We start from the raw sequence: 144,179 nt of genomic DNA on the forward strand, positions 1-144,179 counted from the left end.
ACAATACAGCAAAGATAAATTACAATTATATATTATTTATTCCAAAACAGAAGAGAGGAATATGAATGTACTTGCTTTGAATGCACAAGATACCTCCTTTCAAGTGACTGATCAAGGTATCCCAAGTGAAATATTCAGAGAGATACATTTAGTAAATATGCCAAGTTACTCATTAGTTCACATGAAACAAAATCATATCAGACTTTTAAGTATGCATAAATATTATAAGATAATAAAAATTTAAAAATAAACTCAAAAATTTGAAGAATAATTATCTTTCCCAACAGACCTCACGCATTAAAAACTTCCTTAATGTAAAGAATCATATTGGAATACAGTTGTCTGAGTTCACATCTGGTATCTGGTCTCAGAATTTATTGTTCCTGAGTCAATCTTTCTATATTTCAAAATGCCAGTTGAATTAATTCAACATTTTTTGCAGGTATGAAGTATCATGGACACAGCATACTCACACAAGCTGGAACTTCTTTATATTTACAGGTCCCTAATATGAAAAGCTACTTAAACACTCTTGTCTTTATCATTGTTATTTCCATATGTATTTCAGGTTGTCTTTCTTTTGCTGTGATAAACTCTGAACAAAAGCAAGTTGGAGTGAGAAGAATTTGTTTGGCAAACCAAGGCAGAAGTCTGGAGGAAGTCTGAAGCAGCAGCCAAGGAGGAATCCTGCTTACTTTCTTATTCCAGGTGACTTTCGTAGTTTGCTTTCTTGTACTTCCCAGGGCCATCTACCCAGGAATGGCACTAAACCTCGTGGTTTGGGTCTTTCCACATCAACTGTCAATCACGATTTGTCACTCTAATGTGGGTATTTTCTCAGTTGAGATTCACTCTTCTAGGTGACTTGAGCTCATATCAAATTGACCAAAAAAAAAGCAATATAATATATTTTACTTTCACTTATGAAATTTTAATATATAATATACTGGGGAGGTGAGGGAAGTCAATACAGAAGGAGGAAGGGGAGACAAATGACACTGATATTTTTGATGAAACCTCAAAAAATCAAATGGTTTTCTATTTACCTAAAATATGTCCAACACACACACACACACACACACACACACACACACACACACACACACACACACACACACACCACCTCTTAAAGAGAATTCAGCTACTTGGCCTAATAATTCTTCCTGGAAGATTTGTAGATGAACCAGATTTGAGGAAGGGCCCTTATTGATGAAGAAACCACACACCTACAGCAGAAGTCTCCTATAATTTGAGATGGATCTAACTTGAAAGTCTCTTTCCAACAATCTAAATTCTATTGCTTCAGAAAATATTATGCATTCTGCCAATGGACAGAAGGAATTAAATAATATTGTCCACCTACAACTCCTCTGAACCACAACAATTACCAGCATGTAAACTGTAAATTTCTTAAAATAGCATTCTCTGACTATATGTACTCAAGGAACATTAAGTAAAACAATGTAAGTAAATTAAAAAGAGAAGTTATATAATATATCACAGTCAAATATGTAACTTAATAAAATACAACACAAATCTTTTAAGGCAGAAATAAAGTTCTGAGAACTAACTGACAAGTAAGGGCAGTTTTTATTATTTTCACTTTTAATCTTATTTGCTAAGTCTCTGGTCAAGTAGCATGTAATTAATTTTCAAATTATTGGAGATAAAGTACAGCATTCATAGTAGTAACACTTTTTAAATTATCTTTCTGTAAGATTCTATGTCACTAAGATAATAAATAATAATTTCAGTGATGGAGAGTCAAAATGAAGGGAAAATGACAAAATCCTTAGAAATTTTATGTATTCTGAGAAATCATGTTCTTTTAATATGAGAAAAGGACAGACATTTTTCAGAAATAAAAATATAAATATTTATAAAAGAAAAACATGTGAATTTACAAACATTTACTTTAAAGTGTTAAATTTTTATTTATCCCAAATTTAGTGCCAGTTAAAAATACAGCAGTGATCTAGTTTCTCAGGCAAGAACAGCATCTGCTTATTAAAAATAAATTCTGGCCCAAGCCCAGACCACAGAACAGTAGTCCTTCAGTAGAGGAGTTGAAATAAGCACTTCAGACAAATGTCCCACCCTATTCCTATGGATAATAGGGCTTGCAATCCCTAAGGAGTTTGCATTGGGGGTTTGTTTAAATAACTGGTAGTTAGTGTCTACAACATGCACTGTTTAGGAGACACTGTGTGCACAAAAAGAAAATAATAATAGTAAAACAGAAAACATCTATGACCTCCTGAAATATACATTCTAGAAAAATAATTCTATAGAAAAGGGAAGAGGTGAAACCATAGTGTATGTGAAATTCTCAGGATGTAGTCAAATGACTGTTTCTGAAAGATTGAAAGAAGTCGTAACCAAAGAACTAAAGACACTTACTGCAAAATTAGTTGTAATCAAGTTCTTGAGCAAAAAGTGAGTATGAGAGAAAGGCCAAAACAAAGACAATAACATAACAGTCAAAGTAGAGGTAGGTATAGGGAGGAACAAAGCAAGCTTTGCTGATTTTTCAAAAAGCTGTTGTAGTGTATGTGATTCAAATTGGGAAAAGTCTTTAGTTAGAGCAGTATGGGGTAGATATGGGATGGGGCACCTCCACAAAGAAAAATCATAAAATAAGTACATTTGATAATAGGATTCTGCCTACTCCCAAACTGAGCAGATAATAATTGCCCATTGATAATGTATAAAGGGATGCCATAAGAATTAGAGTGCTTGACTGTGGATCTTTGCATCTGCTTCCATCAGTTACTGGATGAAGTAACTGATATTATATATTATTATAATAATATAATGTATTATTATATAATCTGATTATCCTTTGCTTTACATTTAGTATCCACTTATGAGTGATACATACCATATTTATCTTTCCGATTCTGGGTTGCCTCACTCAGGATATTTTCCAGGAGTCCAGTTGAAGAGAGGGAAGAGGAATTAAATGAGCAATGGTGGGGTGGGTGGTGGTCAAGATCATGATGGGAAATCTACAGAGACAACTGAACCAAGCTCATGGGAACTGATGAGCATTAGACCAACAGCTGTGGAACTTGCTTGGGACCAGACTAGGCCTTCTGCATATGGGACAGTTGTGTAGCTGGGTCTGTTTGAGGGGCCCCTGGCAGTGAGATCAGGAGATTTATCCCTGGTGCATGAACTGGCTTTCTGGAGCCCATTACTTATGATTGGACACCTTGTTTACCTTGATGTAGGGTGGAGAGGCTTGGTCCTGCCTCAACTAAATGTACCAGGCTTTGTTGACCCTCCACAGGAGCCCCTACCACTTTGGAGGAGAGAATGGGGGGGTCATGGGGAAAGGCTAAAGGGGAGAAGGAAGAGGGATGAGAAAGGGATCTGTTCTTGGTATGTAAAATGAATAAAGAACTTTCTTAAAAATGGCAATGTGGTGTTGTGAAAAGGATAACAGTGCATGTATGATGCTCAAACAAATAACTTCTAATTATTTGGTTTGTAAATCTATTAAGGAAGTTTTACCTAACAAAAACAAAAATATCACATAAAATTACCTATTTTTCAGGATCTGGAAACTAAAATCTATATTTTCTTATAATTGCCAATGTAAAGGTTCTAAGAAAAGTATATTATGAATTAATGCCACCTGTTAATAATGGAGAATAAAAAATAACTGCTGCAGGATGGTAAAATATGAAATAGGAATTCAGCTGACTATGATAAAGTTATTCCTGGAAGAAGCCAAGGGCATTTCCAGAGGACTCAAGGAAGACTTGGCATTACTCGCTTTTGAATATTAGCTATCTCCTGCAATGAATTTCTTGCATGCTGTCATAGCTCTTCCATTCAATTTTTTTCCCCTAAGAACAGTGTGTTTGATCATTCATTGGGCACAATTTCCCCATTACTATTGAAATATTTGACCACGTTCTCCCAACTGTGCTAACAGCATTACACAGCCAGACCCCTAATTTCAGACCTTTCTGTAATTATCTTCATTAGCAACATCGGGCCAGGACCTTCTCTAGACTAAGTATCTTATCTGAGATACTTTCCAGACTTTCTAAGAATAGACTGAAGTTTAGAAAATCATCCACTAAGACTACTGCCCAGACCTGGTGGCTGTGCTAATTAAGTTTAACTTTCTTCCAAATGCTATCTCTACTCTAGATCAATTAACTCAGATCTAAAGGGTTTTTACTTACCTGGTATGTCAAGCTGTGACTTAGTTTGCCTAGCTACCGAGTGTACTACCCCGCCATACCAGAAAATGGTGGCAGCTGAGATAGCTGGGACACATAAGTGGCCAAAGGAAAATAAGGCAGTTTTATTTTTACTTGCCACTGATAGACTCCTAACACTTTACCTAACCACTTCTAAGAATATAGTTTGAGCACATAATTTCCCTTCTAACCAATTAGGATTTAGTTGATTTCTTTCCCCATTAGTCACTGCCCATGTGGGTTGCTTTGATAGCTGACAATTACTGCACTTTGTGTGGATCTTATTGCCCCTCCTTTTGACCCTAAGGGAATTCAAGCCTGGTAACCTTGCCTTAGCCAGAGCATTGCTATTGCATGGGTATATAACTGTAAACCTCAGAGACTTGAGCAGGATGGACTAGAAGAGAAGACTAGAGGTTTGAAATTGTACTACTAAATCCATCTTTTCTCTTCCATGCTGGGCTGTGATGGAAGCTTAGTGGTAGATTGATTTGCATTTTCGTGGTCATGGTTAATCTTCAGCCCTGGAAAACAAGCAAGCAAACAAACAAATAAAAACCAAATAAACAAAAAGTTCCATGCAAATAACTGCTTTCTTCACATATTATATCTTAATTTTAATGTTAATGGGAAAGAGTTCATTAAGTTTGATATAATAAAATAGGTATTTCAAGTTGTTATTCTATTTTTTTTATTAAGAAGAGCTGTCTTTAAGAAAACTAAGGTCATTATATCTTTTAGAAGCAATTTTCTCAATAATCTTAATATGATAGTGTCTCTTATTGCTTATTTTGACAAGAAGTTACTTAACTGTTCTTAAAACTAGTTTCTCTGAAGTTAATGAGCCTACACTAGATATATTTTTGTTAGAGTTAATGTGAAGTATCTTTTTTGACAGTTCATTTTTGAGCCCTAAGTATTTTCACTCAATGTAATTTTCTGTGTTTGTTTGCTTGTTTGTGCACAGCATGTCATTGATCAAGAGTTCTCTTTTATTTGGTATATTTTCACCATTGGCATATAAGAGATTACAAAGCTCTGTGTACTTATAATCTTTGTATTTGTAATCATTTTTAATTAACTCTACTTATTAGTTTCTATTTTATTCCCAGATTTTTTATCTACTTTTTCTGAATTTAATGGGATACTTTACGGCTTCATTTCGTCTATTAACAAATAAGTTAGAGTTCTTCTAGTAGTCACCTTAGAGTTTGAAACATATAATTTTAGCTAATTTATGTCTTCCTGCAAACAGACTTAGGATAAATATCTTCCAGGCAACCTTTTCACAGAATCACTGTCATTTGCTCACATAGCTTAAAATCTGCCCTATCTTATATTGAAATGTTGTCAATGAAGTAAACAGTGTTTCGACTTAATTAATAGGTAAAGTAAATATTGTCTTATCTTAATGTACAGTTTTATAGCTCTCTTTGTCAATCTCTCTCCCTCTGTTCCTACCTCCTTCCTCTTCTCCCTGCCTCTCTTTTCTATCACTGATTCCCTCTCCCTCTATTTCCTTCAGAGATGTAAATCTCTAAAATGCATACTTTCTTTTCCCTGAAGAAAATAATTAAAATTTTCCAATAGGGCATGGTGCTGGTTTGACTTTAACAATTTGTTACAAACCGGAGTCACCTGGGGGGGGGGGGGCGGGGAACTCATTCAGAGAATTGCCTCCATTGGCTTGGCCATCAGGCAAGTGGGTGGAGCATTTTCTTGATTCCGTGAAGGGAACAATCTATTGTAGTTGGTACCATCTCTAGACAGATGATCCTGATTTGTATAGCAAAGTAGACTTGAACGAGCATTGGCAAGCAAGCCTATAAGCGGCATTCATCTATTGTTTCTGGTGCTGCTCCTACTGCCCTAACTTCTCTCTATGATTACTGTGACAAGGTCCCATGAACCAAATACATCCTTTTGTCCCTGAGTTGTTTCTTGATATGGTCTTATGACAGCATTAGAGGTTCAGCTAGGACAGGCATATTTGCAAAAGATGAATTGTAGCTGGAGAGCTTCTCTCCAGGTCCCACCAAGCCCCGCAGTCCCACACCCACGTATAAAATAATCACTCAGATGTTTATATTACTTATAAACTGTATGGCCATGGCAAGGCTGTCCGCTCTCCCCATACTTATTCAATATAGTACTTGAAGTTCTAGCCAGAGCAATAAGACAACATAAGGAGATTAAGGGAATACAAATTGGAAATGAAACAAGGATACAACAAAGAAAGAGAACTACAGACCGATCTCTCTCATGAACATTGATGCAAAAATACTCAATAAAATACTGGCAAACAGACTCCAAGAACACATCAAAACAATTATCCACCCTGATCAAGTACGTTTCATCCCAGGGATGCAAGGGTGGTTCAACATATGAAACTCCATCAATGTAATACACCATAAAAACAAACTGAAAGAAAAAAAAACACATGATCATCTCACTAGATGCAGAAAAGGCATTTGACAAAATCCAACACCCCTTCATGATAAAGGTCTTGGAGCAATCAGGAATACAGGGAACATACCTAAGCATAATAAAGGCAATTCACAGCAAGCCAACAGCCAGCATCAAAATAAATGGAGAGAAACTCAAAGCAATTCCACTAAAATCAGGAACGAGGCAAGGCTGTCCACTCTCCCCATACTTATTCAATATAGTACTTGTAGTTCTAGCTAGAGCAATAAGACAACATAAGAAGATTAAGGGCATAAAAATTGGAAAGGAAGAAGTCAGCTTTCCCTATTTGCAGATGACATGATAGTATACTTGAGTGACCCCAAAGATTCCACCAAGGAACTGATACAGCTTATAAACACCTTCAGCAACTTAGCAGGATACAAGATGAACTCAAAAAAATCAGTAGCCCTCCTATATACAATAGACAAAGAAGCTGAGAAGGAAATCAGAGATACATCACCCTTTACAATAGCCACAAATGACATAAAATACCTTGGGGTAACACTAACCAAGCAAGTGAAGGACCTATATGACAAGAACTTTAAGTCCCTGAAAAAAGAAATTGAAGAAGATGTCAAAAAATGGAAAGATCTCCCATGCTCATGGATAGGCAGGACTAACATAGTAAAAATGGGAATCTTACCAAAAGCAATCTACAGATTCAATGCAATCCCCATCAAAATACCAACACAATTCTTCACAGACCTGTAAAGAGTAATACTCAACTTCATATGGAAAAACAAAAAACCCAGGATAGCCAAAAGAATCCTGTACAATAACACAACCTCTGGAGGCATCACGATCCCTGACTTCAAGCTCTACTATAGAGCTACAGTAATAAAAACAGCTTGGTACTGGCACAAAAACCGACATGTGGACCAATTGTTTTTAAATAGTACTCATATTCTAAATCTCATTCTACAAAATCATATAGCTTACGTGGAATTTTATGTCAAATTCTATTCTTACTTAGATGATATTACTTACCCATGGCTTCTATAAAAGCCTTTTTTAAAACTGTGTTTGAATGACTGACATTTAAAACTAATGCCGGGCGGTGGTGGCGCACGCCTTTAATCCCAGCACTTGGGAGGCAGAGCCAGGCGGATCTCTGTGAGTTCGAGGCCAGCCTGGGCTACCAAGTGAGTCCCAGGAAAGGCGCAAAGCTGCACAGAGAAACCCTGTCTCGAAAAACCAAAAAAAAAAAAAAAATAAATAAAACTAAGAAGCATGGTGCTGATTTTCTTACACTTCTTGTAGTTAATTGAATTTCGTGAATATACATTTCAGCTTTCATTGATTTTCAGAAACATTCAGACATTGTTGCTAGATGTCTTCTTCCTTTACCTTAACATTTGTTTTCTTTCCTGTGTCCCTATTACGTTCATGTCATTCCTTTGCAACTGTGCTATATTTCTTACTATTAGGGCAATCTATTAAATTTTTCCCCTGTATTCTCATTGAAATAGTTTGAGAAGCCTTCAATAGCACTAATTTGTGGGATTTTGTTCTTGTTTTTTTTTTTTTTAATAGTCAAGTGATACAAATTTAATAAAATGACTGTGTTGTCCTGCCTGGCCTGGAACTAATGAGTCCAGCCTGACCTTGAACTCACAGAGATCCACCTGCCTCTGCCTCCCTTGTTTTGGGATTAGAGGTGTGTGCCACTATGCTTGGCTCTTTTCTAGGTTCTTAAGGTGTAAACTTGGTGTGGTGGTATGAATGAAAATGGCCCCCCCATAAGTTCGTATGTGTGAATGCTTGGTCCCCTGTTAGTAGAACTGTTTGTCTAGGATTGGGAGGTGTGGCTTTTTTGGAGGATGTGTGTCATTAGGGGTGAGCTGTGAGGTTTCAAAAGCCCATACCAGGCCCAGTCTTCTCTCTTGACCTACAATTTGTGGATCAGATATGAGGTCTCAGTTACTGGTCCAGCACCACACCAGCCTGCATGCCACCACCCTCCCCACCATGATTATAATGGACCAACCCTCTGTAAGCAAGCCCTCAGTTAAATGCTTTCATTTATAAGTTGCCTTGGTCATGGTGTCTCACAGGAATAAAACAGTAACTAAGACACTTGGCTTCCATTTTACTAGCTAATCTTTACTCTAAAATGCAGTCTCCCTTGGGGTGAACTGTAGTTAAAATCTTGGCACAGTTATTTCAGCCTTACGAAGTCCCTTGGGTGATGTCCTATGTACACAAGGTTTAAGGCTCCATCAGAGACCAGGACATGTGACACCATGTGTGGCTAGTAAACTGAAAGAATTATGCTTTCCTGAACATCCGCACACTGGTGTTCAGACACACTGCCGTTTGCCATTCACTGTGTGCAGAACGTGTGTGTTCACTTTGTCCAGCCACTTATCCCTTTCTCATACAAACCTAACAGAACCTATAGTTTAAATAAAGAAATTCAGCGCTGGGCCATGGTGGAACACACCTTTGATCCCAGCACTCGGTGGGCAGAGGCAGGTGGATCTCTGAGTTCAGGACAGCCAGGGTTACACAGAAACCTTGTTTCTCTTGCAAGTTGTCCCCCTGTCACCCTCCCCCCATACAGTCATGCTAAAAAATTCTCTCTCTCTCTCTCTCTCTCTCTTTCTCTCTCTCTTTCTCTCTCTCTCTCCTTCTAGGTTTTTTTTTTTTGTCTGAGAAAGTTTCTCTGCGTAGTTTTGGTGCCTGTCCTGGATCTCGCTCAGTAGACCAGGCTGGCCTTGAACTCACAGAGGCTCTGCCTACCAAGTGCTGGGATTAATGGGGTGCTCCACCACTGCCCGGCTCTAATTTGTGTTTTTACAGTCCATTGATGAGTTCATCAAAGGAATTTCTCATATATAGTATATATACATATATATATATATATATATATAATTAAAAAAATTTTATTTCCTTTTACGTACCAACCTAATCCTCCTCCCTACTCTTCTCCCACTGCCCCACCTATCCCCATCCCACCTCCATCCACTCCTCATAGAGGGTAAGGCCTCCCTTGGGTGGTCAATACAGGCTGTTATACCATGTTGGGGCTAGACCTAGCCCCTCCCTCCTGCATCAAGACTGAGTAAGGCACTGTGCCATAGAGAATGGAGTCTAAAAAGCCAGTTTGTGGACCAAGGGCAAGTCCTGGTCCCATTGTCAGGGGACCCACAAGTACATCAATCCACGCAACTTTCACCCACGCTCAGAGGGCCTAGTTCGGTTGAACTTCTCATTCTTATTTTCCTTCTGGCATTCATTTTTTCATATTTTCTATTTTCCCTTTACTGTTTTATAGTACCCATTTTCTCACATATTGTCTATTTTATTCCATTAAAGTCAATAAGATATTTGCCATCATTGTTTAACTTCCCTGTCTGATTCAAAAGTCAAATTATTTTATGGTATATGATATGACTGTAGTTAAAAGATAACACAGATTGTATAAAAAAAAAACTCTCAGATCTGATGGATACTATCCAGTAAAGTTAGATAACAGAACAAAAAGGAAAATCAACATAAAAAAGTTGCTTTTCTATAAACCAAAACAATCTTGAGATATAAATTATTTTTTTAAATATTTTTCAGAGTACAATTAAAAAATAAAGTGCATAGAGATACACCTAACCAATGTAGTAAAAGATAATTACAATGAGAAGTTCAAAAGACTAAAGAAAGAAATTGACAAATATATGAAAAATGGAAATAATATTCATGTTACTGGTTGGGAGTAATCAGTATTGTGACATGGAAATAGTAGCAAAACTAATCTTTAGATTCAACACAAACCCCATCAAAACTGATATATTATTCTCCATATACCTAAACTAAGAGATACTAAAATTCACTTGTAACTAGAAAAGACCACAGATCCCAAAAGTATTCTAAATAGAAAGAATGATGCTGGAAATATCACAATAACTGACATCAAATTATACTTCAGAAGTATAGAGATAGCGATAGCATTGGCCTGTCAGAAAATATCAGAGATGTAGACCAATGAAACAAAACAGGATTCAGAAGGAAACTAATCAAGTTATGCCCACCAGATTTGTCACAAGGATATTAAATATATAAACTGAGTAAAACACAGCCTAGTCAGCCAAAGATACTGTAATGAATGTAGAAGAATGAAAATATATTTTTCTTCTAAATCCACAATTGACTTAATAAGGGCCAAGGACCCTAATATAAATCCTGAGATATTGAACCTATAATAGTTAAAATTAAATAAATAAATAACTATATATACCAAAGTGCAGGCATAAGCAATGTTTTTTTTAATTTATTCAGGATTCAATTCACATAGAAGAAATAATCTCTTAAAGTGACAAATGCGATTACATATAATTAAGAAGCAAAATATGTTACAGTGTACTGAATTAAAAAATAGTATCTGGGTGTACAGTACGATATGGGTTAATATGTGGAACTTATAAACAACTACAAAAATTAAATATTAGCAAAAACACAAAACTACCTGTCAATAAGAGGGCTAATAAACTGAACAACTGGGTCACACATGAAGAAAGGCAAGTAGCTAATAGGTACTGTTTTTAAAAAATATATTCAACCTCCTTCGTAGTTAGAGAAATTATAATTAAAAATATTTTGAGAATCTACCTTACCCCATTCAATATAGTTGTCATTAAGGAAATAATGACAACAAATGCTAAAAAGTATGTTGGGAAAAGAGAAACGTACATACTGCTGTTACACTGTAAACTAGTATACTGTAAAGTTTCTCTCTCTCTCTCTCTCTCTCTCTCTCTCTATCTATCTATCTATCTATCTATCTATCTATCTATCTATATATATATATATATATAAATGGAGATGGTTAATATCTTGTGATCTGTATCTGTAGGACCAGGCCTACCAAGCTCCCACAAGTGGGAACAGAGGTGGCTAATAGTCTAGATGACCTTTTCATGATCCATATGGCCAGGGGCTCCCCCAAGTATACACAACTAGGACTCAAGATGGATAATAACCCAGATGATCTGTACATGATCTATATGACCATGACTGAGACTGCACCAGATCCTAGCCTAGGCACTTAAGATAATATATATAGCCTATCACTAGAACCCATCTTTATGGAAGAAATACCATGCACTTTGAGATGCGTTTCTATGCAATTATGCCTTCTTGTGCACAGAGGATTATATTACATAGGGGTAATTTTTTCCCCAAATTGTAATGTCTTAAATATTTCTCAAATAAATTGCCCAGGTGAAACTCTAAAAGTTTGAACCAACAGTGGTTAAGTCGTGTTGAACCAGATTTCTTTCTTGCCGCATCTGGATCATTATTCTGCTGACTATGGCATTTGCATGGTCCCACATAATCCATTTTTACCTCTCTCTGCTTTGTTTACAATAGCAAGAAAATTCAATCCCTTTTATTGTCCATTAATGAATGAATAGTGAAATATGGTATATATAGACATGTTACTTTATTCAGATCTAACCTATAATGAAATTATGTGTTTTTTTTTTTTTTTTTGATTGGTGGATATGGAAGTTACTGTGTTAATTGAGTTAACCATGATTCAGAAAAACAAATACACATTCCCTTGTGGTGATATTTTATTTGTATACGCCAATATAGTTTATCTGTCGATCAGAGGAAATAGCCATCCACTATAGTAAACAGAAATCAGGCAATGGTAGCACACACCTTTAATCCTATCACTCAGGAGGCAGGGATCTGTCTGGATCTCAGTGAGTTCAAGGCCATGCTGGGAACAGAACCAGGCGTGGTGGCACATGCCTTAAATTCCAACAGTAGTTAACCACAAAGATCTGGAAGTATGTACAGACAGAAAGGATGTGACAGAGCTGGGCAGGAAGACGAAGTGATGTAGCTTGATGGAGAGAGAAAATGAGGTAGTAAAACAGAAAGGCGTATAGGCGTGGGTATACAGGAAGTAGCTCTTTTGGCAGAGGATCTCCAAGTGGTAAGAACATGGATGGCTTCTTTCTGTTTTTCTGATCTCTCAGCTTTTGACCTCAATATCTGGCTTTGGATTTTTTATTAATAAGACCGTTTAGCAATTCGTCCTACATTCTCTCTCATATGTGAATGCTAAATTTTAATTTTCATAATATGTGTATCTATGTGAGTATGAATACAGATAATCATCTGAAATCAAAAATGAGATCAGAAGAGGACAAAAACTTTGGAGAAAATGGGAATAGTACACTACATACGACATGCAAGCTGAACATGTCATACATGGGAGTGGGGAAGGGTAGGAGACCGAGAAGAGTGAGAGAAGAAATATGAAATGCCAAAATGAAACATTTGTTAATATAATAATTAAAAAATAAGCACCAAATACTATAACAACCTTAAATAAGCCATAGATAATTTGTTATATAAACAGTAAAAAGAAAATTCAAAATTAGGAAAAAAATCTGCCTATTAATTACAAATTTTCTTTGTGCTTAGGGCTAGTTTGTTCTGGTTTTTGTTTTCATTTATTTGTTGTTATTTTTGTCTTTTTTTTAACATCAGAATTCAAGCTTTTGTCTTTTTTCTACTTTTTTTTAATTTTAACTGTCCAGATAGGGTATATTAATGGTAAATAAAACCTATGAGCCTTTAGTTAATATTTGGGGTTCTCTATAATGTTTTCTCTGATTATAATATACTGCAGCCATAGCAGTCAGAGGTATCTAAATTCACTCATCTAGTTGTTTTTTTCCCTACTTTTGTGTTTGGGTTTTGTACTGGTGAAATATTATGATAAAGATTTCTCTCACATTCTTAGAGACTCAATTTTTTCTGGACATTACTGTTAAAGTTCATAATACTCACTGAGGTCACTTAAAACTTCTATCCTATTCTGTGCCAACCTTTTTGTTTAATATGCCTTTAAGAGCACCATGTGACAATGAACCTTACTTGCCCTGGATTTCCCATAATCAACTTTTACAAATTAAGTTAACGCTTAAGTGTAATCTCAAATTATATACCCTCCCATACCCCTTATCGATGAGTAATGTAGGTCTGTATGTGTGTTATGATTATCAGTTGTTGTGAACAACACATAGAAGTTGAAAGAAATATTAAAATGATTATCCACCTTATATGTTGAGTGCAATATGCCAATATTGTTTCCTAAATGATGGTGTTTATAGTACTGTATGTTGTCTAGGCCAGCTGTGGTACAGTTGGAACTAGTGATTGAAACCCAAGTAAAACTATTTTAAAGATGTCTGTAAACTTGACCTCATTTCTTTCCCATGTGGTATTTTCTGTTGTGTTCGAAAGATGAGAGATCAAAGCTGTTTGCTGGCGACATATGCACAAAGACGCAGACACAGATAACGTAGGACAATGCTCAGGAATGCATGGATTCAAACTCATAGAACAGGCTGTGATGATGAGAGACAAAGGGAGAGTGAAGCAGAGAGTTCACATCCTGGTTCACTCTTGTCTAAATGACAGCCAGGGGAAGTGTCTTATTAATTTGTTTTCTGTAATGTGACACTGAAACATTATTGGAGTTTATGAGTTTATTATTAATATGTTCAAACACACCAGATTTTATTACATATTATGAGGCATTTATATTGGGTTAAATCTACCCAGAGTTTCTCTAAGAATTCCAACTCAGCTACAGTTTTACTCTCGTAGCTCTTCATCATATACGCAACTGTAATCAAACTGGAGGCTAGCAGGAGCCTAGGAAAGGTATAAACACATTGGGAAGTACAGTTTTATATAATTCTGTTGGTGTTAACCTTTTGTGTATTTGTGCATCTCAGCTATGACCTAAAGAACACATTAATTACCATTTAACCACTCTGGTGATACTGTGAAGTGTGAAGAATCGGAAGTTCAAGACATAACTTTCACTAAGCAGAATAAGGACACAATAAGTTTATCTTTTGGTTTGTTGTGTTTTGGTTTGCTTTTTTCATGGAAAGTATTTCTGACATTTGTAGAAAATTTGAGTATATTTCACTTTAATTACTCCCCCCCATGCAAAAGTGACATGATATTCTTTTTTTTTTAGTTTTCAGTAAATCTAATGAGTTCTTGAAGGTTAACTTCAGGAATGTGAGTGATCGCCAGCCATTTCTCTCCTCTACAATGTTTTATTCGCTGCCAATTTATATTTTGCCTCAAGTAATAAATCAATAGTATTAAGTATCTGGCTGCAACAACAATTCTCTTAAATTGACTGCCTCTCCAGATCTGGGGCCTGGGGATCCTGAACTATCAGGTCTGTGGTGGATCTAAGAGATTTGTAGTTTTACAGGTTACCCATACTTTTCGTATGAAATGTGTGGCATGACTTCCAAAGTTGGAACTGAGGTAGGAAATTATATAAACCTTTTAAATGTGGGATATACATATTATATGCAAGTAATTTTACAAATGATATTGTATTAATTGAGACTGTTGAGCAAACAGAGTTTATTCTGATCATACTCACCCACAATTTCTGCCCTACTTCTTTACAAATGCACCCAGCTATACTCTCCATTTTATGTACTCTTTTCTGTTAATAACTTGGGCAAATTCAGTATCCTGATGATGTCGTACCACTGGAGCAAAGTTAATCTACCAGCATCCATAACAATATTCATGACCATGTAATTCAAGTTCCATCATAGAAGCAAGTAGAATAGTTACATTTTGTTTAATAATTAAATTAAAATTTACTTTGCTGGTTTATATTATAATTATTCAAAATATCTCTATTTGAAAAGTAATGTCCCCAATGTTTTATTTTGTCTAGTACATGATCACACAATGCATCTATCCACTAATGTACAGTCATCAAAAAGAACAAGTGACCCCTAGAACAATTCATCACTTAAGAAAAGCAAATTTCAGGAAAAATAAACAGTCTCAGTCACACAAAACTGCTTCTAGCAAGGATGGCATTTTTTTCTAGTTCAGATATTTTGCAAATAAAATGAACCAGCAGAAGAAACATGTTTGGATAACATCTGCTTTCTTCAGCTTGTATAGATTGAAACAAAGGATGTACTAGAGTATTCCCCATTAATTGTTTCCATTGTGCGTGAATTACCCTGAATATCCAATTCACTTTATTCTACAGCTTCCCATTAAAACCAAAGCTTCTAAAGTTTGTGGGCCATCGTTTTATATGCTACATTTAATATGCAAACTAATTTTGAAAGGAAGCAGCACCTGCAAATTCAATTGAATTTGCATAATAAATATAGGAGAGATTCAAAGCTTGCCTTGTAGAATACAATGATAGAGGTAGAAGCAGCTATGGGTGAGTGGTGTGTGACAAAATTTTCCTCAGAACTGAATTTCAAGGTCAGAGTAGGACAAGTAATCTACTATAAACATTTCATGTAAGTGGATATTTTACATTAGAGCATCCAAGGATTATTCTTCATTCCAACACTGACAGAGGGACCATTTCTTTTGTCAACAAATCTTGAATTATTTACTTGAACAGCTTCCTGGCTCACATGTATTGTCTCTGAATATGGTAGATTGCATCTCTAACGTTCAGACTAAAGAAGCTGAAGCAGGAGAAACACAACAATCTTGAAGCCAGAAGTCTGAAACTTAGTGAGTTTAAGACCAACCTGGGCTGCAGTCTGAGAGCTTGACAAAGATGAAAAAAATAAAATGAGACAACAAAAAGGAGCTCACATTCAAAGGTAAAAATCTGTAAACATTTTTCAACCTCATTTGGCAGAAATTTAAAGTCTTAAATTCTAATATTGTTAATTCTATAATTTATTTTATATGTTGAATTTAAGGTTATTGATACTTCTTCAAATTTGTATAAAATGGGCTCTTGTATATGACAGTCATGCATGTCAATAAGCAGACAGATGAAAATAATATTGAACCCATGAGATGGTGGCACACGCCTTTAATTCCAGCACGTAGGAGGCAGAGGCAGTCGGATCCCTGTGATTTCAAGGCCAATCTGGTCTACAAATTGATTTCCTGGATACTCAGAGCTGTTACATAGAGAAACGCTGTCTAAAAAAGAAAAGAAAAGAATATTTAGGTTTTGTTCAATATTATTGTCTTACTTCATTTTTGGTTGTTCTGATATTTGTTTTGTTTTATTAATGCTTTATGTTTTTAAGAAAGAGAGAACATGCAGATGAGAATGTAGTGATGTGGGGAAGATCTGCGCAGAGGGTGAAGGAGGGCATACTATATTTTGAAAATATATATTAGAAATTTTTATGAAAATGAAAATAAATTTTTCTTTAAAACTCATTTTATGAAATCTAGCTATCTCTTTACTCTTAGATTCAAGGGAATCTCTTAGACATGGTCTCTGTGACAGGAAGGAGAAAAAATATTATCCACAAGCCTCAGTCTCCTACCCCAAACCTTACATTGGTATGCCACTAAGTGTTAATATATGAAATTAATTATAAATTATTATATATTATATGTATATATTTTTATATATTAGGATATTAATGAGGCAGAAAAAACAGTTAACACCTGAAAACATAAGAAAATATAAATGAGTTTAAACTTTGTGAATTTTGTCTTATTTTCCCCCGTGAACATATGTGTGTGTTTGTGTGTGTGTGTGTGTGTGTGTGTGTGTGTGTGTGTGTATGTATGTGTGTGTATAAGGTATATATAGGAATTTACTATGAGTATATAAGTAATAATCATTAATTAATTCCTTTTTACCACTCACCTTGACTTTTTATTTATCTCCTTTATAGAGCAAGCCTCTTTTCCAACAAAATCATATACATCACAAAGCTTTATCATCATAAAAATATCTCTTTATGGATTTATAACACATATGGCTTAAACTTAACTATTCCATGCATACTTGTGTGTGTATAAGACAGAGAGAGAAATAAAATATATTCAATATTGTAGGTGTATATACCTTAGATGTTATACTACTATACATAGATGCTAAGAAAAATGTCATATTTGGCTTTTTTTTTGATTGTTTCTCACTGGGAATCAAGAGATACTCCTTCAAAATGTTAAAGTGACCCCCATATTTCAATTATGCCCTACAACTTCTTGGTAAGCCCATATTCCTGAAGAAAAAAACATACTTGAATTCTAGGGCATGGAAATATGAACTAGCTCTTATTGGAAGATTCTCTATACTGTCTACCTTTCATAATGCTAGAAAATACTATTTATATTAACTGGGGAGAAAGATGGAGATTAATACAGAGACCTATAACTGGTCAAGGTACAGAGAATAGGAGAACATGGTTTTCTCAGCTCTAAATAGAACATTTATTTCACTACCTCTCCCCAAAAAACATTTTGAATCATTTCCAAAGGGAAGTAGAAAATATTATAAGAACCCAACACAGTTGTTATCTGCACTGAAATATTATTTCCTTCACATCATGGGCCAATTGCACACATGAATTCACTGTGGTTATGACAATGTAAGACCTGCAGTAAATAAAACCAGATAAACAAAGAACCGGCATGGGTGGGTGAGAGGCTCATGAAATCCCACAAGTGAAGGCTGCTAAGAAGCTGCTGACAAGTGATGGCTGTTGGTTGGGATAGGGATAGTAAGGCTATTTCAGAGATATGGCCCCTGTGAGTTTACCCATGCTCTAGGGATGATCTCACACCCATGTACCTACAGAAAGCACTAAACAAACTCAGTTAATTTCAGAATATAAGACAGCATATAACATTAGGAGGAAAAATGGTGGGAAAATAGTGAAGGAACTGGAGAGGGTATGTGAAGATGTGATGGTTTGAATAAGCATGTCATCCATAGACTCATATCTGACTACCACGTCTTCAGGTTAGAGAACTGTTTGAGAAGGATCAGGAAGTGTGGTGTTGCTGGAGGGGCTATGTCACTGAAGGCAAGTTTTCAGGCATCCAAAGAATCACAGCAATCCCAGTATTACTCTCTCTGCCTAGTTTCACAGTTGTGGCTCAGGATCTGATCTCTTAGCTACTGCTCCTGGGGATACCTGTCAGTCTGCTGCCATATTCACTGCCATGATGAACATTAACTCTAACTCTCTGAAACTACAGTCCCCAAATGAACTTACTTTTTCCTCTAAATTGTCTTGGTCAAGGTGTCTTATCATGGGAATGCAAAAAGATTTGATAAAAACACATTGTATGTACAATTCTCAATTAAATATATTTGTAAAGTATTAATATTCAAAATTCTTATAGTTACATGAAGAATTTATAAGATAACTTTTATCATGCAGTCACTTTGAATTCACAAATCAACCCTTAATTCATAAGGAATAAACAAAGCAAGATGCAAGAAAAAGATGTTAGTAGTATTTTTAGTCAATATGAAGTTGTAGAAACCAGATTACTTACTTTGCTGAAATCACCAGAATTAGTGGTAAAACAAATAGAACATTGGTTTGTAAGATTCAGGGCCTTGAAATGGGATTAGCCCTTGAGAAATTGGAAAGAGGTTAAAAACTGATCTGCCTAACTACTTAACTTGAAAGAACTCCCAGGCCACATTGCAGAGAGAAATTACAGGTACAGCCCATTATACTCTGAGTTAAGGAGGCAAACTAGAGTCTTGGGAGAGTAAGAGGCCAAAAGTTTTCTGGACTGAGGCACACAAAAGAAAGGCTTGTGAAGAGCAAATCCCTAGAGGTCTACAAGGCCTCTCTGTCAAGAACTCAACTGAATATCAGTGAATGTGAAGAAAACATTGCAAATAAGGAAGGAACACACAGAGCCAAAGATAACAGAGAGACAATACTGTTTGTTTCCTCCAGATTGTAAAATATTATATTCATGACACATGGGAACCCAGAGTCAATAAAATGTTGGCATCAATGGCTTTTTACAGAGCATTGCCTGTATTCAATGTAAGCAAAGAAAACTCTTGGAGCAAAACTGTAAATAAGAACTTACATTAATCACCTCCCACCATCAACCATTCTAGAATATTTAAATGTTTTTTGTTCAATAATAAACTTTATTATAAAATCTCCTAGAAATAAATACAAATATCACATACCAAGTTTAACCAGACTCAAACAATCCATGACTGAATTAGTGCAAAATAAATAAATAGACAGATAGATAGATAGATAGATAAATAAATAAATAAATAAATAAATAAATAAATAAAAGCTCTTAGCTTCATATCTTCCTTGATAACTCATGTTATCTGGGATTGTGTTTGTGGTTATAAGGAGTTATAAACAAGCACAAGGTCAAATTTGTATCCTGGAAAGCAATTACAGTCTTGCAAAATAAAAGGAAAAGAAAACTGATGTCCAACTGACATCAACTAGGAAATAAAAGAGAATCAATATGTGAGATAATTTTGAAACTTCATTGTATGAATAACTGACTATATATGTCTAAAACCTCTTTAAAACACACACACACAAAAAAAACAAATCAAAGAATTAAAGTGACTGAGACGGAAACTACAGCTAAGATCAACTAAGATCAACTAAAGACTAGATAATGGACTAGTTGCAGAGTAACCTGGACAAGTAAATATTAATAAATTAGAAGATATAGCAATAAAAACTTAGATAAAAAGTAAATAGAAAAATAAGTTGAAACAAATCTTAGATGGTACCAGTGACACATGGAAGACTATTAGGAAGTCTAGTACACGTATAGTTAATATTCTGTTAAAAAAAAATACCTGAGAGTGAAATTTCCATTCACTTAGCACTTCTAGATGTAAAGTGTGAATCTATTAGACAACACAGCTGAAGACAACGAGGTAAAGTACAAACCTGCTGCTTCAAACCAGTAACTCCTGGAATTCTGTTAAATAGGATGATAATGATTCACTCATGGGTTCCCAAAGAGTGTCTGACAATCAAAACCTGAAATGTGGGAAAAAATAATAAATTTGCAGCATAATCAAAATCAGCGATGAAAAGAAAATCTAAAATCAATAGTAAATACAAGATAATTGTTTTCTGTTTTCAGAGAAGTATTATGTCATGTTGCTTTAGGACCCTGGGATATCTATTGTCATCCGAACAGTGTCAACAATGGGTTCCATCTTGTGGAGACAGACTTAAATCTGATCAGATATTATTTGGTTACTTCCACTAGCTTTGTGCCACCATTTCCCTAGCATATCTTGCAGACAGTACACCATTGTAGCCATTGTATATAGTCTTGGTATTTATATTTCTCTTTTGGCAGTGTGCAGAGTAGCTTCCTGTAACAAAATTGCTGTAACATAGGGATAGAGACTCCAACAGTTTGACATCTTCATATTCAGTGAGTTGTACAGGCATTGTCTTCAGCAATGGGATCTTACTGTCAGTTTGGGAAGATCAATCTACAGTATTGGCAACAGACTGCGTTGTTTGGGGATTCCAGTGGGGACCATTTTGGTCAACAGCTCAATTAGATATAACCCAGTCCTAGTACTGGCAGCTTAGTTGGACAACAGATGGCCAGATAGGTCTTTGTTTTCCCCATTATTTGGTGATTTCATTTAGATCATCATTATATTATATATTTTCAGAAGTTTCTAATGGACTAGGCTTCCATGCCTCTTCCCAAATGCTCCTTAAGTTTACCTTTGTTCCCTCCCACTAACCCTTCACTCTTTCTTATCCCCCATTTGATCCTTCCATTTCAGACCCCCCCCTTTAATCCATACGTATCTGTTCTATTTTCATTTCCTAATGAGCTCCATCTGTTCCTTCTAGTCACTCTATACCTACCCTCTGCGATTCTATTAACTATAGCTTGTGGTATTGTATTCCCCCAAATATTGTGCATGCTAATAAACTTACCTGGGATCAGAGACAGAGCAGTCACAATATTAAACATAAAGGATAGGCAGTGGTAGCACACGCCGTTAATCCTGTCTTCCTGAGGAACCACTCACTGATTCCCATAATAGTTGTGTGAGTTTGTATTCCCACTGCAATGGATGAGTGGTTTCCTTATTCGATATCCTTGCCAGCATGAGCTAGTTCTTGTTTTGTTGATCTTAGCCATTCTAACAGAAGCAAGATGTTATCTCAAAGTAATTTTGATTTTTGTTTCCCTGATGGCCAAGGTTATTGAACATCCTGGTGTTTCTCAGCCATTTGAATTTCCCCTATTGACAATTCTCTGTCTAGATCTGTACCCCATTTTTCAATTGGGTTATTTATTTTCTTGGAATATAGTGATTTTTAAATTTTTAATATAGTTTGGATATTAGTACTCTATAAGATGTGTATTTGATATTTTGCTATACTCATAGATCAGTGCCTTGTTCAGCAATCATCAGAGAATCTTCCTCCCACAGCAGGTGGATACAAATAGAGAGACCCACAACCAGACATTATATAGAGAGTGAGAGACATTGGAACCCTCAGACCTAAATGGGATGTCTCTACCAAACTGCCCCTCAGTGCTCAGGTAACCCCATAGAAGAAGAGGCAACATGGATGTAAGAGAAAGGGGATGGAAGACACCAAGAAAGCTGGGCCCTCTAAATTAACATGATCAAAGCTCATATGGAATCATGGAGACTGAAGAAGCAGGCACAGGACCTGCAGAGATCAGCATCTTAAAGTTGGGTGGATAAGGAGGATGGAAAGCTCTGAAGGAACTCAGGGGATGGAAAGAATATACTAAAAATATATTTTAAATTTAAACATTGTGTGCTGTGGGATGTTCTGTATGTCAAATGTGTTGCTAATTAGTCAATAAATAAAACACTGATTGGCCATTGACTAGGCAGGAAGTATAGGCGGGACAAGGAAGAGAATAAAGCTGGGAAGGGGAAGGCTGAGTCAGAGAGACACTGCCAGCCGCCACGATGACAAACAGCATGTGAAGATGCCGGTAAGCCACAAGCCACATGGCAAGGTATAGATTAATGGAAATGGTTTAATTTAAGCTGTAAGAACAGTTAGCAAGAAGCCTGCCACGGCCATACAGTTTGTAAGCAATATAAGTCTCTGTGTTTACTTGGTTGGGTCTGAGAGGTTGTGGGACTGGCAGGTAAGAGAGATTTGTCCTGACTGTGGGCCAGGCAGGAAAACTCTAGCTACAAATGGCGTCCAACGTGGTGGCAAGAGTTTCCACCTAAAAACTGAGAAAAAAGATTCTAAAATAGAGCTAAAAACAGTTCCTAATTGTCTCTCTCAAATGAGCAGCAGCTGCCAGTTTGATCTACTGGTAGGTTCCTAGCATGTGCCCTTGACCTGCAGTATGGCGGGAATGAGGCCTCTGCAAGTGGCACATTAAGCTGCATGGTGAATTCAGCCTTCGCTAGTACAAAACAAAAAAAACAGGTTTCTGGGCTACACACTGCTTGGCTAAAAGCATAGACCCCCGATAGCTCCCAGAGCTGGTGGTAAACCACCGCCATGTTGGGAAGCTGAGGTGGGTAGAGCCAGCAGCCACAGCTGCTGCAGTTTAAGGCAATAGATTCACAATAAGACAGATTCAGATGTAATAGTTTACAATGTGTGTAAAAGGTACATAGGCTTGAAAGAGAGAGAAAAAGGAATATATACAGTTATAGAAACAAATACATAGTTTTAAAGAATAAAGTCTTTAAAGAGACAGTAAAATTAATATAAAAAATAAGCCACGTAAAGATGAATATTACACAGAGAATCTGGATTGTGTTGTCTTTGGGATTTTTAACTGCAGAAAAACATTTGATTGTAAAAGCTGTTGAGTTATGCCAAAATGTATATTTTAAAGATACCTTGACTTCAAAATTTGGATATAAGGATATGTTGCTTTGGAAAAGAGTCTCTTTTGTTCCCACAGAAAGCCAGAGGCTATGGATTTGTTCCAGATTAAGATACATCAGGTTTGACCAGCCAAGACCTCCTGAAGGTCTCTGATGACACCATGGCCCAGATGATCCAACATCTAGAATGGTTTCAAGGCAACTGGCTCAGATGATACAGCCTCACGGACTATTCCATAATCCTAAAATTTTCTTTGTATCCCCATAAGATACAGCGCCCCCCTCCAACAGGAAGTAGTAAGAGAAGCTACGCCCAAATTCCCAAATTATATGTAATTTTACTTTGTTAAGGTTAAAACCTTCCCTTTTGAAAAAAAAAGGGGGAAGTGCTGTGGGATGTTCTGTATGGCAAATGTGTTGCTAATTAGTCAATAAATAAAACACTGATTGGCCATTGGCTAGGCAGGAAGTGTAGGCGGGACAAGGAAGAGAATAAAGCTGGGAAGGGGAAGGCTGAGTCAGAGAGACACTGCCAGCCGCCACGATGACAAACAGCATGTGAAGATGCCGGTAAGCCATGAGCCATGTGGCAAGGTATAGATTAATGGAAATGGTTTAATTTAAGCTGTAAGAACAGTTAGCAAGAAGCCTGCCATGGCCATACAGTTTGTAAGCAATATAAGTCTCTGTGTTTACTTGGTTGGGTCTGAGAGGTTGTGGGACTGGCAGGTAAGAGAAATTTGTCCTGACTGTGGGCCAGGCAGGAAAACTCTAGCTACAATTGTGTTAAATAATAAAAAGAAAAATAAGACAAGAAACACAATTGAAAATAATAAAGACACATTGTTCATAGAGGAACAAAGAATAGAGAAAGGGCAACTGGTTGGAAACACTACAAAAAGGACAGTAATTAAAACCATAAAAGAACAATATAAAAACCATAATCTACTCACCTATGCAATCTGAATGACATACAAAACCCATGTTATCCTTAGATGTAGACAAGACTTTTGTCATGTGATCTTTTCCCTCCTATATTATCACATGCTAACTCTTCCAGTGCCCTGCTTTGGTATTCTGTTTATGATTGTGTATTTCAGGGCTTTTCATTTGACACAACTGTTACCTGACATGCTCTTCTCTTGGTTTTTCCCAAATGTGGGATTACTTCATCTTTATGTTAGAGCACAAATGGTGGTTCTGAGAGATCATCCCTGAATTCCCTGCAAAGATTTCCTTTTGGATATGCTCTGTATTCTTACTTCATCTGAATCATTCTTTATAGAGTACCCTACTCCATTGAAGTTTCCTTACTTGACTCTATTTGAATGTTATATTGACTGTCATGGCCAACATTTTAATACAGTTCATTGGAGTGAAAACACCAAAAGCAGGTCTTGAGGTTTTATGTGTCAGAACACCTGAATAAACTGAGTAAGCTGAAAATCTGCAAATAATATTTATATTGCATGTGTAGATCATTAAAATTTTCAGACTATAACATTGCCATACAGTTTTATTAATATATACTTTCACTGTACATATGTATATACATATTCATAATCCATTGTTTTAGTTATTATTGAATACCCTTAAAACCACTGCTCACATAATAAATAAAGTCATGTATTTTTCCATACCATACTTTAATTGTTGTTTTCACAAGCAACAAAATCAAAAATAATAAAATTGATAGAATTGACACTGATTTTACATCTGTATCATGTATTTGAATTCTGAAGGAGAATTTGTAACAAACAATCTGTATGTAATAGTGGAACAAAGTATTTGTCAATATCAGTATGGTCTAATTGGAACCAAATTTAATTAAAGGGATAAGGAAGCAGTTAGTACAATCTTAATGAAATCATGGAGGTCAAATAAAAGGACAGTGCAAAATGACATCAGTTTCTGCTTAAGTAAAAAATTTACAACTGAGATGTGTAAATGAAGTTATATCATAGGATTATATATGACTTAGGAGTCTCTATGAATTGTGTTTCTTCAATTGTTTGTTTTTCTGTAACTCAGGCAGATGTTTTAGGATTCTGACTTAGTATAAACTGAAAATTTAATTAATGCAAGATATTCTAGTAGAGTCATTGAGGCAGGGCTTTTGTTATCTTTTGTGAAAGAGTGAATAATAGAAAAATAACTGAAAAGCTTTTCATCTTGGAGTCAGCTAAATCTGATACATAGCATCATTAGAAATTTAGACGGAACTCTATACCTTCAGTTAGTACTTTTAATACTTCTGGGGAAATTTAACTCATTATGTAGAAAATTTAATAACACAAAAATATTTATCTTGTTTCTCTAAGAAATTTATTTTCAGGGCATGATATTCTGAAAAATATCAGTTGTTCAAATAATCACATATTTTACTTTACAATAGAAGTACAATACTATTGAAATTTAATTTTTAATTTTTTAACTTTTGTGTATGTGTGTTAAATTATATTATATATATGTCCATTTGTTTTTATGTGCACATAATTGCTGGTGCCTATGAAACTGAGAAAATTGTTTCAAATCCTAGGGAGATGGAGTTACAGGTGATTATGAATTTGCCCAAAATTGGTATTGGGAACTAAAATAATTCCTCTGCACAGCCGTATGTGTTTATAATCACTTCAAAATCATGCTAGCCTCTCGCACAAACACAGTTTAAAAAAAGAAAGAATGAATGCTGTACTAGTTAAGAGATAAAATAAAATATCAATCTAAAAAGAAGAAAGAAGTAAATGCTAGAAAAATAAATTATTACTCAGGAGCTAAATAAAAGAATTGATACATAGCATTGTATCATTAATAATGTGATATCAAATTTTCCAGAAATATTGAAAAATAAATCTTGTAGGAACAAATTTTTAATACTATGTAATAATTTGCTTTAACCTTTAAAAAGAACATGAATAAAATATGAGAAGACTGACAAACAATCCTACATAATGAATATTTAGAAAAATAATGAGGACAGTTTCCGTATCATATGCATTTATTAAGCATCTAAAGCAAAGCTATATTGGCATTTTTTATACAACTTATCTGTGGTTGATATATTGTACACCCCAATAAACTTATCTGGGTGTCAGAGAACAGACCAGCCACTATATTAAACACAGGTTTAGGCAGTGGTAGCACATGCATTTAATCCTAGCATTCTGGAGGCAGAGATCCTGTGAGTTCAAAGCCACACTGGAAACAGCCAGGCATGGTGACACAGACCTTTAATACCAGGAAGTGATGGCAGGAAGCAGGAAGCTATATAAGGCATGAGAACCAGGAACTAGAGCCTTTTTAAGCTTTTAGCTTTTAGCAGCAGTTAAGCTGAGATACATTTGGATGAGGATTCAGAGGCTTTCAGTCTGAGGAAACAAGATCAGCTGAGGAATTGGCAAGGTAAGGTTGGATATGGCTTGTTCTGTTTCTCTGATCTTTCAGCATTCACCCAAATACCTGGCTCCAGGTTTGTTTTTATTAATAAGACCTTTAAGATTCATGCTACACTTATCTTTTCAGAAAAAATCACTTTGTTTCAGAAGGAGTAATTGTGTCTCTCTAAAAGTAGGGGTTACCTTATTTTAGGTAAGGACATTGGTTGTTTGTAGGAAGCAAAGTAAGTATTCTTTCACAAATTTTTGAGAATACAAAGGCAACAAGTCAGCTTTCATTTTGAATGACAATTGATGCCTTACAAGTATTTCAAAGTTGAAAATGTCTAAGATACAGTGAGGAGAAACTTTATCAAAACTGTAAAAACTGAACTTTTCTTCACTAGAAAAGCTTGCACATTGAAGCTCCACATAACCAATAGCAAGAGAGAAAAGATCCCTATATTGTGTTTTAAATTGTTACATTTCTAATCTACACATCTTTATACACATGCACATATGCATACACATATACACATACATGCACACATTTGTATCATTTACACTGATAATAACCAACACAGAAAAATTAAAACAAGAAAATAAATAGGAAATATGGTTTGGGAACAAAAATATTAAAGCATAATATGTGAATAATATGTTTAGGAAAATAATTATAATTCAAATGAATATTTATATTATATATAATTATATATATACTATAATACTTATTTACCCCAATGAGGAATTTATGAATTTGAAAATTAAGAAAAATTCATAGGCCGTGTATGTAGTGGGTAGCCATTCCAGCTTTGGTCTGGAAGTTCCAACCCCCACTGAGGCTTCTGTAACTATCATGCCTAAAAGGCGGGGCCAAGGGAGGGCCCTGAAGACCCGAGATCCGGACTGCGCTCTCTTGCTGCTGGGAACCCGGACACTAGAGTTGGACCGACAGAGCTCTCCAGTGTCTTTGCCAGAACCCTCAACCTACCTATCCCTTCATTTGTAAGTTGCGCCATTAAATAAATCTCCTTTTAACTATGTGGAGTGGCCTTAATAATTTCACCAATACATGTATTCATCCTTGAAAGTGTCTATGCATTTACACATAGATTTCCTTTTATGTCAGAGTATTTTAAAGTTTTACTTGTAAAGAGGAAATTATTTCATATTAATTTTATTGAGGTTTGAAATTTTTGATCATACTGAAATCTTCTATAAGTTATAAAAATTATTTGTATGCTCAAATCATAAATAGTAAACTGTATGAAAACAGATGTAGCATATCTTCCCATAGTCAGGAAATATGTCTTCATATATGCAATTACAACTCTCCACATCAACACAAAGTTTTCACTTCATAAAACAAATACAATATTGTTTATTAAATATATAAACTATATTTATATTATTTTGTATGGTCAGTCATGATATACTTTCAAATTATTAGTGATTTTATTAAATGACTCAAAATTTATTGAAATAATTTGTTAAATTTCAATTGTCCTTGTATATAAATTTTAAAATATTTGATTAATGTGCTTTAAATATTAGTAAATTGTATAAAAATGATCAGTCTCATTCTCTCTCTTCCTTTTTCTATCTTACTTATATATTTTGTCTTTCCTCTTAATTGATTTCCTTCAACACTTCCTTGCCCTATCTTTCCCGTATTGTAGTATTGTATCATCTTTCAGGCTAAGGTTTGTAATCTCTTGCCCATTTCAGAAAAGTCAGCTTTTGGATTTTGTGATTACTATTTTCCTATTTTAAATCTCTCTAACTTCATTTTTTCTCATTAATGTTTTCTTCTAACATGATTAGAGTTTAATTTTCATTGTTTTTTACTGTTTCTTAATTTGAAAGCTCTCATAATATGATTTTATCAGATGTACGGATTTAGTGAACCTCCATGAATGGTGATGTGTCAGTATTTTAATCTAAATAAAATGTTTTCCAACCTCCTGCATAATTTCCTAGTTTGGTTGTTTTAGAAACTTTGATTACTTCTTCACTTTGGCAGATTTTCACAGTATATATTTATATTTACTATAATATAATTTCTATTTTACTACTATTTATTTATTGAGACATGTTTATATTACAGCATGTGATATTTTATGTCAACATTTCATATTCACTTATATTATGTCTCTGTATGTACTTGAAAAATATTGAGTTAGTTTAGAATATTAAAAACCAGCTATTTTATGCAGTTTGCTTGATACTCCATCAAATTTGTAGTTAGGTCTATAAAAATAATAAAAAATCTATTTATTTATTAATTTTTATTTAGTTTGTTAATAAGTTTTATACATGCACTTATAAAGAAGAGTAGTCAAGAATGTGAGAGGGAGTTGATTAACATGAGAGGAGTTGAAAAGAGGGAAAGAAATGATGCAAAGAAAATTCTCATACAAGAAATCCTCAAAATAAAATGAAATTAGCCAGAAAGAAGACGTGTTAGACTATTCAATCCAAGTGTTCTCTGCAGATGCCCATATGCTCCACATGGCTGGGTCTGATGCTTCAGTTCCATCACCAAGGTCACAACAATCAAGATTATGTATCTCCTCATTACCAAACTCATTGAAATAGTGCCCAATGAGAAAAATTTATAGAAAATTCAAGATACATTATTCATAATAACCATTACAAATATGTTCAAAGAGCAGTAGGAGAACATGAGTAAACATATTAACAAACTTCAGGTAATAGCAATAAACTCCTACTTAAAGCTCAAGAAAGCAAAGTAAATTCCTGAAAGAAATCATGAGCATAATCCAGGATTCAAAATCTGAATTAAATAAAAATAGCAATACTAAAAAAAGTAAATGAAAAGAAAGCTGGCAATAAAAATTATGTAAATTTAAATAAACAACAGACAGGGGAAAAAAGACAGAATATAATGTCTTAATGATAACGGGACCAAATTATACCATTCAATGAAAGAAATAAATTTCTGAAAATTCTGGAACAAAGTATGCAGAAAGTTCAAGACACATTAGAAATAAAAATGAAGCCGGGCGGTGGTGGCGCATGCCTTTAATCCCAGCATTTGGGAGGCAGAGCCAGGCGGATCTCTGTGAGTTGGAGGCCAGCCTGGACTACCAAGTGAGTTCCAGGAAAGGCGCAAAGCTACACAGAGAAACCCTGTCTCAAAAAACCAAAAAAAAAAAAAAAAAAAAAAAGAAAGAAAAATGAAAATAATCAAACACAAAACAACAATAACAAAAACATATCTATGAATCATGCGCAAAGAAGTACATGACAAAAAACATAAAAAAATTTAATACAATCAAAGAAGCGAAATTTCCAAATACAGGAGAGTAGATGTCCATTCAGGTAAAAGAGCCATATGGAATATCAAAATTCTAGACACTAAAAGTAAAACAGATAACTCAATGTCACATCATAGTAAGATGCTATATACATGGAACAAATAAAGTTTAAAGTCATAGTAGGTGTTTTGGTTTTTGTTTTCCTCAACTTGACATAACCTCGAGTTATATTAGAAGATTGAACCACAGTTCTGAAAATGCCTAAGGTTCAGGCATTTTTCAAGCTTTGGCCTAATCATGTGTTTTTCTATCGATTATCAATTAAATTCAGAGTATCAAGATTATTGTCAGATTGCACAGCTCCAATGTAATGTGTGACTTCATGGGAAGCACAATACAGTAGAAGCTGTTTGGTAGTCATTTACTATAGAAGCCCTTCAAAAATTATATATACTCTTGCTTACTTTGTCTGACATATGAAAAACTAATTTAGTATGTACCTTTTAGGTTGTATTTTTTTTTATTTACAGTTGTCCCTTTTAAGAGATAGATGTTAATATATCAAAATCGAAAGTATTTTTTTTCCATTTAGCATCTACTTTTTGTCTTGTTTTATTTAAAAAAAGTTATTCATTTTACATACCAATCATAGATCCCCCTCTCATTCCTCCCCCTGCTCCCCTCCAGCCTCCCCTACAAGGCCCTCCTCCAAAAGAGAAAAGCCTCCCTCATGGGGAGTCAACAAAGCCGGGTACATTCAGTTGAGGCAGAACCAAGATTCTCCCCCACTGCATCAAGGCTGAGCAACCGGTCCCACCATAGGTAATGGGCTCCAGAAAGCCGGCTCATACACCAGGGTTAGATCCTGTTTCCACTGCCAGGGGCCCCCAAATAGACTAGCTACACAACTGTCTCCCACATACAAAGGGCCCAGTCTGGTTTCATACAAGTTCCACAGCTGTCATTCTAAAGTTCATGAGTTCCTACAAGTTTGGTTGAGTCGTCTCTGTAGATTTCCTCATCATGATCTTGACCCCCACCCATCCCCCCTTGCTCACAAAGTCCCTCTTCCCTCTCTTTAACTGGACTCTCCGGCCTTGGCTGTGATTGGCTGTGGAACTCTTTATCTGCTTCCATCAGTTACTGGATGAAGGCTCTATGATGACAGGGTATTCAACAATCTAATTACTGGGGTATGCCATTTCAGGCACCCTCTCCACTATTGCTAATGGTCTAATCTGGGTTTATCCTTGTGGATTCCTGGGAATGTCCCTAGCACTAGGTTTCTCCCTTACCCCATAATGTCTACCTCTATCAAGATATTTAGGGCTCTGAATTTTAGGTGATAGTTTATTCCTAACATTTAATTAAGCCACAGACAAATTTATGCCATTTCTCTTAGACCTATGCAATATATTGTGGTGATATATTGTGTACCCTAATAAATTTGCCTGGGGATCAGAGGACAGAGCCAGCCACTATATTAGACATAGAGATCAGGCAATGGTGGCACACACCCTTATTACTATCACTGGGAGGGAGAGATCCCTCTAGATCTTTGTGAGTTCAAGGCCACACTGGAAACAGAGCTAGGCAATGGTGGTACACACTGTAGCTGAACTGCTAAGCAGTCTTATTAAATAAAATACCTGGAGCCAGATATTGGAATCAAAACCTGAGAGATCAAAAGAATAGGAAAGCCATAAGCCAACCTCACCTCACAGACACCTCAGCTTTGAAAAAGACTTACTTCTTGTATACCCACACCTATATGCCTTTCTGTTCTATGATCTTATTTGCTCTCCCTGTCCAGCTAGATCACTTCCTCTTCCTGCTCAGCTCTGTCACTTCCTCTCTGTCTGTACAGACCTCCTGACCTTTATGACTAACTATTGTTAGAATGTAAGGTGTGTGCCTCCATGCCTGACTCTGTTTCTAGTGTGGCCTTGAAATCACAGAGATTCAGACAGATCCCTGCCTCACAAATGATAGGGTTAAAGGTTTGTCCTACCATTGTCTGACTTCTATGTTTAATACAATGGCTGGCTTTTTTCTCTGATCCTCACATAAACTTTATTGGGTTGCACAAATAAATATCACCACAACATACCTTTAATCCCAGTCCTCACAAGTACACATGACTTTAATCCCAGGAAGTGATGTCTGGGCAAAGAAAAGTATATAAGATGTGAGAAAGCAGGAGCTCACTCTCTTTAGGCTGAGGATTTCATAGAGGTAAGAGCTAGTAGCTGGTTGTTCTGTTCTGATCTTTCAGGTTTCACCCTGATATCTGTCTCTGGGATTTTTATTATAAGACCATTAGAAATTCAAACATCTGTGGCTCTGTCCTTTGATCTTCAGTAAAGTTTATTAGAGTACACAATATATCACCACAATATATTTAGCATTTATAAAGGCATATCAAACTCGTATATTATAAAATATAATACCTTATTATTCTTTTATTTGTATTTTGCTTTTATTTTTTGGCAGAGTTTCTTCATCCTAGTCTGTCCTAGAAGACATTATGTTACCCAGGAATGCCAGGAACTTTTAATTGTCATGTCTCTGCTTCATGGGAGGTGAAATTATAGGGATATGTCATTAGACCTGGATTTACTGTTTATTTCTATGTATAAATCTTGCTTTCTTTGGTTTTAATATTTTTATTATTTCATTTAATATGTATGGGGTTTGGCTGAATATTTTCTACATACTATATGTGCATAGGGTCCTAGGAGGCCAGAAAAATGTGTTCTTGCACCTGGAACTTGAGTTACAGATGATATTAAGCCACAATGTAGGTGCTGGGAATTGAACCCAAGCAGCTAGTGCTCTTAACCACTGAGCCTTCTCTCCATTCCTTAAATCTTTGCTATATAAAACACAGTTTGAGCCCATGTAGTTCATAAGGTTCATTTTATATAAATCAGTCAGTGGTCTAAACAACAATAATGAATAAATTGAAATACCACATTAATTATATTCAACTTTTGCCTATTAAATAGCTTTCTATTAGGTTTATATCATATTTTCTTTTATCTTTTAAGATTATTATATTTTAACATTTCTTCCAACTCTGTCCTACTTCCAAACCCTTACATATATTCTTGCTTGTTCTCTTTTAAATTTATGGCCTCTTTTTTTCATTAATGAAAAATAATTTTAAATATTTTTTTATAATTATTTTTATTAAATATAATATGCTCTGTCTGAATAATGTTCTTTGTATATTCATTTCCATCACTGACCATTTGGTATTGAATAAGCAATTGGTTTGGTCTTCCTGGGGAAGACTAATTTTCCCACTCTTGCGGCATATCTATGGGTGTTGTCCTTGCTTAATGGTTTGGTATTCATGTGTAGGCAGACATTTCTTTCCGGCCTGCCAGTTCTTAAAGAACTGACTCAGATTAGTTTTCCTTTATCATTTTAATTTCCTTAATAAATCTTGCATACTACACTACATACTGACATATGCTACATAAAAATGTGTAATAAATATTTCATATTATGATAAACAGTAAATAGCACGTATGTTGACTAGTCATTTGTAGCATATGTGAATTTTTGTAACAGACCACTTTCATTTTTATGTAACAGCTTTTTCTCCTTCTTTGAGGGAAGGTTGTAGACAAATTTCTAAATGGTCTTAATAAATAAAAAACATGGAGCCAGGAATTTGGGTTAAAGCCTGAGTGAAAGATCAGAGTAATAGGACAAACCATAAGCTAACCTCACCTCATCAACTCCACAGCTTCTTCCTGTAATTTCACGTTTATATGCCCTTTCTGTTCTCTCATTGGCTCTCTTATCCCAGCTATACCACTTCCTCTTCCTACCCAGCTCTGTCACTTCCTGTCTGTCTGTACAGACCTCCAGACCTCCATGGTTAACTAGTTTTGGAATTACGTCCTATGCCACCACACCTGGCTCTGTTTCTGAACACACAGAGATCCTGCCTGTCAAGTGATAGGATTAAGGGCATGTGCTACCATTGCCGACTTCTTAGTTTGCTTAAAATGGCTTGCTATTTCCTCTGATCTTCAGGCAAGCTTTATTTATTAAAGCATAAATAAAATATCACCACATTTCAGCACAAATAAAATACCACCCCAGAAGGTGAATACTTTACTCCTGTCTGTAGTCCAGGCCGACTAGGAAATTTCCAACTGTTAGGTCTCAGAAACCCTGGACAAATGGCTAACTGATGTGCTTACTAATGTATCAAACCAGCTCAGTACTTGTGGCCCCTCCCAGAACTTCTTATCCAGTCCTCTATCCTAAACCTCTTCTTCCCAGTGGCTGGGCTTATGTTTCCCTTCCCCTAGCCCAATGCCTATATAATCCAACCATTCTGGCTAGGCATGTCCCTTGGCTTTTCAGTCCAGACTATCTCTTGGTCAGCGGCTCCTATAATGTTCTCCGTGCCCCTTTCCTCTCACAGTCCAGTTTAGTCTGCTGGCCAGGTTCAGGCTGAACTTTTCCCTCTGCCTGCTTTATCTGTTCTATCTACAATAAAAAATCTTCTCCATAGCTCAGGGGTAGTCATGTCCTTTTATCATTCACCTTCTGTAGCTGGAGAATTTTTTCTCCAGCTCCCACTGCCAAGTCCTGCCAGTCCTGGAGCCCATTTATAAAATAAACACACAGACTCTTATATTATTTAAACTGTTTGGCCATTAGCTCAGGCCTATCATTGTCTAGCTCTCACTCTTATATTTAGCCCATTTTTATTAATCTTTACTTTGTCACATGGCTCATGGCTTACCGGTACTTTACATCTTCCTTGTCTTGGTGGTGGCTCCAAATTACAAAGTATATTATCTTGATTAAAATAGCCAAAAATTAGCCGGGCGGTGGTGGCGCACACCTTTAACCCCAGCACTCGGGAGGCATAGCCAGGCGGACCTCTGTGAGTTCAAGGCCAGCCTGGGCTACCAAGTGAGTCCCAGGAAAGGCGCAAAGTTACACAGAGAAACCCTGTCTCGAAAAACCAAAAAAAAAAAAAAAAGAAAAAAAAAAGAAAATCTAAAATAGCCAAAAATTAAACTTGTTCATGAAAATCAAACACATGGATTTCTTCAGGCCTCTATGTAATCTTGAAGATGAACCTTTTTGTTTATTCTTTCCTCACCTCAGGAAACTGCACTGCTGACAATCCAATATAGTAGAAAAATAAATGACAATAATGTGGTACCAGTTGTGACACTTGTATAGGTGACTCTGAAATGACTAAGAAGTAAAATGAATACAATTAACAGGGAGAAACTCAAATTATTGGTGAAAAACATAGTATTTTCTCCAAAAAGAAAAATTGACTTCAGATAGTCTTCATATAGGGAGAGTCATGACACACTGGGAGCTCATGCACTGTTTTAGCATTTAACCTTTGAGGGTTAAAATACGGAGAAAAATGGCCCAGAAACTTGAATTTGTTTATCCAATTTTCTTTGCAGAATTTTATTACTAGACTGTGTCATGACCTGACAGTGAATGCTAGTGATAAAACAGAATACATTGAAGACTAAATAACCAGTCCATTATTTTATTAACTGCATCATTAGAAATTTAGCAAACATATGCAATCAGGAAAAAATGTTATAGTCAACTCCAATGCCCCATTTCACAGCTTTAAAAATTATCAAATATTATATACATGTATATTTTTAATTATTCCCATTAATTAATCCTGAAATGCAACACTTGAAGCAATACCTTCATTAGGCATAAGTTACATGAAGAGTATGCCTCAGGATACTCATTGTGAGTGGTCCCATCCCTGAGCTGGTGGTCCAGTGTTGTATTAAAAAGCAGGCTGAAGAAGCCATGAGGAGATATTCAATAAGCAGCACCCCTCCATAGCCACTGCATCAGCTTTTGAGTCTATGTTCCTTCCCTTTTTGAGTTCTTGTCCTGACTTTCTTCAATAGTGTGATGATTTAAATGAAAATGGCCCCCACCAGCTCACAGGGAGAGGCACTATTAGAAGGTGAGCCTTGTTGGAGTGGGAGTGGCTTTGTTGGAGATAGTGTGTCACTGGGGTTGGGGTTTGAGGTTTCAAATGCTCAAGCCAGGCCCAGTGTCACTTTCTCTTCCTGCTGCCTGCCAATAACGAAATAGAACTCTCAGTTACTTCTCCAACACGATGTCTGCTTGTACTTAGCCATGCTTCCCACCATGGTGATAATAATGGACTAAAACTCTGAGCTGTAAACCAGCTCCAATTAACTGTTTTCATTTATAAGAGTTGCTATGGACATGATGGCTCTTCAAAACAATAGAAACCCTAAGATAAAATGTGAACAGTGATGTGGAAGTGTAAGCCAAATAAACTCTGTCCTCCCCAAGGGGCTTTTGCTCATAGTGTTTTATCATAGCAATAGATGAATTGATACCCCAGCTAAGAGAAATTGGTATGAGTGGTGGGTTGTTGCTTTGACAGACTTGACCATGTTGTTTTGGGGAGGATTATGTAAGGATTTTGGAAGTTTAGTCTAGAAAATTCATTTAGTGTTCAAAGCTTAATAAGATATTGTTTGGGAGCTTAGAAGAGAAATAAAGAGCAATGCATAAAGTATAAACTGAGATAATGAAGTTCCAGAGGAAAGTTTGAGAGTCACTTAAAGACTCTAACAAGGCTGATACTATTTTGAGTTGAGAATCAGTGGTTCTGGTTAGCTGGGGTTATAGCAACATCAACTGTAATTAACAAGCAGTGGGTACTACTGAAGTGAAACCTTGGCATTACTGAGGCAATTGATGCTGACCAGTTGGAGCTAAGAAATTACTAGTGATTTCGAGACCAGTATCATTGAGGTGAAGTCTTTTGGGAAGTGTTTCCTCAGAGTCAGAACATAGAAGCTGTGTTCCAGAGGCAGGCAAAGTTGTAGCTTGCATTGGCATCCAAACTTGGAAATGTGTAAGTCATTTGTTTTTGAAGTACTATTGTTTTTGAAGGCATGACGGAGTCCTGAAAAGCAACCGAGGCTTGCTAATGTGAGAGGTCAAGATAAGCCATTGGATAAGGTGCATCCTCATTAGAAATCGAAGCCACAGTATTGGAGGGGCAATGGAGAGGTGTTGAGGCTTGGTCTCACAGAGAGAGCCAGTAGAGGCAACTGGTGAAAGTGCAGCCCAGTTGCAGCAGAGACCTCAGTATTTTGAAAATGCAAGGCCAGAGTAGTGGTATTGGAGGAGTGCGGAAGATTGAGAGTGAATTCCATATATTGGACATTAAGAGATTTACAATTAGAGTTGTTTTGCTTTGGTATAATTGGGATTCTGCTTGGGTACTTCTTTGTTGAACTAAGGAAGAATTAAACTTTTTTTTTAATAGGAGCCCACAGTTGAGAGATTGATATTTCAAGATATTTTAGGTTTTAAAAGAGACTCTATATTTTTAAAGAAATTGAATTTTAAAATGTTTTATTTTAAAAGACTATGGGATGCTTTAAGCTTGTAAAATATTTTATATTATTATATTGATATTAATGTGTAATGTAGGGGATGAACATGAAAGGAATGACTGTAGCATAACAGTCATGTGTTTGTGTATTAAGTTGACAATTGTGCTAGGTAGTTTTATACAAACTTGACACAAATTAAATCATCTAAGAGAAAGCAAAGGCAACTAAGAAAATTCCTCCATAAAATCTGTTTGAAGGCAAGCTTGTAGAGCATTTTCTTAATTAGTGCTTGATGATGGAGATACCAGCCTATTGTGGGTGGTGTGATCTTTGTGCTGATGGTCCTGGATTCTATCTGATAACCAGTTAAGCAAGCCAGGAGGAGCAAGCTAGTAAGCAGTACCCCTCCACAGCCTATGTATCAGCCTCTATATTCAAGATCGTGACCTGTTTGAGTTTCTTTTCTGAATTTATTCCTTGATATGAAAGTGTAAGCCAAATAAATCCTTTCCTTTTCCCAAGTTGCTTTTGGTCATGGTGTTTCGTCACAGCAATTGTAACTAAAACAGGTCCATTGTTTTTGTTTTCATAAATCTTAAATTTTCTGACAAGCTTTTGGTTCAATCAATCTTCCCCAACTCTCCCACATTTTCATATACCAAGAGGTCCATGAAACTTTCACTTTTCCTTCTGAAGGATTCATGATGCAGGCCTCCAGTCACTGGTTCATTATTACATCATCCAAGTGGTCTATCGAGGCAAATAATTTTGAGGCAAATTTTGAGGCCATTTTTCTACTACTAATTGGGAGAGTAATGGTAGCTTTTAGACTAATAGTCCCCCAATCTTCTGCTCTTTGTGGCAGACTAGGTGCCTTTCTAGCTCTAGCAGTTTTCTTGTTCATGATTTTTGATGCCATCCCTAAAAATCCTCTATTTCTCATCACAAACAGCAAAATGACCTTGTAGAATATAGTCAGAGAATGCACAGCAGCTTCTCCATAACTACCTCAGTGGACATGAGCTTCTCTGGAACTACATCAACCATGGCAGCATCAAGAGGTTCCTAAAATTTAGGGCCCTCTTCCAGCTTCTGACTAGGACAGTGATCAATCTTTCCTTTCAGCTCAGCACACTTGCAAGCTATTTGAGTTGAGTGACAGTCCAGTACAGGAACAGGGCCAGCACTGATTTGGTCTCAGTGGTTCAGGGTAATCACCTGAGCAGAGAAGCCAGCTGCTCCCATTGATGGGTCATTTTTGCTGTCAGCAGCAATATTGCCTCAGTGAACATCTTTGACAGACACATTGCTGGCATGGAGAGCCACAATGTTCTCTGGAAGAACTTTACTCATAATATCACAGTACATTTCAGCAGTCTTTATTTCGGTTGTGACATTGACTGGAGCAAAGATAAGTACCATGCCAGGGTTGAGGGTGCCAGTCTTTCTTCAGCCTATAGGGACAGTACTAATATTATCAACTTTTATGGACCTCTTGGAGAGGCGGAGGCAAAGGCCTGCCAATCAACCAAGTTGGAGGCAGAGTGCAGTTCACAGGTTGGAACAGTGTGGTTCCACTAGCACTGACATCTTTATGGGTCACTTTCCATCACTTGAGCATAGGAATTTTAGTACTGGGCTCTACCATTTCAACCAGAAATCAGAACAAATGCTGCTCCACGTTGTACTTAAATCTCAATGGTGATGCTGCATTCCTTCACACTTTCTCAATGACTCTTCTGGTATGGTAGGAGGCCAAGAGTAATGAAACTGACCACATCTTTGTGCCCCAAATTAACAATATCTATTTGAGTATCTTCATTTCCCATTTGACTTTGATTCATCAGTAGTTGCTAAGACACATGTTCTGAGGACAATCCATTGTAGAAAAATTAATGGTCATTTGTTTAAAAATCATCTAATCTATTATCACACTCTATCTCCTTAAAATATCTGTGTATATTGAATACATTGTTTTGCAGGAATATTTCTCATTGGTCATGGAGGGTAATCTTCTAATATGATATTGATTTTGGTAGTATCTTTAGAGCAGTTTCATATTTGTGTTCTTCTTGAAAGTTGATCTTTCTTTCTTTTCTAGTGGTCTATCTTTCCTTCATATAGATTTTTCAAAAACAATTTAAGTGATGCCTACTTCATTACATGTGTTTGGAAATATCTTCACTTCTGTATTATAGAAGAATTTAAATTTTTCAAAAACTATTTTAGTATATTATTCATCTGTCTTGACCTGGAGGAAGGTTTTGACCCTGGTTGTACTCATTTGTGCATTATTGGACCAAAATATTTCTTTTCAATTTATTTTGGTGAGACAATGTATCTAGGATTTTTTCTAGACCTGAAATTATAACATGGCAGCATCTCCTTATTCCAACATCTGCTGAGATCATTTAAACTTATGAGAAGTATGTTACAATCTATCTTATTTCTTATGATTTCAATTTGAGTGTTTACTTTTATTAATTGACCTAGTTAAATGTTTGTTGATGTTATGTTGTAAAACCACAGTCTACGTTTGTCATATTTCTCTCTTATTTCCTGTCTTTTCTTTATGCTTTAATTTTTATTATTTTCTGCTTCTTTTAGGCTGAGTATTTTCTACTATTTATAAACTAAATGGTTATTTCAAATAATTAATTTTGCTTTTTATTTTAATTATAAATATATTCTTTTCTCATACAATATATCCTGACTACAGTTTTCCCTCCCATTACTCCTCCCAGTTTTCCCCCATCTTGTCTGCCCTCTACATCCACTCTCTTTCCACTCTCATTAGAAAATAACAGACTTCTAAGTAATAAGCATTGAACACATCAAAATAAAATGTAGAACAGAAACTGTCTCATTAAGGCTGGACCATGTAACCCAACAAATGCAAAAGGTCCCCAAGAGCAGGCACAAGAATCAGAGACCCCCTCATTCACACATTCAGGAGTCCCATAAAATTATGAAGGTAAAAGCTACAGCATGCAGGCAAAGGACCCAGTGAAGACTCATGTTGGCCCTGTGCTTGCTTCATCAGTATCTGAAAATTCACATGAATCTTGCTCAGTTGATTCATAGGGCCTTGTTTTTCTCATGTCCTCCATCTCCTCTGGTTCCCATACTCCTACTTCCTCTTCTGTGGGGCTCCCTCAACCCTGAGGGGTGAGGATTGAGAGAGACCTCCTGGTTAGTGTGTATTACAAGGGCTCTTCTTTGTCTCTGAATAAAGTGTAACTATGGATCTCTGCATATGTTCCCATCTAATACAGTAGGTAGCCTCTCTGATGATGCCTCAATAAGGCACTGATCTATAAGTACAGCAGAATATCATTAGAAATCATATTATTGATACAGTTTTTGACCAGTAGTTTTGGTTTTACACTAGGTCTCTAGGCTATCTAGTCTCTGGTTTTTGGTCACCCAAGCAGCATTTTGCATGGCCTCTGTCTTCTGAGTGGGCCTCAAGTCAAATAAGACGTTGGTTGGCTAGCCCTACAAGTTCTGTGCTACCGTTGCCCCAGCATAATTTTGGCAGGATAGATTGTGTTTCAAAATTTTTCTGCCTGGATTGGTGTTTATGTTTCTCTTTCATTAGCCTGCAAAGTACCTTCCTCTACCAAAGACATTGTAATATATGGTAAAGTCTCCATGTAGGCACCAGATCTACTCCTCCATCTTCAACAAACCACGTGGATGTTGTCCTAAGCAATGAGGCTCTGTTGTCAATTTGTAGAGGCCAACCTATTGTCTTAACAACAGCCTTGGTTGTTTGGAGATTCCCATAGGACCACCTTGGCCAAAAACTCAAATGAATGCAACCCTGTCCAGCCATTGAATCCTTACCTGACTACAAGAGACGGTCAGTTGAGAATAAGTCCCCCCGCTATTAAGAGAACTCATTAGGACTGTTTTCATATATTTTAGGGAGTTTCTCTGCACTAGGTTTTTATACCACCACTAAAATGCCCCTCAATTTCAGCTGTTTCTCCCAACATTCCCTTCCTCAACACTATCTCCCTTCCCTCTCCCTACCTGATCCTCCCATTCCCAAACCCAACTCCAGTCCACCCATAATTACTGTTCTATTTCCCCCTCCCAGGGAGATTCATGTGTCCACCTCTGTTTTTTCCTCCATACCTAACCACTCTGGGGCTAGGCATTGGAGGTTAGTTACCATTTATTTAATCGCTAATATCCACATAAAAGTTTATGGATATTATATTTATCTTTCTTGGTCTGTGTTACATCACTCAGCGTGATTTTTATCTTGTTCTATCCATTAGCCTGCAAATTTCATGATAAAATTTTTTAAGAGATGAGTAATACTCTATTGTATAAATTTACTTCATTTTTCTTTAACAATTCTTCAGTTGAGGGACATTTGGAATGTTTCCAGTTTCTGACTATTTTGAACAGAACAACAATGAACATGGTTGAGCATGTATCATTTTGGTAGGATGAAATATCCTTTGAGTATATGCCCAATCTTGGCATAGCTAGACCTTGAGCTAGATCAACTCACTTTTGAGGAATTGCCTTATTGATTCCCATAGTGGCTGTATAAGTTTGTACTTCCACAAGCAATGGATGAGTGTTTCCCTTGTTCCACATTCTCATTGACATGAGCTGTCTCTTGTGTTACTAATCTTAGCCATTCTCACAGAGATAAGATGGAATCTCAAAGTAGTTTTGATTTGCATTTTCCTGATGGGTAAGAATATTGAAAATTTCTTTAAGTGTTTTTCAGCCATTTGAGTTTCCTCCATTTAGAATTGTCTGTTTAGATCCATACCCCATTTTTTAAAATTGGATTATTTGGCCCTTTTAATATCTAGGTTTTTGAGTTCTTTATATATTTTGGATATTAGTCCTCTAACAGATGTGAAGTTGGTAAAAATCTTTTCCCATTCTGTAGGCAGCAGCTTTGTTTGATTGGCATTGCCTTTTGCTTTATAGAAGCTTTTAAGTTTCATGAGGCCCCATTTATTAATTATTGATCCTAATCACTGTGCTTTCAATGAGTGCTCTCTTCAGTATGTTGTCTCCTGTACCAATGAGTTCAAAGTCATTCACCACTTTCTTTTCTATCAGGTTCAGTGTCTGTGTTTTTATGGTCAGGTCTTTGATCCATTTCGGCTTGAGTTCTGTTAAGGGTGATAAGTATTTGTATATTTGCATTCATCTACATACATTCATGCAGTGTGACCAGCACCATTTGTTGAAGATGATTTTTTTTTTACAGTGTGTCCTGCCCCCTTGTTTTAATCTCCTGTGGATCCCACAGATCTTCTCCTTCTAATCTCCATCCTCCTATTCATTGCTCTGTCCCATTCCAGGCCACTTCACATTCCCTCCGATAACTAACCCAAGAATCGCTCTTGCCAGGGCAACAAGTAGGCTAAAAGTGAATCCATACCTCTACTCCTGCTCCTCCAGATCCAATCCCCCGTCTCATCCCTAGCCTGTAGCATTAAACCTGCTATTGTCTCCTTTTCCTCTCTGACCTCATCTCCAATGGATCCCAAGATCTTCTCCCCCACTTTTCTTTTCCCGAATTCATCCCATTGTCCCATTGTCCCATTGTCCAACAGGATCAGGCATTCACTGGGAATGCACAGGTAAAGGATAACACACAGCAGGCCAGGAAAACACATAAGCCAACGGAAGACCATCACCATTCTCTCCTCTCCTCCCAATCTCATCCTCCAGTCTCATGCCTAGTTCTGCAATAAAAGATTAGCTACAGCCTTTGTTACTTTTGTGCCCACATCTCAAGTGGATCCCAGACACCATCTGCTCCTTACCCTCCTCCATCACCCATCACTTTAGCTCAGCCCCCAACTCCAGCAGGCACCCTCTGATAACCCAGAAACCACACCTGCCAGGAAACAAGCTAGGTTCCCTGCAGATTTTCTCTTCTCACTCTTTCCCCCCAGATCCAGTCCCCCAATTTCATCTTAAGCTCAGAAGCCTGAAAATTTTATTTCTTAGTGTAGGCATTTATTATTATGAACTTTGACTTTAGTTTGTCCACTTGGCACTCTTTAATTTTTATTGTGAGTTATTTATACAGTTGGTCACAAGTTTTGTGATTTTATTATATTAAAATATTGTCTCACCAATGTAACCCAAGATGGCCTCAAATTCTCTAGGCCTAGATAGTGTTGTGATTACAGGTGTGCACCAGCCAACCTAGTAATAGGCCCCAACATACATTTTACAAATATTTTTATTAATTAATTAAGATATATACAATATGTTTTGATCATACTCACACTCAAATGAGATCGTTTATGAAAACAACAAATGTCTTTTTTGATACCATTGATTTATGTGTTCATTCCACTGAAATAACAACAAATATTTTCATTTTCTTTGGAAGTGTTTAAACTGCTTTAAAGAATATCTTGTGTTTTTGGAGAAAAAAAAAAAAAAAAAAACACCTTTTCCTCCATAAGAGCATCTTTGAATCTCAGGACCATGTAATTCAGGGCACATCAGTGGATGTTTGGAGCTTCTACCAGGTGGATTGACCAGCAAACCTGTGAGTTTTAGAGCAGCCAGATTGCATTTCCCCACCACAGTAATATTTGTGTCCTTGGTATTTAAGCTATAGGGTGCCTTATTCTGTTCTTCCTTTATAGAGCTAGAGGAATGGATGAGTTATGTCTCAGAAAATCCCTCTCATGTCATGGTGCCAAGCTCTACTAGTCAAAGGTTATCTTAATGCAAATAAAATGCTTTCTATACTTTTGATGTGGTCAGACAATCGTGGTGCTCCAATGGATTGATACAACTTTCTAATGGCTCTTCCAGAGAATTCCTTTCATACTGGGTGGTTGCCAAATCATCATCACTTCATTGAGAGGAAAAAGGCTGAGAAATTCATGTGTGGCATCTCATCTCATTGAGGACAGTTATTAAATCAGAGAACTGCAATTAAGTGCCGTAACCACAAATGTGTAAGTCATAATATCAACCAATCATCTCTTTATGAGACAAAGCAGTACTGGGAGCCCCATGCCAGATTAAATTTCTAGTTATTTTGGTACACTGTACTATCAGCTAGTTTGCTGGGTTTAAAAAATAATTAGTCTTTTACCTATGAAAGTCATTTCTTGCAGCAGTAGCAACTAAAAAAATTCCTCCCTATACCTACAGTAGTAAATTTTATATAGTTTGCTAGCATATCGAAACACCTCAACAACATAAAATTGTTTATTAAGTCTGTCAAGTATAAACTTTTGCTCATTAGTTGAGTAAACTATAGGTCTGAAAACTTGGGATATTTACTTTAAAGGAAGGCTTTTCCTCCTCTGCTCTCAATTCTAAGAAATGCTGCCAGCCTTTCAGAGAGCTCTTAGCAGCAGTGCATCAGGGACACTCTGCCTAGAAAGCTTCATGTCATTGGAGGCATAACTCTTAATTACAAAAAATCATCATGGAGTTAAAAACCTACAGGGAAATTAAAGCACTTGCAGCCAAAGCCCCTGATAAGGAGATCTACTTTACACAAATTAAATTGACTTATGTTACCCAAACAGGCCCAGTGATTTGGAAAGTCTGTCTCTTTTTTTCATTACCGACTAGTTGTAACTACCTAGTTCATTACCTCAAAAAATATAGACATGCTCAAATTGGAAAAAAAAAGACTTACTGATTTAGAGGTGAAAAGTAATGGAGGATCGACCTACTTAAATGAGACTGTGAATCTTTTGAAGGAAGAAATCCTTATATGCACAATTCCTCTAGATGCAATTTTTTAAAGTTTTCATTATCTAGTATCCTGTACTTTGAAATATTCAGAAATTCTAAAGTTTCCATTTAGTAGCAAAAGAGTGCTCCAAAAGTTTTTTTTGTATAAAATGATAAAAAATTATGTATATTCATTTATAGACACATAGTTTATCTACAAGTTTAATTATTTGGCCATGAATGAAATTTCTGATTAATGAATCATACCAAAAGTGATATGTAAATCTAAGAAGCAGTTTCTTATTTTATATAGGTGCTTATATGCACATATTATATTTATATGTGACAACATGGATGTATTAGGTCATACAGACATTAAATCCCATGTGGCATATGATTGAGGAATAGGAAGACTGTGAGATTTGGTCATGAAAGTCTACCAAGAGAGCAGCATGACCTAAACAATTTTTACAATGTGTTTACAGAAAAAGAACTATGTTTGTACAGAGCCACATGGAATTTACAGCCAAGTCATTTACACGTTGTTTTAGGCAAAAAAAGGAGATGCTCGGACAGGACAGTTGTATACACAATGAAAAGCTCAGGGGCTGATAGGCAAAGGTAATCATGACATTGAAATATAGAGCTGAAAGGAAAGGGCACACCATAGGAAACTTAAGGGTCAAGCCTTGGATAGCTTCATGTAGTACTCTGTATAGAGTGGCACCGCCAAGAACTTATATAAATTGAAGTTGGGGCTGAAACTAAGCTACAAAGAAAGTGTTCATGAATGAGGAGCAGATTGGTGGATAGGAATAATGTTGTGTGAAAAGGTGATATTGGAATGGAGACAAATAGCCTGAAATAATTTTTCATCATTCACTTGATGTGCTAATAAGCCTTGAGCACTAGGACAGATAACCTCACTTATGAAAGATTTACAGCATGCCCTTCACAGCAACACAATCAGCAGTGTCTTAACTCTCTACAAGTACTTCTGCTGTTTCTTTCTTTTTTCTCTCTGTTTTTTTTCTTATGTTTGCCAGTGAGACTTCAGGGTGGAAATGTTTTCTTAATAATTGAAATATCACACACACACACACACACACACACACACACACACACACACACACACACTCACACGCACACACAGTGAGCAACATTGAATCTATGAAAAAGTCAAGAGGAGCAAAGATGTTGAATTCATTAAAAATAGACGCATATTAAAATTTTAACTTTAAGAAATGATAAATTCTCAAGCTTCTTATAGACAGCATTTGAAACTTAAATATTTACTGGTTTGTTGGAGATTTCTCAAAAAAATTTAAGCACTACACTTCTTCAACTTAATACATCACCTTTCAGTCATATATTTATACCTAGTGAAAATAATGTGTCTCTACACATAATACTATAGCATACTATTCATCTTCCACTGGGAAATATGGGTAAAAATAGAACCAGACAGTTTCTAAGATTTCATTTAGCTATGCATGCACTTACAAATTCTAAGAGATGGTAATAAGGTCTAATTTCATTTTGTATAAGAACATGAAAAGGCCAGACATAGATATTTCTGCAATTAAAAGATGAATCTTTGTCCAGCCTGCTCTCTGAATTACCTCACTTTACTTTCTGCTTTTGAAATTATAAGCAACCATTTCCATTTCCCTCACAGAATTTCACCTCCCTGAAAGGCAAGAGATATGATCATTATATCCATCAATAGCCATTTTAGCATTATGTATCCTAAAGAAGCTCATATAGTATAATGGTACCTACTTCCTTTCTTGTGAATTCCAGGTGACTTGAAACAAGATTCATAAATATTGAATGGCAAATATCCATTAAGATATGTAGTGCATTCTTCCTTTCTCTGAAAGTGTCAAGCTGAGCAATCATAATTCTCCCTCTTCTAGCAAACTTCCCATACTATATATTACATAGCTCTATAGCTATTTCTTATCTCAAGTGTCTTATTGATTTCATTTGCATTGAAAATAATATGTACCCAAAACTTAATTACAAAATATAGAATATAATATTTATTATTTTATTATAACCACTTATTTCATATCTAATATTATATTTCACTCACCTCTAATATAAAAAGCTCATATGTTATCCTTGGCACATATGTAATCTCTGACATCTGGAGGATCAAGCCTCAGCTAGGTTCCACTGAGAAGGCAAGTATCACATTTGTCTGATTAAATGATTGGGTGAGAAATTCAGACTAAAAGTCCATCTTCTATCTTCCTGTCTAATGTAAAGAATAGGATAAGAAGTGTGTCCTTATTTCTTCCAACACAGTTCGTGTGGTTGGAATTCAAATGGTGTGCAAGGAAAGTGTACTAAACCATTAAGCTAAAATTGAGAAGGAATAGGTGACAGGAAGAAATTTATTTGAGAAGCAAAGGAGCAAGACTAAACATGTACCGCAAGTCAGTAAAAGAGAGACTCACTAGTTTCTATTTAAGAAGTGCAAGGAAAGATAAGGAAAAAGATTACAACAACAGGTTAGATTTATTCATATGCAGTATTTGGACATATATGTTTTATATAATCTGAAATAAATATTGACATGCCTCATTCAATTTTGATCCAGTTCCTCATGATTCTATCATTTCTTAAATTCTTTCAAATTTACCAAAACTCTTTAACGGTTGTTTCTTTAAATATATTTTCTCAGTTAAAACCAATTTATTTATTTTTTAAATCATGTGATATTTGAATAGGATATATTTATCTATATTTTCTTCCATATCTTTTTTACATAAAGTTTTCTTATATCTCTTCTAGAAGAGATATCTCTTCTGCATTTCCTAAGGTTTAGATAATTTTGTTTTGTCAAAAAATAGAATGCATTAGTTTGGAATTTGTAGAAATGCACATCTCTAATTGTTCGTCTGTGTGTCTTGGGAGTAAACTACAGAGAGCAAAACTGTAAAGTCATATCAGTGTTTTATTCAAATGATGTTTTATAAACAAATTAAATCTTAGGTAAATAATATATTTTCATGATTAAATAAATGCAAAATAATAATAGCTGACATAAGATTAATGGGGATTGATATTTACAAAATGAAAAAGGTAGCAGCTATTTTAATATAATTCTGATGACAGAAACATACTTTTGTTAGCTGGAAAAGCAATTGGCCAGCTTTACAGTTGTTGCAAAGAAAGCATTACTGAGTCATCAAGGCTACATGGTGCACCATACAAACTCCTGCTAGATGCCACTAACAACATAGAAATGTATGACCTAGGCTTCACTTTGACACTGACAGCCCTAGGGATACAAATTAAAGATTCACTGCAGGCAACAGATGAATTAAGACTTTTCATAAATATGGACTCTCAGACATGAGTATTTTTGAAATATTTGGAGTTCTGTAATGCAATTGAATTTTCCAATGACCTTTCATGGACCTCTGGCATTTACAAATCACATCATTCTATAAAATAGTTACTTCACTTCTCTACCAATTAGTCAATACAAAACCATGGATTAAATAATGAGGGGAGACAGCAGAGTTCACCTCACTGTTTTAGAATTAGGAGATTTGTACAAGTGGAAAGGGACTGACAGGGTTAGCATGTTACTACCACACTCTGGCATTTTCTTGTGGACATGACTACCCAGAGGCTAGGGTTATTGCAAGGTCAAACTTTTCTCTTTCTGTTTTCCATCCTTGAACCCTTTCTATTCTAAATCATTTAAGTCCAACTGTCAGACTGTGGTGAGTATTATAGTAAAAGACTAGGAAGGAAAGTATGTAGACACACATACAAACACAATAAATAAATGTAAAAAAGTAGAACTCAAGTGTATTTATAAAACAATAAACATTGTAGAATATGTTTATTATAATTTGTCTCTCAATTCATTTATTACTGTCCCATATGGTATACAACTACCGCCAGATAGTGACATTCTTAATACCATATTATAAAATTTCTTATTTTACACAGAAAATTATTTATCATATGAATTCCTAATTTAAACTTGAAGATTAAATTTAACCGTACAAACAACAGCCAACAGGTAGCCACATGTGTACAATTACTTATAATTAAATGAAATAAAATTAACAAATTAACCAGGCAGTGGTGGTGCATGCCTTTAATCCCAGCACTTGGGAGACAGAGGCAGGTGAATCTCTGTGAGTCTGAGGCCAGCCTGGGCTACAGAGTGAGTTCCAGGACAGGGACCAAAGCTATACAGAGAAACCCTGTCTTAAAAGAGCCAAAAAAAATAGCAATTTAAAGACTACTTTATAGGTCAGTATAGATATAGCATATTCTAGTTTCTAAACATCCTTCTGGATAAGAGTAATCTAAAAGCCACCCACAAGAAAGAAAATAACAGATACTGATTTTAACTGTGAGGAAATAATGGAGGGCAATGTAATCAAGAAGGGGATTGCAAACATACAGACCTCAACAACACAAACTGCACAGGCAGAAAGGTGGGCCCAAGATCTGGTACATGTATGTAATGAAGTATTAATTAGCTGTTAAAAAAATGGCATCATGAAATTTGCAGGCAAATGGATGAAGTAGAAAAACAAAAGTCATCTTGAAAGAAGTAACCCAGACCCAGAAAGACAAACATAGTATGTACTCAATTATAAGTGGATATTAGCTATTAAGTAAATCATAATCATGCTATAATCCATAGACTCAGGAAAACTAAGTAATAAGAAGGGCTCTAAGGGGGATGCATGGATCTCCTTGAGAAGGGGAAATAGAATAGATTTTGCAGGTTGACTGTGGGCAGGTGGGAATATGGACAGGAGGGATCAGGTGAGGGAGGAAGAATGGAGAGAGAGAAAGAGAGAGAGAGAGAGAGAGAGAGAGAGAGAGAGAGAGAGAGAGAGAGAGAGAGAGAGAGAGAGAGAAAGGAGAGAGATGACTGGACTTAGAATGCATTTTAAGGTGGGAGGGTGATGTGGAAATCTAGAGCAGTAGAAACTCCCAGGATTCTATGGTGAGCCTAATGAGAACTCTTAGTAATGGAGGTAAAAAAGCATGAATTACCATCCTTTGTAACCAGGCAAGTTTTCCAGTGGTAGGACTGGGACACCAACCCAGTAACAAAACCTTTGACCTAAAATCTGTCCTGCCTGCAAGATAGGCTAGAGAAACAGTGGCACAGAATTTGTGGGAGTAGTCAAATAATGTTTGATTTTATCTAGGGCCCACTCCATGAGGTAGAACTCACAACAGAAACTGTTTGGTTAACGAAGAACCAGACATTAGAAAACCCAGAGCCCAAAGGTAAAACCAAAAACTACTGGCTTAAAAGGAGTATCAATAAAATAACCCTTAATGATATTTGCTATGCTCATAGATCAGTGACTTATCTAGTCATCATCTGAAATCTTCCTCTAGCAGGATTTAGGAACAGATGCAGAGACCTACAACCAAACATTACACACAGAGAGAGTCTAAATGAGATGTCGTCATCAACCCCCCACCCCCAAAGCTCAGGAAAACTTGCAAAAGTACAGGTAGAAAAGGTGTAATACCCAGAGAGAAGGGGGGACACCAGGAGAATAAGGCACTCTGAATCAACTAAGCAAGATGCTTATGAGCTCACAAACACTGATCAACAAACACAAGCCTTACATAGGTCTACACAGGTCCTCCTGTGTACATAGCATAGCTTTTATCTTAGCATTTTTAGGGGACTCCCCAGTGTGAGTACTATTGTGTCTCTGATTCTTGTGCTTGCTCTTAGAACACTTTTCCTTTCATTGGTTTGCCTTGTCGAACCTTGATATGATGGTTTTTCCTTTATCTTATTATATTTTATTATGTCAGGTTTGGTTGTTACCTCTTAGAAGCCTGTTGTTTTCTAATGAGAGACAGAAAGGGAGTGGATGTGGAGTGGAAAGAGTTGAGGAGGAACTGGGAGGTTTAGAGGGAGAGGAAAGTGTAATCAGGATATGATGTATGAGAAAAGAATCCCCTTCAATAAAATGAAAAAAAAAAGAATTAACTAAATTCTAATTGATAAGTAAAAATAGTAAATAGTATATATTTATATCATATAACCATGTATGTTTACTTATTTATAAATTATGAATTGGTTTTATCAGGTTATTTAAATTGTCGCTGTTAGTATACATTTAAACAAAGTCAAGTAGTATTGCTAAAAGTCCTTAGTATGAATATGTTTACCATTTGGTGTTTATCTAATGTTCTTCTAATTCATATTTCAGCTTCTGGTGAAATCTATAAAAAATAATTCTAAGCCTACAAGATGGTTCAGGTGTAAAGCACTTACCTCACAAACTTAAGGAGTTGAGTTTCAATCCCAGAACTCTCATGAGTCTTGTAGCTTCCTTTAACTGTTATACCTTTATGGAGAGATGAAAGAGGGAGAATCAGAGAGGTCAAGAAGCTGGCTAGTTAGGCCCAGTGTCAACACAGTGGCAAAGAGAGAGAGAGCCTATATCAAACAAGATAGAAGGCAAAGACATACACCTGCAGCTGTCCTGACACACACAGGCACACACACACACACACACACACACACACACACACACACACACACACTCAGACACACATCCAGAGACACAAACATACAGACATACACATACAGACACACAGAGACACAGACACACATACACATACAAAAAAACATAAACACAGACAGACAGACACACACACACAGAAAAACATGCACACAGAAATACACACACACACAAAGACCCACACACTCAGAATCATATACACAAGTCCACACAAACCAGAGTGTACAAAGACATACACAAACATGCAAATATAGAATTTTCAGAAACCTTATGAAATTTAGAATTTGAGGGTAGCATCATTTTACATTTCACCCATTGCTTCCTACTACTCATCTCTACTTAAAAATAAATTTTCACTGAAAATCTAAAACATTCTGGACTGAATCTTAAGTATAACAATCCAGTTTTATCTGCTGTATGTACTTATAATAGAGTACAAATGGATTAACAAAATGAAATAAAAATTCCTGTGCAGAGATTGACACCAGGGGAAACAAGCCATTGAGAATTCAGTAGTAGTTACTATTCACTCAAATATCAATGAGATAGTTATTGTCTTAGTCAGGGTGACTATGACTGTGATGATATACCATGACCAAAACTAACTCAGTGATGAATAAGTTTGTTTTTCTAACACTTATGTATCACTGTTTTCTTTCTTTTTTGTTTTTTTTATTTTGTTTTTTTCTTTATTAAGATTTTTTTATTCATTTTACATACCAACCACAGATCCCCCTCTCTTTTCACCCCTGTTTTCTCCCACCAATCCATCTCCCCATTCCCTAAGGCCTCCCATGGGGAGTAAGCAAAGCCTGGTACATCCAGTTGAGAAAGGTCCAAGCCCCTCCTTCTGTATCAAGGCTGTGCAAGGTGTCCCCCAAAATATTGTGCATTCTAATAAACTTATCTGGGGTCAGAGAACAGAACAGCCACAATATTAAACATAGAGATTAGGCAGTGGTAGCACACACCTTTAATCCTAGCATTCCAGAGGCAGAGATCCCCCTGGATCTCTGTGAGTTTAAAGCCACACTGGAAACAGCAGGCATGACAACATGAGCCATTAATCCCAGGAAGTGATGTCAGAAAGCAGAAAGGTATATAAAGCATGGAAAACAGGAACTAGAGCAGGTTAAGCTTTTAGGCTTTAGAGCAGCAGTTCAGCTGAGATCTATTTGGATGAGGACACAGAAACTTCCAGTCTGACAAACAGGATCAGCTGAGGAATTGTTCTACTTTTCTGATCTTCCAGCATTCACTCCAATACCAGGGCCTGGGTTTGTTTTTATTAATAAGACCCTTTAAGATTCCTGCTACATCCCACCATAGGTAATGGGCCTCCAAAAAGCCAGCTCATGCACCAGGGATAGATCCCGATATTACTGCCTGGGGGCCCCTTAAGCAGACCAAGCCACACAACTGTCTCACTTATGCAAATGTCCTAGTTCAGTCCCATGGAGGCTCCATGGCTGTTGGTTTAAGTTCATGAGTTCCCACTAGCTTGGTTCCCTTAAGGATGACCCAAGCTTAGACTACTAGCATAGTAGAGAGGGTGCCTGAGCTGGTTTATCCTGGTAATCAGATTGGTGTATACCCTAACTGTCATCATAGAGCCTTTCTCCAGTAACTGATGGAAGCAGGTGCAGAGATCCACAGCCAAGCACCAGGCTGAGCTTCAGGAGTTCAATGGAAGAGAGGGAAGAGGGATTCTATGAGCAAGGGGCATCAAGATCATGATGGTGAAACCTACAGAGAAAACCAAACCAAGCATCACTGTTTTCATTGAAGGAAGTCAGGGCAGGAACTCAAGCACGACCTGGAGTCAGGAGCTGATGTAGAAGCAATGGAGGGGTGCTGCTTACTGGCTTGCTTCTCATTGTTTACTCAGCCTTCTTTTCTCTAGAATCCAGGACCACTGTCCCAGGAATGACACCATCACAATGGTCTAGACTCCCATCCAATTATCACTCACCAAGAAAACACCTTACAGGACTGTCTATGTCCCAAACTTATGGATGTGTTTTTCAATTGAAATTCCCTCCTCTCAGATGACTCTAGCTTGTGTCAAGTTGACTGAAAACTAGCCAGCACTACTGAACCTTGTTACCTTGACACAAAATAAATCACTTCTCAATTAGAACCTTTCCTTTCTTGTTTATCCACAAGATGACATGTTTAGATTAACATCACAATATAAACCATAAATAACTTTAACAGTTCCAAATTCTTTACAAATTCAAACAAGTTAAAAGTGCAGTCTCTTTAAAAATCTATAATCTCTTTGAAACTTCAAATTCTCTCAACTAGAGGCTCCTGCAAAATAAGAAAAAGAAAAAAAATCATTAAAAAAAGTTACATACTTTCTTTAAGTAGGAATAACCAAGGCATAGTCATAACCTGAACAGAGCAAAACCAAACTTCACCTGTATAAATAACTTAGTGTCCAATATTCAGGAATCACTCACAATTTTCCAGGCTCCTCCAAAGGGCCTAAGCCATTTCTCTGGCTCTACCCTCTGCAGCATACACAGCTTGTCTTCTAGTCCTCACTCCACGGCTGATGCTCTACTTGGCACTCTGCCCATGGTACTGATATCTCTAAAATGCTGGGGTTTTGACTGAAACTGGGGGGACACTTTCATCAGTAGGAGCTCCTGGGCTCTCTTTATGGTGCCAAGTTCCACTTCTCTCCATAGTCCCGTATGTCCTGGTGATTAAATCATTATTCTGGCTGTAACATCCATGGCCTCTCCTGGCTGTTTACAGTGCCCAGCCTCAGCTCTTCTCCATGACTCCTTCATACTTTCAAAAACATTACTACCTAGGAGACTTTTGCACATGACCAAGGTTACAGCCTTGGTTTCCTCTGGACCACAGCCATTGTATGTTGAACCTGACCCCCTCTACACCACTCATTACTTAAGAAAATGCTCTACATGTTTGTCTACAGCCTGATTTATGGAGGCATTTTCTCAATTTTAAGGTTTCCACTTCTCAGATGACTCTAGCTTTTGTCCAGTTGACATAAAATTAACTAGCACAGGACCTTAACTTAAAAGAGGAACTTGAGGATCTCAAAATTCCACATTTTTCTGAATTAAGCCTTACAATCCATTTGCCAAAACAAATTATCATGAAACAAATGAGGAAATGTAGAAATACAGAGCAGATTATTCACCTTTTGCCACCTGTGCAAGCCAAACAGGTTCCACAACCAGTAGTTGCCCAAAATGAACACATATTCGTTTTGGGAGCAGCTGGCAATGCTTTGTACAAGCTGTGCTCCAGAAATTAATTGTGAATATTAAGAATAATTCCAATCAGTGTTGCAACTTGCACTGATTCATTCTTCCCCTAGGCCTTTATGAGGCCCATTTTTTTTTCTTCAATATAACCGAAAAAGCAGGCTTTGCATAGTAGTACAGCATGAAAAACTTGCCAATTCATAATGAACCTATACAAGTAAGACATCTGTTTAAGACTCCATGACTTTAGTCTTTTCATGATTGGAACATGCCAAATTGTCAACACCATATGAAGCACTAAATTGCTTTGGCTCACCTTCCATTGTTAGTTAGTTTATATTTTTTTAACGTCATCTAAATTAACAGGTTAATCAAAATCGAGTGATTGAATTTTGCATGTGTCCAAGAAAAAGAGGCAGATATAATGACATAAATTTCAAGGCAGGTATGTGCCTTATGGTGGTAGCAAAATCCACTTGAGAAAATCATTTTTACAGATTTTGCCAAAGTTATTTTCTATTTTTGTTCATACATGGACAAATACACTCACACTGTTATGAGTCCCACAAAAACACCAAGTTGTCAGCCATAACATATATACAAAGGTCCTGATGAAGATCCACTCAGACACTGTGCTTGCCACTTCAGTCTCTGTGAGTCCAAGTGAGCCCTGCTTAGTTGATTCACTGGACCATGTTTTCTGTGTATCCTCCATCCTCTCTGACGCAAACAATCTTTCCTCCCCCTCTCCTGTATTTTTTCATTAGACTAACCATGAACTATTATCAAAACTAGAAGGAAAGACAATGTTTGAAAGGATTGATCTAAGTAACAGGGGAAATGAGAAATTTCTACCAATGTCATGTCCACCTTTCAGAATAAACTTTGATTAAGCAGTTTTAATACACAGCTGCCTTCATTCCTGTCCAAACCTGAGACTTTCTATTTCAGTTTTGTACCTTTTTAAAATTAAAAGTAGATCTCTTTTTCATACTACATATTTTGATTACAGTTTTCCTCCCTTTACTCCTCCTTGTTTTTCTGCACCTCTTTGGCCCTCTGGATCCACTCCCTTCCTGTCTCTCATTAGTAAACAATGGAATTCTAAGAAATAACCACCAAATAAGACAAAACACCATATAATAAGACAAAACCAAAACCATCACATCCAAGCTGGATGAGATAACCCAAAACAGTGAAAAGATACCAAGAGCAGGCAAAAGAATCAGAGACCTACTCATCATTCACACATTCAACAGTACCAAGAATATATTAAGCTGAAATATACATGCAGAGGACCTGGTGAAGACCCATGTCAACACTTCACTGCTTCAGTCTCTGAGTTCATAAGAACAGTTCTCAGTTGATTCAGATGACCTTTCTCTCCTAATGTTCTCTATCCCCTCTGAGTCTTACATCCTTTGGGACTCTTTTTCTGCAGTGTAGCACCTGTGCTACCACCGTTTATCATGTCCGAGCGAGGGGCTGAGGATTAAAAACAGAGACAAGATAGCCGGTCATTTGTCTCAGCAGAATGCTGAATGCTGTTTATTAAAGGAGGGAGGAGGCCTTAAATACAGGCTTACAGCACAGTGGGAGAACCCTGGAGGGCAGAATTTGCTACAGATGTTTTACATTCTTGCATATAAGCTGTTTAAAACAAATGCAGGACACACAAACAAGGAACCTCCGGTAAGCTGTTTTAGGAGGAAGGAAACCAAACTCGCAGGGAATCAGCAGAGGGAGGACATCTGATCAAGGTCAGCAAGCAAGGCAACAGCTACCAAAGGAACTGGAGGGAGGTGGCAGGGCCCAACACTGCAGGGTTCCATGAACTTTGCAGAGAGAGATTTGATGGAGACATCCTATTTAGTGCTATGTATTCCAAGGAGTCTCTTTTGCTCTCTATGTGTGTAATGTCTGTCTAGGTGTCTCTCTGCACCTGTTTCCATAAGTTGCATTTGATGATGACTAAATAAACCACTGATAGGTAAGCATTGTAGAATATGATATGAAGACATTTATTGATCTCTCTCTCTCTCTCTCTCTCTCTCTCTCTCTCTCTCTCTCTCTCTCTCTCTCTCTCTCTTCCTTGCTTTCTCCCTTTCTTTTTTGACCAGTAGTGTCCAGTTTTACCCTAGGTCTCTGGGCTATCTAATCTCTGGTTCTTGGTCACCCAAGTAGTTTTGGGTATGAGTTCCATCTCACATGGTGGGCCCTAAGTCAATTAGGATATTGGTTGGTTACTCCCACAAGTTCTGTGCCACCACTGACCTAGCATATCTTGCAGGCATAACAGATTGTAAGTGAAAGGTTTTGTGGCTGGGTTCCTGTTTATGCTTCCCTTTTGGTAGCCTCCTGAGTACATTCCTACATCAGACATTAGAATCGGGTAGCTGGGTTATGCAGTCACTTGCTTGACTTCTTCATGTTCAAGGCATTGTGTGGGTGTTGTCCTCAGTAACGAGTTTTGGAGAGAAACCCGTTTTCTTGGCAACATCCTAGGTTGTTTGTGGATTTCCATGGATCATCCCTTGGCCAAAGACTCAACTGAGTACAGCTCAGTCCTGGTACTGGAAGCCTCTTTGGTGACAAAAGATGCCCTGTTGGAACTCTACTCCCCTATTATTACGAACCCTTATTAGAATGACCTTCCTATATTTTAGGAAGTTTCCTCTGAAATAGGTTTCCATAACATCTCTCAAATGCACCGAAATTCCGGCTGTTTCTCCTTGCATTCCTTTCCCTCGTCCCTACCTTCCTTACTCCTCTACTGCTGATCTTCCCAGTCTTGTCCCCCCTGCCCCTAGTCCATCCATAAAAATCTATTTTAATTCCCCTTCCCAGGGAGATCCATGTGTCCCTCCTAGTGCTTTTATCTGTATCTAAACTCTATGGGTCTATGGATTATCATTGCTTATCACATATTTAATGGCTAATATCCACATGTAAGTGAATATATACCATATTTATTTTTCTGGGTCTAGGTTACCTTACCCAGAAAGATTTTTTTCTCCTTCCATTCATTTGCCTGAAAGTCATGATACCATTTTTTAAACAGTTGAGTAGTACGCCATTTTGTCAATGTATCATGTTTTCTTGATTCAGTCCTCTGCTGAGGGATGCTGTGCCCTGGGCGTGAGACCCCCGAAGAGACCACCAGAGACACGAACTCACCAAAATGCAAAAGCAAGGTTTACTTCAATTCAAGCCGCAACAGGGACCTCGGTCGAGCACCCTGACAGAGTGGAGGCTAGAGGAGGTGCCCGCCCCTCTGCAAGCTCAGTTTTTAAAGGCAAAAACCATAAAGTTACATCATTTAGGGGTGCTAGTATGGGTACAATTCTGATTGGCTCAGGTTTTAGGGCCTTTCCAGAATTTCTGTGTTATCTTTGTTGTCTTAACCAGTTGTTTGTCAAACTTTATAGATTATCTCTGGCATTGAGGCATTCTGTGGTTAATCAATTGTTACCAGACAGTCCTTTAAACATCCTGACTTTGTACTTTGACCATCTCTGGCATTGGGGCATTCTATGGTTAATCTTTTGCTACCAGATGACTCTTTAAACATCATGACTTTGTCCTGGGATCTATGTCAGCAGTTCTGAGAATTTTGAAACTCAGGCCTGTTTCAAGCTGGAGTGAGGGGCTTGCTCAAAATGGGGGTGCTTTGGTTCTTAAAGGAACATCTAGGTTTCCAGTTTCTCTTTCCATTTCTAGCTATTATGAATAGAATAGCAACTGACATAATTGAGCATGTGTCAAACATAATGCCTTGCCAAATTCTACTATGTAGAATTTCCCCTTGTCCACTTTGGCATGTCAAATTATTTTCATTGTTCTGATTTTAGCAACCTTATAGTTGAGAATTCATGAGTGTATATTCTTTGTAATTCATAGAAAACACTATCATAGCAGACATTGTAGGCCACTGGTTCTTAAATTCTTTCCATCTACTCTTCTGTGATTTTTTCTCTGCCTTAGGTCAGGAATTGTGTTTTATATCTATCACTTTTGCTAGTATTTGATACTTAAAAACAATTATATTAATAAACAAGTACACATAAAAATTTTGCAAAACCTTTGAATATGTTAAAATTAGTAAAAGTAGTGATACCTGAGATGAAAAATGTTTGAATAAGAAGTTTGAACAAGTCAAAACATATTTAGTTTTCATATCTTTTATATATAATGAGATATGTGAGAAATAATTAGAATATTGGCATAAATAAATAATTATAAAATAGAAAGAAAATTAGAGAATGTGTCTTATTGACTATGAGAAGGAAATGTGGGCCTAAAAGCATAACAATATAATCAACTGAAAATTACTCTAACAGCATTACTAACAACAAAGGCCATCATTAAACAGAAGCAAATAAAAATTTTTGTCTCCAATGAAAGACCAGATGCACACATTTTTTTTTAAAGATTTATTTATTTATTATGTATACAGTGTTTTGTTTGCACATATCCCTGCAGGCCAGAAGAGGGCACCAGATCTCATTACAGATGGTTGTGAGCCACCATGTGGTTGCTGGGAATTGAACTCAGGACCTTTGGAAGAGCAAGCAGTGCTCTTAACCTCTGAGCCATCTCTCCAACCCCCAGATACACACTTTTAATAACATCATTAAGTGAGATACCACACTGAACTTAAAATATACAAAATTGGAATGAAAGAAATTCATACAATAACAGTATAATTGGTGGAAAATGTTAATACACACAAAAAGACAGAAAAAAAAAAAAGAGAACAGAGACAACATATATACTCAATATGAGAGAGAGTGTGTGTTGAAAAGTAGAGAATGAAGTTACCAACACCAGGCTATGAAGGTGCTCTGGAAGAATTATAAAACAGGAACACTAAGTTTAAGTACTTGTACATCAAATGATCACCTTGATGACTCAAGTCCACAGTGACTGAAAGATACTTTCTAGACATCAGAGTTACTGGGTCATTATAGTACTTGACCTCCAAATACAATCCCACTGAGAAGAAAAAGACATTATTTATGTTTTGGATTTCTTAGCGAATAAAGAGGGAGGGGGAAGGCCATAAAGGGGGGATAGATTTGCAAACACAATAAAATAATGCCTGTAGTCCTCAAAGCTGAAAGACAGGTGGAGATTCTAGGTTCCAGAGGGTAAAATATACATTTTTCTTGTTCAAGTCCATTTGTTGGAGGGATTTGTTGTTGCACTTCTATGAAAATTCAGTATTGTCTCTACTTGAAAACAAGAAAAATAATTCCAGTCTTTTTTTTCATCTTCCCTTTGTCTTTTTTGGTTAAGATGAGGACAGGGACTAAACAAAGCTGTACACATTGACCTATGGGTAGAAGGTATCTCACCTTATCATCTACAAACTTACATGAGACTTTAGCCAGGTGGATAGTTTATTCCACTTATGTGGGGAACCATAAACACACCCTTACTCTCCATTGTCCTTTCTGCATCTCAAGTATTTAAACTCTCTTGTCTCCACTTCAGCCTCCACTCGTGATTTTTTTTTTTGTTACACTTTGTTGAACAAATAAAAGAATCTAAAAGGAGCTCTTATCTTCTTCCTCCATTGATCCATCAGTCAACTAACCTAAACCTCAGTTGTTTGCCCTCAAGTAAATGGAAAATTCCTCCCTTCCTCCATTTACGTAGAATCAATCTTTATTGTCTCTGTTTGGATTCCACTCTTTGGTTATCTCACCACTGTAGTTCATCATCAGCTTTCATCCCCACTGTATCACTTAATATGGCAAACTCATTTGGTGTTATAATCTTTACATACTGCATCATCAATATGTGCCTATAGCATGAATCTTAAAGGTACTTATTAATAAAATCAAACCTGAGGCCAGTTATTGGGGTCAATGCTGGAAGAACAGAGAAGCAGAACAAGCCACAGGTACCTCACCTTGCCAATTCCTCAGCTGATCCTATTTCCTGATTCTGGAAGCTTCTGAGTCCTCATCCAAATGGATCTCAGCTGAACTGCTGCTCAAAATCATAAAAGTTTAACCAGCCAAATGCTTCTAGTTTCTGGTCTTTGCGCCTTATATATCTTTCTGCTTTCTGCCATCACTCCCTGGGATTAAAGGCTCACTTCGTGGGATTAAAGACGTGTGTCACCATGCCTAGCTGTTTCAAATGTGGCCTTGAACTCACAGAGATCCAGAGGGATTTCTGCCTCTGGAATGCTAGGATTAAAGGTGTAAGTGCCATATTTTGGGGAACACAACACCACTACATATGTCTCCACCAAGTACACAACAATTGCATTGTTTTCCTTAACTCACCGGTCATTTTCAGACTTGCTTCAGTTTCTACCCTTCTGCAGTTGTAGATGCCTGGACTTTAACTTCTCAGCAGCTTTTACCAAAAGTGAGTTCTTTATTTTAAAGAAAAGGGGAAAAAAGAAAATTTAAAGTGAACAACATATATAATTTTTGTTCAATTAAAAGTTGTTCAATCTCAGCTTTACTAAAATTCTCCATCAGCACTTGGGAGTTACTTCATAGTAACTACAATTTTTTTTCTATAAATCTTGTGTTTTTCTGCATAACTAGTCATATATAAATATAGTCACACACAAATACAAACATTCTGTTTTCTCACATTAAATTAGAAGTCTTATAATATGAAGGTGATGTTTTTCGAGATTCTGTGTAGTGCTGCTTGTTTGTTTATTTTTAGGGCTGACCATTTGTTATTGGGTAACCACTTGATGTGTTCTTCCCTGAGGTGACTGTTTCTCCCCCTCTCAGCACTCCTTAGTTTCCTTAGAGGCCTCATGGACTTTCCCAGTCCACATTAGAACGGTGGTTGGTGACATCCTTGGTAACATTTAGCAAGTCAGATTGAGAATTTACGGACATGGCTTCTGACATTGCTGGGACACAATCTCACTGCAAACTCCCTGGTGCTCTGTTTATTACAATCCTTTCTACTTACTCCTCTTCTGTTACAATCCCTGGATTGAAGAGACTGTGGAACCTTTAAGATGCTGAACCTTGTTGTAAAAGTATTCCACTGGAGGCAGGCTTTGAGGGTATGAGCTTCATGCCACTGAATGCTATCCCTCTCTGATCTCTGTGTGTGGCTCAAAGTGTGGTGGGCAGCTTCTTGCTCTTGATATCATGCCTTCACTTCTGGGCCATTAAACACTCTATCCATCTCAAATCTTAAAGTAAACCTGTTTTCCTCTAACTCAAAATAAGGTTTCTACCTGGCATAGCTTAGTGAGTAAAAGCACTTGCTTTGCAAGCATGGTAACCTGAATTTGAATTCCAAAAATGCATGTGAAAGCCATTTAAATAGACATGACTGGAATCCCAGCACTCCTAAAGGGAGATGGGAAGAAAAAACAGGAGTATCTGGGAACCTGAAGGGCAGGTTATCTTGATGCATACAATGGAAAAATAAAAGATCTCCTTTCTCAAAAAGATAGACTGTAAGGAGCCAAACTGAGGTGGTCCTCTGACCTTCACACATGCTGTGATGCTAAGTGCATATCCCCATGTACATATATGAATGCACACATATGCCTGTGCCTGCACACACACACAGTGCACAGAGACACACACACACAGAGGAGAGAGACAGACAGAGAGAGAGAGAGAGAAAGAGAGACAGAGACAGAGACAGAGACAGAGAGACAGAGAGACAGAGAGGAACACAAAACACATTATATACAAACACAAAGTGACATCAAATGTATACGTTTTAGGGAATAGAGAGGTGACTGTTTAGTGGTTAAGCCTGGTTGGTGTTCTTGTGGAGGACCTGGATTTGGTTCTCCATACCCACATGGAAGCTAACAAATAGGCATAAGTCAAGTTTCAGAACATTTAGTACACCTTTTTTTTTTGTCTCTGCAGACATCAGGTACCAAGCACATATGCAATATACTTGCATACATACATGCAATATATCCATAAAATAAACATAAACAAAGCATTTAAAAATACTAAAAAATTGAAAAAAGTGTATCTTTTTAATTGAATCAACCAAAATATTTTTGCATACATGACTATAAACTCTCTGATACTATGATCAAAACTACAACTCAAACAAGGTATAGTTCTATATAGGTAATTATTTTGTAGATATGAAGATTTTGAATCTGTAAGGTACTCTTGTTTCAATGGATAGAGAAACAAAGTCAACATTCAATTGGTCTTGCTAAGTTTTAATTTATACAATTTCAGGCAGCAAATTGCTTTAGAACTGTGAGAAATAAATCAAATTAGTTTTTCATAGCTTGGAATTTTTCTTAGTTTGAATCAGTCTTCTCTAAGGAAGAGAACCTTGATAATTTGTTAATCCCAAGAGATCAGACCAAAATAAATACATGTATGAGCAGCACTAAATGGATTGAACAGTCTGCCATACATACATGTGTTTATGTATAAATACATCTAAATATGTACATATATACATATCTAAAAATAATTAGAGAAGTGACCATGAACTTGAGAGAGTTGAGAAGCACAAGAGTTAGAAGGGAATGGGATAGAAATGATGTAAGTACAGTATAAAATATGATATTTACCTACCATTTGCATAGAAGAATGCTTTGACAACTTTAAACTTAACTTACAAGCAAATGAGAATTTTTTTGGGGGAAATCCATAACCTTAACACAAAGAAAAATAAACATTCTGAAAAAAAAAACTAGGAAGCAATGACAATAAAGCTTCAAATATGATATACACATTATAATTAACGTTAACCAGGCAAACCCCTTAATTATTGATGTGCTTGCAATAGCCATTGTCAGCCTCCATTCAGTGTATCCTCCACTGGACACATTTCTCTGCAGCTTACTTCCTTGTTTACAGAAAGATAAAACATTGAGTGCTTTTCTTCCTACACAGTAGAGATGAAAGCAAGAAAAGAAATCTGAGAGACTACTTGCAAACCAGGGAGAGTTTAATCACTGTAAGTCTCTGCTAATTGGCTTATGTTACATTCTCTGTGATCTTAGCCTTCCTAATAAAGCACAATAATTTGTGTTTATACAATAATGAGTAAGTCTGTGACTTTTATGTACATGTACCCTACGTTATTTCATAGAAGACTCTAGGTTGTTATACATGCACATTGTAAACTAACATAAAATACGGAGAAACCAACTAACTTCATCTCTCATTTGAACATAAAAACATCGTGCTTAGGACTGTTAATTCATTCTGCCATAGTAATACTCACCTGTCTCTCCTTGTTAACATAGACTCATTAATTATCACTATTCTCTTTTGTGGTTTAGATGGCAAATACTTATCTTCTACTATATTTGTTAAACTGTCAACAAACTGGCTTAAATACTGAGTATTGAGGCAATTCTTTGGTGCCTTAGGGTAAACGGATTATAGTCTCAGAGTGGCTATTGCATTGTAAATCACAAATCCTGAGTTTTGGCTGCTGCTGAACTGGCCATTTGTGAGATCCACTCTAGTTTTCCATATGAATAATGCATGGTAGCATTAGAGAATGAAGAGGCCATTAATAATGGCAGAGGCTGTCTGAGTTCTATCAGGCATCACAATCTTAATGTTGTCAGAGCAGTTCTCAGTTATTACTAAAAAATATGCCTAGCTTATCTATTTAGAATTTATCAAAAATTAATTTCATGAATGAGATATTATATAGAAAATTATAAAGTCTATTACAGATTATGCTATTATATAAGCAAAAGTATTATCACATTATTGCTGATGTTCATTTCAATCTGTCATAATTTTTTCTGAGTTGTCCATCATGGTGAGAGAATGTCTGTGGTTATATGTTCATGTTTCTACTATATTTTTGTTATATGTTGTACTCTATACTCTATAATTACTTATTTGTTTAATTTACGTGCATATAGCCATATTACAATTCTAATAATGTCATGAGTAGTAGTGGAATCAACTTCTTTTTGTGTTTACTAATGCACTTTGTTTTTGTTTTTGTTTTTTGTTTTTCGAGACAGGGTTTCTCTGTGTAGCTTTATGTCTTTTCCTGGAACTCACTTGGTAGTCCAGACTGGCCTCGAACTCACAGAGATCCGCCTGGCTCTGCCTCCCGAGTGCTAGGATTAAAGGCGTGCGCCACCACCACCCGGCTACTAATGCACTTTTAATCATTATAAATTTTCTGGTAGGTGGAAGAAATCATGAACTAAGATCCATTTCCCACCTGTGGTTTAATTTAATAACTAAGATAGTGTTGCTTTTGTCACAGACACAACTGCCAAATATTTAAACTTGATTGTAAATTTATTTCATTATATGTTCACTATAGTTCAAAGCCCATGTGGGCATACATACAATTTTAAAAGCTTTGATCAAATATTAAATGATAGAATTATTATAATATAAATGTTTTACTTTGATACACTAAATTACAAGATTGTAGCAAATATTCACGAAGATCAGTTTCACATCTTCAATTCTTTTATTTCTATTGTCTTGACTATACATTTTTAGTCTGAAGATTTTTAACTTCTTTCTTGTATATATCTTGTGTCTCAGGCTTTGTTATTTTCTTCTTTTTCTCCTTGATCCCTTCAAAAATTCTTTTATACACACACCCAAAACTGATGGACACAAGTCTTTGGATTCACTGACAATACCAAGTCTCTTGGACTTTGAGAATAATAATCTTGTACAACGGGGGTCATTTTATACTGGATGAAAAACATTAATTTTTACTGATTCTATTTTTACCAGTTAGTGGTAAGATACTAATAACTAATTGTTCCAGAGTAACTGAAACTCAGTCTATAAAAATTGGTATACATAACCTAATTTGTCAGGGCTTGGCAGTTGGATTGTTGAGATCATTAAGTTATGTAACCTGGGTTGTCACTAAACTTTTACTCATTCTCAATCTCCAGAGGATGTGCCTATTGGTAAATGCTCCACATATGGTTACCTCTTCAACAAATAATTTTATATTAAGTTTTTAATTAACAAGAAATGGGTCTTACCTATCCCAAATCCTATTTTCTTCTTTGTTAACTACTCTTTATTCTAATATCACTTTATATCCATATGAAAATGTTAGGAAACTTGAGTTATCTCTGATGATTTTGTTCACTACACTTAATGGTCACCACCCCTTTAATATTAAGACTTATTTTTCATCTCTTAATGGTTCTACCTTGGCCTTATTTCAACATCATTTGAACACATAATTCCAATGATCAATTTGGTGTTTTTTGGTATATTTTGACTAACACAAAATGCACTTATTTATCATAGAACCTGCTCCTAATAAGCTCCAGTTCACATGATCATCATTTGGATATATGCTGACAATATATATCTGTGTGCTGACATGGAGCTCAGGCACATGGTAAGGGAGAGAGCATTAGAGATAGTGTAAGACAGCTCAAGGAACCAGACAAAGCAGAGACTCTGGCTAGCATCTAAAAGAAAGAGATAAAAAGAAATGATTAACCTTTCTCAATTAGTGCACAGCTGAGCCTCATGGCAACTAGTAGGGCCTTTGCTAGGGTGCAGGAAAGAAAAGTAACTTATCTCACTGCAAGGATAATTATTCTTCTTATCATGTTAGTGTAATTCTAAGTGGATCTGCCTTCTTGCAAGGAGGAGAAGCATCTGACCTTCCTTAGGGGTAGTCATAGGCTGCATAACTGACTAACCCTTTTCATAAAACATGATTATATTGCAAATAGATCAAGATATTATATCTCTACCCAGACTGGAGATACCATTCTTTTGAACAAAAGGAACTAGCTTTCTATTAACATTCCTTTACTGTTGCTGTATCATTCCTCTTCTGGTGAGGTAAGCCTAAGATGATTTAGAAGATGGGGCAGAAATTGGGAATATATATATATATATATATATATATATATATATATATATATATATATATATATATATATATATATATATATAATTTAATTTTACCACCACTGCTGTGTCGGGACCATGGACCAAGGTATGGTAGCAGCCCAGGTCCAGGTATCAACATAGGCCTTGGTGGTAAGCAGGCCAACCATGTCAGGCCTTTCCCATCCCTTACCATCCTTGTCTCTTCAGATCCTCCTCTCTTCCTCGCACACAAACCATTGCCCTTCTATCTCCAATTTCCTACCCTGTACATACCTACCATAATGGTGTCCAACAGCCTGATGTCACAGATGCGGGTTGACTTCTGCAGGCCCAGGCCTAGTGGCCTGGGTGGAGCTAGGACTGGCCCCCTTGAGCCTTCCAGGGCCTAATCGTTTACTATTGTATCAAGGTGAGGCTTCCAGTGGTGGAACTGAGCTGCATTCATTTAAGTTGTTATCCAAGGGGGTCCCATGGGAATCCCCAAACAACCCAGGATCTTGCAGAAACAAAAGGTTGCTCTCAGCAAACTGACAGTGGGGGCCCGGTTGCTGTGGACAACACCCATATGACTCATTGAACAAGGTGAAGTTGAGTTGGTGCCTTCATGGAGCCCTCACTTCTATCTTCTAGTCTCTTTCATGTGGAAAGGTACTTGACAGGCTCTGAAAGATAAACATGGGCACCAACCCAGGCACAAAACCTTTGACCTACAATCTGTCATGTCTGCAAACTATACTGTGGCAATGATGACTCAGAACTTGTGGTAGTAGCCAACCAATGTCTGATTTGATCTTAGGCCTACCTCAGGAGAAAGAACCCATACCTGACACTGCTTGGATAACCAGAACCAGGTACTAGATAGTCCAGAAACCTAAGTTAAAACCAAACACTATTTGTATAAAAAATAATCAAAAGAATGATTCCTAATGATATTCTGCTATACTCATTGACTAGTGCCTTATCCAGGCATTATGAGAGAGCTTCTTCTAACAGCAGATGGGCACAGATGCCGAAACTCACAGCTAGATATTATTCCCAGACAGAGTCAAAATGGGAGATCTCCATCAAATCTCTCTCTTCATTGCACAGGGAATCCTGTGAAAGAGGAAGAAGAAAGATTGTAAAAGCCAGAGGGGATGGAGGACACCAGGAGAACAAAGCCCTCTGAATGAACTAAAAAGGGCTCATATGAGCTCAGGGACTGAAGCAGCAACCACAGAGTCTACAAGTGTCTGCATCAAATCCTATGTGTATATATAGCTATTAGCTTAGTACTTTTATGGGACTCATGGGCATGTGGAACAATGGGTCTCTAACTCTTGTGATTTTCTTGAGACTCTTCTTTTCCTGTTGAATTGTCATGTTCAACTTCATTCTTTAGCACTTAATTTTGTTTAACATTGATAAGTTCTAGTAACTTATGCATGAAGTGCAAGTATGTATCTTGCACCTCAAAAATATCTGTGGGTTTGAAGTTATTTTTTGACTAGTTAATGTCTCTAATGCGCAGTCTCTTTCTTGAAATTATAATTTGAAGTTTATCTAGTCCATTCTTCAATATGTCCTATACTAAGCCAATGCCATGACCCATTTCTTCTCAAAAAGAAATAGAAACTCTGTTGTGTGCATTTCTTTGAGTTATATTTTAAGCTAAGTTCAATTCCTGATTCCTGTTCCTGTCTCTGACATAATCTCATAGCATTATCTTGAGGGATCTTGTTCCACTAATAACTCTCTATCTTTATTCTACAAAGCAATCAATTTTTACCCTCATCTTTCCTCTCCATTTACAGCAATACTATATCCTTCAGCCTTCTTTTACCACTGAATCTTTCACTTTCAATATTACTGCTCAAAGGGAGACCCGACATGTAATTACCATGTCCCTCCACATCCAGGCTACTTACATCTGAGTTTCAAGTTTGTGGTTGAGATGACCACTCTCACGGTCAGTGAAGAGCTAGTACTGAAAAAAAATTCATTCAATCACTTTTATATTTTTTCTTGGCTTCGATGACAACACTTCATTGAACTTTCTTTTTTGATTTCTCTGTCTGATAAGATTATTGACTCTGATGTATTAGTAGTTTCTTGCCAGGATCAAAGTGCAATATTGGGTTAGAGACAAGTATGTTAACTCCCAAGACATCAGGAGCTAGGAGAGATATTTTCAAGACTATAAAAATTTCCAAACTTATTGTAAATGTTTTCTAGTGTGTTAGTATGCCAGTGCACACTACTTATGAGTCCTCATTTACATCCCTTTTCTGTTGAAAGGTAACTGCTCTTATGTCTGGTAACACTGTCTTCAGCTTCCACACTAAGTATCACCCTACCGTAGGTTCCACATACACATCTTGAGTCACCGACTCAATGACACTGCACACTCCACTGAAAACTTCAAATCCTGTTTGTGAAGTGAAGCCCTAACATTATCTCCTCCTGACCTCTACACTTGAAAACCTTAATTTTCTTCCTTAGAGACATATTCCATAATCTGTCAGTTCCCTAAAGCAAGAAGTGCAGCAGGCATTTGACTTCGGTTTCCATCTTTATAGATTCCCTATATTCAAAGTTCATAGGAAATCTGGTTGTTTTACTTTTTGTCCATTTGTTTCTTGTCATTAATAAACATTTATATTGTTACCTATAAATAAAAATTTCACCTTTTTGCCACAATAATAGTCCTCTAGACCAACTTACCAGTATATGACATACTCCTAATCATATCAACTTATGGAGGTCTATTGTTATATAATGCATATCATTATCATCCATATCTAATACATTTATCTATATTCTAGATTTTCATGTATTATTTATCCACTGTAAAATTCCGATACAAAATCACACAACACTGCTGTATGTTCAAAGATAAAAAATAATGCTTTTCTTTTATTTTCTTTTGTTATCATTATAAACATTTGAATGTGATATTCATATGTAAACAACTATTCAAATATATGGGGAATCCATGCTTATGGCTCATATTTTCTCCACTAAACCTTAGTATTATCTGTCACTCAATGCTATAGTGGAGAATATTTAACTATATTATAACTATATATACCAGAAGATGAGTGTTAACAGTAGAGTTTCATATATAGTTATAATTCCATTAAACATATGAAGTACTTCATAACTATATGGCTCCCTTCTATTTAATTTCTTTGAAGGCAATAACCACTTTAAATTGTTATACTAAAAGTCTTATGTTTTTAACCAAATAAATTTTGTCACTTAAATAATTTCTTTCAGAGATTTGATTTATTCTTCATATGGCATTATATTAATAGTGCATATATATATATACATATATATATTCATTGTTTTCTCATATAATTTGAACTCTACCATTAGGTTTTGAGCATATTTGAAGCACTTTATTTAGTTCTACCCACATTTTGCCTAAATATTTATCTTGGGAAATCATTTTGTAGTTTGGTAGTTTGAATATAATTGGTTCCCATAGGCTCATAAGGAGTGATGATATTAGAAAGTGTGGCCTTGTTGAAAGATGTGGCCTTTTTGAAGGAAGTGTGTAACTATGGGAACAAGCTTTGAGGTCTCCTATGCTCAAGCTACACTCAGTGGGGACACAAACTCCTTTGGTTGACTGCAGATCAAGTTGTGGAATTCACAGCTCCTTAGACAGCACCACGTCTGCCTTTGGAATGCCATGTCCCACCATGATGATAATGGACTAAGTCTCTGAAACTGTAAGGTGGCCCAATTTAAGAGTTGCCATGGTCATAGTGTCTCTTCATAGCAGTAAAAACCCTAAGACATAGTTTTTGTTTTTTCTTCTTCTTTTTTTCCTTCTTCTGGGGGTAGGGTGTGGAATCCTTAGATGAGGGTAGTGTTGAGCTCATTTCTGTCATCTACCCCTTTCCCACTGTGTCTTGTTTTTATTTTGAATGTAACAAATTTTCTCTTCATGACAACTATTTGAGACTAGTCCCTGCTGCTTTTGCTTTTTAGTAAGTGTATTAGCCAGTTTTCTTTTGAAACATGTCAATTAGTTTTTTCACAAACATTGTTCCTTGTAATTTTCAGCACAGTAGAATCTTTTTCCACAGCATTTTCTTTTCAGATACTGAATATTGAACTTATGCAAGGCACACACATAACAAATGAGCTAGTGACTCAGTTTCATGCCATGTATCACCAATACAATCCTTTTTATATATTTAATTCTTCATAAATATGGGTAATTCTTCACAAACAAAATTTTATGGTTTTAAAGTACTGTCATTCCATGCACTGTCTGAATAAGAGATACTGAAACTGCCAATTCAACTAATCCGATGAAGACTGAATAATGGGATTTAAAACAAAGTGAAGTTTATTGAGAACATACTTTACTTAATTATTATGTAACAGCTACAGTCAATAGGATCATGGCAGTTTTATCATTAGATGTGAGTTATTTTAAGCTGTCTATATGTTTTAAAGCACAACTCGTATTTTGGTTGAGCTCTTACAATGTTTGTCTAAAAATAATAATTCTCAGTATTTTAATGATGTTACACATACGTTTTATTTAGGATTATTACTACTGTGACAAAACCCCATGACTAAGGCAATTTATAATAGAAAGCATTTAATTGGGTTTGTCTACAGTTTCAGAAGCTTAGTACATGATCATCATGGTGGGAAGCATGGTGGCACACAGGCAGGCATGGTACTGAAGAAATAGCTGAGCGTTCCCTTCTGATTCACAAGAACAAGGCAGAGAGAGGGATGGGGGTGGGGGAAACAGAGATACGAGGAGCAGCATGCACCCCAAGTGACACCAGTGCCACACTTAATCCAAAACGTTACTTTATAAAAACACCACAACTGTGAAGCAACATTCCAATATCTGAGCCTGTGGAGACCATTCTTATTCAAATCACATGTTAAGAATTTTGGTCTCATATATAGTAATCTTTCTACTTAATTTAGAATGCTATAACCATACAATCTTGATTAACAAATTGTGTGTGTGTGTGTGTGTGTGTGTGTGTGTGTGTGTGTGCTTTTAGATCAGTGTTTTGAAATCCTGTGGGTCGTGAGCCCTTTGAGGGTCAAGTGCCCCTTTCACATGAATCACCCAAAACCCCCTAGAACACACAGATATTTACCTTACAATGCATCACAATACCAAAATTAGAGTTAGAAAGTAGCAACAACAGTAAGTTTATGGTTTTAGGTCACCACAAGATAAAAAAAAATTCTATTAAAGGGTTGCAGCATTAGGAAGGTTGTGAACCACTGTTTTAGGTGAAAAATTTTTGTTTTAATAAGAATTTTAGTGAACTGTTAAGGAATGTTATATCAAGGGAATTAAAAAAGTACATTTATTTATTCTTAAGAATTTAATGATAAAATGCCTTTACCCTATTTTAAGTAACAAAATAAAAATAGCAATTTCCATTTGATTATGATTTTTTTCATTATTTAGCACTTGTTATTTAGTATTTTTTAGTAAAATCCGTGTTCTCCTTTCAATTGTTTACTTTTATAGGAAAATAGCCTGTTAAACAGAGTTATTCACCGTCTTCTTTTGAATTAACATTTCTTTGCGTTACATAACATGCATAGAAATGTCTAACACACAGTAAAGCTATGTTCGAACTGTTAAAAGTTGCCAAGTTCTACTTAGACGCGACCTCAATAGAATTTGGGTAATGAAATGTGTGCTGATCATCTCTTCATGAAATAAAATTAGACATCTATTTTAACGCCATGCTTTATAGCACTCTAGTACTTTGACATAGAATTCCCCTACCTCCTGGCCAAATGTTATCAAGCTAAGACTGCTCCTAATAACTTGAGATTGCAATAGCAGCAATACACTTCTTAAAGGCCTGTGTTTTGTGTTTTCCCTTTATGAGTATTATGGAGTAATTGAACTTGGGATGAAAAATAAATCTGCCCTATGTGTTCTCAAAGATTTGCTATGCATTCAGTTTTGGCTTTTCAATACCGTTTTTAGTTGTACCCTTAACCAAGCTTCACTAAATATAATTTCTTTTGACATTCAAATCACAACTCAGGTGTTGGTAGTGTGATTGTAATGCTAATGCTTATACCACATGCATAACTGTATTATAATAAGTAATAAAGAGCATACTGAAATGTTGTGAAAACTCCTCATGCTTGCATTATCTTGTGATCTTTGATAACCTTTGTTTCTAGATGAAAGTAGTTTACAATACTCTATCAGTTATAATGAGCACCAATAAACAAGCTGCTTTGCCAAGGGCAAATACAATTCCAAGCAATAAAATTGGATCTATGGCACTGTATCTTCTATTCTTCATTTCAGATTCATTAACTATTATGGAGATCAATCTCTTTGACACGGTACATTTCTAACCACATTTATGCCAGAATATGTACTCATTAGCATGCTTGAACTCCATAGCTAAACTGACAGGGTTTCCCCCTTGCTTCATAATATCAAATATAATTTGAGAAAAAAGCCTTGAGGATTGTGACAACCAAAGTACTTAGACATATTTTCTTTATATACCTGCATATATTTATGCACACCAAATGCATTTTAGGAGTGTACTTATTAAACATATGAAAAATACTACTCATAATTTGATTTCAATCAAAGGCAATTATTATATACATCATTTTAAGAAGTAATTTTAGAAATATAATATATTCTTATTCTCTCAGATAGGTAATTTTACATTTATATATATATATATAGATTACTAGATTTAATACCTCAAAACTTTTCTTGTGATAATTTACAACTTTCACATATATTGGTTATTTGAGACAGGGTTTCTTTGTGTAACTGCTCTGGCTGTCATTGAACTCTCTCTGTAGAGAGGACTGGCAATCAAACTCAGATGAGATCCACCTGCCTCCACCTCCTTGAGGCTGGGATTAAATGCATGTGCCACCACTGACTGGCTAACAATACTATTTAAGACAATAAATTTTCTGTTTTTATTTACATATTATTTTAAGATGCAACACATTGGAAATCAGTTACAAATAGAGAAGAATAAAGGAGAAAATAACGCCACTAAAGATAATTTATATCAGACATAAAATATTATATGTAATTTAGATTAGTAAATTTACTGTTATCCTTCCAATAATAATTTTATTAGGACAGAAAGAAAACTGTAATTGGCCGGGCGGTGGTGGCACACGCCTTTAATCCCAGCATTTGGGAGGCAGAGTCAGGCGGATCTCTGGGAGTTCGAGGCCAGCCTGGACTACCAAGTGAGTTCCAGGAAAGGCGCAAAGCTACACAGAGAAACCCTGTCTCGAAAAACCAAAAAAAAGAAAAAAAAAAAAAGAAAGAAAGAAAACTGTAATTGATAAAATACAGAGTTTTAGAGTCCAGCCCCTGTGGAAGGAAGATACCAATAGACGTGCTAAAATGGATCTAGGAAACTCAGGAGCCCTCAGGCCTTGACCAAGAACTACAGGCAACTAAGGAAAGCTGAGGGCAGAAGCAGTAGAAGGAATCTCCTCCAGAGAAGAGCACATCAACCTGATGTCAAATATCAAATGATCAGCCCAGAAAATACACACATAGAAGTAACATACCGACTGAACAAGTTGTATTTGTATGGTACAATACACACACACACACACACACACACACACACACACACACACACACACACACACCCCAATAATTACAGAAAAAGAGCCATGAATTTTAATGAAGTGGGGTTGGTGAGGTGTACATGGAAGGGAAAGGAGGGAGAAAAAGAAAGAGGGTAATGATGATGATGATGATGGTGTAATTATATTATCCTCCTATAAAATGAAAACATGGAAAACTAAAAAATGAAAAGAATATAATTATGGCAGGTTTTTTCAGAATACTTACATTTCATAAAGTGAAAAGACTAGAAATGTTCTTGTAAACTAGCACAGTGCAATATCTTCCCAGACTTACATTTTATTTGGATGAACTCCAGGTATTAAAGCTGTCTTAGAGGGAAAGCAGATGGCAAATTTGAGGATAAGTAGGTAGTTGGGCATGGCTTGAATGGCAGTAGAGGAGGACAAGTAAGAGGAGCTTACAAGGGTCTTGTCTGGAAAAGAAAAAAAAAAAAAAGAAACTTGTTTGGCTTGAGTGGTGGTGCATACCTCTAATTCCAGGACCCGAATTCTATGACAGCCTGGGTTATGTAGTAACATGCTGACAATGGAGTTAAAAATGTGATTAAAAATAGCATTTTTAATCTGAAGTTCTGTAAGAATGATTTGCTTTGAAAAATATTTGGTTTTATTAACTAGCAAAGATTAGGCAAGAATGTGAGGGGACAGGTAAAACTGGCAAAGAGTTTATTAAGGTGGGTAATGAAATATGTCTTATCATTTGAAGAAGTTAGTGAAGGGAACACATCGTCAAATATTTCAAATGAGTGAAAATCTTTAAAAGGCTTGTTTGTACTTACTTTTAATCAGAAAAACAGCAGCCAGTTCATAGAATCACCTTTGTTATTTAGCCTACAAACATTCAGATTTAATTTCACAATGTTGAAAATGGAGTGAGTCCATCTGCCTGATATAAACTCGAGGATAGTCATATGAGTTTTGTGAGTAGATGCACAGTTAATACGTTTTTCTGAAATAGTAATAAAATTCCAATCTTATTTTTTCTAGCTGCCATGCTAGAATAAAAATCCTGGGTGCAAAAATCCTGGGAGATTAAAAAAAAAAAAGATGCACTGAACAGGAAAAACATCATGATAACAGGAGTCCTGGTTATACTAAGAATATTCTTTTGGGTGGGGAGGAAAGAGTTTATGTGGCTTACACTTCCAAATTCCTGTTCTATCACTGAAGGAAATCAGGACAGGAACTCAAACAGGGTGGAATCCTGGATGTAGGAGCTCATGCAGAGGCCATGGAGGGTTGATGCTTACTGACTTGCTTCTCCTGACTTGTTCAGCCTGCTTTCTTGTAGAACCCAGGACCACCAGGCCAGGGATGGCACCACACACAGTGGGTTGGACCCTCTCCTATTGATCACTTATTGAGAAAATGTCTTACAGCTGGATTTCATGGAGGCACACACACACACACACACACACACACACACACACACACACACACACACACACACAGAAGAATATCCTTTAGAGTTTAACCTCAAGTAGGCTTTAGTAGTACCAGATAGCAAACTGTGTTTATTTTATTTTTTTGTGTTGGGGTAAAGCAACATTTCAATAACAAATTCAGTCTTAGTTATTTTCTACTGCATGCTAAGACACCATGACCATGAGAACACATGTAAGAAAGAATTTATTTGTCTTACAGTTTTAGAAGTTGAGTCCATGACTATGATGGCAGAAGACAGGCAGGCATGGCAATGGGAGAGCAGCTGAGAGCTCACCTCTGATGCTCGAGCACAAGGCAGAGACCTAATTAGTAATAAAACAGACTTTTGAATTCTCAAGCAAGCCCACCTCCCACTGACATACCTCCTCCAATAAAGCCACAACTTCTAATCATTTCCAAACAGTCCTCGAACTAGGGCTAGAGTATTGAAATACACAAGTCTATGAGAGCTATCACCATTCACTCCACCACAATAACTCTTTTTCAGTGATTACATTACCTACTTGGCTTTTATTAAACTTCATATTGCTTACATATCATGTTGTAATTGATATGTCAACTGTACAAGTGGGGTGAAGAAAAGCTACACATACAATACCTTTTTGTCACTTTTAAATAAGTAGTAATTTGCATATAGCCTTACTCAGAGAAGAGGTGGAACCATCAAGACTTGATAAAATGAATGCATGTCAGAATATATTTTTAATACATTGTAAGTATAATACTAAGTCAGAAGTATGTATCGCTAACTTTAACAATATTTTCATAGTTCTACAGAGTATAAGTTCTAAGATTAGCCACTGAATAATATTCCAAGAATGAAAAGCATCATATTTAATTTCTTATTAAGGTGAAAAAAAAGAACACAACAGAAGCACTGTTAAAGAATTACAATACTTTAATTTCCTTTTTTCTTTTAAACTTTTTAAAGTTGAGTTGAATTATTATTAAAGATTTTGTAACATAGTTTTTTTTTTTTTTTTTGGTTTTTTGAGACAGGGTTTCTCTGTGTAGCTTTGCGCCTTTCCTGGGACTCACTTGGTAGCCCAGGCTGGCCTCGAACTCACAGAGATCCACCTGGCTCTGCCTCCCGAGTGCTGGGATTAAAGGCATGCGCCACCACCGCCCGGCTGTAACATAGGTTTTAAGCATGGTGATTAAGAGAGAAATAAGACATTCACATGGAAAGACACCTGAGAACATATGTTTGTCTCACTTAGAGAGAGTTATTGACTTCTGGCTTTTGTTGTTGTTGTTACCAAAGAAGACTATGAATTTTACTTAACCATGAAAGATGGTATTAAGGTATCCATAACACTCCATAACAGTTGTGGTTTGGCAACCACAATGAGTAGTTGAGACACATTCTTTAGGAATATTTTCTTGTCTTCACCAAAAGTATGTGCGCATATTCTTCTTGTCTAATTATTTTTGAGGCTCAATGTATTTCAGCAGCTATCATGACTTTTTTTTTCTCTACTGGGCATTGAAACCAAGGTCTCACAGGAGCTAAGCAAGAACTCTACCTATAAAGTGCATTACCTTCCTGAGCTTCTGAAATTTTAGTTCTAGCAGTTATCTGTAATGGGTATATGTAGAATTAATAGCTTCCTCTTTCACCTCTATTTGGCCATCATATTGATGATGCTTGTAAAGAACCAGTAATTTATGGCTAAACTGAAGTTTGGGGTTCTTTTTATTGTCAAGATAAAAAAAAATGCATGAGAAATTCTGGGAAATAAAAACTGATGTTAAAAATTGAAGATATTTTGGGAAATTATAAACATAAAAATAAAACCATGAAACTAAACTCCAAAGGGTACTGAACTTGCCCTCGAAAGATGTCTCTTGAACAATACCCATTACTTAAAATTCGGTGTTTCATTACTAAATTGTGCTGAGTATTAAACATATGTCTATTTGGTATTGATGCAGGAATGGTCTGAACAATCATGTCATATGGGAAACAATACATGTAACATGTCTTAATGTATGAATCACCATGTTGTCAAACTTCAGATTATTGTATAACTAAGGGATTCCAGTTTTACAATATTATAGAAAACAAAATAGAAGAATATGTACCTTATTAATCAGAACCAAACTTCTAATCAATTTAAATATTAACACCTGGGTATTCATGTTTAATAATGTATATTATAATAGTCTAATGTTACTCTGTTTTCATAATTAATCTTGAAAGAACAAATGTTTCACATAAAATGTGAGTTTTTAACTGTTATAAAGAAGTACTTGATTATACAGACTAATTTATTACATTATTACATTAAATAACTAAGATAAAGCCACACAAACAGTATTAGCATATAAAACTTAATTGCAAAGTTAAATTACTTGTGTCAAAAACTGCAAGATGAATGATGAAAACAAACTGGAATTTGTTTACAGCATCCCTGATGGGCATTCTTATCTGTGGGGACACAAATTATGAGCAAGGTCATGATTTAGTTTCTGTTAGGTCAAGTGTATTAACTAGCATTTTCTCTCAACCCTACTTATAGAGAAATAGCAATGAAAAGTTTTAGCTAGATGGAGATTTATAAGATTTTGGTCAATGAAAATCACCTCCTACCAATTGTTTAGCCTATAAGCATCTCTCTCTCATTTTGTTTTTGTTTGGTTTTCTGGGAAATTTAACATCTTTTCAGGTTTGTGAAGAAATGACATTTGCATTAGAGTCCTGATTTTTGATGACGAGTATACTTAGGAGACAACTTTATTTAATAAAACATCATCCATGTATTCTCCATCTCATATTCCTTTTTCTCTAAGGTGAATGTTTTGGATGGGAAGGCAAAATGTCTAAATGATGACTTTGGAAGGAGAATTTGACCATCTGTAGCTTTGACCCTCACTTTATTTTTCCTTTAAATTTTTGCCAATAATCAAAGCATGAAAGTTATTACTAAGGCCAGTATTAAGAAGTCTTTGTCATGTCCCTACAGCTGTGTTCTTCAGGCAAATTTCTTAACAGAAGGAAGTGTTTCTGCCATGGTAGCCTTAGTTATATGTTGGAATGTGTGAGTATATGAGCATTTGTGTGGAAAATTCAGGTGTCATATATTAGACTCTTTGTTGTATGCTGAATGATGTTGTATACTGAGGAAATTGTCAAAGAAAGTAAAATTGATGGGAAAATATAATTGGAATGGTGGGGTTTTCCATGTGGGTAAGGTGTTGAACTTATTTTTATGTTTGGAACTATGGAGCACACTGGTGATGTTTAAGGTCTTGCTCTGAACCATATTGACTAGGCTTGACTATGGCCATGCCTCAGTTATAATTACTTTTTGGGTAATATCTTTAAGCCAAAGATCACTTAATATATAGACCTTGTCAGTTGCCTGTAGCTTATGTCAGCATTATTTACTGGCAAGTAACTGAACTCATAAAAATTAATGAACTGTTTTCATGTGTGTGTGTGTGTGTGTGTGTGTGTGTGTTTGATTTACAAGGCTCAGCAAAGGCACAGAAATATGGTTAAAGCTTTCACGTAAATTAAAGCTACCATATGATCTTCAGTGAATGGTCAAGGGGTCTTCAGATTTTAGTCAAGTAAGAAGTCTAAGCTAATGCTAGCCCACCATTTCCTAGCAAGCAAACACTGATAATTCATATAGATGATCTTGAATACAGTTAGGGTGATTTATGGTGCATCTTGTTTTATGTTGAACTTAAAAAGTACAGACATGAGACTTTTATGTGAATGAACACAGTGAACTACTTGGGCAGTTAGTAGTTCATGAAGAACTATGTACTGATTCCAAAAATATTGGTCATTAAACATGTATTTGAGGTATTCTAATATGGGATAATCTTTTTCCTTTATCTTCATACATATCTTAAAGGGATAACCAGGGATCTTAAATTGTCTCTATCTCAGTTTACCTAGACAACTATGTTCTTATTAGGTAAGGTTTGTGTGAATGGTTCATGATATAGTAAGTGGTAGTGTATATAATCAATAGCACATTTACATCCAGAAAACATGTAATTATAACGCTGTAACCATAACATGGCTCTTTGTGAACTATGAAAAAGACATACAGTCATCTTATTTCCTGATCGAATTGTTTGGTTTACATTAAAAAATATACACAAAACGCTTTCTTGAGAGTCTCTTCTTGAGGGTGTAGGACAACTGACTGTACATCCTTAAATCTAAAGCATAGTAAAACATTTGCTGCTAGCTGGTGCAAGCATAAATGACAAGTAGATTGAAGAAGAGAAAAAATCATAAAGGACAAGAATATCCTTGTCTAAAAGATCAAATTTTGATTACTATTCCTCACATTATGGCAGTTTTAAATTTGACTTCTGCTTTCAGCTCTAGTTTCCTTTGAATGACTTAAAGTATGATGGTGTTCAAACCCATTTGTGAAATGGGACAAAAACTTTGACTGGAAATTTATCAAGCACAGATCTGGTGTTTGCAGAAAACATTGGGAAAAAATATTTTGGGGAAATTTTATTTTTCTTTTGTTTTCTTTTTATTCTCCCCTCCTTAGGTGAGTGTGTGTGTGTGTGTGTGTGTGTGTGTGTGTGTGTGTGTGTGTGTGTGTCAACTTGACAAAAAAACTAGAGTTATGTGGAAAAAGGAACCCAAATTGAAAAGAATGGTTTCATTAGATTTTCTGTTCACAAGTCTGCAAAGGAGATATGATTTCTTCATTAATGATTGATGTGGGAGAGCCTAGACCATTGGGGATGGGGCCGCTCCTAGGCAGCTGGTCCTGGAGTTTACAAGAAAGCAAGCAGAGCAAGCCAGTAAGCACTATTCTTCCATTGTCTTGGCTTCATTCCAGTCTGCCTTCAGGTTCCTTCCTAGAGTCCCTTCTTTGACTTCACTCAGTATTGGATTAAAACTGTCAGAAAAAGAAATGCTTTCCCTGACTAGGGGGTTTTTGTCAGTATTTTATCATGGTAATAGTAACTTAACATCCAGTACTATATCTGAATCGTAATAATAGGCTTGAAAACAACCCTCATTTAGATTGTCTCAAATTTTCCACACAAAAAGTCTGTTTTGGTTGTTTCAGTAGGAAAAGAATATATTTCAATTCTTTGAGATAGTACTAAAAATCAGTGGGTAGTGAAGATTCATGGTAGATTTACTCAGAAAAAAATTATATTGATAAACAAAGAAGAATGTCATAATAATTATTCCAATGATATTTTTGAGATGAGATAGTAAGCATATGCAGATGTATGCTATATATAGTGAAATAGTAAACAAAACTAGCCAAAGTGAAAACTGTAGGGATTGATTTTCTTTTTCTAAACCTGAGGAAGTTAAGCTTAAAAGTTTATTATTGAATGAAGTTTCTCTTTTTTTTTCCAACATAATATCTTTATTGGTTATTTGGGAATTTCACATTCTGCATCCTGATCACACTCACTTCCCAGTCCTCTTTTTTTATTATTATTTTTATTTTGCAATACAATTCAGTTCTACATATCAGCCACGGATTCCCTTGTGAAGTTTCTTGATGAGACATTAACAAGTATCTATTCACCTTTGATAAAGTACTTTTAAAAAATATTATTAAGCCGGGCGGTGGTGGCGCACGCCTTTAATCCCAGCACTCGGGAGGCAGAGCCAGGCGGATCTCTGTGAGTTCGATGCCAGCCTGGGCTACCAAGTGAGTTCCAGGAAAAGGCGCAAAGCTACACAGAGAAACCCTGTCTCGAAAAACCAAAAAAAAAAAAAAAATATTATTAAGAAATTTTTTATTCATCTTACATACCATCCACAGATCCCCCTCCTCCCTCTTCCTACCCCCCCCAGGCTTCTCTTGCAACCCACCCCCTATTCCTACCTCTTCCAAGTCAAGTTCTCCAATAGGGAGTCAGAAGAGCCTGGAACATTCAGTTGAGGCAGGTTCAAACCCCTCCCCCTGCTCCAAGACTGACCAAGGTGTCACAACTTAGGCACTGGGCTCCAAAAAACTCACTCATGGACCAGGGACAGGTCCTGATCCCCTTGACTGAGGGCCCCTCAAATAGTTCAAGCCAAACAACTATCTCACATATCCAGAGGGCCTAGTCCAGTCCCTTAGGGATTCCAGAGCTTTTGGTCCACAGTTCATTAGTTTCCACTAGTTTGTCTGTCTCTGTATGTTTTCCCATCATGATCTCGATGTCCCTTGCTTATAGAATCCCTTCTCTCTGTCATCCATTGGACTCCTGGAGCTTGGCCTGGCACCTGGCTGTGGATCTTTGTATCTGCTTTCATCAGTCACTGGATGAAGGCTCTATGATGACAGGATATTTGCTAATCTGGTTACTGGAGTAGACTAGTTCAGACACCTTTTCATCTATTGCTGCTCAGTGAGCCAGTTATTCTCTTGAGCTTACTTTCAGAGTAAATGCATGATTCCCCTACATTGCTGAACCACTCAAGAATCCCATATCATCATGTGTGACTACCTATGGAAGCTGCATCACAGAATCTTGCACCCAGTTAAACTCCTGCCTAATATACACTCTAGCAACCCTCCAAAGACCATTTACAACTTAGATGCACAAAGGACTGGGGGATTGAATCTCATGGAGGGGTTTGATGACCTTGAATTTATTATCTATTTTCACTGGGGAGAGTTAACAACTCATAATTATTATCAAAGACCTATCACTTATTTAGTTGCTGTAATCAAGAATCTGATGGTATTTCAGCTTCACTGTGTCCATGGTGTGGTCACACCATATCACATTCTGACCCAAGATTATTTTCTTCCCTTGAATCCTATAGCCTTACATGTCACTAAATCCCTATTATGACTATTGAACATCAAGGACTGGATTATAGGTTTAATTTTCTGAGACTATATTAGAGCATTGTTGTAATATATTTCTCATTTCAGATAGAGCATAAAGTAGCTTATTATTCAGCACAATCTTTTCATATTACTTAATCACATTGCCCCAGATTATATGTTCTGTTGTGAAAATCACTTCACAGAAGTTTGTATTGTTATAAAACAAATGTACTGTCTTAGTTAGGGTTTCTAGAGCTGTGAAGAGACACCATGACCACAGCAACTCTTATAAAGAAAACTTTTAATTGGAGTGGCACACTACAGCACACGATTTTACATGGGTTCTGCGATTCAAATTCAGGTCCCCATGCTTCCATGGCCAGAGCTACAACTGCTGAGGAATCTCACAAGGCCTGTAACTCTGCCAATAATCTATTTATAGGGTCAATATTTGACAATATATTTTTTAAGTTATCAATCCATATAAGATTGGGTGAGTGATAGGATAAACAACGCAAATGTTGTATACTGTGACAAATGCTAGAAATAGATTTAAACACTAGCTAATAAAATCCATTCTATGGTCCCCATGTAACTCAGCAGGAATGCTGCAACTAGGAATAATGCTTTCAAATTGAATTCTTTCCCACAGTTACAGTGGTAGATTCTCCACAAGGGAAGACGTTAGCCTAATTGGAAAACATTAGGTACTCAGCATTAGATCATATGAGTATCTTTTTGCTGAAGATATATGTGTAAAACCTAAACCATTAAGTAAAAACCATAATAAAGTACTTATTGTCTAAGTGATATATTTTTATAAATGTAAACTACTGTTTAATATAGAAAGGTAAGTTCTTGTTTTACATCAATGTAATGAATTTTGACCTAGGAATTTTTTATTAACTTGGTTTAGCTATGCTACCTTTCTTTCGGTCTTAAGTTTACAATCATTTTTAAAACTATTTAAAATTTTTTCTTCTCTCTTTATGTTTGCATTTCTATTTTTGAAAAATTCCTTTAATTTTATTAGGAAACTGATATCCTACCTAAAATCATTTTCATATAGATCATTTATTTTTTATCATTTTTATCAAAAATACAATTTGTACCTATTATTTTTAATGTACTTATACTCAATGATCTATGACTGATTTTTTTTTTTTTTTTTTTTTTTTTTTTTTTTTTTTTTTTTTTGTTTTTTTGTTTTTTTGTTTTTCGAGACAGGGTTTCTCTGTGTAGCTTTGCGCCTTTCCTGGAACTCGCTTTGGAGACCAGGCTGGCCTCGAACTCACAGAGATCCACCTGGCTCTGCCTCCCAAGTGCTGGGATTAAAGGCGTGCGCCACCACCGCCCGGCTATGACTGATTTTTTTAAAGTGAAAATTAAAAAAAAAAAAACATTTATAATAAAATAACTTTGTCTTAATGAAATCCTCAGAATATTTAACTGAACTATAGGAAACAGACATTTTATCATAACTGTCTAGCAATCATAAAGATTTAAACATGTTGGAACATTTTCACAGTTATTTTAATCAATGAATTTAAGTGAAAGATTTTTGGATTTTAGTCCTATTACAATAGATACCTAGAAATTATTTTTATTAAAAAGGTATCAATGTTGTATGTGCAAGGAGGTTTAAGATCTCTGCATTGTGTTGCTACCTCCTTTGTGTTGTGTTACCCGCTCACTTTTTTAATGATTCCTTTTAATCACTCTAGCAGCATCTATCTAATGTATCTATTGTACCCCATTGAAGGTGAAACCATTTGGGTAAGTCCTTGTCATGGATCTGCAGTTCTTCATATTTAAGTAAGAACAAACATCCTAAAAAACAAACAAATGAAAACCTATCCTACATGCAGTGGCATTTGTCAATAGTCATCCTTCTGAATAATGCACAATCCTATCCTGAGAAGTAGTCTGGTCTCCTCAACAAATGAGGACTTCTTTGGACTATCCTGCAAAGCAAGAACTCAAACAAAGACTGAGTCCTATATGGGCTATCTTAATCAAATCCCCTCAGGGCTGTGGGAGCTCTATAAAGAGGAGGCAGAAAGACTGTAGGAGCCTGGAGGAATGGATGATTCCAAGAAAACAGTGTCAAGACACAACAGGACAGATGCACATATGATCTCAAAGAGACTATAGTAGCATTCACAGACTCTGAACAGGTTCAACTTAGATGAATTCTCATTCTTAATTGGGGAAGAAGATACAAACCCCCATCCCTAACCAAGAGTCTATCTCTAGTGGATACTCGCATGCAATTGAAAAAATAGCTTTCCACAATGGACTCTCACTGGATATATGAACCACATTAAAGGGTAAGGCCCACATCCAGGAGTAGATGGCCAACACAAAATGAATTCAGTGGTACTTTTCTAAGACCTTTTCTTTCAAAATACTTTGCTTGGAAATATATATATATATATATATATATATATATATATATATATATATATATATATATATATGGTTTCCAATTTTGAATTCTTGTGTGTGCTTTTTTCTAATAATGTTTTGTTTGTTTTGTTTTTCTGTTTGATTTATAAAGAGAAAAAAAGGACTTGGATAGAATTGAGTATGTGTGGGAAGGTGGGAAAATCTGGCAGGAGTTGAGGGAGGGGAAACACTGAGACGAATATATTGTAAGACAAATTATTTTTCAATAAAAAGTAAAGGTTTTTGTTTAAGATCTCAGGTTTTAAAAGAGTGTTGATTTATGTGTATTTTCTCCATTGTTTGAATTTATAATATTTAGCTATTTAAAGTTCATTCCAGTACCTTAAAGATGAGCTCAGTGTTGCTGGATCCCTTCATCTGTTTTGTAAATTATGATCACATTAATAAAATATCTCTTTCCCCTAGCTATTATGTGTGTTTAAAGTCAGATAATGGTAGTGATGGTTGAACTTATATGGTTGAGACAGCTAGAGCCAGAAATATTCTAAAGCCCCTGTTGTATGATGAATGAAGGGAGTTAGGATAAATAATTTAATAAATTAGAATAAATAACTTAAGTACTTTCAGATTATGTGAGTACTTACTCTTTTGTGGTGGGGGGATTTTATCATGAAAACTTTTCATAGTCTATGTGTAACATGCATAGCCATGTACTTTCTCTCTCTCTCTTTCTCCATATATGTTTCAGTCATACTGAGGGAACACAGAAAGAGATGTTAAGTTATATACTTGAAAAATGTTCATAAGAAAGACAAATATTAGCAAATAAATAGTCCCACCATGCTTTTAAAGCAAACAAATATTTTTTGCATACATATATGTATATACATGTTTATGTCAAAGTTTTAACAAAAATATTAGATTATTTCTACAACAAAACAAACAACAATTGAAAGGAATTTGATTCCATTTATAATATAATGTAGTTATATATTCCATATATAACATTGAGGTCACTTGCTTATTGGGTTAAATTCTGAAACCTGCTCTAGCAATTTTACACTTAAGGGAACTTTAGGTTTTTAGACTTTTTTTAGTTACAAGAAAATATGAAAATAAGTTCTTGTGTATCTGTACCGTATGTGATGGGCTTGATATACCAATCTTGAATATTAAATCACAAACACAGGCTTACAATTAAAATAATGAAATGGCCCCTAAATGGTTACATAAGATAATTACCACAAACACACAAAGCACGGTCCGGTTAAACTGTAATCTACCCTTGACAAAAGAAAACTGGAAATTTAATCCTCAGTGTCTTTGAAGTGCAAGTAGTGTACAGAGAAAACAAAAGAAGCAAAAGGTAGACTGTGCTATACAAACAAGTTAAAACATTCCCATGTCTTAAGAACTAATGAGCAGAAATGTGTTATAAAGAGAATTTTAAAATAAAAATCAGAGAATCTTGCTTGGATTGGTATGGATGCACAGGCATTTCATCCCAGGACCCGGGTGGTAGAGGCAGCAGATCTCTGTAAGTTCAAGCTCAGCCTGTTATACAGCTGGTCCGCATAGTTACCTATAACCACCACAGTTACAGAGTGAAGCCCTGCATTAAAAATGATACTTTGTTGGTCAATATGGTGATCTGAAATCCTTTAGAAAATCCCAGAGGATCAAAAACTCCATAATCAAAGTTTTTAGCTCATGTATTTTTTTTTCATTTTTAGTCAGTATTGATTATACAAAACTATTAGATCATTTCTTCCTCTGGGCTTATAATAAAACAGTCCATAACAAAATATTCTTTGCTATAGAAATTTCTCTTAAGATTATTAGAGAAGATGAAGAGGACGATGGAGGAGTGGGTGCTAGAATTTGTCTTGAAGAAGCAACAAGGCTAGAGAAATTGAGATGAGGACAGAGGCGACAGACAGATAGGTTTGTAGAATTCATTTTTGGTTAATTTTGACATAATCTTCCAAAATGTACTTAGATTGTGTTGCCTTTCATATCTTGTAAAACCTTTAAAAACTCTCATTAATATCTTGCAAGTTAACAATTTCATAATTTCTTTTCTTTGGTTTTTTTTTTTTTTTTTTTTTTTTTTTGGTTTTTTGAGACAGGGTTTCTCTGTGTAGCTTTGCGCCTTTCCTGGGACTCACTTGGTAGTCCAGGCTGGCCTCGAACTCACAGAGATCCGCCTGGCTCTGCCTCCCGAGTGCTGGGACTAAAGGCGTGCACCACCACTGCCCGGCTTCTTTGGTATTTTTAAATTTCACACACTTACATTTAATTTTATACTTATATGTGTAAATTTAAATTACACACTCATAATTTTAAATCTGTTACCTGGATTTTTTACTTTAGTGTACAAAAAGTGCAACAAATAAAATCATAGGAAATATTAGACTTCCATTTTGGTAATATTTTAAAGTTAATTTATCATATTTATCACACATTTTAAAAAAAGCTGGAGTAAGAAATGACATGTGTTTCCCTAAACATTTTCTCCTTCCTTGGCTTTCTGCTTTCTGTTTTACTGTTTCTATTTGTTTTCTTGCCTATCTTGAAAAATCAAATCCTTGTGCTAGATCTGTTATTTTGGTCAATGTTTCATGCTACTGGTGGAAGCAGCTCTTCCCAGAATACCCTGAGGACACTTCCCTCTCCTGTTACAGGTTCATCACACATGTTAATGGAAATGTGAGGGGGGTCAAGACATTGGATCATCACTCCTTATTGAAGGGTGATCCTAATTACTCTTATCAATAAAAAACAGGAGTCAGATATCAGGGTAATAACCTAAAAGATCAAAGAAGCATAGTGGCAGCCACTAGAGAATTTTTTTTTCTTAAGGAATTTTTTTTTATTCATTTTATATACCAATCACAGATCTCTCTCTCCTCCTTCCTCCCACCCCTCTCACCTTTCCCTCCCAACACACCCCCCCATTCCCTCCTCCAGCAAGGCAAGGTGTCCCATAGTTAGTCTGCAGAGCTGGTACATTCAGTAGAAGCGGGTCCAAGCTCCTCTCCCTGCATTAAGGCTGTGCAAGGTGTCCCACCATAGGTATTGGGCTCCAAAAAGCCAACCCATGCGCCAGGGATGGACTTCTTACCTCTAAGAATCCTCCAACCAAAAGGGGGCCTGAGATCCTGTCTCCGCCCACCTTATATTCTTGTCTCCACCTCCTGATTGTGTTAGAATTACAAGTGTGAGCCTCTTAAGTGCTTGGATCAAAGGTGTGAGCCTCTCATGTGCTGGGATCAAAGGTGTAAGCTTCCCAAGTGCTGGAATTAAAGATGTGAGCCACCACTGCACATCCTCTATAATTAACTAGTGGCTAGCTCTGCCCTCTGATTGCCAGGCAAACTGTATTTGTCAGAACACAAACACAATATCACACAACACTTTATATTGTCTTGCCAGATTAGCAAATAAGGTTCCTTCCTATCAAAGAAATAGACTATCTTGTAATAGGTATTTCCATGATGCAATTTTACATTGTGGGGAGTTCCTCTGACCCCCAAAACATCTCCATCCTGTTGTCTTGGAGAGATCAAGAGCTTGTTATCATTGGCATGCTTATGATAAGGTTCTCACAGAGTTTCTAAAGTAAAAGATCCAAACTGTCAATAATTAGTAGATGACACAGAAAGACACGTAGAATTAGAGTTTAGAAAAATGTCAATAGAAAAGACAAAATATTATCTGTTAAAAGAATACTCTGACCCATGATGTGAGAACAAACAAATATAAATGGATGACGTGTCCAAATATTGCAAAAGCAAATAAAAATGAACAAATTCTTGTCTAGTTATTCAGAAGCTAAAATAAAGTGAGACCCAAACAACCAGCTCATAATAAACCGACTGACCATTGTACAAAAGGAGTGCTGAGGCTCAAAAGGAACTACTCTGTATCAACCCAAGGGAGCAATAAGAGAGCACAAAGGGCTCATGTTTGGGTCAGGCCCTCATTCAAGTGAATTTTCTGCTAAAAGTAGAACATGGTGAGGCCCCATGTGAAGGCTAGAACTGTCAGTACAAAACATATTTTTCTGCTCAAAGGAAATATGCAATAGTGTATTCTTCTGCCAACTAGGAGTGAACACAGCCCCGTAACATAGATTCAGGTTGCCTGCAAGAACACAGTTTGACAACGAAATAGTTTCATTACATTTTTATAATGGAAAAACAAAATAAATCAGTAAGTCAAGAAACATTATGGAATACATTTGTGAGAATATAGAGTTGATAGGCAAATATGTTACAGTTCTTCAGTGTTAACTTACTCCGTTTCTTAACTTTTGTGTTGTTGGACATCTGTTAGTACATTACAAAATTCTTAACTTGATGGTCAAAGGGGTCTTATGTCAGACATGGAATCTGGCAAAGAATTGCTGTTAAGGAACTAAAGATATCCCAAATAATTTTTTTTAAATTTGTAGTGTTCAAACTCTTCACAATCATAGAATACACTCAATCAGGCTTGTAGTCACTGACCACTTCTGGAGACCAGTTCTAAGATATTTGAAGTTGCAATGTTTTCAAATTTATATAAGCATCCTACCTAATGATGTGAGGATTTTACATGTGCTACTGTTTTTTTTAAATAAAAAATCAAATAGAATAATGAGACCCTTCTAATTGAATGAATATATTTATTACTATCCTTCAAAATTGCTCATTCCGAACACATGCTTTTATACTCCAGGTATTTGTAGAGCTCTCACTCCTTCAGGTAGTGAGCAGCTTTCTACATGAGTCTGAAGAATGCAAACAGTTGTGAAACAGTTTTGAGCATTGGCCAAACACTGACATCACTGGCAGGAAAAGTTACAAGTTTTGGTTCACTTTCAAGGTTATGGCTAGAAGTGTTAGAAAGGCAAAGCCTACACCTCAGCTTCTTGATCATTGGGGAAATGTAGTCCGAAGTCTTCCTGTGTCCCTCTCAGTTCCACAGCTGCTCAGACCCAAATAAACACAAAGAAGCTTATATTAATTATGAACTGTGTGGACTAATGGCTCAGGCTTCTCACTAGCTAGCTCCTATAACTTAACCCATTTCTATTAATCTATAAGTTGCCACATGGCTGTGGCTTACTGGTACTTCCACATCTTGATTCTCCTGGGGGCAGCTGGCATCTCCTCACTGTCTCCTTTCTTCTTCCTGTCTATCTGCTTGAATTTCCTGCCTGCCTCTGAGCTGCTTTGTCATAGGCCAATACAGCTTTATTTATCAATCAATCAGAGCAACACATATTCACAGCCTACAGAAAGACATCCCACAGCCCTTCCCTTTTTCTGACTAATCAAAAAGGAAGGTTTTAACTTTAACATAGTAAAATTATATATAATAGAACAGTAATCAAGCAGGAATTACAATTATAATATCTAGTCTATTTTTATGGGACAAATTTAAAGAAAATATTCTATCTTCCATCCTATATTCGTGAGTCTAAAATTTCATAAATAATTTATCTTTTATCATAACCAAGGAAAACTATAGTTATAACTATCTAGTCTTCAACTACATCAAAGACCTCAGAAGGATGTAATATTACCTAAGTAAACAGAAAGACATTGTAAGCAAATTCCAAAAATCTAGAATGACAGAGACAACTGGCTGCCTGGACAGTCACCCAAAGTTCCTCTGTAACATCGAGGCATCCATTTTCAGCCTATAGGCCTAGTCTTTCAGTAATGTTTCCTTGTATCCTGGAGAATGTCTGGCACTCTCCTCTGGAAGCAGGAACCTGAAGGACCATCTCATCTTGCAAAGTTCAGAGGTCACCTTCCTATGGATCCTGCATGTCCAATTTATAGAACATACTGTCAATCAGTCAACCCAAGGGCACTTTTTTGCCCAGTGGCTAACTTTTTCCACAAATAAAGCAAACTCCATAATGAGTTTCTTCAATGTCCATCATTCTCCTTGAAGTAATTGGTGCTTCCAGGAGCAGAAGTGTCTCATTGTCCAGAAAAGTCTAAGTTTTTAAAACATTTTAAATGCCATATTCTGTAGGTATTTGAGTGTTTGAAGGTTACCTACCTAACTGAATATATCTATATATACCTAGAAAACTTAACTGGCATGGCTGTAAGTTTGATTATCATGGATAATTAATTATTAATCTCTATTTCTGAATTATAGATTATAATTTTAAATGAGTTGCATAAACATAATACATTAAACAAGAGGATAAATCTATATACAGTATAACAAAATTAGCTTTAAATTTATATCAATAAACTAAAATCCATAGCAACATAAAATATTTTAAACAAATTGCTACTCTTTATCCTATCATATCTATACTATATCCTTCTCTTTTTTAGAAGGAGATTATATTTATAATCAACCCCTTTAAAACAAAAATAAACATTTATAAACAATATTTTCAGAATTTGGGTATAGGTTCTCATTGCTACTTTCTGCCTGAGGGGGTGCTGGCAATCTTTTTTTTTTTTTGAGACAAGGTTTCTCTGTATAGTTTTGGTGCCTATCCTAGATCTTGCTCTGTAGAACAAGCTGACCTTGAAATCACAGAGATCTGCCTGGCTCTGCCTCCTGAGTGCTGGGATTAAAGGCATGTGCCACCACTGCCCAGCTGGTACTGGCAATCTTATGGGTATCCTGAGAAAATTAAGAATTATGGTCAAGTCCTGACAGGAGTAGTCTGTGAGGCTACACTTTCTCAGCCAGTTGCCTTGAAGCCATTCTGAATGTTGGATCATCTGGGCCATAGTGTCATCAGAGACCTTTTAGGGGGTCTTGGCTGATCAAACCATATTAGCCTGGAAGCAATCCACAGGTTCTCATCTTACCAAAAGCAATCTACAGATTCAATGCAATCCCCATCAAAATACCAACACAATTCTTCATAGACCTGGAAAGAATAATACTCAACTTCATATGGAAAAACAAAAAACTCAGGATAGCCAAAAGAATCCTGAACAATAACACAACCTCTGGAGGCATCACAATCCCTGACTTCAAGCTCTACTATAGAGCTACAGCAATAAAAACAGCTTGGTACTGGCATAAGAACCTACATGTGGACCCATGGAATCGAATTGAAGGCCCTGACATTTATCCACACACCTATGAACATATAATTTTTGACAAAGAAGCCAAAACTGCACAATGGAAAAAAGAAAGCATCTTCAACAAATGGTGCTGGCATAACTCGATATCAACATGTAGAAGGCTGCAAATAGATCCATATCTATCACCATGCACAAAACTTAAGTCCAAGTGGATCAAGGACCTCAACATAAATCCAGCTACTCTGAACCTGCTAGAAGAGAAAGTAGGAAGTAGTCTTGAATGCATTGGCATAGGAGATCACTTCCTAAATATAACACCAGTAGCACAGACACTGAGAGAAACAATTAATCAATGGGACCTCTTGAAACTGAGAAGCTTTTGTAGAGCAAAGGATACGGTCAACAAGGCAAAGCGACAGCCTACAGAATGGGAAAAGGTCTTCACCAACCCCACATCTGACAGAGGACTGATATCCAGAATATATAAGGAACTCAAGAAATTAGGCATGAGACTGTTAATCTCAGGGTCTTGGGTTCCTGCCTCACGTTTAGAGTCATTTGTTGTCAGAAGTCTTCCTGTGTCCCTTCCACTCCCACAGCCGCTCAGACCCAAATAATTACCATGAGGCTTATATTAATTATAAACTGTATGGCCTAGTGGCTCAGGCTTCTCACTAACTAGCTCCTATAACTTAACCCATTTCTATTAATCTATAAGTTTCCACGTGACCTTGGCTTACTGGTACTTTCACATCTTTCTTCTCCTGGTGGTGGTTGGCATCTCTTCTCTGTCTCCCTTCTTCTTCCTGTCTATCTGCTTGAATTTCTTGCCTGCCTCTAAGCTGCCTTGCCATAGGCCAATAAAGCTTTATTTGTCAACCAATCAGAGCAACACATATTCACAGCCTACAGAAAGACATCCCACAGCAGAGAAATATCTGGTCTCTAGAATTCTTTCTTTGCAATTATGTCCCAACTCATACATCACAGGATGCCATTGCTGCTGTTTGTGCACATCAGAAGCCAAACAAATAGAGCCACTGGATCTTGGATTTGAACCTCAAAATTGTGACTAAAGTCTTATTTATTCATTTAAGTGAGTTCTCTTCCCTAGTACTTTTACAGTGATATGAAGCTAACATACACTTTTCAGTGGAATTATAACAATGAGATAGATCTGACAGTCAAAGCCATTCCATCTTATTCTAAAAATTCAAATGAGTCTAATCAAAACAGATATAGAAATAATTTAGGGTGAAGAACATAATTGAAAATTGATTTCCACCTTGCATACAATGTAACCTGATAATTCAATACATTACTCTAAGGCTTCTGGAATTAAAATAACTGCTAGATATCAGCGGTCTCATTAATAATCAATGAATAAAAGGTTCATACTAGGAATTACCTTCATAGAGTTTGAGCTTCAAAAAGTAAAACGTGATAGATTCAATGCCAATGAATTCCACAGTTAAACTCAGAGCATTTTGTAAATCCAATGTGATTGATTAATAATTCCAATGTTCAATATTATCTTCAGTACAAATAAAGATTATACCTTACCCAAATTTCAAATAGTCCTGTTTGAATTTCTTAAGGTATTGTGAAAATGTGAAGACAGTCTTCTTTTTTGTTTGTTTGTTTGTTTGTTTGTTTGTTTGAGACAGGATTTCTCTGTGTAGTTTTGGAACCTGTCCTGGATCTCACTCTGTAGACCAGGCTGGCCTCAAACTCACAGAGATCCACCTGGCTCTGCCTCCTGAGTGCTGGGATTAAAGGTGTGCACCACTACCACCCAGCTTGAAGACAGCCTTCTTAATAGTGATGGAGGTTTTTATCATTATTTTTAATATTGGCTAAATAATTTGTCACAAAATATGGGGTTTTTTGCAACAATGGCACTAGTGATTCCCAGAAACCATTTACCATTTTCCAAGGTAAATTAATATCTGTTTAGTGAAACGGCAGTTAAACATTATTCCCCTTCCGTTCTACGATTATACAAATAATATTTTCCAGTAAAGGTTAATAGGGATGGAGGAGGGTAAGCGCAAACATCCAGTGTCTTATCTAGTAAAAACTTGTATTGGACCAAGTTAGATGTGTAAGGAGTACTTTATGTCTGGCTAGAACATATGGTAGAAAGGTCATAAATGTGAAAGACACAAACCTAAAGGTGGAAAGATGGTTGGGTGTTTTGAAGTCCTAGACTGTAAGGATAATAGACAATCTTTATTTCACACAAGGTTGTAGCAAGAAGAACCTAAAACGTGTCCCTGTGACAGGAGGTAGTTAAACTAGGGTAAGTGTCCAACTCACCTTCCTTCCTTCCCACAGGGATGGAAGAAAGAAGTTTATCAGGATGTATCAGAGGTGCACCCTCATCCTTGAGAAAAAGTTGAGAACTTTTAAAATGGCAGAAAGCTCTTAAAAGATTCTCCTTTCAAGGAGTCCTAAGGGGTTGAGGACACCAGGAGAACACGGCCCAGAAAATCAGCTAAGCAGGGCTCATTGGAGTTCACAGGGGTTCACAAAAACTGAGGATGCAACAACAGAGCCTGTCTGGGTCTGCACCAGGTCCTCTGTATACATGCTGTGGTTCTCTAGCTTGGGGTTTTGGTTGGACTCCTAGCAACCATTGTGTGGATTTCTATGACTCTTTCACCTCCTAATAGGGCTTTTAGCAAACTCTTACTGGGTGACCTGGTGTAGGTTTGATATGAGAGGACATACCTAGTCTTAGTGCATCTTGCTATGCCAAGTTCTGTTGATATCAATGGGAGGCCTGGTCTTTTTTAAGGTAAGTGTAGGTGCAATGGTTCTGTGGGAGAGAGCAGGTTCGTGTTGAGGACTGAAAAGAGAAAAGGGAGAGGATGTATTGCATGAGAGAAGAATAACTTAAACAGGAAAAAAATAATTTTCAACTTTGAGATTTTAATATAGCCAAGATTACTAAGCAGCCCTCTGCAGTTTCCTCAGTAATCTGAGGAAATAGGAAGTTCATCCTAGTAAAAACTAACAAAAATCACTACTAGATTTTCAACAATTGATTAATTATCAGAAATATTTTATGCAACAAATAGATTTCTATATGGTTGTGGTGGTTTTATGAATGTTTTTAGATTTTGTTCGTTACATTTCCAAGTTACCTGATTACTTCCGTTTTGGTTATAGGATTACGAGTCTTAAAAGTACATATTGCTTTTCTATGTCTTTCCTATCGTTATTAGTCATATTCTATTGCTAAAAACAGCTTCTTTCTAATCTGCAATCAGTTGTACATATGTCATTAATATGAGAATACAGATGCTTTTGTTCTTTTGTTCTTATGTACAATCTAGTATGAATCTCATTTATTGCCATATTTCAAAATTCTCAGTGTTGAGTAGTAAAAGGGCTTTAAAACTGACTTCTTTGTTTCACCCATCATTGATTTGATGTCCTTAGTTTTCATATGAAAATTTCTTCAGGTCCATAAGTTAATGTGGGATTTTATTGATTACCAGGAAAATAGCATGTATCCTCACAATAATATTCAGATATGAGATGTGCTTTAGGTATGCTCATTGCTACCATGTTACTATGGATTCTTGTATATTTCAGCCAAAATATCTAATACGGATAGATGCATTCCTCTCCTGGCTTTCCTCATTACATACACTTTTCCATTATCAAACCGGCTAAACCTTGATACTTGAAACATCAATATATTCACTCATTTCTGTTTTCCAATATGCACAAAATAATTATTTCAGAATTACCATACTTGTAACAACACAAGAAGTGCTAAACCATATAAATCCTTTTACTTATCTCCCTTTTTTAAAATTTAGATTCAGTGCATACACTTAAGTAATACATTCAAAATAACTTAGATTATTTCTTATTTGAGTCTGTAGTATAATTATGTAATTTATTTGAAAGGATTTTGGATTGATCTGTTTCTGTTTGTATGAAGGTAAGGTTTCTTTCACTCCTTTTCTGGTTTTATTTTGTAAATTCATGCTGGTTCATTGTTAAGAAAGTATACAAGGAATACATTTCTTAAAGTATAATTTGAAGGAAAGAATGTTTCTCCCTACATGCTGTAATCCATTCTCCAGTGCTACATTGTAAATCATCTCATTTAATTTTTGTCCTAGTCACTTTATAATTGTTTTTACAATTATACAAAATCATAAGCATTTATTTATTGATTTGCTCATTTCTTCTGCTATTTTAAATGATAAAGGCATCCTATAACTTATTAAACTGAACACTGATCACTATGTGCTGGGAAATAGTCTATGAAATCTTCCTCATGTTTATACCTTCAGTTATCCATTGCATGTATTTCATATTTACTAATGCAGATATCAATATTCTGTATTTGATAAACCAGATAATTTTCCTTCCTGGAGAATTAGTGCACCAGTCATAACTTTAGTTACATAATATTTTCCAGTGTTATTGGAATTAATTTACATAAGAATTAATTAGTCATTTAGCTAATACAAAGATTAGTAATATCATAATTATTGATTATTGAAGAATACAATTATTCTACTTTTGTGAAAGGCACTTTTTTTTCCTAAATAAAAGCATTGGAAATACTTTATTTGAAACTTGATGAAATGGAATTTTATCATACTAAGCTCAATGACTAGACTTGTCTGTGTGTGTGTGTGTGTGTGTGTGTGTGTGTGTGTGTGTGTACATAAGCACACATGGTGTGGAAATATATATTCTACATAATATTTGTTTAATAAATTTAGAATCATCTATTATCTAATATTTATAAAGTATATTATTCATTTGTTCATTCATCTAGTCCATAGTCAATAATAAATAATAAATTTTATGTCATTTTTCTGGATAAATGTATGTTTTTAACTTAATGTGAATAATTTGCTGTTGATGAGCTGTATTATTTATAGAGTAGTATTTAGAATCATTTAGGTAGATAGTTCATAAAGAAATTAACAAAAATATTTTCATTAAAATTTGTGTCTTATTGTTGTAATTATATGCTATTACAATTATTATACACTCTTTTTAGTATTCACAGCAATGAGTTCAACTAAGATAAAACAGGCTTTACATATAATGTCACCATCTACATATTAATTAATGTGTATACATATATAAAAGTGTTTTTACATTTTTAGTTATTATAGCAATGTTTAATGCTCCAATTTAATGGGAAAATGCCTGGGTTAGTCTTTGAAATCATGAAAACAACCAGAATATGACCAATTGAAGAGTCAACACTCTTGAGAAAATAATAATTTAATAACAATAGTAACAAAACGTGAATGTGAGGAAATATTTTATGGGTGAAATGGGAGATGATCCAGAGACAAAAGAAGCTAAAATACCTTTATTTAGCTCAACAAAGAAAGAAAATAATTAGGGAATCAAATTCTCAGCTGCTCAAGAAGTAGTATAAAAAGAGACAAGAAGATGGGGGCATTAGACAAGACTAGTGTCTAGTTTTATTTTGCTATTGTGATAAAAATCTATGACCAACAATAACTTAAGAGAAAAAATGTTTTCTTTGGTTCAGAACTCCAGGTTATTAGTCTATCAGTGTTGGGATGGATCAGTAACAAGTGCTATATACAGCTGGTTGCATCACACCCAAAATCAGGAAGAAAGTAATGAAGCCATATATGATTACTAGTCAACTAAATTTCTCTATTCTTATGCAGACTAAGATTTCAACCAAGGGAATGGTACCTACCATCCACTTTCAGGCTTGGTCTTCCCACATCAAGGAAGGCAATCATGACACCCCACCACCACCACCACATGCACACAGGCCCACCTGATCTAGAAATGATTCACTGAGACTCTATTCCCAGGTGGTTCTAGTTGTATAAAGTTCATAGTTAAAGACAGATGTCATAAATAAGAACTGGCCAGGAAAAATAGTTAAAAATTCTGTTTGATGCTGTGCAGGCTAGTTGTTACCAACTTAGTATAAGCTAGGGTCATCTAGAAAGAAAGAATCTCAGTTGAGAAGATTCACCATTAGACTGACCTGTGGGCAAGCCAGTAGCCTATCTTCTCTTCCTTTTTTACATTTTTAGATATAAAAATATAATTGCATAATTTTCTCTTCACTTTCTTCTCTTTTCTTAATTAATGATGGATGTGAGAGGGCCCAGCCCATGATGGGCGATGCCATAACTGGACTTGTGGTCCTGGATGGTATAATAATGTATGCTGAAAAAGCAATGGAGAGCAAGCTAGTAAGCAGTACTCCTTCAAGGCTGCTGCTTCAGTTATTGTCTCCAGGTTCCTGCTAAGAGGTCATTTCCTGATTTCTCTTCATCATGAATTCAGATGTGTCAGCCAAATATTTTCCTCACCAAATCTTTTTTTAGTCATTGTGGTAATAAATTTTGAAACTTTAATTTATTCATTGTTTTTGCTTGAAATGATCTTTATACATGTAGACATACAGAAAAATTACCATTTACTACATTACATAAAAATGTTACTCTAATCCTTAAATTGCCAGGTTTCACTTCAAGATTGCCAATATGACCATAAAATTTTGAAGGTATTTTTGAAGTTAAGAAAGCATAATCAACATCATTTAATAGTAAACATGTTTCACTGAATATTTAAGTTATTAAAATTCATTTATTTCATACTTCATAATTTTGTGCAAATTTTATGGCAATTATGTTTCATGTACTAGAATCACATTATATTTTAAAATAAAGATAGATAATAGACAATTTTAATGCCAAAAGTTACCGCATATTCTGTAGAATATTTTCAGTATGTGAAATGTGAGTAGGTGGATGTTCAAAAACATGAACACTGATACTTCCCAAAAGATAATGCATATTTATATATTCATGTTTTATAACAACTGTATTCTTAAATACAAAAGTAACTTTATGTACTTAGTTATTTTAATGTGGTTTCTTTTACAAAAATGTCATGTTCTTCTAATATAGGTAAATATTGAAAAATGAAGCCCAGTTTATTGATGTTAGGAAATATGTCATTCTCTTTTACTGCAAGCTCTTTCAGTTTGCTATTGATGTCAAGGCAACCATCAAAAAAGAGTCTAATTTTCTCTACTGTCTATCATCTAAACTGAGGACCATTCCTGTACTACAAGCCAGTAACATTTTTATCAATAAAAATGATGGTGTATTTAATATTACTTCTTCTATTGCTAACATATCTAACATTTTGTTTTTCAATCACTAGCATTTCTAAAACTTTTTATGGGGGAGGGGTTAGTTGATTTAGAGTGTGCCCCAAAGGCTCACAGACTTAAGTAAGGCTTTAATCTCAGTTGGTGAAATCATTAGGGAATGGTACAAACTCAGCATAAATTAGGGGATAGTTGAAGAAAATAGGTCTAGTGGAGTGTCAAAGAGGGGGTAATGAGACAAACTGTATTTGTTACTTTCTCACTGCTGTGATAAAACATCAAGATGATGGTAACTAATAGAAGAGAGGGTTTCTTTGGTTTGTATTTCCAGAAGGGTGAGAATCCATCATGACTTGAAATCATAGCAGCAACCAGAAGATATGTATGAGCAGAACCTGAGGGTTCACAACTTGAACCAAAAGAAAGAAGCAGGGAGAGTGAAGTAGGGACAGTAGGAGGTTTTGAAACCCCAAAGCCCAACTTTACTGAAGCACTTATTCTAACAACGTAACATTTAGTAGACCTTCAAAACAGCACCATCAACTTGAACCAAGTATTAGAGTGCTAGAGACTATGGAAGTTCTCTTATTCAAATCATCACATCACACTGCTTTCTTTCTCTGTCTCTTTCTCTCCCTCTGCCTCCCAGAAGCCATGAGGTGACCATATTGCCCTACCATGTACACCATGCTTTAATGGCTAACCTCACCATTGTTGAAAAAACAACTAAGCCATGTGTTGAAAATTGCAAAACCATGAACCAAAATAAACCATTTACCCTTTAATTATATTTTATTACATATTTTGACACAATAACAAAAAGTATGAGTAACATATTGCAGGAGCCTCTACAAACACCACCAGAATGTGGATCTGCAAAAGGCAAGAAGGCAGTTCAATTCAACACAACTCATTAGTCAGTGTTGGTCCAAATGTTGAGAGTCTGACCTTGAGTAGTTTGTTTTAGGCATATTTCAACAAAGTAAAAGTTGGAAAAAAGTTTCCCTGGTGATAAGTAACTCAATTCATGTACACATAAAGCTTAGAGCATGACGGTATAGAAACTCTTTGTAAAAGAAGAGTCACAGCTTCTTTAAAGATTCTATAGACTTTATAGATTAACTTAGAAAACAAGCTCAAGATAAGGGCCTGGGAAAGGATCCCTTGTGGCCTGGTCATGCATACAGCACAAAGGTAATTGTGCTGTTAACTACGTTGGCTCCCAGCTGGCTGGGCAGAATGCAGGTTGTACATCTCTCCCTTTGAAGAGACAAGCCTGTGTGTTTAACATTCTTGATTAATCTAGTGCTTATCTGAGAGCAAAGAGACCTACATGGCTCTTACAACAGAGATTTAATATTTACCATATCAAATAAGTAATGGCAGTATTATATATATATAGGTCAGTCGGAGATCCAATGTCACTTAATATGTTTTAGTAATTGTAGTTGCTCTGTCACAATCTACTATCACAAGTTGAAGACAAGAGAAAGATTACTAAAATTATTATAAAATATAAGTATCTTGGAGTTCCTTAAAAGCTGTTTTTTATAACATAGTAGAAATTGTAGTTATCCTTTTCTTTAAGTAAATACACTTGGAAAATTTTATTTATAGAAATAATTTTTATTTTACAATTCAAGGTGTAAACATGAAATTATTTTTAAATGTCCTTTTGTTCTCTTGGGATCTCTTGGGATATATTGTATTTTGTAGTATATGTAATATCATCAATGACATATCATACATATGGATTTTTTCTTAAGATAATTCATTTTAATAGTACATTCAACAAATTTCACACATTAAGTCAATACATATATAAGCATAAAAAATATATTTATATGAGTCTATAGAGTTGGTCCAGAAGTTAAGAGCACTGATTGTTCTGCCAGAGGTACTGGGTTCAATTCCCAGGAGCCACACCTGCTCCCCAACTATTTATAGTTTTATTTCCATGGGATGCAGTGCCTTCTTCTGGCATGTGTTGACACTGAACACACATAGTACACATACAAACATGGAGGCAAAAAACACATACACAAAAAATACATTTCTTTTAAATGTATATAAAATAATACGTAGATGTATGCATGCACATAGTAGATTATTTGAAGCAATGTCACATTATTGAAGTAATTTTGAAATAGTTTTTAAAATATATTGACAAGAAGAATACATTGAAATTATTAGAAAGACCCATGTAGGACTGAGGGAGTGTGATAAGATGGTAGAAGGAGGCAGGGGCTATTTTCCCCTCACTTGTAAGCTTCTAGATTCACAGAAAGAAAAATATAAATAAAAAAGAACTGCATTTTTATATAAGGAGATTTCTTTCAAAACAAGGAGGAGGAGGAATTCTGAGTACAGTAACCTAATACCATGACCTGAGCAAGCTCTTTCTTTTCTTGCCAACTTTGGGCCCTTGACCTCTTTTTTACATTAGAAAACTCCTTAGTGTGAATCAGTTTTGGATGTCATCTAGTTATAAATTGAATGTTTAATTTCTTATTAGATATATAATCCAGAATTTCCCCCTCAAGACCCAGAGGGTCGTCTCTATGCGCAGTATATAAGAAGATGGTAAACTTATCCCACAGTATCTTTGCAGCCAAGTAGCCTAACTTTAATAACCATGAAGGTTATTGAAAGTACCCCATTGCTTTGAGCAGCCTAATTCCCCTAACATCTTCCAGAGCTTTCCCACCAGCTTGAGATAGCACATAAAGAAAGATGCCCTGCTACTTCTTTCAAGGGAATTGGATTTTAACATTCCTATTTTATTACAGAAGTCTTAATTGCCTATTAAATTCTATCTGCTACAATATGACACATGTGCAAATATTTAGATTTGATACTAAATGAAGAATAACAGTAACATTGAAATTAAAAAACCTAAAAACGATAAAAGGAAAAAAATCAAAAAATAGAACAATGTACTAGGAAGCTCTCTTAGTATTTTATCAAATTAATAATAATAATAATAATAATAATAATAATAATAATACAACCATACAGAAGTTTCTTCAAAACCGTGTATGCAACTTAATCAATAGCTGGCCAAAACAATGGTATTTTCTTTGACAGAGATTTCTGAACTATTTGTTCTGAACTATAGTGAGGGTGGAGAAAAGCTCAGCTGAAGCAGCTCTCTAGGAGAGGATTGGGATTGCTATATCCTGCAGGGAAGCCATCCACCAACACACCAGGTATAGTTTGACTCTCCCAGTCAGGATACTCTTCCTTGCAGAGCTGTCCTGGCAGCTCCAGGCCTGACTTTCCCAAACAGTCAGGATACTTTTCCCTTTTGAAGCAGTTCCAGGCCTCACGTTCCCGAGTAGTCAGAAAAATTTCCTTTCCAGGGCTGAGCTGTCTCTTTGCAGCTCCACCTGTCAGAGCTGTCCTAAGCAGCTCCAGGTGTCTGGGACAACTCCAGGGCTGAGCCATCCTGAGCAGCTCAAGGTGTCCAGGATACCTCACCCTCCAGGACTGAGCTGTCTCTTTGCAATTCCAGCCATCAGAGCTGTCCTAAACACCTCAAGGTGTTTCCTGACTCCCCAAGTAGTCAGGATATCTTTCACCAGAGTTGCAAAATTCATGTTGTTGGTGCCAAAACCCATAGAGTTGCAATAAATTTATTTACATCATCAAATTAATACTAGAAAATAAACAGAAAGTGCAAAATTTTGTAAATTCTGACAACAGTGCATTCTGGGAAAAAAAGGCAGACATTGTTAAAGTTTTTGAGGATTATGATACTGAAATTAGCATATGGAATAATACAACAAAAGTTTGCAAGATTAAATCGTGCCTGATATTGGAACATAGGCAGTAAATTTTATTAGTTTTGACTACAATTTGTGTTAACTGATCAGTTATTTGCACTATAAATATCTGCCTCACTTCAATGTGTTTTTGTTCTCTCTCATACATTGATAATATGAATATGAAAATATGCCATGAAAGACTCATATGTTTTGACCTCTAAGAAGCATATCTAGGTGGAAGTTTTCTTTATTTCATTTTTGCAAAGTGTTGGCTACTCAGTTTTTATATGCTGAGCATGAAGTCCACTGTGTTTTTAATTTTGTCTATGAAGGTAGATCATTATTAATGAGTATAGTTGACTGCCAGTTTCAGTCATATGTGGCTAAATAACTACAAATAGTTAACAGTATTAAGTTATTCTCTTAATAAGTAAGTAAGAAGTTTGGAACACTACTCAAGATAAAACTAAGTTGGCATAAGTAGCAAACATACATGGTATAGACTCATTGTCATTAACAGTAAAAGCATGTTGAAATATAAAAAGAAAAATAGAAAAATATTTTGAGAATTCAGTTTCAAGTAAAAATTTAAGGATAAATTTATTTTAAGGAAATGTATTATGAATGAAGATCAGCTCAACAAGAGATACTCCATCACTAAAACTGGAAATCTTACCAGCTTCCCAGGGCTAGTAAAATCATGAATCTCGGAGGAGAATCTACCAAATTCTACAATACTAAAGCAGAATAATCTGCAACTTAATTCTAAATATGTGTCCTTATATCCACAAATAAGTGTAATACTCACCCCTCACCAAGGAAACGTCTGTTTGTAACAGAGAGAGAGAGAGAGAGAGACCATTACTGAAAACCACAACCAAGCAAAATGAAGAGTTAACAGAGTCTAGTCCCAATGAATACAAAACAACTTCTGCACCTAAGGCTCAATAAGCTTTGAAGAGGGGCTGGAAAAACTGAAAACACCAGAGGATTATGGAGTTTGCTGTGAGACTGTTTCTCCTGTTGTAATCAGAGGCTTCACCATGGAGTCTCACCAAGATTACTATCTAGACATGAGGTGAGTGCTGTGGGATGTTCTATATGGCAAATGTGTTGCTAATTAGTCAATAAATAAAACACTGATTGGCCATTGGCTAGGCAGGAAGTGTAGGCGGGACAAGGAGGAGAAAAAAGCTGGGAAGTGGAAGGCTGAGTCAGAGAGACACTGCCAGCTGCCATGATGAGAAACAGCATGTGAAGATGCCGGTAAGCCACGAGCCATATGGCAAGGTATAGATTAATGGAAATGTATTAATTTAAGCTGTAAGAACAGTTAGCAAGAAGCCTGCCACGGCCATACAGTTTAAAACCAATATAAGTCTCTGTGTTTACTTGGTCAGGTCTGAGCAGCTGTGGGACTAGCAGGTGAGAGAGATTTGTCCTGACTGTGGGCCTGGCAGGAAAACTCTAGCTACAGGTGAGTGTGGTGATATATTGTGAAACTTAATGAAATTTGCCTGAAGATCAGAGAAAAGAATAAGCCACTGGATTAAACGTAGGTTCCAGGCAGTGGTAGCACACATCTTTAATCTTACCTCTCAGGAGGCAGAGCTCATCTGGATCTCTTAAATTCAAAGCCACCATGGATTACATGAGATTGACTCAGTCTAGGAGAGAAACAGAGCCAGACAGTTGTGGCACACTCCTTTAATCCAAGTACTTTCGAGTCACACTCCCTTAATCCCAGCACTTGAGATCTCTACCTTTGCTTGGGAAGCACACAGGCCTTTAATCCCAGCACTAAAAAGGAAGTGATATGGCTTGGTAGAGAAAGGTGTATAAGGCAAGGCTTGAGGAGACAGGACCTAAGTCTTTTCTGCTGGAGAGCTTTCAACTGAGGACTCAGAGGCATTCAGTCAGAGTATTTGTGGAGTTGGTGAGGTGAGATGTGGCAGTGGCTTGTACCTTTGTCTCTCTGATCTTTCAGCATTTACCCCAATATCTGGATCCGGGTTTTTTATTAAAAGACCTATTTTAGCATTCGTGCTACAAGTAGGGACTATAAGAGTGGGCATGCTAGAGTCAGTGTGGGCAGAATCATATCACCACAGCCCTAAGTGGGGCACTGTAGGCAACTGAGAAATACTGATTTGGGAGAGATAGTCTTCCCTAAGCAAGAATACACCAAAATTGATTATCCAAAATAAATACCCCTGACATTATACATATAAGTAACATTATATAGACTGAGTAGGTAATATTTAAGAATACTATCTATCCATCTATCTATCTATCTATCTGAATACATATTTTTATGTATGTATTACTATATATGGAAATATATAACATGAATATATATAGTATGCATATATAACATATGATATATGTGTGTGTATATATATATGTGTGTGTGTGTATGTGTGTGTGTATGTGTGTGTTATAACAATTAATGAAAAAGGAGACTGTGAAATTGAAAAAGAGTAACGAGGAGCATATAATATAGTTTTGTGGGTGAAAAGGGGACAGAGAAATAAAATTGAAAACAAAAATATGAATTGTTAATTTTCTAGGTATAGTCAGAAACTTCTAATTTGAATGTATTCAGTTTTATAAGAATTGTTTATTTATTACTATTGGTTACTTCCATTATTCAGTACCTACTAGAAAGTTACATATTTACATATATGGGCATATGTATGTATATGTAAGTATTTTAATTGTTGTAATGTGATATTTCAGATTTTTATCTCTAATCTAGACAATAGAGTTAGCTAGCAGAACTGCCCTTATGTCTCTATTTTAAATCACTTTATATATACTGTCACTTCTCTTTAATCGTATACTGCTTTTCATGTGCATCTGTGCCTGAAATCTTCAGACTGCAATGAGCTAGGTTATGTAACGACACACTGAAGAAATTCCACTGATGCCTATCCATAATCTCTTCTAAGACATCTTTCTGCTTTATCATACCGGGAAAGTTATAATTTTATACTTAGATCACATATATGCTTACCAAGTTAATCTATGTTAGAATCTAAAGAATAGATGACAGTAATATTAGATTAGAAAAAATTATATAAAATTCATAGATAAAATTTGTTGAACATGTTGCGTATGAACAGTCCCTTTGGTTTACAAGCAAAGTTTTGTTTTGTTTTGTTTTTCCTGGTGTTTGAACCCACAGCATTTATCTCTTTTACTGAGCTTATCTTTCTGATGATTCTATTACCTGAGGTTAATCATTGTTCAGAAATAGCATATTTCGAAGTGAATGAGTCATGAGTGTCAAATTGCACACCATTCAGTAGTTTCATTATGCACTGGTAGTGCAATCTCATAGCATCCTGCTGTCCTGCTCAAGCCATGAATGCTCTACTTGTTCAAGAGATCCAAGTCCAATATAATATCTCTCAGTTAGTCATTAAGCAGCTATCTCAGTTATCAATTGCCTGGCATAGTGTTGCTGCCAGTTGTTTCAGCAACTAGTTGTTACTTAATAAAACCACCCAAATTCCAGGGTTAGTGATGTTGGTAAATTGGATGTGCTAAAGAGTGCTTAGATTTTCTACTCTTCTGTTGCTGTGATAAATAACTATGACCAAGATGACTTGTAGAAGAAAGAGTGTTTAAACATAAAGAAGAAGTTACTTAGGCTCAAGTTTCAATGGGATAAGAGGCTGTCACGGTAGACAGACATAAGAGCCAGCAGCAGGAATGACAGCAGAGTCAGTAAACTGAGCACTCCCATCTTGAACCTTAAGCTTTAATCAGAGAAACAGAGCTAGCTGGGAATGGCTTGCATCCTTAATTTATCAAGGCCTGCCCCTAGTAACATAATTCTCTTAGCAAGCTCATGCCTCATAAACATCCCAAACAGCACAACCTATGGGGGGCTAAGTGTTCAAAGGCCTGAGACTCTGGAGAACATTTCCCATGCAAACCACCATAGTGCTTTGTTCAAGTGAAAATTTGATACATTCTCAACCTAATAAACAAACAAACTGGGTCATATACTATTTATATGTTTCTATAATATTTAATCTAATAAAAATTTAAAAAGTAAAAGAGGTCCTTGCTAGCTTAGGTGTTACATTTCAAAGTCTGAAAGTTACATTCATGGTTTGTGAGAAATAGTAGTAGTGTAAAAGCTTCAACTAAATGGTTCAGTACAAGATGTGGCTTGCAGAACAACTGGGTTTAACAGAGTATATCTGCCAGAGATAAAGACATACTACTGTGCAAATACTAGCTGTATTTAAACAAGCTAGATAATACAAAAGAGAGGAGAAGGAGGAAAAAATAGGTAGAAAAAAAAGACAATGACGTAGACCCTGCATGTAAATATTTATCATACCTGTTTTAATTTTGGATGTGATATGAACACAATCATTGTTGCACTACAAAAATTAATGAAATCAAGGAGTTTTGAAGAAGACTATAAGTACAGTCTGTGTACTGACTTATTCTTGTCACTTCCTTTGTACAGTAGATCTGAGTGGATAAAGAGGATGTGCCATAAATTATTTTTTTTCTGAGCAGGACTGTAGAAGGACTTATGCTCTTTTAGCATGGCATAGAAATTTTCCTTCATTCAGTGAAGAGAACAACAGTGCTTATAAATTTTCTGTGTTGACAGAAACATGGCAGACTTGTTTCTGCTTCCATCTGGAAAACTTAGAAACTAGGAGGAATGGGGCAGCTACTTTATTGGGCAGCTGAGTGAAGAATAATTAGCTTTAGGGAAGTGTTGGACACTTCAGGAGGGTCTCTCTACCTTAGGAGTCAGATTATGCACTGATCACAGCCCACTGAAGTACAAGCCTGCTGTGACAGTGGAACATTGCAACTTCCCTACCTCCCTGAACTTGCTTAGCTCCATCTGCTTCAACTTCCCTGTAGATACAGGTGTAAGCTAAAAAGATGAAGATGGATGGTATAAGGAAGAGCCAGCATCTCTCCTCCGGCCACAGGCCAATAAGCAGCAGGTCTCAAAAGGGAAAGCATAAATTTCAAATTTGCTGTGATACTTATTCATGTGAATAATATAAACATGTATTCACTGGACTAAAGTGATTTTGGTTGAAACTGTGATTGTGAGAATGTATGTATGCATATATCCGTATATATGCCCACCAGAAGCATTAATACCTGTATTTTAAGCTGAGAGTAAAGCTAGATTTTTATTATTGAAGAAAAATTTGAAGACAAAAGGATAAAATGGTAAAATGATTTTAATTAATTGTGGTTGATCAAGGAACTGTCAACCAGACATTTGTTGTTCAAACAACACAAATATAGCAATATGCTTCCTTAGAAGATCTAAGACTTCTTACAGCAGTACCTTAAATTCAATTGTGTAGTAAAATAGTTGTTTTATGCTTCAATATCATCTCTAACTCAGTCTCAGCTCTCCAGTGGAGGACATTATATTATGGTCAATCTAATGTGCTACCTCAGTCCAAATGAACCTTTACCAAGCAATTAGTTATCTCATTCAGTTGTTCTAAAGTAAATCTTGAGCTTACAGTTTTGTCTCCTTTACCTGTTTGTCCTTCTTGGTTGACTGAGTTCTGCTCCTGGAAATTTAGGAAAGACTTGGTTTGATTTGATTTATTTTGATGATTTGCAATTCACTTCAATTCAATAGTGTGTGTGTGTGTTTGTGTATATGTGTGTGTGCTCTCAACCCCTTCCGCATGTTGCTGAAGTGTTTGCGTTACATAATGTGTTCTCCCCAGACAATTTAAATATCTTATATTCGTCTCTGTGAGCTCACACATTTCCTTCTGAGATGTGATCATAGTGAACCTTTGATAGTTTCCTCCATGTCAATCACATAGAGTAAGAATTCAAAACACTTTTCTCTAAAGGCCTCACCAACTTGTCAGGACTTCCTTACATTTGCTGGATGTGATGGGATGGAGCCATGGTTTCTCTGTGCTTTGGATTTATTTGTCACTTTAACATGGTAACCTGGCCCAAAGAGCTGATATGATAGTGCTAAAATATCAGGCCTTTTCAAATGTGATTGGATGGTGAGAAGCCCACTCATGAATGGACAAGTGATGTATTAACTTCCTTTTACGGGATGCTTACTTCCTGTTGCCCTTTGGTCAGCTGACAGTAAAGCAACAAGGTGCAACTTTGCAAGCAGTGGGAAGCCTCATTAGATATCGATCATGACTTCTTAGTCTGTTTAACTTAAACAAGCATTTTACTGTTTAAGAGTCACTCAGTCTATCCATTTAGGGCTGACCACTCTACATTGGGTAACCAATTAGGGGGCTCACCCCTAAGACAGGCTAATTCTTCTCCCAGTATTCACTAGTTGCCTGTAGTTCTTTTTCAAAGGATGAGACCTCAGAAGATTTCCCCCTTTCAATTTAGTATGCCAGTTGAGGTTTTATTATTAGACAGGAAGAAAATAAAAGCTTTATTCTCAATGCAAATTAAAAGACATTCCAAGTGTTATTTGATTCCACCTCCACTTCTAATCTAATGCAAATACAGTACAAATAGAGATAACTTTCGAATAACGGACAAAATGAAATCATTTTGTTTTCAAAGTAGCAAAACCTTAAAAATCATGCATATTATTTGAATATGTATTTAAATGTTTAAAGGACTATGCTATCAAGCAATTTAAGCTTCATTTTGCAAAATTGTATTTGTGACTAATTCATACACACACACACACACACACACACACACACACACACACACACACGCTGCTTTAGGATATTATAGAATATAGAAAAAATCTATTTCTTGACTAGAGATATGGTTTAGTGGATAAAAAACTTAACATGCAAATGTGAGGCCTTGAGTTTGGATCTTCATAACCCATCTATGGAGGGTCACCTTGTTGGTATCTGTCATCTCAAAGCTTCTATGGTAAGAGGGGCCCAGGAAGCAAGAGAATCCCTGGAAGCTATAGGCCAGCTGATCTGGTATACACTGCTGCAAACAATAAGAAACCTTGACTAGAACAAGTTTGAAAGAGAGAGATGATACAAGAGGCTGGACTCCCAAGTGTGCTGTCGTACACAAATCTTCATTCACACATGAATGGACACAAAGAGTTACACAGACCATACATATTTCTTTGCATGCATGGTCAAAGAGCCTTGTTATAATTTTAACAGATATAAATATATTTCACAAAAACAATATCCAGCTTATTCAAAATATACTTACATATATATATATATATATATATATATATATATATATATATATATATATATGGTTTTTCCATCATAACAGTACCCTATGAGTTATATTGAAGTCATCACTACTTTGTAAGAAAAAGTATTGTAATAAAAACAAGAGACAATACAATCCCAAAATGTACATTTTACTTAAAAGGAAGTCTTTGTGCAGAAGGAAGATTGTGAACATAAAATCATGGCTCCCAAACAAGCCAAAATATTTCTTAACTGTCCAAAGTTTAATTATGTATACATATATTGATTTTATGTATAAAGATGGACAAAAAGATGGATAAATACATAGAATATTGCATATCAGGTATGATTCAAAATGAAGTCAATGCCCCAAAAATATTAATTTGGCTGTTTTAAATCCAAGATAACTACTTTCATGTATAGAATAAATAAAATGCTTATTTTTTACTTTCATTCAAATAAAATATGCTTATGAAATTGCCACTAATTGGGGTTTGGGAATTATTGTTGTTATTGTTTATGTTTTCTCTTTTTTTCTAGGGGACTGAAAAATAAAACAGTTGACTGTTATCACATTAAAGGACAAAACATCAGCTGGGCGGTGGTGGCACATGCCTTTAATCCCAGCACTCGGGAGGCAGAGACAGGTGGATCTCTGTGAGTTCGACGCCAGCCTGGTCTACAGAGTGAGATCCAGGAAAGGCACAAAACTACACAGAGAAACCCTGTCTCAAAAAACCAAAAAAAAAAAAATCAATTATTTCAACGATTTTGAACGTTGTTGTTTCTTGCTATTCCATGAAGTATTAAAGTAAGAAATGGCACTTGCCTCTGTTGTGATTACTTTAAAACTTACAGATATGAAAGGCTTGTTCAACATGGCTTCACCTATTTCTCATTTTCAACTGATACTCCACATGTTCTTGCTGCTAACACAGATCTGAATTCTAAGTTCTATACGAATTACCGGTCCCTGGATGCTTAACTACATTTTGACCTCTTCAGTTTCCTGATTCTTCTTCATCTATGTGCTTTGCTTGTTTTCCTCAGCAATTGAATTAATGGAATGAAATCCTTTTTGGATAATGTTTTAAAAACACTGTAAGCAAAATTCACAATATAAATATCTAATTTAACATTTATAATAACAATAAATCCAAACTAACATAATAATATCCTTAAATATCAAATAAGATATCTTGTTTAAGTTAGCCCATTGATATAAAGAGTTGTGAAAAAGTATTGTTGCCTGGTACTTTTTCCTTAAAAATGGTGATCTAAGAAATGTATAAATGTCTCAGTTTCAAATGTAGTGTTACTGTTCAACTTTACCAATGTTCTTGGAATAAACTTTCAAGAATAATGAAAGAAAATTAATTAAAATGGTTAAAATTTTTTTCATTAACATTGTAAATTTCTTACTGAAAATATGAGCTAATTTCTTATTCATAGAAACACTGACAAGCATCTTTGTCCCCATCTCTCATTAGTATGATTTGTTTCAAATTTTAAAAAAGCAAAATATGCATAATAAATGTCTGATTATTGGGTTATCAGTTACAGTATCATGGAAATATGATTATGCCCATGAATATCTGTCTAATAGATATGCATTGCTCTTTTTGCCCTAAACATGTTCACATTAGGAATGATCTGATGAATTTATGTCTATACTGAGTAGCATAAATGATAATCTATTGTCAAACACATTGATGATAAATATTTCTCCCTTTTATTCTTTTGACTTTATCATGATTTTTTAAATTTTAAAACTTAATATAAAATTTTGAAGAAGATGTCAGAAAATGGAAAGATCTCCCATGCTCATGGATAGGCAGGACTAACATAGTAAAAATGGCAATCTTACCAAAAGCAATCTACAGATTCAATGCAATCCCCATCAAAATACCAACACAATTCTTCACAGACCTGGAAAGAATAATACTCAAATTCATATGGAAAAACAAAAAACCCAGGATAGCCAAAGGAATCCTGTACAATAACACAACTTCTGGAGGCATCACGATCCCTGACTTCACTCTCTACTATAGAGCTACAGTAATAAAAACAGCTTGGTACTGGCATAGAAACCGACATGTGGACCAATGGAATCGAATTGAAGACCCTGACATTAATCCGCACACCTATGAACATATAATTTTTGACAAAGAAGCCAAAAGTGCACAATGGAAAAAAGAAAGCATCTTCAACAAATGGTGCTGGCAAAACTGGATATCAACATGTAGAAGGCTGCAAATAGATCCATATCTATCACCGTGCACAAAACTTAAGTCCAAGTGGATCAAGGACCTCAACATAAATCCAGCTACTCTGAACCTGCTAGAAGAGAAAGTAGGAAGTAGTCTTGAACGCATTGGCATAGGAGACTACTTCCTAAATAGAACACCAGTAGCACAGACTCTGAGAGAAACAATCAATCAATGGGACCTCTTGAAACTGAGAAGCTTTTGTAGAGCAAAGGATACGGTCAACAAGGCAAAGCGACAGCCTACAGAATGGGAAAAGATCTTCACCAACCCCACATCTGACAGAGGACTGATATCCAGAATATATAAGGAATTCAAGAAATTAGACATCAAAATGCCCAACAGTCCAATTAAGAAATGGGCTATAGAACTAAACAGAGAATTCTCAACAGAGGAAACTCAAATGGCCGAAAGACATTTAAGGAATTGCTCATCATCCCTAATCATCAGGGAAATGCAAATCAAAACAACTCTGAGATACCACCTTACGCCTGTCAGAATGGCTAAGATCAAAAACACTGAAGACACCTTATGCTGGAGAGGATGTGGAGCTAGGGGAACTCTCCTCCACTGCTGGTGGGAATGCAAGCTTGTACAACTACTTTGGAAATCAATATGGCGCGTTCTTAGAAAATTGGGAATCAATCTCCCCCAAGATCCAGCTATACCACTCTTGGGCATATACCCAAGAATTGCTCAACCACACCATAAGAGCACTTGTTCAGCTATGTTCATATCAGCATTGTTTGTAATAGCCAGAACATGGAAACAACCCAGATGCCCTTCAACTGAAGAATGGATAAACAAAATGTGGTACATATACACAATGGAATACTACTCAGCAGAAAAAAACAATGGCATCATGAGGTTTGCAGACAAATGGATGGATCTAGAAAAAATCATCCTGAGTGAGGTAACCCAGACTCAGAAAGACAAACATGGTATGTACTCACTCATAGCAGGATACTAGACATGAAACAAGGATGAATTGTCTGCTACTCACATCACCAGGGAGGCTACCTGGAAAACAGGACCCCAAGAAAGACACAGGGATCACCCAATGACAGAGAAATGGAATGAGATCTACATGAACAGCCTGGACATGAGTGGGGGTAATGAAAGGCGAGGGTCGAGGGAAAGAGAGCTTGGGGGAGCAGGAGATCCCAGCTGGATCAACAACAGAGAGGGAGAACAAGGAATAGGAGACCATGGTAAATGAAGACCACATGAGAACAGGAAGAAGCAAAGTGCTAGAGAGGCCCACAGAAATCCACAAAGATACCCACACAACAGACTGCCGGCAATGGTCGAGAGACAGCCCGAACTGACCTACTCTGGTGATGGGATGGCCAAACACCCTAATTGTTGTGCCAGAAACCTCATCCAACTACTGAGGGATCTGGATGCAGAGATCCATGACTAGGCCCTGGGTGGATCTCTGGGAGTCCAATCAACGAGAATGAGGAGGGTTTATATGAGCGAGAATTGTTGAGACCAAGGTTGGATAAAGCACAGGGACAAATAGCCAAATGAATGGAAACACATGAACTATGAACCAATGGCTGAGGGGTCCACACTGGATCAGGCCCTCCGAATGGGTGAGACAGTTGATTGGCTTGATCTGTTTGGGAGGCATCCAGGCAGTGGGACCAGATCTTGTGCTCATTGCATGAGTTGGCTGTTTGAAACCTGGGGCCTATGCAGGATTGTTTGGCTTGGCCTGGGAGGAGGGGACTAGACCTACCTGGACTGAGTCTACCAGGTTGACCTCAGTCTGTGGGGAAGGCTTTGCCCTGGAGGAGATGGGAATGGGGGGGGGGCGTTGGGGGGAAGGTGAGGGGGACGGGAGGGGGGGAGAACAAGGGAATCCGTGACCGATATGTAGAACTGAATTGTATTGCAAAATAAATTAAAATAAATTTAAAAAAAAAACAAAAAAAAATTTTATTAATATAAAACATTTTATATTAATGTTTAATTTATCTATATATCATGGCATGGCATGAAGAAGTAAATTAATCCTTTAAGATAAAAATTAAAATTATGTTTATATATGTAAATATCACTAAAAATAATGAAAATAATATTGCTTAATTGTAATAAGCAGTAGATTTTCTGCAAATGAACCCAGTAACAGGTGATTGATATAAAAAACTTCATGTTTCAGGCTTATAGAAGTAATCTGTCTTTATCTTTCATCTACTAGTAAACTGACTCACTTGTATTTTGGTGAAAGTAAAAGACAGAGCTTTCTATTACTGTAGATATTCACATCATTTTAAGAAAATTCACTCTCATTAAAATTTAGAGCTGTGGTTCAGTTGACATTTCTTTTACAAGCTGCTCAATTATCCTCATTGTGTCTTTACTCATTAAAATTTGTTTCACCACAATACCTCCTAATAATGTTAAATTTGATAACACTACATCAAAGTACTTTAACACTGCTCAGGTAGAATAATCAACCTGGACTCATTTTATAACTGTCAATCTAGACAGGAGTCCCGATAAACAGAGTTGTCAAACACCAAAAGACCAGAAATACTGACAACGGGCTTGTGTCTGATAGCTACTAAACTCAGTAATTTTCCTTTTAGATTTATTAGGATACTTAGCAAGATACCTTTTCCCTGAATTTTAAACAAAAGCCTTGTGTTTCTTAATTATTGTTACTTAAAGATCTGTAAATTTATGCTATGTATAGCTTCCTGGCATTTAAACACATGTAAATTCTATTTCCTAGGTAGTGCTATTTATGCTTGCTCTGACTAGAAATAAAAGGGAGACAGAATATGAGAAGAGCATTTAAGTTAAAAAAATGAATTCTACTGAAGAAAATGTAAGTGAATCATGAAGCAATTAATCTAATTTTAGAAAACAATGATGGAATAGGATAATCTGCATTATCTGCTTGACTGGGTACAAAATTACCATGAAAACAGTCTTGGTATCTATGAGGATGTTCCCATAAAAGTACAACTGAAAAGGAAAGACCCATCCTGGATGCACACAGAACCTCTTTATAGGATGGAGTCTTAAGCTGAATGAAAGGAAGAAAGTAGCTGAGTACTGGCCTACCCCCCTCACTGCTCTCTGTGAGTGCAATGTGATAAGTCACATACTAGTTGCTACACTTCTCCATCTTAGTTGACTCAACCCTGGAAGTAGGAGTTAAATAAACCCATCTTTTCTGAAGTTCCTTTGTGTCAAGCGTTTCCTGATATAAGTGAGAAAACTAACTACTACAGATGGGGAAAATATTCCTCAGATAGAACAGCACAGGATCCTTAGGCAAAGCTACAGCACAAAAGAGGACAAAGTGATGACTCTCACTGCATAGCTGAGGCCTAAGAAGATAAAGACTATGCAGAGAGGTGCTTTATCCAGAGTTAATAGACTTGTCTTGATCATCCTGCCTGGAGGACTGGAGAACACAGCCATGGCTTCACAAATCGTTCCCTGCCCCTACCATACATAAATTTTCTTCACTATAGAAACCAAGAATAGAAGATTACTAGAATAATATTCTTGAAGGTAAATATGACCCACGTTTCAAACATATAAGCACAGGCTTTGGAATGATGCCAAACAATAATTTCTGAAACAGACTTTTTAGAGTAGTTTTGAAAAACAGGTTGAGTAATATCTAATGTCCTTGGAAACTCAAATTAGCCCCATAGGAAATATTTGTTTGCTATAAACTCTCCTTATGATCCATTCTTAGGTGTCATCATTTTTGCTATCAAAGACACTTTGAAGTGCCAATTGTTAACAGTTAGGAGCTTCACAGCTTTGTAAATATGTTTCTTATGATCAAAAGACCTAGTCACACATGTTCAGATGTTGAAGAGTTTATATAGCTTCTTACTGTTTTATTCCAAAAGTAACGTGTAATGATAAGGGAGTATTTTTTTTTCATTTTTTAATTGATTATGGATTTTTCTCTTATAAGATACATCCAAACAAGTTTCCTCTTTCTATTCTTCCTAGCTCCTCTCTACCTCCCTTATCTCCCAGATCCACTCCCTCTCTGTTTACCTTCAGAAAAGATGCGTCCCAGAGACAACAACCAAATACAACAAAACAGGATACAATAAGACAAGGCAAAAGCCCTCATACAGAGGTTGAGTCAGGTAACCCAACAGAAGGAATAATCCCCAAAACAGGCAAAATAGTCAGAGACACACCTGCTCTCACTGTTATAAGTCCCATGAAAACACCAAGCTAATTGCCATATCTATTAAGAGGACCTGGTGCAGATCCTTGTAGACCTCATACTTGCAGCTTTAGACTCTTTGAGTCCATATGAGCCCTGCTTAGTTGATTCAGTGCATCCTGTTCTCCTGGTGTCCTTCACACATTCTAACTCCTAAAATATTTCTGCCCCTCTTCCACTGGGTTCCCCAAGTTCCATATGCAAGGACCCAATGGAGACCACTCTTCACATAATTTCTGACTGTGCATCTCTGCACCTGTTCCCATATGCAGCCTGAGGAAACGTCTCCAGTGATGATCGAATAAGTTACCAATCTGTGAGTATAGCAGAATAACACTGGCAATTGTTTCATTGATTTTCTGAAAACTTTTATTTATGAATTAATTTTTTAGACAGTCATGTTTAGTTCTACCCTAGGTCTTCTCTGGGATCTGCATTCTTTGGTTCCTGATCATCCAGGCAAAGTAGGGCATGGCCCCTGTCTCCTGGAATTGGTTTCAAATTAAACCAGACATTTGTTTGCAATTCCCACAAGTTCTACTCAACCATTCCTATAGTACATCTTGCAGGCAAGATACACCTAGAGAGTTTTGTGGCTGGGTCACTGTCCGGGTTTCTCTTTACATAGCCTGGGAGTTATTTTCCCACCTCAAAGACTAGAATGTAAGGGTGTAGGCTTCATGCAGGCAGCAGCTCCACCTCTCTACCATTCAACAAAATGTGTGGTTATTGTCCTTGGCAATGGGGCCCCATTGTCAGTTTTCAGGAATGACTCATGTCTGAGCATCAACCTGGGTAGTTTAGGGATCTCCACTGGACCCCCTTGAACAACAATTCAATGCAAACCGGTGGCTTTCTACAAAAGTCAGCCAGATCAGACTCCTTATCATCCATTACTAGGAGTTCTCACAAGAGTCACCCTCACAGAATCCAGGAGTTTCCACTACACTGGGATCCTCACCTCCCCAAATAACCCACATTTCAAGCTGTCTCTCCCTGTATTCTCTCCTTCCATCCCTCCTGCACACCTGATCCCTCCAACTCCTGTCTCCACCTGCTCCCAGTCCGCCATACAAATCTATTCTATTTCACCTATCCAGGGAGATTCATTCATTCCCCAGCCCCACCCCACCTCTTTACCTAACCTGTCTGGGTTCATGGATTATAGCTTGATTTTCATTTGCTTAACAGCTAATATCCACTTATAATCAAATACAAACCTTATTTGTCTTTCTGGGTCTGAGTTACTTCACTCTGTACATTTTTCTAGTTCTATTCATCTGCCTTCCAAATTCATGATGCCACTTTTTGTTAACAACCGAGTAGTAATCCTTTATATATACATAACGAACTTTCTCTATCTATTCCTCATTTGAATGACTGACATCTACATTATTTCTAGTTTCTGAGTATTATGAATAAAATTGCTATAAGCATAGTTGAGAAAGTGTCCTTGTAATTGCAGGTATCATCCTTTGGGTATATGTCCAGGAGTGGTATAACTGGGTATTGAGATTGAGGTAGCTCTATTATCAGTTTTCTGAGTAGCTGTCATACTGATTTCCAAAGTGGCTGGATGAGTTTGCACTCCCACCAGCAATGGTGGAGTGTTCCCCTTGCTCCACAACCATGCCAGAATGAGCTGTCACATGTGTTAGGGATCTTAGCCATTTTGACAGATTTAAGATGGAATCTCAAGGTAGTTTTGATTTTCATTTCTCTCATGGCTAAAGATGTTGACATTTCTTTAATTGTTTCTTAGGATTTCTCTGTTGAGAATACTCTGTTTAGATCTCTATCCTATCTTTTAATTGGCTGTTTGTTTTTGCTTTTGTTTATTTGGGTTTCTAGGTTCCTTATGCATTTTGGAAATTAGACTTCTATCTGATTGGAGTTAGATAAAAGTATTTTCCCATTCTGCAAGCTGCCTCTTTATCCAATGGACAGTGTCCTTTGCCTTACAGATTTTCAGTTTCATGAAGTCCCATTGGTTAGTTGTTGATCTTAGTACCTCTGCTATCAGTGTTTGTTTCAGAAAGTTGTCTCCTGTGCCAACGCTTTCAAGGCCATTCCCCACTGCTTTCTCTTCAATCAGGGTCAGTGTGTCTGGTTTTATGATAAGGTCTTTGATACCTGGGCTTAATTTTTAATCAGGGTAATTATAGGAGGAAGTTTATATACCACCAGCCACTCACAAATACCCAGCCGCCTCTTCCCTAATAATTGACTCAGAAGCTTAATATTACTTACAAATGCTCAGCTGGGAGCTCAGGCTTATTACTAACTAGCTCTTACACTTAAATTAACTCAAAATTCCTATCTATGTTTAGACACATGGCTTGGTACCTTTCCTCAGGAAGCCATTCTCATCTTGCTTCCTCTGCATCTGCCCTGAGACTTCTGACTCTGACCTCCTCCTCCCAGAATTCTCTTAGTCTGGCTCTGCTCTCAATCTCTTCCTGCTGAGCTAGCAGTAATTCCACTTTATTAATAACAATGAGCATAATCCATAAGCAGCTAATAAATACGGAAGTCTTTGCTTTCTTCTAAATGCAGACATCTAGTTTAACCAGAAACATTGATTGCAGACATTTTCTTTTTTCCAATATGTATTTATGACTTATTTATCAAAAATCAGAGGTCCATAGGTGTGTGGACTGATAACTGGACCTTCAGTTCTATTATATTGGTTAATTTGCTTGTTTTTATGTCAATATCATGAAGTTTTATTACTATTGCTCTGTGGTACAATTTGAAATCAAGGATTGTGATACCTCCAGCAATTCTTTTATTTTTCAGGTTTATAGCTATCCTGATTTTTTGGTTTTTTTTATATGAAGTTGAGACCTGTCCTTTCAAGGTTTGTCATAATTGTGTCAGAATTTTGATCAGGACTGTATTAAATCTGTAGACTGCTTTTGGTAGGATGACTAGTTTTACTATGTTTCTTTTTTTAATTTTTGTTTTATTTAAAATATATTCTTCTCTTATACACTATATACCGATCACACTTTCATCTCCCTCTATTCCTCCCAGCTATCCCCAATTTCTTATCCCCCTAAGATCCACTCCGCATCCATTTTCTCTTTAGAAAAAGCAGGCCTCCAAGAGAAGACAGTCAAAAAGGACAACACAAGATGCAGTGAGACAAGACAAAAGCCCTCATACCCAGACTGGACAAAGCAATCCAGCAGGAGGATAAGAGTAATAAGAACAGGCAAAGGAGTTTGAAGTACTCTTCCCACTGATACGAATCTGACAAATACACCACTGCCAGTCTATAAGCACAGGTGATCTTTCTGTTTTCTGATACCTTCTTTAATGTCTTTCTTCAAAGTCTTGAAGTTTTTATCATATATGTCTTTAATTTGCTTGATTAGAGTTTCCCCGATTTATTATTATTATCATTATTATTATTATTATTATTATTATAATTTGTGACTATTGTGAAAGGTGTTGTTTCCCTGATTACTTTCTCAGTCCATTTATCATTTTTATGTAGTAGGACTACTGACTTTTTTTTTTTAGTTAATCTTATATTCAATGAATTTACTAAAAGTCTTTATCAGTTGTGGGTTTTCCCTGCTGGAATATTTAAGCTCATTTATATATACTATTATGTCATCTGCAAATAAGAATACCGTGTCTCCTTCTTTTCCAATTTGTATGTTCCTGATCTCTATCACTTTGCTTATTGTTCAAGCTAAAACTTCAAGTACTACATTGAATAGATATGGAGAGAGTGGACAACCTTGGCTTGATCTTGATTTTAACTGAATTGCTTTGAGTTTATCTCTGTTTAAGTTGATGTTGGCTATAGGCATGCTGTAAATTACCTGCATTATGTTTAAATATGTCCCATGTATCCTTATTCTTCACAGGACTTTTATCATGAGTGGGTGTGAAATTTTGACAAAGGCTTTTTCAGCATCTTATGAGATGATCAGTTTTGTTTGTTGTTGTTGTTTTCTTTCTGTTTACTTATATGTTAGATTATATTTACAGCTTTTTTATGTTGAACCATCTCTGCATCACTGGGATGAAGCCTAATTGATCATGGTAGATGATCTTTTGATGTGTTCTTGGATTCCAAATATTTTACTAAGTGTTTTTGCATCTATGTTCATGAGAGAAATTGGTGTGTAATTCTCTTTCTTTGTTGAGTGTCTAGGTGGTTTAGGTATAAGAGTAACTGTGTTCTCATAAAATGAATTTGAAAATGTTCTTTCTGATTCTATTTTGTAGAATGATTTGAAGAGTATTGGCATTAAAATTACTTTGAAAGTCTGGTAGAATTAAGTACTAAAATGATCTAGCCCTGGGCTTTATCATATTAATGACTGGTTTAATTTCACAAGGGATTACAGTTTTATTTAATTTTTGTGTGATCTTGATTTAACTTTGATTAGTGGTATCTTTTGAGAAAATTACTCATTTCTTTTATAAATTCCTATTTGATGTAGTATAGGTTTTTATTTATTTATTTTTATTTTTTTTATTTATTTGGTTTTTCGAGACAGGATTTCTCTGTGTAGCTTTTTGCCTTTCCTGGAACTCACTCTGTAGCCCAGGCTGGCCTCAAACTCACAGAGATCCACCTGCTTCTGCCTCCCGAGTACTGGAATTAAAGGCATGCACCACCACCATCTGACTGTATAGGTTTTTAAAGTATGATCTAAAGATTCTTTGGATTTCCTTGATGTCTACTGTTATGTTCCCCTTTTTATTTATGATTTTGTTAATTTGGATATTCTCGCTGTTTCTATTTTATTTATTCCAACACTATGTTTGATCATTGCCTGCAGTTTACTCTTCTTGGGAGTCCTTACTTCTTTTTATTCTAGAGTTTTCAGGTTGCTGTTAAGGTGCTAGTATGAGATCTCTCCAGTTTTTTTGTAGGCACTTAGATTTATAAACTTCCCTCTTAGCATCACTTTCATTGTGTCCCATAAGGTGAGTATGTTGTGCATTCAATTTCATTAATTTTTAGGAATTCTTTAATTTCTTCTTTTTCTTTTAGTTTCCATCATGAGCCATTTTTCATTCATTAGAGGGTTGTTCCATTTAACGAGTTTGTAAGCTTTCTTTTGTTTCTGTTGCTGCTGTTACCCAGTTTTCATCCATGGTCCTTTGATAGGATGCACAGAGGTATTTCAATTTTCTTGTATCAGTTGAGACTTGCTTTGTGTCTGAGTATGTGGTCAGTTTTGGAGAAGGTTCCCTGAGATGCTGAGTAGAAGGTGTGTGGAATGTTCTGGATATATCTGGTAGGCTCATTTGATTTATAACATTAGTTAGCTCCAGCATTTCTCTTTAGTTTTTGTCTGGATGACCTGTCCATTGTTAAGACTGGTGTATTGAAGTTTCCCACTATTCGTGTGTATGGGTCAGTATATGATTTAAGCTGTAGTAGTGTTGCTTTTACAAACTTGTGTGCTTTTATGTTTGAGGCATAGATGTTAAGAACTGAAATGTCATCTTGGTATATTCTTCCTTTGATGAGTGCATAGTTTCCTTCCTCATCTCTTTTGATTAATTTTGGTTTGAAGTTTATTTGATTAGATATTAAATTGGTTACACCAGCATCTTAGTTTAGGTCCCTATTGCTGTGAAGAGATCCTATGACCATGGCAATTCTTATAAAATGAAACATCTAATTAGAGTTTGCTTACAGTTCAGAAGTTTTGTTCATTATCATGGAGGAAAGCATGGTGTCACACAGAAAGAAACTGTGCTGGAGAAGGAACCGAGAGTTCTACATCTGGATAGGCAAGCAGGAGAAAAAGAGAAAAGACACTGGGCTTAGTTTGAGCATTTCATACCTCAAAGCCTACCTCCAATGACACACTTCCTGGAACAAGGCCACATCTACACCAACAAGACCATACCTCCTAATACTACCACTCCCTGGTGAGGAAGCATTCAAATCTATGAGTGTATGTGGGCCATTCTTATTCAAAGCAGCACTACTATCATTCTTGTTAGATTCATTTGGTTAGAATAACTTTTTCCATCCATTTACTCTGAGATAATATCTGTCTTTGATGCTGAGGTGTATTTTTGTATGCAACAGAGGGATAGATCCTGTATTCAAATACATTTTATCAATGTTTTTTTTTAATTGGGTAATTGACACAGTTGATATTGGGAGGTATCAATGGCCAATGATTAACTCATTTTTCTAATTTCCTTGTTGTTGTTGCTGTTGTAGTGGTGGTGGTGTGGTGGGGGTGGTGGTGATGGTGTATGATTGTGTATAGTTGGAAGTTTTCCTGTGTCCTGGCCTGCTGGTGATGGGGACAAGTCTCTCCCACTCAAATGCCCCAAGCAAACACACAGAGGATTATTTTAATTATAACTGAATGGCCATGGCTCAGGCTTCTTGCTAGCTAGCTCTTTTATCTTAAATTAGCCCATAACTATTAATCCATGCATTGCCACATGTTCCATGGCTTTACCTGCCTCCCATTACATGTTGTTCCTTGGGTGGCTGGCTGGTGTCATTCCCTGCCTTCTTCCTGTAGCTCTCTTTGAATTTACTGCCTGCCTCTAAGCTGCCTTGCCATAGACAAAACAGCTTAATTTATCAACCCGTCATCAAAGCAACACATATTCACAGCATACAGAAAGATATGCCCCTATCATTTGTGTGTATGTGTGTATGTGTGTGTGTGCGTGCGTGTGCGTGTGTGTGTGTGCATGCATTAACATGGTACATGTGCATTCATAGATACTCTTGAAACACTGAAAACTGCAATATGCAGAGAAATTTCAATTATTCTTGTCTTCTGAAGCAATAAAATATAAATGAAATAAATACTGTGCAAACAGAGACAGAAAATGAACTTGACTCTGACTTGGATTGACATTTAAAATATTAAGACTAGTGTTCATTTAAAAATCAACAAAACAGAACTTGTAGAGGTGAGTTTTACTTATTTTCAATTCAATAAAGGTGTTATTTGCTGTTGTTGAAATGTCACTCAGAGTATGTCATCTCTAAAAGAATATTCAATCACTAAATGTGTTTTTCACAGATTTCATTTACCTGCTCATTTCCAAAGACATATGTGACTTCACAGCATCAACGATACTATTGAGAAAGTGGTTTGCATAGTGTTCTACAGGTGATACAAGCTGATAATTTACATCTACTTTATTAAGTTAGCATTTCTAGTCCAGTACTGGAGAAGAAGCTTAATCTAATCTGGAACCTATGAGTGTGAGATTGTAACTCTTTCTGAAAATTATCATTAAATATGAATAAATATAGCATATCATATTAAAGATTTCTCCAGTTCCACCAGGCCCATGCAGTCCCATAGCTTATATTAATTATAACTGCTTGGCCATTAGCTCAGACTTTTTACTGAATAGCTCTTACACTTAAATTAACCCATAATTCATATCTATGTTTAGTCACATAGCTTGGTACCATTTCTCAGTTCTGCCTTGACATCTTGCTTCCTCTGTGTCTAGCTGGTGACTCCTGACTCAGCCCTTCCTCTTCCCAGAATTCTCATCTGCTTGCCCTGCCTATACTTCCTGCCTGGCTACTGGCTAATCAGTGTTTTATTTATCAGCCAATCAGAGGAAAACATATTCACAGCATACAGATCAACATCCCAAAGTATCATATGCCCTCTGAATATTTATAGATGTAAAGAACAACAGAGCTAGACAAATAGAGAAGAGAGACCGGTATGGTATCTCATGCCTTTATTCCTGGAAGTTTGGAGAATGAAAAGAAAAACTAAAAAGGAAGCCGGGCGGTGGTGGTGCACGCCTTTAATCCCAGCACTCGGGAGGCAGAGCCAGGAGGATCTCTTTGAGTTCGAGGCCAGCCTGGTCTCCAAAGCGAGTTCCAGGAAAGGCGCAAAGCTACACAGAGAAACCCTGTCTCGAAAAACCAAAAAAAAAAAAAAAAAAGGAAGAGGAGGAGGAGGAGGAGGAGAAGAAGAAGAAGAAGAAGAAGGGAGGATTTTAAATTCTGCAGCTATAATGCGATTATGATGGAATAATAAATATCTTGAGGCAATAATAGAGCATCAACACCCAGTTTTTTTGGCTTTGTTGCAGAAAAACTAACTCATATTAACTGAAAACAAAAAATTCTAACTTTATCTATCGATGCTCAGTGATCCTGTATATCTATTTGAAAATTCTGGATCATGAAAAATGACTAATACTCCAATTTTATGTTTTATTTCTAGGTTTTGCAAAACCAGCTTTACAAAAATACAATTTCAGATCTTTTCAAGTAAATGCAGAAAGCACCTGCGATTACACATGTGTAATTCCAGGACCAGAGAGGCACGAACAGGAGAGTCAGGAGTTGGAGGTCAGTCCACAGGAAACCAAGGATATCTATGAGAGTTCTTCTCTAGTATGTAGATTCTTTTCTATCACAATTTCTCTTTTAAATTTGAATGAGGGAAGCTAGAAAGTTAGCTCATATACTAAAATGTTAAATTCAAAAAAATTTAAATATCAAGACTTAACATTCAACTCCCCTCATTTCTTCTTAAACAAACAATACAGTTAATTTAATAACCTGAGGAAGGCAAAGGAAAGGAAAGAATTACTCATTAAATGAGTTGAAAGGAATGCAAAACTCAAGGGACCTTCTAAGAAAGTCTTAATAACTAATGAGTAGCTGTTAAACTCCCAACTTCCATGTGATAAAGGGCTATGACTGCTCCTCCTTTCTCTTTGCTCTATTTCCTTGACTTTAATTCTCTGCTTTTATACCTCCCTGGCAAAAATAGCAAAATTGTAAATTTTAAAATTAAATGGTATAAAATACTATTTATCAAAAGGTTTCTATTCAAATAAATAAACATTTTAAATGCTTAAAGTTAATACATAATATAGTTTTTCTTTCTAATTTGATTCTTGTATTTATTGTATATTTTTATATTTATACTATATGTATGTATGTATTTTCCTTCATATGTGTTCACATGTCAATGTACATGAGTTTGAAAGTCAGCAGATAACTTGTGGGAAATGGTTCTTTCCTTCTATCTTGTGAGTCCTGGGATTAGACTGAGGTCATCAGATTGGTGGCAAGTATCATTACCTTCTAAACCATCTCTTAGAAACCAGACTTAAAACTAATTTTGAATGGAACAATTATATTTCTATTTAGACAAAAGTCATTAATTATGAAATTTCACTCCCCTCTATAGTTTTACTATATATTTTTAGAAAATCTCTTTTTATCAACTTTTTAAAAATTGTGTGTATATTCATGTATGCCTGTATGTGGTTATGTATATGTGAATGTGTACCTGCAAAGACTAGTTCTGTCAGATTCCATGGAATTAGGGTTACAGGTTATTATGAGCTGCTGGCTTGAGTGATTTTAATTGAAACTGGGTTCTCTGGAAAAGAAGTCCAAGCTTAACTGTGATTCATCTTTCTAGTGCAAATGTGTATCCCAAGCTGGCCTTGAACTATGATCCTCCTGCCTTAGCCTCTTCAGCATATCCCCTCAAACCAGCTCATCCTTACCAACTCTGCTGGTTCAGATTTGAAATGTCTGCCCAAAGCTAATGTGTGAAAGGCTAGCATCTTATAATATGAATTGCTAAATGGTCTTATAATAAAAAAAAAAAAAACCAGGAGGCAAATATTGGGGTGAATTCTGAAAGATCAGAGATGTAGAACAAGCCATAGTCAACCTCATCTCGCCAATGCCTCAGCTGATCTTGTTTCCTCAGACTGAAATCCTCTGAGTCCTCACCCAAATGGATCTCTGCTGAACAGCTGCTAAAAAAAAAAAAAAACAAAACAAACAAAAAACAAAAAACTTAAGAGCTTAAAAGCCTCTAGTTCCTGGTCCTCAGCCTCCAGAGCGAGGTACTTCCTGTATAGCCATGCCTGTATGCCTTTCTGTTCTGCAATCTTACTTCCTCTTTCTACTCAGCTACATCACTTCCTCTTTCTGCCCAGCTCTGTCACTTTCTGTCTGTCTGTACAGACCTCCAGACCTTTATGGTTAACTAACATTGGAATTAAAGACGTGTGCCACCATGCCTGGCTTTGTTCCCAGTGTGGCCTGAATGTTAGGATTAAAGGCACGTGCTACCATGGCCTGACTTCTATGTTTACTATAATGGCTGACTTTTTCCCCTGATCCTGAGATAAGCTTTACTAGGGTACACAGATAAAATATCAGCATAGCATTCTGGGATGCCTTTACTCTATTAGATGGTACTAGTATGTCTTCTTGTATAAGAAACAGTAATACTTGTTTCCATAGTGTCTCTTCCAGGTTGTACTCACACTGGCAATGCATGAAGCTCTGTCTGTTCCACATCCTCAAGAACCCATTTAGTGCGATACTTTGGAGATTCTAATTAGTTAGGATTGTATTTTCCCTTAGAAAATAACTAATAATTTCCGGATAGTTTTATGTTTTGATTTATTTTTGGCTTGAAAACCAACTGATCACAAGTACATGTCTTTTTTCAAATATTTTGCTAAATGCTACCAATAAAAGTCAGCAACCATCACTAACGCTCTGTTTCTCAATCTGTTCCAGTAGAGATGAGGTTTTCAAGCCATATGGCTACTCCCAGCATCATCTTGGTTTAACCAAATAGTTTCTACTGGATAATGGAAGACAGTATATTTTCAACAATATATAAATTCAAATTACAAATTTCCATACTAATTATGTTAGCTATGCCGCTGAAAATATACCTTAAAACATCAATGCTTATTCACAGTGGTCTGTATTTGCGCAGGTAAATTGAAACTGGTGGTATAGTTCTAACTGCACTGGAGTTATTCACAAATAACTTAGGAGATTAAGGCAAATTAACTACATTTAAATATGTAGTTTTCAAAATCACCCTCTGTTTCAAATGTTATTGCTAATGAGAGAAAAAGTCAAATTTGATTTCAGAATGAGAAGTAACAAACTTCACTCGAGCTTACTTTTTGTTCTCTGGAATGTATTCACATGGCTTCAGCAACTTGATGGAGGAAGGACATAGATAGCAAACACTCCAGAGGATGGAGCATAAATGTGTGCTCTGCAGCCAACTTCTTCCAAGTCCCTGTTTACCTCCAATTCTTAAATATATATATATGTATATATAATTCCTTGTCAGATAACTAAATAAAATTAAGGGTTAGCAAAATCTTGAACTGAAGTTTGTTGTGGTTATATATGTAGCCTAACAAATTGCAAGACAAAATTGCTTCAAGTTGCCTATATCAGAAAACAATGAAAATACTAGAGAAATAATGAGTTTCACCACATTTAATATGGAAAGACATTGCTTAGTAGTATACATCATTTTAAATCTGACTAGAGAATGCAAATTGATGATTGGCCTTCATTTTTAAAAAAATGCTGCAATAGTAAATGCGAACCTCATTACATTTTTATACTGCATTTTGGCACAAGTCTGATATAAAAAGCATTAGTAAAAGCACTGAATTATATACACAGTGGTGGAAATTCTGTCTGGACATTCTGACTCTATGCAATTGAGAATCAGACCTAGAATTGTCAAATGAAGTCTTTCTCTACCAAAAATTCTTTTAGAAGACACCTCCTTTTTTTTGTTGTTTTAAATGGAATATTAATACTTAGAGTTACTGAGGGGAGCCTTTCAGTTAATAACTAAGTTATAGACAGAAATATCTACTCCTAAGTTCAGAAGTACTAAAATGTGCTATGCTGAGGGACAATTAGCATTTCCTTTCCAGGTCAAGTATTATATAGCAGACTCTATTTGAATAGAAAATATTCCACTTCTGCATGAACTTGGGTTAAAAAGATGCCTAAAGAAAATATTTTGTAACATTTGTTGAAAAACTATCTAAATAAATGAGTAAATTAAGGTTCAAAGTCTCTTACATGGAGTTTCTTGTGAATTCTTAGATTAAACTGTGACATGAATTCCTAAATAGTCTTAATACAAAACCCAGAGTCATAGCCGGGCGGTGGTGGCGCACACCTTTAATCCCAGCACTCGGGAGGCAGAGCCAGGCGGATCTCTGTGAGTTCGAGGCCAGCCTGGACTACCAAGTGAGTTCCAGGAAAGGCGCAAAGCTACACAGAGAAACCCTGTCTCGAAAAACCAAAAAAAAAAAAAAAAAAACCCAGAGTCATAAATTGGGGTGAAAGCTAAAATATCAGAGAAGCAGAGCAAGCCACAGCCATCACCTCTTACCTCACCAACTCCTGAGCTTGAAAGAGCTCCAGCTGAAAGGACTTCTAGCCAAAAGGTGATCCTTAGCCAAAAAGCCTTTTTGCTTCCTGTCTCCTCATGCTTTATATACCTTTCTCTGCCCAGCCATTAAAGGTGTGTGCTTCCCAAGTACTGGGATTAAAGGTGTGTGCCACCACTGTTTAGCTCTATTTCTCTCCTAAACTGAAACAATCTCATGTAGTCCAGGGTGGCTTTGAACTCACAGAGATCCAGACTGATCTGTGCCTCATGAGTGTGAGAATTAAAGGTGTGTGCCACCACTGTCTGGCCTCTATGTTTAATCTAGTGGCTTGTTCTGTCCTCTGATCTTCAGGCAAAGTTTATTAGGGTACACAATATATCACTATATTAAACACTTATCAGAGGGTGATTTGAAGTAAATAGAATATTATTATTAATATTGAGTATTTACGATATTATTTGCTTTTCTAATTCATTAAATCATGGAAATTAAAGTGATTTGAAATTGTCTATGGTTTGGAAATATCTTAACAGTGTAGACATAATAAAAACAAAATCCCACTTTAAACATTGGTAATCCTTTAAAGGAATTGTATGAAAATCATAGTATAATATAACTAAAGGACCTTATTTTCATCATTTTTTATTTTAAAAACTCAATGTCATAGAACATATTTCTAGTTACTATATTACTGTCTATTTACTCTCTGATTCTCCACTATTATATTGCTCAAGGAATTTCCTATAATATTACTAATAGATAACAAAATAAAAATAAAATATTTTTTTAATTTTTTAAAAAACTTTTTGAAATTATAATTTCATCCTTTCCCCATCCCATTCCTCCCTCCAAATCTTTCTATGTATCCCACTTTGTTTTCTCAAATTTGTGACTTTTTTTTCACATCACTATACATGCACATTTGCATATACATATGAACATATACATATATTCATATACAAACATATTGATTCACATGTATAAAAATACACTGCTTAGTCTGTATGACTTTACTTAGCATTACTTGTTTGCATGTTTCAAGGCTAGCTAAATATTTGGTATTGGATAATCAATCTGTGTTCTCTAGCTTCAAAATGAATATTTCTCATCCTCTCCACATTCCTTACTGGGCTGTAGTTCTTTCATATTTTCCATACATAAAGATTTACGTTTATTTTATTATGTGGAGTGGTTTGAAAGAAAATGGCCCCAATAGGGAATGGCACTAGTAAGAAATATTGTTTTGTTGAGGTAGGTGTGGCCTTGTTGGAGGAAGTTTGTCACTGTAGGGCTGGGCTTTGAGTTCTCCTTTGCTCAAGTCTTACCCAGTGCATCACACAATTCACTTACTACTGCCTGCAGATTGAGATGTAAAACTTTCTGCTCCCTCTCTTGCACTGCATCTACCTGCACGTGGCCATGTCCCTCTATGATGAAAATGGACTAAACCTCTGAAATTTTAAGCCACCCCCAATTAAATGTTTTCCTTTATAAGAGTTGCTGTCATCATGGTGTCTCTTCCAGCAATAAAAACCTAACCAAGACATTGTTATATAATTGAGTTATGCAAAACTGACATAATACTTTTACTGAGTAGATGGTGTTCCCTTTTGTGAGTCCTTATTCTTCTCCATAAATGACTTTAGAAATAGATTTAGAAGGAAGCACAAGAATTTATTAGAATTTAATTTAATTTATTAGAATTTGTTTAAGAAACCAGAGACCAAGTAAACTAGCTATAAATTTTGGGAAGTATTAGTAGATGGTAGATGGATAGGAGGAAATGAGATAGCCATGCATTTTGAGCTAAGGTACAAGATATGAGGCATGGTCAGCAGTGGAGGTGAGAAAGAAACTGTATGAGGCAGAAGATCTTCAGAAAAGATGGAGGATGTCAGCAAAATCATGTTTAGGATTTTGACTGTGATAAAAAGTAAAGAAAGGAAAGAGGAAATAGAGAGAACACATTTTTAATTAGAACTCAGATAAGCAGGCAGGTTTAGCAGTGAAGTTCTCTAACATACTGTATTGTGCATCCAGAGAGGCGTTTCTGGGAGCTATAAGTACATCATCTCATTAAGGAGATAAATATTTCTCTCTTCTAAAGAAATGAAAGTTAGTAGTTACACACTACAATGTAGTCATATTAGGTATGTTTTCAAGGTCAAGCAGAGATATATTATAGACAGGTCACCTTGAAACCCTTTAGAGATCTACAGAATATAGCATTTAAAATGTATTAATAACATATATTTTTTTTCTTTTTTATGACTATGAGACATGTTGGCTCCTGGCAGCACCAATCTACTTCAGAAAAGACATGGACATTGAATAAATTGCATATGGAGGTAACATTCATTGTGGAAAAAGTTAGCCACTGAGCAAAAAAGTGCCCTTGCATTGAGCAAAATGGACAAACAGGACACAAAACAAAGGACTACCGATCTTTGCCAAGACAAGTGTGGTTGCAGCTTTGGAAACACATGTCCTCTGAGGCCAGGGCAATATGGCACAATTACTGAAATGCCTTTGCAATCCAGAAAGGGTACAGCACCCCTTCTTTCAAACGCAGTTGAACAGGCAAGGGACCGATGGCTTCTGGTGTGCAGTGGAACAGTAGCTGAAACAGTTATTTTTGAAGGCTTAACTAGGCTGATGGAGTCTAAACTCTCAATGGTAGACTGGCATTTAATAAAGGAGATAAAACCACCCACAAGCCAAGAAGAATGGGTAGCCAAATTCCAAAAACACCAGCAATTTCCAAAATTTAAAATCCTGAATCATGACAGGACACCAGTGGAATTCAAGTTTATCTGGTACATGGAATACTCACACTGAATATGAGGTTGAGCTGTAGGCCTTGTGGACATCCTACTTCACAAATGAGTCTGTCAGATACGCTAAGCCTGTAGGCTAAAGATGATGTCCCAATGAGCAGAGAAACCTCAGGTAACTGGCCAGGCAGCTGTCTATTTCTGTCAACTCACATTTTTTTGGAAGTCACTTGTTGGCACTTCCTGTTTTACTACGTGATATTATTTCCTTCTTGAGTCTCTAAGGGAGGTGAAGATGATATAGTTGTAGTTACAGTTTTTCTTGTTAAGAAATTTCAGAAAAGAAACTCACTAAGGAGGTGTAAAGTATATAGATTCCAAAGACATTATAAGAGAGTTTTCTGTTGGTAATACAAGTTAGGACAGAAAGTGAATTAGGTACATTTTGGAGTCACCAAAATAGGATAGATAATGGAATATTTTCTCTGAATTTGTCAAATGCAAATGGATTAGACATTGTTGATGTATTTATTGTTTGTATATATATATATGTAGTTATTGTATTTATTGTATATAGTTTTTCTTATGTTAGTTATGTTTTTTAAATTTTATTAGACAAGAAAAAGGGAAATGTAGTGATATTTTATTTGTGCTTTGATAAATAAAGCTTGCCTGGAGTTCAAGGGCAGAAGGCCAGCCACTTTAAGTAAACAAAGTCAGGAAGCACATGCCCTTAATCAGATCACTTCGCAGGCAGGTTCTCTGTGTGTTGAAGGCCTTACTAGGGAACAGAGCCAAGCTTGGTGACACATGTCTTTAATCCTAGTACCATCCATAGAAACCTGGAGGTCTGTACAGTCAGACAGTGACAAGGAAGTGAGGTAGCTGGGCTAAGAGCCAATGAGAGGAAGAAAAGCAAGGCATATAAAGGTGTGGGTAGACAGGAAGTTGCTTGGATTTGGAAGCTGCAGAGTTGGTGAGGTAAGGTTGGCTGGTGGCTTTCCCTATTTCCCTGATCTGTATGTTTGGCTCAGTGTTTTTTGTTTAATAAGACCATTTAGAAATTCGTCGACACTCTTCTCAGTATGTCTTCAGGGGCCTCAATATTCCCAAGATGATTTTCGGACCACTTTATCTGCAAGGGCAGTTGAAAGACAACCTGCTATTCTAATAATCTTTGGGCCACAGGAGAACATATGTCTCTAGGCAAGTCCAGAAGTAGAACTCACGTACCATTCCTTTGATCCAACAGAAGTTGCTTTCTGTTAATGTGCATCTAGGAAATTTGAAACTTCCACTGTTTCATATGGTGCTTTAAAGAGGGATAATTATGATGCTTCTCTTTTTGGAATTGTGAGGGAACTAGGATGTGAAAGCTGACAAGGAAGGATGGATCCATCTTCAATGACTTCTAATCTTGATAATACCTCAAGCTATCTACTACATTCTCCTCAAGAACTGAAAGCGTAAAGTTATTTGGAAATGGTGATTAAATCCAGTGGTTGCTTCTGACTGAAACCCAGCAAGAAGGCTTTAGGGTCTTGACTGACTTTCGGCTTTGGGGAACAATTTAAGGCAATACAAATAAATGAAGTTCAATCACCACAGGAGTGCTTGCTTGAGTGTGTGTCAATAGTAAATCAAAATAGGTGAAATTAAGATGGCAGTTGTGTATACTAAGTTTAAAGATTAATAGCACAACTATTATGATGATATAAGTTGCAATCCATTTTCACCATGATGATTCAGTCACTGTTCATCAAAATGATGGTGATATCTGGCACAGTTTGGGTCAGTATATGAAGATCTTGTAAGCATTTGAGGCATTTGTGGAATTATTATGAATATACAGGCAGTACTTTGTTTACTCATGGAAAATTCATGACTCATTTAGTCTAGTTACAACATCATACCTAGCATGTCAGTAACCTGGGGAAGTCTTATAAATCTTGGCTCATTATTTTCTTTTCAAAGACTAATCTAGTTTTTAATTGTTGTTATTACCAATCATTTTTACGCTTCAGTTGCACTTTTCTGCTGGGAGTTTAAGTACACATACATGTCTAAAAATTAACCATTTACTTTCTTGTTGGTGAGGAAAATTGAAGGTCTGGCCCTCTTCTCAGGGGTCACTTGTGTCATTGGAGGAGCCGAGGACCACGGTAGTTTTTCCTTACTGGTTACACCATTTGCTTGGACAAGTCAGTGCATACTGACCATGTGGTATTCCTTGGAAGCAGTAGCCCTTTCACTCTGTGTTGACCCTATCCTATGCAGAATGTTCACACGTTAGTGTATAATAGCCAGATCTCCATAACCTCTCTGATCAAGAAGACAGATGACCTAACAGGAGAGCTCTGTGAGAGGAGTCCTCTCATCCTCCGGGCTCTGACTGAGATTGTAAGGAAAGGGACAAAACTATTTGCTGTCCTCTTAGTCCTTCTGTCTACAAAAGCACAAGTTTCAAAATCTTTGATTGTTGGACCAGAAAAAAAAAAGGAAAGTTTTATTCTTCTTGTGCTTTTTACATGTTTGAAACATTTGGACAAAGCACAGCTAGAAAAGCAACATATCTAAATAAATCTTGATTGGATTTTTTTTGTTGTTGTTGTTCTTTAAGCAAATTCTTATGAAAGCAACTAAAAACAGACCAATAACTTAAGAGAACTCCAGGACTTTCAGTACAAACTTGACTTTAGAAAACTTTAATATGTTTTAAGAATCCTACATATACCATGCCTAAGTCTCATCTTTCATGAAATTGTAAATTGCCTTGGTGTTTTTAGTTTTTTTTTTAAGTTTTTTAACTTTATTTAAGTTTTTTTGCTTTATTATTCATAGGGAAAATCCAGCTATTTTATCTTGATATAAAATCTTCTCCTTTTTTTCTTTTTTTTTTTTTTGGTTTTTCAAGATAAGGTTTTTCTGCGTAGTATTGATGCCTGTCCTGGACCTCACTCTGTAGACCAGGCTGGCCTCAAACTCACAAAGATTTGAGTAGCTCTGCCTCTCAAGTACTGGGATAAAAGGTGTGTGCCACCACCACCCGGCTAGATATAAAATCTTATACAGAAATTCTTTACCAACATTATCATCACTTTGCTTCTTTCTGATATTTCTTTCTCCTATTTACTGGCTCCCTCTCATTTTATTTCAATTCTTCCATCACAAAAGACATATTAAAAATAACAAAGAAATGTATAAGTTTATTAAAAGACAATTGAATCCAAATTCTATACAGGGCATAACATGTATGTGTGTGTGTATTGTGTGTGTGTGTGTGTGTATAAAGTTTATATATATATAAACTTTTAACTATAAGACTTTTGTCTGATACAAATTTTCAGGTAAACATCATATAAAACATGAGGGGACCAAATTTTCATATTTTAACTATGCAATTACAGTTTGGAACACAAAATTAATATGTTCCTTCATTAGAAGATGGAAAATAGTTACTTTTGTTCTGGACAAACAAGAGAAGAGTGAGAAATAATTCAGTGTCAAAGTAGTGGCAGGATTTTAAATGTTTAGTCCAATGATGTCTGACTAGACCCAGAACTTTGTGCTCCTCACAACTTGCAGAGATTTTCCCAGACAAGTTTTATAATTTCTTGGGTTTTGAGCTGGGAATGGGGAATATGAAGAGACAGAAAAGCCAATCTTTCCTTCCCTCGGAATGCTATCAGAGAGGGAACACCCACTGATAAATTTATATATTTCTTTAATTTTATGAAGTCATAGGTGCGTGAGAGCTGACACTCATGTTCAAAGTGTATTAAGCTAACAGCCATGTGTTTACCCATGCATTCCTTGACAGCCTACCTGGCTAGACTTGGAGATGAACAACTGCTTGATGTACCTGCTATCAGTTAGGGTGGGATTGCAAGTGGTAACAGAAAACCTGAGGAACTTATAAAAAGATGTATTCCCCTTTCTATAAACAGATAATAATACAATTGGTATATCTCTCTAGAGCCCATTTTTTTCTCATCTGGAGTAGGTATTAGATCAGGTTTGAGTTCATTAAAAATACTAGGTATTACTTTGTAAGGTTTGTAGTTTAAGCAGAAGATGGACAATTATGCATTTATACGATCAGAAAATGTTAGGACATCTCATAGTTTCATTTGTCTTTCCTTCAGAGAATCTGATGACTCTCCTACCTCCACATTCATGACCAATCATGAAGTGGTGATATGGATTCGTTGCTCAATAGACTTGCTTTGAATCTTCTGACCTTCAGTTATTATTCCTGCATTTTGCCTGGTTAGGTAAACCCTGTTTGTGCTGGGACAACCACCAATTAAAACAGGTAGCAAATACTGAGCCACCCGTATCAGAAAATTCATTCAGTCACTATTGATTGTATAATTCAGAAGTGGTCAGCGCTCCATTGAAGGTTGAGTCATTTCTATTTTCCTCAAATGTTTACTTAAATTTATCACTTCCCAGCTCATCTCATGTGTAGTGGTATTTGCTCAGCCTGTGACCCTGGGCTATACAGCCCAAAGGAGGCAGTGCTTCTTGTGGAAATATCTCACTGCCTAACATCTATATCTCTTTAACGCTAGAAAAGTTGTGGCTCTGATTCAAGTATATATCAAGCTGGCTTAGAAGTTGGAATTTGGCTCCCTTCTTCTCTAACCCCAACCACACTGTTAAAAAAAAATAAGAGATTCTGTCTCGTATCAGAAGAGCAGGCTGGTGTGGGACAGAAGAAAACCAATAAAAAGGGACCATTGTTGTCAAGATTCTATTTCTCTCCATGCTTTTTCTTGATTTCTCAGAATCCTTTCTTAAGTGTCATGTCATCTTTAAATCCAAACTTTCTATTTTGATATTAATAATGTTCCAGTTGTCCATAGTAAAAATAAGTCTTCTCAAATAGCAGTCTCTAAAGTCTGCAGAAGATGGGGCCCCACAACAATGACTCTACTCAGTCCAGAAAATGCCATGGTACATAAAAACATTACTCAATGATCAGCTTTGGACTAAAAACTCTTCAGAACACTTCTAAGAGGAGATGGTCCATCATACTATACTTCTAGCCAGAATCTCAGACAATCTTATCCATTTCTGAGACTGGCTGAAGACTCCATGGCTAGCCCTGTTGAGACCTCACAATCTAAGCTTTCTTACAGGACCCAACAGAGATACCATTGCCTCATAAACAGCAGGAAGTAATTATAAGAAAACAACACTCTTCTCCCAGATATTTCATTTTTCTCAGGGTTAAAGATGGATGGTTGTAGGGTTGGGAGCAGAACAAAAAAGTTTGGACTCAGTGTTCTTTTTTAGAAAAGAATAAGAGAAATGGATAAGTATAGGAAATTATGGTAGATTATTGTAGTTACTAGTAAACTAATACAGTAAAATATCAGCCTTATATAATTTGCACTGATGTGGATTCTTTGTACACTGATACAAATGTAAACTCTTATTATGTTCCTCTTTAAGAGAATTTGTATATTGACACAAATACAAAACTATATTTGTTGTATTGTACACATACTTCTACTCCTGTTAGAGATATTTTGCATAATGATAAAAATGTAAAATTACATTTGTCATATTGTATAAATGTTATACCTCTGTTTAGAATATTTTGTATATTGATACATATTTAGGATTATTGTCATATTGCATATTACACTATATATACATTCCTACCTCTGTTTAAACTATTTTGTGTATTGTTACAATTTTGAGGTCATTGTCCTTATATGATATATCTGCTTACTATCTTGTTAATGTGAAGCCTTAGTCCTTAAGTTATATTAGTAGAGAAGACTTACTGAGCTACAGTCATTCATGCTTGTCATTTCTATAGTTATGTTAGTTAGGTTCTCCAGACTTACAGAAACATATGTCAGACGGATAGGTAATCTTCATAGACCTGGAGAATATGGTATTTAAATGTTTTGAAAACTTAGAATTTTGTTGATGTGACATGATTGCTCCTGGCAGTACCAATCTGATCCTGAGGGAATGTTGGGCTTCTGAGACATTTCTGTTTAGAAGTTTGTCTTTTTCTTGCCACAAAATGGCCTACTGGGCAAAGAACTGCCCTTGCCTTCGACTGCTGACAGTATGAATGCTGTCCTTTCTAGATGAGTGAGACACAAGGAAAAGTAACTTCTGAACTCTGCCAACACAGGGTAAGATGATCTTCCAAAATACCTGCTTCTAAAAACAGTCTGTTAGATATTCTAGGACTGTAGCCAATTTGAATGCACGAATGATGCTGAGAAACATTAGATGACTGTCCAGGCTGCCAGCTGTCTCTGTCTACCTCACAAGAATCCCGAAAGTTGCTTGCATCCATCACCTGTTTTCTCAGGTATTATTATGTTCCTTCTCAGGTCGTTGATTGAGTTGAAGACTAGATGATTACAGTTACAATCTACTTGTATCTTAGCTAGAACATATTAAGTATTAGATTCAGGTTCTTCAGGATATGACACCTTTCAGAATGATCTCTGTAATGTGCTATTTACTTATGCTCCTGATTTCTATGGATTTTAGTATGTGTCTCTTGTTTGATGTTGTTTTTGTTGGTTGTAGTTCCATTTTTGCTTATGTTATTACCCTTTGTTTTTCCTGGATGACACTTGATAATTATTCTTATTGTATATAGTTTACATTAAGGTTAGAACCTTCTTATTTAGATAAAAAGGGGAAATGTAGTGGTATTTGCTCTGCCCATGACCCAGGGCTATATGGCCCAAAGGAGACATTGCTTCCTGTAGTTGTATGTGACTTCTGATAAGGAGCTGGAGAAGGGTCACAGCCCCGTTCTCCCAACTCCTGGCTGCCAAGAGGATTTGCTCCCAGTCGGATCAGAGGATGACTTCTGCTGTCTACTCCATTCTGCAATCATGAGTGTATTTCCTCAATTTATATATTAATAAATTCTGTTACCCATTTAATAGACTCACGTAGATTGATCTCAATAATCATGTTTTTCAGTCTAGACAAAGAGAAAAACACAATAATTCTTAGGGTCAAATTCCAAATTCAGTTCAGGCTACTTGGATCACAAAAGCCATGCTGTTGTTTATTGTATCTCAAAGAGGTAATCATACCTTTTCAAAGGAAATGTGGATAGAGTGACACTTAATTTCTGTTAATCAATGTAACTTGTGGGTCCTGACTCTGATCTTACTCTGGTCAAGTAACAGTCCTACCTGCCTAAGTTTTAGGATTATGGAACAACACTCTATCTTAAAGCTAATTAAGCAATTTACATTTAGCTCTAACCAACCAAATGAACTCAGAAATTCTGCAGTTCATGTTAATGATGATAATATAGATCTTAATTCTTGTTTCCTAGAAAATTAGTCTCTACTAACTAATGTAACTTCTCATTAGATATTGCCTTAGCTCTCAGATGTATTCTTGTAAGCAGTATGAACTGTATCCTTAATATTAAGAAAATAAGAAAGAAAAAAGTTCCACACTACTCTACCGTTATTTATTTACATTTCTGTTTCTTGTGTCCTATTTTTTTTTAGAATATTAGATCATAAATCAAAACTGTATGCACAGAATACAGAATTAGATGCCTTATCAAGGAAGGGAATACATGCCTTACCTTGATGAGGATGAAAGGAATCCAACTATATAATGAGGCAGAAATAGCCAAACAAAAATGTCACTTGAGTCTTGATTTTTAAGTTGCTGATGTGACAAAAGGTCATTAAAAATGAGGAGAGAAGAAGAGTATACCAGTATAAAGGGGTGATGTTGTTAATTTGAAAGGTAAAGGGAAGACAAATCATCTGAAAATGTCTTAAGATAATTCCAGAAAGATATGAGCCTGTATGGGTAGGGCATTCAAGGTCCTTAGAAACAAAGTTATTAAAAACAGTTAACCTTGATGCAAACAAAGTCTTAGCCTTGTGTAACACTTTCACCTCCTTAGAAAATTTACTGCCTAAAGACCTCGTGTATTACCAAGTCTTTACTCTCTGAACCCTTTTCATTTTTCATCAAGAATTTAGAACTGATTAAAATGAAATAAGTGTCTTGCTTCTTTTCCATTTCTTTCTGAAAAGCACACAGTTAAAGATCAAGAATATCATCAGCATATTCACAGAAAGGCTTATAATTCTTTCAATGATACCTAGAGATTGCTAGAAACTCTACTTTTGTTGTTGATTAAATGATTCAGTGAAAGTAAAATGTAAAATTAAGGCATAACATATTTGTACACCGATTTTTAAAATACAATGAATTCTGACATAATCTTCACATAATATTTGTTCTCATGTTGTGTAAATGCTGCATAAGAAAATTATATGGTGATGAAGGCTTGTAAAGTAGAGGGCAATTGAGAATGCTCTGCATTGTAATTACTTCAACAATAACCTCAAAAATCCATGTGAAATATCTAACAAGAATGGAGAGAAAAAATGAAAAAATAAAGTACAGAGAAAGATAAAATGGAAAAAATTTGTTATTATTTATCAATACAGAAACAAGGTTTGCATCATATTATATGCAAAACAGTATGCCATTATTCTATGTAAATATTTGTTGATGAGTTGGAGATTTAAGTTAAAACTAAGTTATATTTGGATCAATTGGTTTTAAATTCTTAAACTGTGATAAAGTCTTACTGTGGAAAAAGTATATATGTGTCTAATTGGTAAGGCTAATGATGATTGGAAATACATGCCTGTTGAAAAAGCATTTTCCAAATGTCAGAAAACTTTTAGTCAAGAATATTGCCTAAAATCTGTTATTCACACAGTAATTACTTGAGTTTTTTTAAACATTTTTATATATATCTTGCTGCTTTGTCCTTCCTATATACATGTATTTACATAAACATATAGTAAGATTATAAATAAATATTTGTCATAAAGTGATGACATATCTGCAGTTGAAAATAACTTCAAATTAAATTATATAAAATTTTATGTTATATGTCTGAGTGTTATGTTTGAATGTCTCTCTGCACATCCTGTGCATACCTGGTGTGCACAGAGGCCGGAAGAGGGCGTTGGATCCCCTGGAACTGGAGTTAGACTAGTTATAGTTCACTGTGTAAGTATTGAAAATTTAAGCCAAGTCCCTTGAAATGGAGCCAATACTCTTGACTAATGAGCAATCTCTCTATTACCAATAATCATGCATACATTTAATACATTAATATACATTTAATATATCAAATGTATATATAACATAAAATACATATACATTTTAATATATGAAAAATCTTTACATAAAATAGTATTTCATGTAAAATAGAATTTTAGGTATATGTGGGTTATCATATTTCATGACACATCATAATTTTGCTCAATGCCCTTTGTTGTAAATATTTTATGTTTTTCACATGTTTATCTTACCAAGTATATTCTCAAAGTATATTTTAAAGTTTAATTGTATACTTTATAAAATAAACTTTCTGTGTGTATTGATATGTGATTATGCCTTTGGGATAAATGCTTGGAAATGAAGTCATTAAATAAAAATGTATGAATGACATAAAAATTTCAGTCCATGCTTTCTCCTGTACTACAAATTTTCACAATGAAGGAGACATAAAATTGATTAAGCAATAACTATGTACTTTACAGATGTTATTATAGCACAGACATGCTTGGATTTAGTAACTCTCAGAAGTTAATACTGTCAAAATTATTGCCTGAACAACATGTATTATATATTACAAACATGCAAGCTAAAAGCCATTAAAATCATGAGAATGGCTATGAACTTATCTGCCAATAATAATGTTGATAGTGGGAAAAGACAAATCTGAACAGATTCTATGAATGGATTCTATTAAGCTATAAATTTTTCTCTGTGGTGCCTAGATGGATGGCACTGAAAACTATACGTATTATTTAGATAACTGGACAAAATATTTATAATTGTTATTTTGTGATAAAAATACAATAATATTTTTGGGAGACAAATGCATTAGAAACTAAGTGTGCAAAGGCTTTTAATTCATAATAATGCTTCCCCCTTTCCTTTTGATTTTTCATTATAAGTGTTGGTCATGGGAATGTTCATAAACTTTTGCTGTGTTAAAAAGAGCCCTCTGTCCATCTCCCAGCTGCTTGCAGTTAGTATAACCAAAGCACAGACTTACTAGTAATAGTGAAGCAAGCCACTTATCTCTTTTGTTTCTTTGAACATTTTCATTTTTAAAGTATTAAGTGTCTAAAATACAACAGTGATAGAATTTTTCCCAAGTGGGTTGAACAACTTCATTTTTTCTTTATATATATTGAATATTGTCACTCATACTTTTGAAAGTATTTTATCTATTTATAAAATTAATACATTTTTCTTTTCAGTTCTTGCTTTTTAAATTTTACATATTTTCAGTAATTACTTTAATGAATTTTAAAAATATGACTGAATGACACATGATAAGCTGGACATACAGCAATGTGATGATCCTCTCTCATTAGTCTTAGGCACAGGAAGGCAGAATGCTTTTATAAAATGATTAAAGAATTTAATTGTCTTAGTCACTGTTCTATGCTGCAAAAAGAAACCATGACCAAGGCAACTGTTATAAAAAAAAGTATTGGATTGGTGGCTTGCTTACAGTTTCCCAGGTTTAGTATACTATCAACATGCACAGTGCTGGAGCAGTAGCCAAGAGCTATGTCCTGATACATAGGCAAGGAGAGAGAGAGGACAAAGAAACAATGAGCCAGATGTGGTCTTTGGAAAACTTCTAATCTCAGCCATGTGACACACATCCCCCAATAAGGCCATGCATCCTAATTCTTTTAATCTGATCAAAGACTTCCACTCCCTAAGCATTCAAATATATGAACTTATGGGAACCAGTCCTTTACAACCAACACATGCCTTATGTCTCTGCTCCTTTCTTTACAAGAAGTGTTCTGTGGCCACTCCAGTCATAGCTAAAGCTTTTTTGGTGGCTCCTGCTCCTGCTGTAGCCCTGGAGAGAAAAATGGCAGAATGGGTGATTTCCGTATAATGACTGTGATAGTTTGAATGTAATTGGCACTCATAATCTCATAGGGAGTGGCATTCTTAGGGGGTATGGCCTTGTTGGATGAATTGTGCAACTGTGGGGGCAAGTGTTGAAGTTTCCCATGTTCAGGATACTGCCCAGTGTCTCAGACCATGTCCTATTGCCAGCAAGATGTAAGACTCTCAGCTACTTCTCCAGCACCTTGTCTGCCTGCATGCTACTGTGCTCCATGATGATGATGGGCTGAAACTCTAAAGCTATAAGCTGTCACCTCAATTAAATGTTTTCCTTATAAGAGTTGCCACGGTCAAGCTGTCTCTTTACAGCCATAGAAACATTAACTATGTTTGGATTCATATGGCTTTTGGGAGTTTGGGTTAGGAAAGCAGTGGAATGTTTAAAGTTCTGCTTAATGGGCCAAAATTACAGGGCATGGAAGACAGTGATGCTGAATGTGATTTGATAATTGTGGGGATTAAGACGTTTCAGAGGAGAAGCTTGTTAGTATGTGGCCTAGAGATGATACTTTGGGGAAGAAAGTGGCTGCATTTTGCCCTTGTCTGAAATGTCTGCCTGAGGCTAAAGTGAAGAGTTTTGGATTAATTCCATTGGCAGAGGAGATCTCAAACAGCCTAAGATAGATGCTGTTATGTGGATATTAGTGTTCACTCTAATGATGATTTATAATGAAAAGGAGCAAGCTGACCAAGGAAAAATATTTGAGGAGAAAAAAAATCACCAGAAAAGAGAATGGTCCTAAGTCCTATGTTCAATGAGATAAATACATTAAGAAATGGAATAAAGGGAGTGATGACCTCAGGGAAAGATCACACACAGCTAAGTTTCCAACTTGTGAAAAGAAACTAAAGAAAAACTTAGAGACGGGTGTGGTGGTGCATGCCTTTAGTCCCAGTACTGTCATGGTAGAGACATGCAGATCTCTGAGTTTGAGGTCTGTCTTGTGTACAGAGCAAGCTTCAGGACAGCCAACCTTAGGCAGTGAAAGACAGAAAAATATGGTAAAGATGTAATTGATAAAGGGGGTCGTGTTCTCGCCCTAGCAAGCAGCAGAAATTGGCAACTTTGGTAAAGTGATTCTGGCCTTAGAGTTAAAGATACAAGGGTCTATGAAATTTGCCTCCATGTCAAATGAAAGCTGCTAAGTCCAGGCATGTGTTAAGAGTGTCCCTGAATGGAGGCCCAAAGAGGCTGTTTTGTGAAGCTGTGAAATTAAAGACTGGATTTCCTTGCAGACCCCAGGATGTTAGAAATGCCAGAGTCAGAGTCATGGGATACCTGCCGAGGAGAGGCAAACAGGGAGTGAAATCAGCCCAATAGAAAGGATTATGTTGTAGTCAACAGAGCTGAAAGAAGATGGATATCTGAGGAGCATTTTGACATCAGACATAAAGATGCAGAATTTGGAGTTTTCCCAGCTGGTTTTCAGCCTTTCTTCGATACAGTATTTCCTCACTATGCTCCTTTCCCTGTGTTTTTGAATGATAATGTATATCCTGTGCCATTGTACATTGGAAGTATGCAATCTGTTTTTTTTAATATTGTAGGTGATT

This window comes from Peromyscus californicus, unplaced genomic scaffold (assembly GCF_007827085.1).
Source record: "Peromyscus californicus insignis strain IS unplaced genomic scaffold, ASM782708v3 Scaffold_12__1_contigs__length_115047231, whole genome shotgun sequence".
Classification (NCBI taxonomy): Eukaryota; Metazoa; Chordata; class Mammalia; order Rodentia; family Cricetidae; genus Peromyscus; species Peromyscus californicus.